General features: G+C 40.6%; 1 protein-coding gene and 1 long non-coding RNA gene across 3 annotated transcripts; one reads left to right on the forward strand and one right to left on the reverse strand.

Moving 5' to 3' along the window:
* Positions 1-406: 406 nt before the first annotated feature.
* LOC136360594 (uncharacterized) lies at positions 407-6,428 on the reverse strand. The gene is made up of 3 exons (XR_010743476.1): positions 6,228-6,428; positions 4,298-4,400; positions 407-546 (listed from the first exon to the last, which is right to left on the reverse strand). It is a non-coding gene; the product is annotated as an uncharacterized lncRNA (long non-coding RNA).
* A 9,393-nt stretch (positions 6,429-15,821) lies between these two features.
* TECRL (trans-2,3-enoyl-CoA reductase like) lies at positions 15,822-73,379 on the forward strand. Of its 2 annotated transcripts, none has more exons than XM_066317953.1 (12): positions 15,822-16,110; positions 29,403-29,454; positions 48,588-48,632; positions 49,886-49,989; positions 61,759-61,874; positions 63,881-63,986; positions 65,060-65,132; positions 66,843-66,886; positions 70,475-70,532; positions 71,422-71,507; positions 71,916-71,961; positions 73,077-73,379. In XM_066317953.1, the coding sequence occupies exons 1-12, from the start codon at positions 15,877-15,879 to the stop codon at positions 73,202-73,204; spliced, it is 1,092 nt and encodes a 363-aa protein (XP_066174050.1). In that variant the 5' UTR covers positions 15,822-15,876; the 3' UTR covers positions 73,205-73,379. The 2 variants fall into 2 exon arrangements, with proteins under 2 accessions (XP_066174050.1, XP_066174051.1); XM_066317954.1 differs by having other exon boundaries at positions 49,886-49,974.
* The last annotated feature ends 70,800 nt before the right edge of the window (positions 73,380-144,179 follow it).

Consider the following 144,179-nt stretch of genomic DNA (forward strand, 5'->3'; position numbering starts at 1 on the left):
ATTGTTGCTTACAGGGATGGCTCCTCTCTGCCCAATGCTTTCCACTGACAAGTGGGCAGGATTTCCAGAGTGCCTGGAGATGTCTTGTAGACCTCAAGGACTTGCTGCACAGAGGCTCAGCCTCACCATTTTGCTATTCATGTTGGGCTGTGGTTTCATCTGTATGCTGCACAGCACTGGACAGAGGCAAAGGCTTCACTTCACTTTCCATGTGTAATAGCTCCATGCTTTGGTATTTTACTTGACTATGCCATCCCAGTTTGTTTTGTGGTCCCTGTGAGAAGACATAGTTGCTGATGAGAGGGATAGCAGCAAAGCAGGAAGAATTTCTTTATCCTTTTTTTAACCAGTTCGGCTATTCAGGTATTCAAAGGAGAGGAACTTCTTTCTTTATTTTTCTTTGTTGTTGTTGTTTTGTTTTCTCCTCAGAATTTGAACCCTGTTCTTATTTTTGCTTATTTTTTTTTCCTTTTGTGTTTCACTGTTATTATCTCATATTGGTCTCTGTAGAGTGACAAAATGTTTCACTGACTTCTTTGGTGCTTCCTAGGAAAGAATAACTCATTACTGGAACTAGCAAAAAAACCCAAATATGTATATATATATATATATGTTTGTATGTCTAATGGTATTTGTACTTTCTCATAGCAAAAGCTTTTCATGATGAACAGGAAGCTTTGGGGAGATGCCTCACTGTGGTGTGTTTCCCTTTTCTGTCAGTACCATCCAGGATAAATTTTTTTCACAGGCTAGCTGTTCCAGGACATAATGACAGCTGTGGGAGATTGTGTCGGGACAGCTCCTGTTTTCTGTTGTGGCATGTTCGCATTAAATTTGGTCTAAACACAAAAACTGTAATGATGGTCTATACAAATTTCCCATCTGGTTTCATTAAATCAACTACATCCATGAATTTGATATGTATTTTAGATTGGAGAGGGCATTATTCAGTGTTCCAGGAGTTGTTAGAAGGAAAAAAAACCACCCCAACAATTATTGGATAGTCTTATCTCATATAAGGAGTGTCCTGTGAAGGAAATCAAGTTTCAAACAGATAGAGGATTGGTGCTCAGATGGATTCAGATTCCTCCATGAAGTAAGTCACAGTGCAGACTTTAATTTCCAGGCTGGTGTTAAGGGATCAGTGGCTTTCACAGGTACATGAAAGAAATACACAGGTCTTAAGGCACCTGAAACCAGTTGCTGCATTTTTAAAACCAGTCACTTCCAGCTGCTGGGATGAGGCTGGGCTTTTGTTTCTGGTGTGGTTGTGTGGCAGACCAGCTTGCGCACTGATCCAGCATTTGGGAACTGTGAGTATAACTGGAGGCAGACCGCCACGCCTCTGTTGCACCAGCTGTGGCCAGGGGAAAAAATTGCACTCAACTTCTTTATATGTGAGTTGATGACAAGTGTTCTGTTGGAGCCAGGCACTAGGGCTAAGAAACCTGTCTTTATTCCTCTAAGCAATTGGTAACAGTTCTAAACAACCATCCCCTCCACACACATGTACACCCAAACAGCCTTGCAAACTCCTGATGTTTTCTGACACTGACCTAAGTAAAAGGTAGAAACAATCTGCTCTGTGCAACAGAGTAGAGGGATTTCCATTTTCTTGAAACTGTACATTCCAGCTTAATTGCTTTCCTGTAATAATATAGCGATATGGTGTTGGCTTTGTATAAATAATTCAGGGCAGAAAATGATAAACTTATCAACAGAAGATGGCTTACAGTGATTATTTAATGCAGTTCATAGATATTTCAAAGACAAAAAGCTATATCTGCAGGTGGACTGTGACATGCTACATTGAGAATGTGGACAAATGCAGTAATGCTATTACTGGTGTAGAGGAAAAATAAGAGTCAGCTGAAGATAGTGAATAAAACATTTTTATGTTCCCTGAATGTACACTATCGTCTTCTAGAAAATAATGAACAAAAGATCTTCGCAAAATTCAGATAATCTTTTGTGCAATTGGTACACTGTATTTTATGAAAAGGAATGAGAAGACTGGAAGAAGACACAGGGTTCTTTTTTGGTGAGGTGGTTAATAAATGTGACAGTATGTGTGCAGCACCAATTTATAAGGGGGCTGATTATACAGGTGGGCTGCACGTACCAGAGAGTGCTGGGTCTTTGCATTAGAAAACATGCCCTGGGTGCAAAAGCTCTTCTTTCTTTGTTCCACTTACTGCCCCCAGTCCCCTGCTCTGCATAGTGTGGGAGCAGTGACCCAAAGGAGCAACTGAAAGCAGCTTAAAAACAGAACATGAAAAGTTGCAGCCCTGAGCTTCCAGGATGCAGTTGTGTTTTGTGCTGCCTCTTGAGCCCAAGCCCGTGCTGGAACCAGAGGAACTGTGGGAAACAACTTGTTGGGCAAAACTCAGTGGCTACTAAAATCTCCTGACAGCTTCAGCTGTGCTACCAAATGTGAGCTGGGGGTGAAGGGCAGCCCACATTTCCACAGGTCCCCAGTCCCCGTGGTGGAGCAGACTCGTGCATTTTGCCCACTCAGGAGGCACTGTAGGCACAGTGGCACAGCCAGCCTGCTCAAGAACCCTGAGAACTACTTGGCAGACCAGCTGCTGTGGAGAACAAAGACTGAAAAGATGAAGACTTTGAATTTCTAGGGATGAGTCTCAAGCCATTCTTAAGTTTGGACCACCATTTACTTTATGGAAATGGATACAGTAGGTTCTGTTTACTCTTGGGAAGCACCTTGCAAGCACCACTAGAGATGTACCCCTGAAACAAGCTTGAAGATTTCTCTTGTATTAAATTACCTTGTTATAAATGCCTCTTTCTCTCTTTTTCACATTCCTCCCCTTTTAAAGTGAGCCAAAGGGGAACCTTCATTCTACAGTGTAAGAGAAGAAGTAAAAAAAGTCTTAACTTAATTATCTGGTCTCTTTTTCCTCCCCATTCCATTACTCTTTACACTATTCATTTACCTGTTTACTATTAAAATAACTATCTGATGGTGGCATTACTTGGTGAAGTGATACACTTATGCTAAGTGGAGTGTGACAGATGAATTCCATAATTTGAAAACCTGCTAGCTACGAGGTAGCAAGCAGTGTCTTTTTTTTTTTTTTTTTCCCTGTCTTTATTGACTATTACAGTGCCACTTTGCAGCTCATACTATTCCAGTTACATGGTTTTCCATGCAAAAAAGTCCTGGGGTTTTTTTATGAAACCAAAATATCTTCCCATCTGTGTTCATGTGGGCTGTGTAATAATAGGATAATTTGTTCAGACCAGAGAAAATAGTTTGTTTTGTTAAGAAAATGGCTTTTCATTACCTTCCTGGAGTGTAATTTTTAAAATATGTAAATTAGAACCTTGCATATTAATTGCAGGGCATTCAAGTGCCATTGGCATTGTTTTGGTATACCTGTGCCAGAGCTGCTGCTGGCCAGGATGTGACTGAGCAGAGGGAAATAGATGAGGTTGTATACAGCTGGTCCAAGTGATCCTGATGGGAAATCTGACCACAAATACTTAATTCCCTTCTGTGATTACTTTCTGGTCTAATTACTTTGAGAGAAGATAGAATTATTGTCTTTTCAATAAGCTGACATAGTTTTTAGATTGAAACTGTAAAGCGTTTTTCTTCAGTGGAGGTTTCCATTTTAATGGACTAGGAGTGCTTACGAACTCAGCTTATCTCATTTTGGCTCAGTTCAGCAACAGCTGAGAAGTAACTTCATTAAACATGTGCTGTGTGGCAGGGGAACATTGCTTTGCCAAAATCTATACTTATTGTGAAGTATATTATTTTAACAAGGGAAAGCCAGGATTTCATTATACATTTATTCCCGTAGTAAAGATAATTATATTTGTCTATCATATAGAAACTTTCATGGACCTTAATAAATATGATTTAAACTTAACAAGCCATTTACTCTGCAGAAAATGATAAATATCCATCTTTAAAAATCAGTTCTCAAAGTAGGCTGTGATTTTATATTTGTATATGCTGTTAATTGAACTGTGTGGGGAAAGTGAAAGCCCAGATCTTGATCTCTGTTACCCCCTAAGGAGTGTCAATAAATATTCTGAGTCTAACAGATTTATGCAGGTGTTTCCATAATAAAAACCCTTGCCTGCAGGTTGATGTCAGAATGGTAGCCTTGTCCTTCTCTTTCTGGTAGCAGACGTCCATGTGCTCTGCTCTGAGAATGGAGTAGTAACCTAAGTCTAACAGGAGTCCTGAGCTACAGGCAGGCTTTCTGTAGCTGAAATCTAAGGTGCAGTTTGTGATTATGTACAGCTTGGTGGGCTCCTTGCCTACCTCTTCTGAGATGTCTGCCAGTCCCAGGATTTCAGCCATCCACTGACTAAAGCACAGCAGAAAACAGAGTTTCCATTCCTTGCAAGTTTCTGGTGGTGGGCATCTAGAAAGGTATTCAAAGAGCCCGACCTTAGGTGTGTGATTCCATAGAAAAGGAAAGGGTTTTATTTCTCTGGCCTGATTCAGGTGCCTTGATTTACCTTCTGTTCACTGTGTATGTAGGAAAGGTACGAAATACAGTTTCCTGAGCTGGATGGTGTAAATAGCTGTATATTATTAATTTCTAGCCCAAAATCATCTGAATGAGACAACTAAACTGAAAACTCTTTAAACCTTTTATCCCATAAAATGTTAGTATCTCTTTTAGGTTTCACAATATTTCATTTTTTATGTGCTTCATTTGGTTACTTTCAATCAAGGACATGAATGTTTTGGTGTTATTCAAGCAAAATCAAGTCTCTTCTGCTTGCTGCAGAGTTTAATCTCGGTTTGTATTGTTTCAGAGCTCAGCCTCCAGGTCCCTGTCCACTGAGCCCCCTGAGGCCTTCAGTTTTGGGTAAATTCCCTCTGGCCAAACGCTCAGTCCAATGTGATGCACTTGCTGTGATTTTCAAAATTCTGCCCAGATGGTCTTTTCCTCTGAAATAGTTTGTGATGCTCAAGCTCCCATTTTCCTCAGGGAAGAAAGATATAATTTAATTTGTGGGTTTCAGTAGTCTTACTAATGACTTCCTGCTTGTTCTGTCATTTTTAAGTAGTTACAGATGCTTCACTGGCACTTTTATATTGTCCTGCATTGTTTCCATCAGTTGTTGGATTTCAGGAGGGAGAGATGTACACTGTACTTCAGCTTCTCTGAGACAAAGCTGACAGAGCTGTTGAAAATGAGGCACATGCTGCTTCTCAATATTTTGCCTTTCTGGGTTGCATTTTGCAAGAGAGAGATGGAAAAGTATATTCATGAGAGAAGCTACTGATTCTGAAATGCTTGTCTCTCAAAGTCCAAAGGGCATCAAGTAGGAAACCATTAACTTTTGGCTCAGAACTTGCCCTTTAGCAACACACAGAACATTATTAAAAAACAACTTTTAAGGATTTTGCCAGTGAAGATGTCTGACAATTTCTTTATCAGCATCTCAGCAGTGGTAACTCGAGGTGTGGGCCTGAGGAGCTCAGCCTGGCTCCCAACCCCAGTGTGCCAATGGCAATGACTCCAGCCTGTGCATCACCTACAAGAGGGGCCCTGCTGGGCTCTCTGCGTAGCCTTCCTGGGGCCTCTGGTGTTCTTAAAACCCCCTCTCTGTTTAGGAGTGTTCTAAAACTGCCTGCTGTGGTAGTTAGCATAGAACAACAAAAAATATAAGAGCAGAACAAGTAGAAATTATTTTATCCTTGCCTTGTGGTAAGATGTGCAAAAGAAAGATAGAAGGCTGCTATGTTCCTGTTCTGACAGAGTCTTTTTCACCCTTGAGAGCTACAGCTAGCTGAAAACAGAAATATTTTCTGGGACTAACATCAAGAGAAAGTAATTTTTTTGGCCCTGTTCATTAAAGCTGTATTTTTGTTGTTGATGAAGAACCAAGTAATTAAGTTTAAATGGGTATTAGTTTGCTAAGGGATGGCTCTGAAAGAAGTATTTTGAGGTGGAGTTTGTAGTTTTCTCTAGGTAGGTAGTTCTGTGTTTAGCTTGCTTACAACAAGCTGACACCAGTGGTCAGTCAGCTTTGCTCCAAATGCTGTGAATTCAAATGTTCAATTAGGAATCTGAGACTTTAATACCTAAACCTACAGAGATCAAGTCTTCTTAGAAGTTTCTTTCCTTGTCTATTCTTGGCTGTTGTGCTTTTGCATGCAAAATCAGTTTGTTTTTTTAAATGACACCCCCAGATCCTCTGTATTAACAGCAGCAACAGCAAAGCAGGTTCCTTACCTGAAAAGAAACTTGCAGGCGCAGCCAATTGTTCCTGGGGCTGACATACGACCGAGAGCTCAGGCACAAAAACCTTTAAATTGGGTGGACTCAGGTACAGCATCTCTGCTGCTTGTATGTGCTTTGGTCTCAGGGGAAAGTTGCATCAGAAAGCAGCTGGAGCAGTGTTTTCACATGGCAGTGATGGCCACAGTTGTCTGCAGCTCTGCAGAGAAAGAAGAGGGACACTGTGAAGGCACAGTGTGGCTGTCACACGTGCACAGCCTGTGACCTCCCTGTCCTTTCAAATACAGGCATACTCCAGCCTCCTGCTGGAAGACAGCATAGGTAAGCCAGGGTTCTTATTAATATAAAAAACAATAACAAAAAAACCAACGACAAGAAAAACAAACAAACAAAAAGAATTTTTGTACCTCATCAGATTGTTGTACTTAACTGCATCAAGTCCCAGTAGGCAGCTGTGGATATTCCCTTCCTACAATTTTATTTCTAGCCCTGGAAAACTGCAGATGTGACACTGAATCTTCTTTCATTTTACCCTTTGTATATGAACTGCACCTTCAGCCTTTTTGTTGTACTTCCTACAGCTGGATATATAGAGAGGGCATTGTTTCTAACCAGGGGCTTTATTTTACAGGATTTTTGAAGCTGTCTGGGGAACTGAGTTGCTTTCTGCCACAGGAACTCATCTCGTGGGAAGCATGTTGATATCTTACCTGTAATCCTCTGGTGTTGCTTCCCAGACTGTTAAATGTCAGGGCTCTCCTTGTCACATCTATCTCTATGACCTTGCCCCCAAGATGGCTATGGAAATCGCAGGAATGCCTTACAGAGACAGTTGTCAGCCTAGGAACAGCATCAGCTTTTTTTTTTTTTTTTTTAAAGCAAAGATAGTTTTGACAGCTGGATGTAACCATGCAGCGATTGTCTTGACATTGTCTGGAAGCTGGTGGCAGCCAGTCCTGACTGAGAGCTGTTAAACTGGAGATCACACTCCAGAGGTGTGGAGTGATGAGCTGCTGTCCTCATGTGCCAAGCAACAAGTGCTGCCTGTTGGCAGCCCAAGCCCACATATCAGTTGTGTCAAGGTTTTAGGCTCCACTGTGGCAATCTTTTGCTTTGGCTTTGCTTGCCTCTGGAGCCAAACTCCTTACCACAGAGTTGTCACATGCTAACTGATATAAGCTGCATCGAGCCTCTCTGCTTCTGACTTGCTACAGGACGAGGGAAACCTGCACATTCAAACCTCACACAAATTAGTGTGTCCTTCCTTGCCAACTGTGCTGGACAGAAGAGCTTTTTTTATGTTAAAACGCTTCTGTGCCAATATTGGTGTGATAAAATAAAGCATGGATAAACTGGGTTATGCCAGCAAAAACGAGCCAGGTGGAAAATGCTCTATTCACTAGGAGCGCAGGTGTTTCATGAGAAGCCACAGAGGCATTTCTGGAGCTAACAGTACCATTTTCCTTGGAGTTCAAGCTTATATTCTGTTCTTTTCAAATTGTTCCAGGTTGCTGTGTGGCCACAATAGTACCATTATAGAGATGAAGTGAACTCTTGTTTGTCTCTGTAATTTTTTCTGGTAGAAGAGAACAATGGAAGAGAAGGGAAACCTTGAGCTCACATGAGCTCCATCCTCTCGTGCATGGGAGAATGCCCTGATGTTGTACTGAGGTTCATCATGTCTGTGGGCACCTATCATGTTTAGGCATGAGCACAACTGGCTCATGAGAGAGCCAGCTCTCATGTGTGACACACATGGTTGCGCTACTGGGCTCCCCAGGGAGCCACCATTTTCTGTGGTTCTGTCAGCATCCCCTAGATTTCCTGGTGAAAAAGGCAGATTTTATTTCAGGGCATGTGGTGGCTCCAGGTGCTGTGAGGATGGCAGGTTTGATGAGGTGGCAATCCTGAGCACATGAACCTGCTCACTCTGTGGCAGTAAGTCAGTGACATTTCCACCTACGCCTGCTGCCAGCAGAAGTGCCTGGCTCAGCACTGCTTCCCATGCTGGACCAGACCCCAGCCCCAGCAGAAAAGGGATCTGTCCACCGCTGAGATTTCTTACGGCTTCTGAAGTGCAAACAAGGAATGCAGTTTCTTGCAGTGCCTTAAGTAGGATAAATTTCCTGCACTGTTCTGAACACCCCTAGTGAGGAGAGCATGGCTCTGAGGCAGGCTTGTCAGAAACAATGGCCAAAACAGAAGGCACTAGCACAATACTCACATTGGGGCAGGGCCACTGTTTTATCAGGGTGGTTACTGGGAATGAGAGTAGTCCAGGGGCAGAAGAGCCTTAACAAGAGAAAGAATTAAAGAAAAAAAGATAGTATTATCATTCTGATGAGCATGCTTGCTTTTATTTCCCCCCTAAATTTTGCATCATAGAAACATTTTTCAAATATTTCAAGTTTGAAAAAAACTAGCACTAAACAACAGCTCTAATGAAACGAATAAGGTGCCTTTTTGTTTACTTGTCTAATTTCAAGTTTCCAGTAATTCTACTGTTTTTAAAATTATTTCACTTCGAAAGAAAATGTCGCAAGAATATTTTTTAGTCACAAAATGATTGTAAAAAAAAGACTGATAATTTACCTCAAGGACTGAGACTGAGTATTAAAAATGTTATAATAAATGGGAACTTACAATAAATGGAAACTTGAAAGTTTGTGAAAGAAGGAGGTTACGCTGACAGATGTTTCAGAAACCTAATTAATGAAGCCCTGAAATGAAAAAGACTGAGAACAGTTTGGCTTCTTGTACGAGAAGAAATACCATCTAACATTTCAAAAGCAATGAAAGACCAATCACCCCAAGAACTTCAGAAAATAAAGGAGGATTGTAAATTGCAGTTAGGTTTCTTTTTGTCATTATAAACTTTTAAATGTATCTCTGGATAGGAACTGTCTGAAAGATCGTGATTATATTTTGTGACAGTTACTGAGCTTTCAGGATTTTATACATTCTACATTAGCAAACAAGAGCTTTTGAATATGTTAAGGCTGAAATAGCTTCTTTGGAAATCTGTAGGTTTTCTAGTCAAGGCTCTTCTTCCCTCCTACTGGTCAGAAATTATTAAAGAGTCTAGATTGTTCTGAACCATAAAATCTTTTCATCCAAATGAGTAAATATTTTTGACTGCTTCAGTGTCACTGAAAAATGCATATTTGAACAACTTTTTTCCCCCTGAAATTACTCCAAGTGACTCCAATTTCATCTTGCAGGTAATAGTTTTTCCCAAATGAAAGATGCACCTAATTTCAGCTGTAAGAACATGGATTTGCCAGTTCTGTAGTGCTGCCATTTGTGAGAAATGGCTTTGCCTTACTGTATTTCTTTTCATTATCCTTACTGAGTGGCTGATCAGCTTCCAATAATGTGGTTACTTGATCTTATCCTGTGAAATTACAATCCATTATCTCATCAGGGTATGTTCTCAGTGGGGATTTTTAAAAATGCTGTCAGTAATACCTGTACTCAGCTGAAATTAAGTGAGGGCATGGAGTGAGCTTCACTGCTGCAAAGTACAGGGTATCAGCACCTGTCCTTCATTAATCTGCTCAGCCCTTTCTCTTTATGCTGTGAAGTGACACGATGACATAAAGCCACAATAAAATCCATGGAAACTTGCTGTCTGCCCATGCTTTGAGGAGTCTCACCCACCTAGATGCTGCCTTGTTTGACAGCTTTGCTGCTGGGCTGAGATTGATGGGGAGCCCATCCCAGTGGCTTTCCTCAGGTGAGCAGTAGCACATGAGGGTGCACAAAGCCTGTTGTGAAAAGCTGAAATAAAGCCAGACATTTGTAAGCCAGTTTCTAACCTCTGTTAATTGAGGTGCCATTTTATTAGGCAGAATTGATGATGCAGGAAGGGGAGTCACACTACATTAAGAGAAATATAAGAAAGTACTTATTGCCACCGAGAGGCAAAAGCAGCTTGAGGACATGCTAAAGGATGAGTGTAATGCTTTAGGGAAAATTCTGCAGGTAAAGGTCAGTTGAGTTTTCTTTAAAAGTAGTTCTTGGACAAGTCTAGGTGACTTTTTTTGTCCGGTTTCTAATACTGCTTTCTAATCTTTGCCTCAAATAAATAATGAGCTACAAGTCATATTGTCTGTGCAAGGACTTAAATACAGTGTGTTGATCTCCCTGTCTTTCTGCAAAATGCCAAGACTAGCTTAAAAATCATAGAGTTTGTTTTGAAATTTAAAAAAAAGTCCTTTTCCTTAGGCTTTTTGAAGTCAAGTTTTCAGATGTTCTTGTATGTTTAAAAGGGCTACACATTTACCTGAGTGAAAGAGAATGACAATATATATAAGTTAAAAAAAAAAAAAACCAAAAACTTTTCACATAGCATTTCACATAGTCATGTATTTCCAGATGCACAGGGGACAAGACCTTATGCCTCAAAAGCACAACTTCCACTCTTTTCATATAAACAAGAACTGAAACTTCACAGCTGTGAACGTGCTATTTATTGTCAGTGACCCTAAAAGACTGGTACCTTTTGAAGATTCATTTGGGTCTCTTCATCACCAGGAGCATCTTTTTGGGCTTCTTCCATACCACACTCCAGCAGATGCCTGTTACAATATATCCTGCCTGTCATCAGATATGAGTTCTGTATCAGGCTGTACTTATTCTGGTAGAGAAGTAGGTGTGTGTTTGTGTGCTACAGGGGCTGGGGGTGGAGGCTTCACTGTGTACTCTTTGCAGATAGAATTACTGTCCTGTATTTCAACTTTGCTTATTTCCCTTGTGGCTCTCATGGATGTCTGAGGGGGATAAAACAAACACTGGCTTATGATTTGATTTGTGCTGTGAATTTGCTTCTAATTGGCACCACCCACACCAAAGTTTAAAGTCAATATTTTCAGTTTTCAAAGCCGGAAGGATAAAGCCAGGCTACTACAGTGAGGTTTTAAAGAGTTGATGAAACATCATTGGTCTGGTCAGTGGTAAAAGCTCCTGCAGGGACAAGGTGGGCACTGGAGATCCCGAGGCCCTGCTTGCAAACTGCTCCTTTGGGTCTCCCTTCACACAGCCTCTGAAGGATGTGGCCTGAGGCTTGTGGCTTTTGGCCGTGTAATGTTTCCACTGCACAGTTCACAGGGTCAGAAAGGTTGACATCCTCTGCTGAGGAGCCCTGCCAGTGCAGCTGAAGAGGAGAAACAAGGGTGTATATCACTTTTACCCTGTCCCCTAGCTGGTGGGGTTTAGTCCTGACTTCAGCATCATTTAAAATAGCTTTAGGATTGTTTAGCGTTAGAGTCAGGACACTCTCCTTCTGTGCCTTTCTCTTGTCCATTGCTTATTCAAGAGACTTAGCTTCAAGAGAGAAAATGAAATGACCTGAGTAGTTTTAGTAGGAATGCTGTGGAGCTGCTTTTAAGTAGCATTTTTGTGTGCATGTAGACGGAGTGTAGATAGAACGTTTTTAATTGATTTTGTGACTTCTAAGGTAGATGTGTGCAGGCAAAGAAATGCCAGAAGTTAATGCACAGTGGTTTTTCTTGTTTTTTTTTTTCCCCCTAGCAGCCAGGCTCATGCTTAAATTTATGCAATGCTTCAGAAATACATTCTAGTTGTTTTTTAATTGTAATGGATAGCAGAATCAAACCAAACATCTAGATGCAGTAGCCTCCCAAATAATCTGGTAAAGCTGTTCCTAAACTCTCTGCCAGATGAAGCCAGGAGCCAGACACACAAATTATTGTCTGTGTTCTTCCAAATAAGTAAATTAGATCAGGTTCTTAAATCCTTCCTCGGACAGCTCAATAAAAAGACACTGGAAGAACAGCTACACTCCTGCCTGGCCCTGAAAACACGAAATCTAAGACTGAAGCAGGGAGATGTTAACAGTGGTGGTTAGATCAAGCACAATACCAGGTGTCAGGGCTGCACAGTTGCTGAAAAAGGTGTGAGGCCAAGGGCCATGTGAACACACTGGTTCAGATCTCCAAAATGGCACGCTAAGGTGAGTGTGACCCTGGCAATCGGCTTTGTTTTAGATTTCATGACCTGTGGTTCTGAACCCCACATACTCTGGGCTCTGGAGTTTTGTGTCTTGGGGGCAAATCCTGTGGGAATAGAATAACCCTGGTTCTGCCAAGCATTTGAAGTGTGTAGGATAAAAAAGTGACATGTGAGGGGCTGCTGACAAGCATCTGGACTGACAGAGGTGACCCTCTGCTGCTGACTTAACAGCTGACATTCTGCAGGCTGAAAGGAGATGACCAGTTCGCTGGGGAAGGAGGAGCTCAAAACATAACCAGAGATGAAAAGGAACTTCAGAAGCATCTTAAGGCACCAGCTGAGATCTTTTGAAAGCCCTTTGTGCCAGGCTGTCTGCAAAATGCACAGTGCAAGAGAGCCTCACACAGAGACAGCATGTGGAATAGGAAAGGAAAAACAGGAGAAACAGCAGCTCCCTAACACCTCACAGGAAATCAGTGCCATGAGCAGAAGAAACAGAATGATAAGTCTTAGCCCTCGAGCATTGGTTTGTTACCTATTTTGTCATGACCAGCACAGGCTGCTGCTTGTTTCCAGGTATTGATTAGAAGGGTGCTAAAAAACTTTTACAGGTGTAACTTTTTTTAATGAAAATATCAGCAGTTCTGTGAACCAGAGATGATGGCTAGGCTGCGTGATTTGGGGGCAGGCATTCTCTGCCTCCTTGAAAAAGTGCCTTTCGGAAGGATGGCTTAACCAAGTGCCTGCCTGTCTCCAAAACAGCTCATGAGAGCTGAATGCCGAGTGAGGAGAGGAGGCAGAGCCACACTTTGAGAAGAGTGATGCCCATTCTTGTGGCCACTCAAAAATATCAGCCCCTTATATGGCCTGAACTTCAGTGCGAGTTGAAGCTGTCAGAGATGATTTAATTCTTGCTGAGTGCTCTTTGACTCCTCTCAGAGTCCCAGAATGAAGCTGAGGTCAGGGGCTGGGTGGCTGCTGGCTGCTAGCCCTGCCACAGCTCTGGGGACAGCACCTTATAGCTGTGTAATGTGGATCAATAAATCTCACCATAGGACTGATCACTTCTCCCCGTGTGCTGGGACTGCCCATCTCCAGTGCTGAGGACTGAGATGAAGTACAATGACTGCATTGAAAGGAAAGATGTGCCTTCTGTCCAGTAATTAATGTTTCCCTTCTATGTGCACTTCCTCACAGAATGGGCTGCATGACTTCACATTGAGCTGGAACAAACAAACCCATTGATGCCATTTCAAGAAAGTTACTTGTTACAATAATGGCAAAACTATCACAGCTTTTATTCATCTCCCTTTCAGAGCTTGGGTTATCAGTGGTAACTCTATCCCTGATTATTTTTGGTGGAGTAGCTCTCATCCACCTTATATGCAAGAGTTATGTTTGCTGCAGTCTAATCCTAAATCCATAACACAACAGAGGGAGGAAAGGGCCAGTCACCTTTAGGGAAGCTCTCCTAATCCATGTCAGCAAATCTGTGTTTGGGTCTGTAAAGATGGTTATTCGTCAAAATATTAACACATGATTAGCTTGGGTTGAAAAAAGGGGAGTATATTTTTGTAAGCATTTTCCTGGAATTGGTTCAGATATTCAAGTGTTCATTGGTCAGTAATAAAATTCTGATCATTTAAATGTCTGCAGTAAATCAAAAGCTTTTTTTCTCAGCCAGCAGAAGCTCAGATGTTATCCTTTTAAATGTTATAAATATACCCACAGTAATGACTGTAACACCAGCTCCTTTATATACACAGAAATTAGTCTTGATGATCAATATTATTCTTTATGGGTTTTGAATTGAAATAAATTTAGAAATTTATTAATATATGCTATTACAGCTCACTTACTCATATATATCTTACGGCTAAAAGAGGATATTATATTAGTTTGTCTCATCCCTTGTACAGTTTCTTTAGAGTACCCTGTTCAAATAAACGTATCTCACGTTTGGATTTTAGGACCTGTGTGTTCTGTGGTCTTTAGGTGGCTGGTTTTAGCAAGCTCCTTACAGTAAGACAATAATTTGTCATTCTCCCTGTTGTGACTAGCTTATACCAAAATTTGTGCTTGCTATATTGACTCCACCAAGGTGATGGTTCCTTGAACCCCTTTCACTTAACCTTGGAGACAGGTGAACTTGGATATGATATAATCTTGTTCAAGTCAAACTGCTTTTTTCCTTTAGATGCTCACTTATTCTGCACCAATGGCAAGACACTAACTGATTTCAGTATACTCTAAATTTAATCCTGTTTTTCTGTAATAGGGGATCGATATTGTTGTGCATCTGCATTCCCCCAGTCAGGGCTTTCCATCAACAAATCCAGTGAAGGCATTCCAAAGCTGCATGACTGCATCACCAAGCAATGCGGACTTTTCTCTTAGTCTAAGCTACTTCAAAATTTTTTATGTCATGTGGGCATAAGGCATCTTAACTATGAGTTAGGGTTAGCTCCTTTAGTCAGAACTACGGTTAAAGAACCACTAAATTTTCTCTAAGTTACAGCAGAATCAAAGAAAAGAGACCTGTTCTGTTTCCACCCAGCATCCCAGAGTGGATATTAGTTAGTCTGGTGACTTTTACCTTGTAGAAGCTTTTTTCCACTTAATTAGTTTCCTCAGTGTAACAAACCCATATGATTTTTGTAATAGTGATTGTAATTTTCCTGAGATTTTACCATGCAGAACTGTATTCAGAATTTACTCTGTGGAAAGAGCTGTGTGCAGAAACTCATGGTGCCCTTCCAACACTGTAATCCTAGGCAGCTCAGGGAAATATAGGAAGAATTGCAGGATGGAAAAGTGCTGCTAGATCTGTTAAATCCTATTAAAAAGCCATACATGGAGAAATGAAGTTTAAACAAGGCTTGGGGAAGCTGCTTCTGAGAAAATTTGTTGGTTTATATAGTCTTTATTTTTACCATTAAAGCTGTTTTTGTTTAGTTGCAGACTTGCCTTGTAAAAATTGTCAGGAAAGAATAAGAAAATAGTGAAATGATCCAAGCCCTGACTGAATGCCTTTAAGGTTATAATTTCCTTTCCTTCAGCTGATTTTCCCTGGCAGAACTGTAAGGAAAGCTCTACCCCATTAAATACCTGGAAATCCACAGTGCTAAAGCCAAGCAGGTATTTCAATTATCCCCTAAAGTTTGCTGATGAAGTCATGCTATTTTGTTAGTAGATATTTCTAGGGTAGATGACATCTGATGATGATGATTCTAGAATAGGTGACGTTTATATCTATACTTATGTGTGTACATGGATATTTTAAACATCTGTCTCAGTAGGTAACAGTGGAATTTACTACATTCATTTCTGGTTGCCCCTCTGGGGCTCTGGAATTTCAGGATCTGATATCTGCTAATAGGAAATTTCAGGATCTCTTGTTTCAAATGCTGTTTTAAATAAAATGAAAAAAAGAAAATAAGAAAGCAGCAGCATCAACAGAGGACATCACGATAGCAGATTAAATATAGACATGGATTACCGAGCCATTGTTTTCACTCCTGCTAAATAAGACAGTACACTTAAAATGGAATGCCACTTGACCTTTTGTGTCTCGTCAGTGTGTGGCTGTATTTAACTGATGCAGGGAGGAAATATTTTCCCCTGGAACTGTCCCCTGCTGATATGACGATCGCTGCTGCTGGGTCACACCATGCTCAAGAGGCAGAATCCCAGCACTCCAGAACACAGCAAGGATCTCGCAGCAGATGGAGGAGCTCTGTCCATGTCTCACAATGACTCACGCTCTTTTTTCAACTTATCTCAGCTGGTGCTCTCTGCTGGCCAAATCAAACCATCACCAGCGCTCAAACATTCAAAAATCACGTACTTTGAAGTAGAGATTGTTGATGTGCAAAGCAAGAAGCAGATCTGCATTGTGGACAAGGTGAGTGTATTATCCCAGCACGCTGGGGCTGTGCTTGGTTCTCACGGTGCCAGTTCAGGGACTTTGTTTTTAGTGTGTTGTGGTCTTATTCTGTGGTAGAAGTACTTTCATTCCTTTCTCTGGGAGGCACTAAGAATTCCTGGTGAGTCACAACCCTGGGCTAGTCTTCTCCAGGATTTTTACAAATAATCCTGCACTGGTATGTTTTAGACCTCCTGGCAGCTCTGTGGACTCCAAGTTATGTCCTTAGGCTGACTCTTGACATTTTGATTACAGTGTCTGTTTCAGAGCACGACATTAATTGTCTGTTTCAGAATGGATACTAATTTTTATACATTTGTAAAGCCTACCATCTCTGCAATGCTATGAGTACTTGCTGGTACCTAAATGTACTCAGCCGTGCCCTGCTTATTAGATTGGATCTGGCAATTTTTAAAATTTTTAGTTTTAAACAAAGGGTCTTAGGTAAAAGAGGCGCTTTGAGTTTTTCTTTGGTTTGTTTGTTTTAATAATGTGAGTTAGACAAAATATAAACTACAGTCAAATTGCATAAGTAGGATGAGAGGACTGGGTAGGATGGAAGTTTATGAACACATAAGTAACAGCTGAAAAATGCTTCATAAATATTTTCAACACAGTTTTTGTGATTCACTGTCCCTCACTGAGAGAGCTGGTCTCTTGCATGCCATGAAAATGGGAATCCTAATCTATTTAGCCTATGGAATTTTTCAGTAAATTAGTGGAGTTTTGAGACTTACTGTTTTTGTAGGGAAAAAACATATCCCTTATCCTCATTGGCAACAGCTGGAACAGGTAGATAAGTTTGCTTCAAATGTTTAATTTAATGCCTTTGAAATATGCAGGACGGAATACTACCAGATTTCCAGTGTTCTTGGTCATTTAAAGGGTATTTTTGTAATTTGTGTGCCTAGTTAAAGGTAAATGTTTAATTTGTTCATTCTTAATGGGGCAAAATATTTTTTGCTATTTTTTTTAATCTAGCCAAAGAGGAAACATGTACAAAACTGTCAAACAAATAGGATGATTAAGAACAATTTTGATGGTAGTGTTCACATTACTGAGTGATATTTACACAGCTGTTAGCTTATCTACACACATTTAGAATTAGATTTTGAGCAAAAGAAAGACAAATCTGTTTCTTACCTGGAGCTTTCTGATAGTGTCGTTAAATAGTTCAGAAACAGCACATTTCAGGAATCCTTCCATGCTGCATGCTGCTGGGATGGTACCAGACCTGTGTTTCAATCTTTATTCTGAGTTTTTCTGACCCTGAAGATTTTCTACACCTCCTCCAAACCATGGACTCTGCCCCTGTAGTGAAAAGAGAGAAATGAGTGGTGACTGCTAAGTACTCTTTATTCACAGGTAAAATACACACTGGGTAGCAATAACAGCTGGAGGTTTCTACTCAGAAACAGAAATGTATGTTCAGTTTACATGGCCAGCAACATGGACCTTTTAAAAAGATATTTTTGGCACAGTACCAAGAGACTGGTACAATTCTAGTACAAGGCTGAGATTTCCAAGACTGCCTGAAGAATTTGGTTTCTGAATGCTCATTCACCTGGCTGTTTAAGTCCCTTTATTTGCTGTGATAATCCCTTCCTAAGTCAAGCCTGAATGAGCAGAAGCTGAGTTTCTTGCTTCCATGAACTCTTATTGGTGAGCTTAATTTCAGTTGTACTGGATTATGCATAATTTTCTGTTTAATTAAATATAAGTAGTACAGGCCCAACATGACACTTCTAATGCCTGTTTTCTGTTTGTGAGATAGTTATGATTAACTTAATTTCTAGAGTTTACATGTAATTATTGCTTGCCAGGACAGCAGAGAATAGGAACCACAGATTTTAAAATGTATGCATTTAGACTGTCACTGCATATTGCTAGTGGTTCAGAATATTATGATTTAGCAAATACATTTATAATTTTGTCAGATTAATAAACCAAAAATTGTACTGTAATGGAAGAGAGAAGAACCCTTTCTTTCTCCACCCAACAGAAACTCAGGCAGAGTGATTTAATGCTCAGTGCTCTGTGGTTAAACACCAGGAGCTGCTTCCAAGAGGTTGAGTTTCTATGAGATTCCTGCATGTGCCTGTGAATCCCATTCAGATTAGTGGGAGCTCTGTAGAGTCTGCAAAATCATGGTACAGTTAACTAGTTCCGGTATTTAGCAAGAAATAATTTCCTGCCCTCAATGCATTATCAGGAATTTATAAAAGATTTGTTTGGCTCTATCATCTTGAGAAATCAATTGGCATTAATCCAAAGTTTTGAATCAAGCACTATTAATTCTCTGAATTAATTTTTCCATTTGAAAAAGGAAAAAATAGCATTACTTTCTTTGGTTTTCTTACCTATCTTATACTTTTGGGAAGGATCAGTCATGTATATTAAGCAGTTTTTATAAGTTCTTGATTGTCTTTAACTTCAAGGAACAAAATAAATGCTTATTTATTTTTCAAGCCTTTAAAACACATTCACATCATATTGCAGGCTTTTCCACAACCAGGAAAAGCAGAAAAAAAATACTGAAAGGATGCAGAAGAAGAGAAAAATTCCAGACATGTTGGTCCTACAGTCATCTCCTGTAGGAGCTGGGTTTGGAGGAATATTACCTCATCTTGCAAAACTGAAAGTTAAATTCACATGAGTCAGCAACTCCGGCAGTTTATTTTGTACATGCATGCTGTGAACATGAAATTCTTTATAGGATTATAATTTCTTTTATTTAATATTGTCAACCTGCTCTGGGGGCTTTCTCTGCTATGGACATGACATTATGCAAGTAGTTTGGCTCACATAAGCTTTTCCAGTGAGTTACTTAAAGAATTTAGAAGAGAAATAATAGCAATGTGAGATCTTTTTCCCCAGACTTACTCTTGAAATTAATTCTGAGGTGATATGCCATGGAGAAATGATTTCTGATTTTGGGGGATGGGAAGGAATCACAAACCAGCTTCAGTGTATTTTGGGTTTTTTCTGAGTTATTCTACAAAATGCCCCCAAACTAGGGGATGTCTCGAAGTAGGGAAAATGATTTAAACTTAGGCTACAACTGTCCTTAAAAGCAGCATACTGGTGCTCAGAGGAGGTGTCTTGGGACTAGGGACCGAAGTTTTGAGGAGGGTACGAACAGCATCCTGCTCCACACACTGCCCATGACAGAACAAGAGGCCGGGTGTCTGGGCCAATTTGCAGGACAGCATCCTGGGTTTTCCTTCCCTATTTCCCTGCTTCTCAGGGAGGCAAACCCATGAGAGGATGTCCCTGAGCAGAAAGGATCTTACCCAAGCAGCCAAAGGCCTTACAATAGCTGATGTCTGAAAGTCACTATTATGAAAATTTAGTTAAGAACTTTGGCCCATATTTCTACAGTCAAGGGATGGTAAGCAAGCACTCACAACACTCACAGAAATAGTGCATTTGTGTGAAGATATTCTGTAGCTGAAACATGAATCGTACAGGTTTCTTGCTCAATGGCTGAAAGAAGTATTTAGCAAGGAGAAATCTTTTTGGCCAATGTAAAACAGCAGGTGAGCCTAGATGATCAAAAGTCCCCTTTTCCCTTCCAATTTATTAATTTGTATGGATGAAATTCCTATCTCTTTGTAAAGAGGCAAGCATGTAATTAAAGATTTCTTATAGGAAATATTTCCAATTAAAAAGCAACACAAAATGTCTAAGGATTTTGGCTTCTGTGTTGCCTCCAAAAGCCACAAAAACCAGCAGAACAAGCAAAAATCACCAAGTCTTATAAATGAAAGAAAACAATTCCTTCTCTTCCTTTTTAACAAATAACCCACTTTTTTTTTTTGCCACCCACAACTTATGAAAAGTATGTGGCTACTCAAAAACTGTTTTACTCATACATTGTTCCAAAAGCCTGATGTAGGTTGGTTTTAAAGTTATCAATGTGCAGTGATTTGATTTATAAATGCTGTTAAGGCAACTCATAACCGTTTCTTTTATAGCATTCATTGTATAATATTTTTTTCTTCAAATTAACTTGTAGTAAAATGTATTTCCCCACAAACATAGCGCAACGTAATTAACTTTGCATGAGCTGCTTTTAAGGCAGAAAGTGTTACACAGTACAGTTTTTACAGAATAAATCACCTCTGGGGACCCAGCAGAGAAAGCTTTTCCCCATCAAAAGCCTCAGAGCTCAGTGGTTTTGTGCTGTATGATTTTGCAAGTTAAGCTGTAAACAGAGGTGCAAAGTCAGGTTTTGGCTACTGTGCAGTGACTCCCCTTTCCAGAACACTTCCTAAGACATGCAGAAGAGATCTTGTTTCTTCAGATGTGCAGGAAGAGCCTCTTTCCTTGATATATTGCAGATACTTTCCCACCGTTCCTTAAACCAGCTCTCCATCCTCTACCCTGTGCCTTGTCCCACTGAAATCTCTTTGTAAAACCCAGTTAGTGATAATTGAACATTTATGGTTAATTGCAGACACTGGAGGAACTTTTAGCCATATGGTTGTGAGCTGTAGGCATTGTTTGCTGCGCAGTGCCTACAATGAATGCCGTGGGAATATTGTTATATTTCGAGAATTAAAACGCCCTTGCATAGACACAAGTCATCAACCCACTCACTTGTACATTGTCAACACTTCTTGCAGTTATATATTACAGCCTGTATATCACTACATCTTTTGCCAAAGATTAATTGGGGTTTATTCTGATGGCTCTGAAAGGCCTGTTTTTCTCTGAAGGAGTTTGTAAGCTTTTGTTGTTGTTGTTGTTTGAAAAGCACCTGAAGCAGCAGTGTCTTTGCACATGCATTCTATGGCTTAACAATACAATGAGTTTCCACTGGCATGTCAGCAAAGCCATTTGCATGCAGAAATGCTGCCTCTGGGATCAGAAATCTCTTCCCCTCAGCTGTGGGTTGCTGCTCTGTCACAGAAAGTTGAACAGCCGAGGAGAAAGTCATCACTGTCTCTGTTTTGCACAGTCAGCTCTAGCAAATAAAAATAACTTCTCGCATCATGGCTGGGAGGTTAGACATATCACATTCATTTTAGGTGAGCAAATGCAGTCATTAAAGCAGGCAATGAAACTCTGCAAAGGAACTCTTTGCAGTACCAGAGCATTGCCTCGAATGTCAGATTCTTCCCATTAGCCTCATTCTAGGGAAGAAAAGAAAGGAAGTCCTTTCCCAGGAAAGAGATTAATACTTTCATGGCCATTTTAAGGACTTTTCCCCCCTAATTTTCCACTTCTAATATTTCACTTCAGAGAACAATATATTCTTCTCTGCAGAGAATGAGCAGAACCTGTGACCATCCACAGCAGTCTCATTTCATGCAGAGGATTTTTATCATAAATTTTTATCATAATTTTATCATAATGGCATGCCACTGCTGATGCCAGAGATGCCCAAAGGGGCTGAATAGCCAGCTGTGTCAAAGGAGGGAGCTTCCATAGTGAGACATGGATGCTGATGGACACAGCAGCAATTCCCACAGCAAAATGGCTGAAGGAACACAGACACAAAAATAGCTGGATGTAGGCTCATTGCTTTGGAAATCCTCTTTTTTAACTTCCTTTTGGAAGGAGGATTTCATGGTGTCTTGTGTCTTTCATCGTATGTTTTCAAAGCATCCAGCACGAGGGGGATCTGGTCCCTGCTGGGGGGGCACAAAGTAAAACTACATTTATAAAACCTGCGCCTTTTCTTGCCTGTAAGAATTGAATCTTACACCCAGCCCACAGTGCTGCAAGTGATGACAGTAGTATTTCCTTCCTCAGTTGTTACTTATACTTGGTAAAGTAGGTAAACATATTCAAATTCTGTTGTGGCAATGCATGACACTTATTTTCTTCCTGCTCTGCTAGAAATTCACATAATTTTAATGTCAATATAGCTACAGATGGTTTCAGATGAAAAGAGGCAACTACACATATTACTTTTTGCTTGCTGTGAGATGGCTTTTTAAATGGAATACCTGGAGAAATGGCCTTTGATTTTTCTAGAAGAGAGAGACTGGGGAGGGGAGAAGCTGGTAACTTTAGGGCATTTAGCATTTGCAAAGGGATAATTTAAAGAATTACAGAAGCTGCAACAGATGACTAATGCTTCAGTTGATACTAATCAAAGCTTAGAAGTGCCTTTAAATGACAGATTTTATACATCTCTTATTTTAGATCAAAAAAAGCCTAAGCCTGGGGGAAGAAATGAAGAAGCAAATATAATAAATCTTTCAAAAAACTGAAGTCACATTCAAAGTTCAAAAACAAGAGTGAATTTGTGAGACACTGGTGGTGCTCCAACTCTTCCTGAACATTCTGGCCAGCAGCAAAAGCCAGTTATGCCACCAGTGCACTGAATAGTGCCAAAATTACATCTGTAGAGACAGATTCCCAGCCAGTGTGAAAATGTCCTCTTTCCCACCAAAGTTATTACATTTTACCCCAGCCACACATTTGCCTTATTGCATCAGAGATAATTCAGAGATTATTGCAAATTATAAATGTACTGGAGCAATACAAGACCATAGGGAGCAGTAGGTGTTTTATTAGTCTAATAGTTAACGGCACAGCCCATGATGGAAAGTTAGGTGCATAATGGCATCTCTTATAGGCATTATTAGCATTAAAATACTCCTGCATATGATTTATTGCTCCATCAGAACATGCTTCAGGTTCTCTCTGAAATCTGATGTGTGATTCTTCACAAAACACCTGAGCCATGTGGTCATGGATCTGTAAATCCCCAGCAGGATATGTTAATGCTATTATTATATCTGCCTGTGTTTTAGCAATTTTGGATTTTAAAAAGCCCTCAAAATGCAAGCTTTTCTTCCTTAACAGCTACATTTCTCATGCTTCAAAAAACAAATTTGTGGCAGTCAGAGAGCCTCTACCAGAAGTACAGCAAGGATCTCTTCATTGCACTTGGTACTGAATAATGAAGAGTACTTGGATTTCTAACAGACCTGATGCTGCCTGGTTATTCTCATACATCATCCTCATTTCCCATTCCTTTCTGCTGCTTCTCAGCTTCCAACTTCCCTCCACAGACCTGCTTTATTAGCCCTGCTACTCCTAGAATCACTTGTTTTGCCAAAATATATTCTTCTGTGAATTTTCTTTTGAATTGATTATCTTTTGGCTTTTTTTTAAACTTCATTCAGTCGCCCCAATAGATTGTGACTGTCTTGTGCTAAATAGTGGTTGAGTTTCTTGGGTGCACTTCTTGATTTTTAATTTTAGCAGGGTGTGTAGGTATAAAAAAGCAAACAAAAATCTATACAGCCATTTGATAGAAAAGGGAAGAAAAATTCAGAGGTTGCACAGCCAAGCCATATGCTTTATCTAGGCTAGAACTGGAAATCAAAATCTCAACAACAAAAAAACTAAACACCACCCTAAGCCTCACTTTCCTCCTGAGAAGTATTGGTCAAAATTACTTTAATTATTTTATTATGTATTTTGCTATTTATTATTCTAAATATTTTATACTTGAAATTATTTTAGTATTTATTTTATTATTTATTATTCTTTATTCTTCATTATTTATACTTCCTTAAATAAAACAGCACTATATTAATTGATAATAAAATATCATAATTTTTACAAGTTTATTTTATCATTTGTGGTTTACATTACTTTAGTTTTTGTTAAGTATTTTGTTTATAAGTGCATATCCCAAATGTTGTTTCCTTCAAAAATGACAGCGCAAAAAAATGAGTCTTGAATTTTTGATGAGGTAGAATTTGGGAAAGATTGCATTACAAATTAGTTTTGAAATATTTCAATCTGTTATGACACAATAAATATTTCAAGTTCAGTTTATTTTACAACTTAATAGTGCATTTATTTGCATATTATTTCCTATTGGGTTATTTTCAATGATGAGAGCCATGTGCTGTATTATTTTGCACTGTCATGATAGATGTGTCATAAAATAATGCAGAAGTAATGAAAGTTCCATACAGATGAGAAATCAAAAGTAATGAATAAAACACAACAAAATGAATTCCCAGCATGTGCCCAAAGCAGATTTCTTTACAAATTTCTATTCCACTTTTAAAATTTGGAGTCAACACAGATTTACATATCCTGGGTTTTGCCACAAAAAATCCATTTCCCTGGTACAAAAGTGTTGTGACAGAGGCTTCCTGACAGGTTCTGCTGTTCAGCTGCTGAGGTGAACAGTAACCTTACTCAACTCCCCTTAATAAAAGGTCAGAGGGCGTGGGGATCTACCAATATAGTCAGATTTGCTCAGAAATAGGTGTACGTGTTGAATTCTGCAAACCTTCTCTCTGCTAATGAATTATATTCTCTTTACTTCCACTCTCATCTTTAGCAGAAAGAGAAAAATCTCTTTTTGGTGTCTGACACTTTTTCAGGTGATTTCTTGCAAAGAGAGACAATTTTATTTTTTTTAAATAGAAATACCCAGCTAGCAGTAAAAAAACAATTAATCATCTTTCGAGACAAACTTGGCTGGTGTAAATTGACGTGACTGCATGCAGCAAGCATGTGGTTGTGTGTATTCTTAGCTAATTTGGCCCATAATCACTGGAAATATTAGTCAGTCAGATTATCTCATATGCCAAGGTTCATGTGACCAGATAATAATCTGGAAGATTGCTCAGTGAGACAGTACTTACGTACGTGTGCTGGAAACTACCTCAGCTCCAAACGTAATTCGGGATATCTCCTGCTTCTGGAAAGGCTGGACTGAGGTCAGAGCCAGCTGTTTGGTAGCCACTTCACTGCAGTCTACTGAGTAAAATACTGGATTCTAGACAAAGCCTTTGTGTACCTGGTGACAGCACTTGTCTATATGTAGTTACCTCTATGTCATTGCCCCATGGTAAGCTCATTTATTTATATCTCTTTGGGCATGACCTGCACACTGGTTCACCAAGAGAGCAGCGTGGGACACACTGGGAAAGGTTAAAGCAAAACGGTGCCCAACTTTTAATTCTGACTTCGAAAACTGACAATAAGAAGGAGCCAATCTGGTTTAGAAGTCAAAATCACAAAACACAGAGATCATCTAAAACAGGTACTTTTCTAATTAGCTTTCTGTGGAATGCTGCTGGTTTCTTATAATACAGCACAGTCCCCAAACAAGGACAGGGTGCAAAAGCAGCAATTGTGAAGTATGTGTTGAGTGCTGAATTTGGAAATTGCCCAGCTTTCCCATTAGCTGGTTATCTGTTTTGCAGCCACATCCTCAGCTGCAATAAACTGATGTCACCCTTTTGACCAGATTTACCCCGGCTGAAGATGGGGCAGTGGTCAATGAGCAAGTGGAGTGGCAGAATTTCTGAATTTCTGCAATTATGGGAAATGCCCGTTACAAAGTAGGTGACTCAGCAGTGCAGTGACACTGACATGTCACAAAGAGAAAAAAGTATTCAGAGAGAAAGGCTGAATGAAAGATTACTTATTTGCTGAAATTCTATTATTCAAATTCTTACTGATATTCTGCTGACCTCTGACTCCTGCAATAATTCTGTAGTGCCAGAACTGTGTGATGCAATTATGTACAGATCACCAGATTAGGCGTAATTCCTTGACTTATAAATGGGAAAGAGGTATGAAAGTGGATAACTATCTGATTAGCTTGCACTCACAAAAGGCAGTATTAAGTTCCCTTAATATCTTCCACTTAGTGCTCTCCCTTCAGTCATAGCATAAAGTACTAATATAGTATTTTACATCTTAAAAAGAAATGTGATGCTTTGTGCATTGGTTTCTGAAGGAAGAATAGAACTGGTATGGGATGACCCAGAAGGTCCTTTAATTCTTGAATTCCTGTAAATGGAAAGTTACCTCAAATGGAAAAGTATAAGTTTTCTGGCTGTGAAAGTAGAGGAAAATCAGGATCTGACATTTCGAAATCATCCTTTTCTGAATGAAAAGTGTAATGACTGCAACCCAAAGCTGTAAAATATGCATTTATTCATAACTTTTTTTTTTCTCCAAAAAAAGTAGTCTTGAACCTTACACAGGATAATCACTTATTGGAAAGTTGACTACACTTTAAATCAGGTGTTAGACTACAAGTGAAAAAGTTATAGGGACAAACTGGCTTGACCATCAGACTGTGGAAGACACCAAATCAGAGCAGAATTTGGTCTTGCTTTAAACAAACTAAGGGTGGTCTTTAGCTCTGCTTTGCCTTTGCATATTTGCAAAGTGCTGAAATAGAGGAAAGAAAGGGTTTTAACACTTCCAGACATAATTCAGAAGAATGAAAGGAGAGTAAGACTAATAATTACAGTGAAATATTCCAGGGTGTTTTATTCAGTTAGCACAAAGGGTAATAAGAGCAATGCTTTCCCAGTCCTTCCAATTCCTTAGCTTGTATTGATGTACAATGAAAAGAACAAAAGATAATTAATGGTCTACGAAGAGGACACTCTTAGTAGTAAGCTGGTGTCTCAGCATCCATTTCTCATTGATCAATATTAGAAACTATAACTTCACTGGTTGTTTTATGAGGTCTTTAAAAAGGGACATGGAATTATCAAGATCATAAAAAAATGTATTTCATTCTTTTGCGGCTACATCCTCATTATTCTGCCTGGGCAAGGGCACCACGATTCTTCTATGTCACAGCCCATTCTGAAGGGGGAAAGTATTTGTGTTATTTTTCAGCTCACGACCTGTGTAGTTTGTCTCGAGTGAAAGGGTCTTTCTCGAAGCCAGCTGGCTCAGAAAACCAGTGTCCTGCTGGCCTCCTGGCTGGATGTGAGCTCTGTGCCTTCCCGGGGCCCCCACAGCCTGTGCAGAGCTGCCAGTCCACGACCCACCAGCCCAGCACAGCTCCGGGCACGGGCTGGCAGCGCTCACGCCAGCTCTGGCCCAAAGCAGCCTGGATGCAGCCAGGCCCAGCAGTGTCCTGCTAATGAGCTCTGCCTCGCTCAGGGATGGACAGGGCACGGCCCTTCCAGCTGCTGCTACGGCTGTGAGTGCCGGCTTTGGAGATGGGCACTGGGGTGAGGTGCTGCTCATCCCCCCCCAGGGGCACACTCACCGGTTCCTGGGCTGCAGCAGGACACTCCAAGCATTTTGTAGCTTTAAAACACCTGAGGAATCTGGGTGGTTCCACATGTAGATGTAAAACATGAGTTTGGACTAATTTTTTAAATAGCTGAAGCTAGGTGATATGAATCCCATTGCTGCCATAGCAGGATTTGGAGGGGAGAAAGCACTGATTGTCTCCGGATGAAAAAAGGGAGATGGATGTAGAGTTGCTAACAAGGGCTGGACTAGACATTTTGAACAGATTGAGAGCAGCTCTGCCCTAAAGTCACAACATACTCAGGAGAGCTGGAAATGAAGACCTGGGCTCTGTTTTGAGCAAGCACTGCTCTGTAAGCATGCTAAGCTTTACAATTTTTCAGCTTTCTTTGCTTAAATCAGTTATCAGCTCTCCAGAGCATGGGTTGGCCCTAGCTACTCTACCCCAGAACCCTCCGCAGTGAGGTGTTGTTCTGTAGGGATGCAGGCCCTGCAGCAATGTGGCTTCTACTGCATTTAGAAAGCCAGCTCATCATCCATTAAACTGGAAAAGATCATTCCCATTCTTCAGCTGGCAATACCAGCTCTGAATATCTGCACATCTGCCCTGCACTAGGACACATGACAGGTTTTGGTCTGCAGGCTTGTATGCTGAATAGGTGTTTCCAGCTAACAGTGCTTGCATCCATATCAGACGGATCTGGGGTTCCAGGCCTCACAGGTGTGGGATTACAAAATGTGAGAAAGCAATTTCAGACATTTTTTGAGGTTTCAGGAACATAACCCCCCCAGCTCCAGTATTCAAGTCCACAGAGGTTGCACACATGACAAGAAAAATACATGGAAACTATGGGAGATGCGCTCTTCTACTGGGTGTTGCATGCAATAGCTTAACTGCAATAAACACATATAAAATGTTTTCTTTCCTTTTTGAACTAAGGAAGATAAAATGGCTCCTTCTATTGCTTCCTGTAGCTAGGAAGAAAAGGCTCTCCAAGGGCAGTGTCTCTTGCCTGGCCTAATACAGTTCAGCATGGTTTGGGTCAACACAGGTGCTAGGGACAGGGGAAGTGTAATCCTTGGTTTCAAGGAGCCTAGGCCTTCATTTGGGTGGAGTTGGCATTGCTTAGCAGCTACATCAAAGAGACAAGTCAGGGTCTAAGTGGAGTTTCATTTACAGCAGTTTCTGTAAATGCCCAGTAAAGCCCTCTGTAACTGTGGAAAATAAAGCATTCTCATCTAAACCAAAGAAAAAACTTAGAAAAGATCGGTACTTTACTACCTTTTAGCAGAGGTGTCATTTTATGTCTTTAGATCACTGAAACCTGTATTGAGCTCTCTGCCTGTTCATTTTACTGGAAGCAGGTTGGGTTACTCGTAAGTACTAACAGCACATATATTGTATATTTGTGTGGGTGTCAAACTACATAAGAGTAAACTTTTGTTTCTTTACTGATTCGTTGCTTTAGAGTCAGCAATTTTATTTTGTTGCATCAGTATTTCTCCATACTCAGTATTTTCAACAAAACAACCTATGTTAAGGTGCTAAATGATCTCTACTAGGGGAATTTGTTATGTTCTTCTCTATTTAGTTACATGGTTATTGTCACAATCTGCTAATAAGTAGCTCAACATGCTACTTCCTCACAAGTCCCACTGTCTTTCCTTGTAAACAAAAAGCAAATCCAAATCTTTTGCTCTAGTAAATTCCAAATCTATTTCTCAGGTAATTTGTACAAAGTATCTTAAGAAATAAATATACATAATAAAATAGAGCTTAGAAAGCCTCCAGACTGCCCTCTAAAACTGTGACACCTGAATTGCTTCAAGGGCACATGAACAAAAGCATGCAGAAGCAAACTCATTTCAGGCAGAAAGGACAGAACCTACCAGTTCTGTTGCTGCCCTCTCCAGAGAACCCTTTCATGTCTCTAGGACGTGGACCTCAGCATGCTTGAACCTAACTTTAAAGCTAAACCCTTCAAGTTTTCGCACTGGTTTGATCTAGGGGGCAATCACTGCATCAAGCAGGGCCAGCAGATTTCCCTCTTGACCCTCGTGATTTTACCCTTCCATCAACCAAGCAGAGGTGGTCCGGGTGATGCCTAAGTCAAATTTGGACAATCCTTAATAACATTTGCTGATGTTTTTCATTTTTGCCTGAAGGACCTTCAGGCAAATTTAAGCATCTTTTCATCAGACTAGTGGAGAAGGAATCCCGAAGTGAAGAAGAAAGAAAAACTAATCTGCATGCATTTTGCTTTCTTCTCCAGGTACCTCCAGCATCTACCCTTCTTGATGTGAAACACAAATTTCACAAAGCATGTAAGTACTCTGGTTACCAGGCTGGAGACATGGTTAGAGGCCTTTCACTCAGAGAAATTGTCAAATTTATTTTTCATGAATCTCACACAAAAGCTGAGACTGGCCTGACAGCTCCAGCCCTCAATAAGAATAGTGTTTGAACTAAGATTCTATTGTAGTTGTTGCAGATGGGAGAGTCTGGAAGGAGAGAACTGCATAATTTATCACTGCCAGCACATGAGGGGTAGTAGTTTTTATCTTGTTTTTAACATTACACGGTGTCAGTTCAAAACCAGCACTGCATTTCTTCTTCCAGTGTTATACTGAATAAACTTCAATTAACGGTAGACTGCTTCACGCTGGCCACAAACTGACCATGTGGGCCAGAAAGCTGCTGTAATGGGGAACTTGAGCTCAGAGTGATTAAACAACATCTGGGATTTAGGTTAGATCTATGAAGAAATTCTTTATGGAGAGGGTGGCAAAGCACTGGCACAGGCTGCCCTGAGAAGCTGTGGATGTCCTGTCCCTGGAAAGGTTCAAGGCCAGGTTGGATGGGGCACTGAACAACCTGGTCTAGCGGGTGGCATCTTAGATAACGAGCTTTTATTATTTTTATAAAAAAAGGGTGTGCTCAAGGAAAGGCTAGATGCCTTTTACAGGGAAGAAAAGGAAGAAAAAGAAAAAAAAAAGGTTGTCAGCCAGCTTGAGTTCAGTGTAGAGTAAGTAGAAAAAGCATTATGCTTCTCCTATGTCCTTATAATTTTATAAAACACTAAAGCTTAAGGCATCTGTGGTTGCACACGGGTTCAGTTGATGAAGCGAAAGGCTGTTAACCTGACTGCTCTAAAGTTACTTATTTTCCCTCCCTGTAAGGGCTTGTAAAATACAAAATGGCAAAAGTTCAAAAGCCACACTGCTGAATATGAAAAGATCGAGTGCAAAGTTTTAATATTTCAGTAAGGGTATGTCCTCCCATCAGTTTGTCAAATACAGTGCACTTCGGCATAGAATCTCTTAAATCAATTGAAACTGGATTTATATTGATGCAGTTTAAATCAGTTGGAGAACATGGGCACAGAGGTTTATGCCAATATAACTGTAACGAGGTTTTTAATGGATTTGGGCTAAAATGACGTGAGATTGTATATAAGCCATTTTAACGGCACCTGTTTTGATATTAAGAGGCATCTTACTCCTCAAGTACCCCCAGTGATGGAAGTGGAGCCGAGTATAAAGTAAGACAGTAAGCATACAACAAAGCACAGTACACATCATGAACCGAACCTCTGTCAGTAGAGTGTGTTACAGCACATGGAAGGGCTGGCAAGTGCCTTCAACGCTTTTTAAATTCTCGTTTTTTTACGTCAATTCATCCTGTTCCCGGGAGTACACCATATCACTGTCCTGTGTCCTTTCTTCTCAGTTCAGCTCATTGCTTTGATCTCTCTTTTCCAGTTCAGCCTGGATGTTGTTGTCTCATGAGGTTCCCCCCCTCCTCTTTTCCCAGTTGCCAAGATCAAACCTTCACTTTTTTCTCTTTGTATAGTTAGTGGGATGACAGCTAATAGGATACAGTTCTCTTAGGCAAGGGCTGAGAAGGGGCTGAAGCTGATCTGTGGATGCCTTTGGTTAGCATGCTATTTTATACTAGCTCATGCATTCATTTCTGTCATTTTGTGTGTGCCAGACTCACATGTTCCCCTATAATCTCTCATTAAAACACACTCCTACGCACATCCCCTTACAGTCTCCCTGTCTTCATACATTCTCCTTTGATCACCCATGCAATTAAGCTTTCCCCTCAGCTGGTATCTTGTCAGCCCTTCAGTGAGAGGAACCCCTGTGCAGCAATTTCACAAGTATCATCTCTGTCACTGATCAGGCTTTGCTGCCTGATTCAAGAAAGGAGGAAAAAGACTGAATTATGAATTGCAGCACAGGCTGTTAGTCATTAAAATAAAAGAAATGAGACTCAAGTGACACGTGCCATCTTACTGATAACTAAGTTAGTCAAATATTAGTTTGGATGTGTGATTATACAAAAGGCTGACTATGAACTCAGAAGTCCAGGAACAAATACTGAAATACTACTCAGCCCTCACTTCAGCAAAACTCTCTCTACTGAAACAATCCCAGAAAGGCCTAACCTTGTGCTTTTTGTGGCATTGAGTTCAGTGGATCAATCCCAGTTTTATCACTGGAGATTGAGGGATCTTAGTGGAGAATAAACATTTAAGACAAAGTGCTATTTTCATGGGGATTCAAAGGCTTTGTCTGGACTGAAGCTGTTTTAAATCATTCCCTGGCTGCTGCAGCCACTGCCCATGGGAGGGACGGGCAGCACCAACTGGGGTCATCCCAGAACAGCAGATTCCCTGTTGCAGCCCCCTCCAGCCATCAGCTCTACAGGGGCTTTCTGTAACAGATGTTAGAGCCAGGCTGTCATGCTTAATAGCACACATCACACCTGCCCACCACGGATCTGTCTAATCCTTTTTAAACCTACTTACAGTTTTGACCTCAGCAAAATCCTCTGGGAAAGAGTTCCACAACATAAGCGTGTTGTGGACAAATATCTACACTTCTACAGCTTGATATTTTCTGCCTGGAATTGAGTGGCAGCTGAGTGCCAGGGTATCATTGGCCATCATACTGAGTTTTCTGAGGCACGGGCAAAGAAGCCTCAATAAAAATGGTGCCATGTATTAGGAGACGTTACTAGAATTTTCCTCGTTCCTTTGGCTAGCTGGCAGAGATGGAACCAAGCCAAAAACTGAGTGCATAAGAAAGAAGTCTCTTGACCCATTTTCTCAGCTGCTTATAATGAGTTAGCTACCTGGCATTTTCTTTATCTATACAGATTATATTTTCAATGGAGAAAGAAATACCTTGTAGGCTAAACTTCCCAAGCTCTTGTCCTTGGCAATAACTTTTCACCTTTAATTTATTTTTATCTTTGCAAAATGTATTGGACTACTGGGGGAGGAAATCTTACAGATAGAAAATGAAAAACTGTAATAATGATGCTAATTCAAGTATCACATAACTAAAATAAAATACCTCTAGAACAGGTAATATAGTGGAGTCAGTGATCATTAAATATTTTCAAGGTTACTGCATGAAAGTTGGTGAAAAAGCTTTTGAAAGAAGAGGAAGAACTGAAAGGAAAGGGGGAAATAAGATCTCAGCAGTGCCAAGCAAACTGATAAAGGCAAACTCCTGCTCAAGGGGAACAGCACAACTGCAGCTACATTTTGAAGCCAGAAGGGTGAGCACAGGGAGGCCAGAAATTGCCCTCTAGGCAGAAGGAGCAGGCAGGGAAGGGAGGAAGCCTGGTGATGGGTAGAAGGAAAAAGAGAAGTCCAGGAGATAACTGTGAACATCATGTCAAGGGTATTCTGGTCCACAGAGGGAAATAAAGTGCTCAAGGAAAAAGTAACTTATTAGTTCCTTATAAACAGAAGTTATTATATAGGGCATTTAAAATAAGCAATATCAATGAAAGCAAATCATTAAGACGGAATTGTCAGTAGATGGCACTCAAGAATAAACAGCATAATTTCAGAACAATATGAAACTTCAGAATCCTGCTATACCATCTTACAACTAACTGCTCCTTACAGGTATCTCTATAGTGATCCTGGGAGCCACGTTCCCTGGAATGCTGCTGAAATATTTTCTGTTGCTTTTCTCTAGAGAGAGGACAAGCAAAAAGACAGTGCAATTCCTCCTTCATGATGGGACCAATCTCTCTTTCAGCCTCCTCCTCACGGTAGGGCAGTGTGTTAGGAGTCAGCTGCCAGGTTTTACCGACTGCTCTCATCCTGCATGTGTCCCAGAAGCCACAGGGGGACTGGCAGCCTCTGCCACCGCCTGGTCAGAGCACGCCCCGTGTGACTGCCTGCACAAAGGCACATCAGGGACTCCTGTGCTGGCCCTTCCACCACGCCATTTCACCTGTCAAACACTCCCCACTGACTTCCAGGTGATTGAATAAGAGGTTTATTGCCTAATGCAAGGAAATGCAATCTCAGAAAGCTAATATAAGTAGAAGTACCACATCACACAGTTCTCTTCTCTTTTCAAAATGACCTGTAACTGCCTTCAGCTCACTTCTACCTCCAGTTGCTTATCTGTAGTGCTCAGCTCAGGCAGTGCTCGGCAGCTGCAGGGAGAGCAGCATTTTAAAACCAACAGGTCCTTGTTCACCCAGAACCCTGAAGCAGATCTTCAAAACACAGCAGAACAGAAGTCGAGCTGACAGGGTGAAGAGCAAGGAAGAGAATCTCTCATTGCTTAAAAATCACAAGGCAGGCTTTGTGAGCAAAACTCATGGCACAAGAAGTACTAAAATTAGTTCTTTAGTGGAGGAAGTCCTCTTTCTTCCCTCCTTTCTAAAAAGGCTGCTAAGGTTTTTATATCCTGAATGTGCAGCTTTTCTGGTTTTCATGACACCTGAGATCTAGTAGCAGGATTCCAATAGCAAGGGCATCAGGAACAACTGGTTTTTGCCAGGCCTGTGCTGACACACAAGAGTGGGATGCAAAGCTGTTGCTGGAAAGGATGACTGTACTGCAACACGTAATTCCCTTCTGGAGGCTGGCTGCGATGTTAAACTGCAAGGCTCAGAGAGGTGAGGAAGGATGCTGTGGGGATTAGTCATTAAGAGCAGTACCAGGGAGAGCGGTGACTGCTAAGCCAGTCCTTGCCTACCGGCTCTGTATAATCAGGACTGTCTGATAACACAGTCTTGCTGAGAACCTGCAGTTCCTCTGATTTCTCCACACTGTCTATTACAGCTGGATTCTCAGGTTGCAGAAAGTTAATGAAATCTGTCAATTTTGATGCCTGGAGAGACTGATGTGCCTGATGAATACATCTGCTGGGGACTCAGAGAAGCTGAATTATGCTATTTATGGCTCAGCAAAGTCGACTTCATAGTCTTGGCCTGTCAATCAGCCATGTGTCTCACAAACCAAAGAGACCCAAATAAGTTATATCTAGGGCACAGAGCCTTCCAGAGGGATCTTTCCTCTGTCCTATATTAGGAGATCAGGCGTTGAGAAAGCCAAAATGCTTGAAAGAGGGCAATGATCTGATCCCACCATGAGGTGCCTTGAGCTGGACGCACTCCCTGGACAGAAAGGCAGCTACAAAGTCAATAGCTTTTATCAGATCTCAAACTCCTTCCTCCCTGATTGTGTCCTAAGTAGCTCACACTAGCCCAGATATGAAGGAGTTTTCCAAAGGACAGACAATATCCTGCTGTGCAGGTGTCTGATTGCAGAGCTCAGAGGCCCAGCATTACGTCCCCAGTATGGATTCTCAGAGCACATTGGGTTGGCCGTCACATCCAGCTATTGTTTTCAATAAGTTCTCCCCTCTCTGCATTCATAACAACTCAATTGGAAATAACACAATGAAGGCGAATCACTGGGGATGGGCAGTTATTACAAATGGGCACTAAGAAGTATGGTGATTTCATCAGTGTAAATTGCTCATTCATCTGTGTTGACTTTGTAAATGGAAATTACTAGATTAGGAGGAAACATGGTATTTATTCCATACTATATTTATAATTTGTTTTTCTTTTGTCTTAGTCACACAGCAGAGATCAATAGGACACTAGTTTCTGATGAATTTCAGTATCCTTCAAATGACACAATTCTAAGCTCTTTTTACTTCTCTCTGCCTGTCGATACAACTCAGTTTATTAGAAACTCCTTGAATTTTTTTTTACTGCCACAGTGAGGCTTGTATCTTCTGAAATTCTTTACTTTTTGCTTCCCAGCTTTAAGCACAAAGTAAGCAACAGCTCCTGCCACAAAACTCAAACCTGTTGCTACCCTCTTCCTTCCCAGCTCACAGAGATCTCATCCATGAGTAAATTGCTTCCTGCCTGTGCTTTCCAGCATGTGCCTGTCAGAACAGGGACCCAAATTCTTGCCTCAGGATGTGGCTTTAATCGCAAGACCAGCCCGTCCAGTAACTTCATTTCTATCCTGTGCAGGGAGAAGCATCAGGAGGATGACCTCCTCTCCGCTTATTTGTGACATATCTGTGCAAATGCCTGTATATAAAATACAGGAGTCTGTCTGCTGGTACAGATTCATGTGACCTGAATTTGTTGCTTTGCTGTCAAAATAATTGAAGCCCTCCTGTGAAAGCTGGGAATTTTTTTCACTCCTTTGTAACAGCCAGTCAGGAAATGAGAATGGCATCATTGACCTAACACAGTTAAAAGAAAGGAAAAGCCAAACTGATTTAACCACATGATTTTAATCTTCACAGTGAATGAAGATTTGGCTCATACTCAGGCACCGCACACCCCACACCCCATTCTGTGTTGGAATTAGAGAAAAATTACTCAGGCCATGTTCCAAAAGGGACAGACAATGCATGGAGCCCATTGCATAAACCCTCCAGAAGTCTCTGTGCACTTCACACACACTATTGTGTATCCTGAGCTGTGGTCATGAGCCTCCCATGCCTCTTGACACTGCTAAGGCACACATATTGCATTTGGACATTTCTGACTGGGGTGCTGAGATAACAAAAGTGAGAGTGAGCACTAGACCAGGCATCTGCAGTTCATTTCTCTGCTGAGCACTTAAATCTCGTTATAAGTTGTGGAGAAAGAGACACTACAGCAGTCTGAAAAGCATCTGATCAGGTATCCGTAATGTTTTGCTTACACACGCATTTGCAAAAATATTTCATTAATAAATTAGGAAACTATGGTGGAAGTTTGGCTCACCAAGCTGATTTAGATGCAGGGCACAGAGAACTTTAAACAAGACTTTCAGAGACAGATGTTTAAAGCATTCTGGCCTTCAAAAGATAAACATAAAAGCCAGAAGGTCCCCTGGGACTTTTGAAGTCTCGTGATTAACACTGAAATGAATGTGATCTTTAAGACTTAGGTCTTTAAGACTTGACCAATAGGAGTCATGCTATTGACAGGGGTTGGTTGTGTGCTAGACACTTTCTCCCTTTTGAGATTAATTTTCTCATCTATAAAATAAGAATAATTAACCTGCCTTTCATCCACCTTGGTGTCTTTTGTCTCTTTTGGCTGTGATCCTGTACGAAACATTTGGAACAAAGAATGGCTTAAATATATGTTTAATGACCTATTGAACCAGAGGCAAGAAGGTGTCTAAAACACAAAAAGCAGACTATCCATTAAATCCTTATAGAAATAAGATGACCTTCAGAAAACCAGCAATATTTAAATCAGCAATGGAAAAAGTGAAGATCAACTCAAAAACTTTAATGAAAATTCACATTATTTCTCTTTTTTTGACAGCTGCCGCATCTGATGTTATTGCATTTCATTAGCAGGATTACAGATGAGTAACATAATAAAAGAAAAGGCAGCAAATCTATTGAGATGTAGCTTGAAGCAGAACTGTCCCCCTCTGCTCTCTGGGATATTGTTCCCAGCTGAGATTTCCAGGGCTCCAACAATGCATCACAAATGACATCCTATGTAAACAACTGGAGAACAAATGTGAGATGCTATTTAAATGCCTCATTAAGAAAAGGAAATTTCATAGCTAGAATCTTTGCTTTTCTTGACTTTTCAGTAGATTTAATTGACAGATCTAGATGAAAAACATCAAAATTTGTTTACCAGAATTGCCTGTTATTATTTACAATGTGTCTTATATTACTGCCTATGGCACATCTGAGAAAATTACAGTAGGAGGCCCTATAGAAGTAATCCAGGCCCTAGGAATAGCCAGTCTTGAGGAATTAAAGCCTACTTAACTGTTAACAAAAGATGCCAAAGTAGTTTTGGGTTTAAAACTGCTCCTACATCAATTTACACTCAGATATTAATGGCTTTTGTCTGAAGAACAGACTCATTTCCAGTGTTAACCTGGTGTTCACCAGCAGACTTGTGGGCTTAATGTTCATTCAAGGAACTCAGGATGCTAAAAGCCCCACGGGCCTTCATTAGTGTGAAAAGAATCTCACATCCATTAATTAGACAGGTGTCTGTTGATTAAGGTAGGGTCAAGGTCACCTGAGGCTGTAAATGTCCTCTGCATCTACATCATCAGGTTCTTCACAGGGGTCTCTGCACTTCTGAACACCTAAGTTGGCTTTACTGAAAGGTCCAACAGCTTCTCTTACAAGAGCTGCTTGGAATGGATGCGTATGAAATGTCCCAGGAATTCTCGTGAAAGGCAGCCAACAGGTGCTGGATAACAGGAGAGGAAGTGAATCTGCCTTGCCAGAGTGAGAGGAACCTACCTCCTTGAAAACCTGTGAGAACAAGAGTAATAAATGACAAGTCCTATGGTGTCATCTCTGCTAGACAGGCTAGAGAAGAAGCAGCAGCTTCATATTCTAAGTTCAGACTTTCTCCCAGATCTTCTCTTCCTCATGGATTCCCTGGATGTGCTTTTGCAGCCCCTCCCTTATGTGGGACCAAGAGCTGTGATGCAGCAAGTAACTGTAATTCCAGGGGTATGGTCAGGTGAGGATGAGAGCAAGGGGGGCTGTTCAGAACTTCATGTGAAAGATCTCACTCTGTGATAGTAGTTTGTTTTGCAGTTGTTTAGATGCAAGCCCTCTCTCATATTTGTAGCCCATTTCTGTCTTTATTTTCTTATTTGTGCATGGTGGGAAAGAAACCCTAAGAACAACCAAAATAAGAAAGCTTTCAAACAAAATTTGGTATTTGCAACTGTTTCAAGTTAATGAAAGCAATGCATCAAAGACAAGAAAGTGAACAAATGATTCACAGTAAAAATAATGTATCAGAGTTCTGCTTCTTTCTAAATTGTCCCTAAGTTGCAATGATATTGAATATATTTGCTGTTGAAAATTACTCACCACTGAAACAAATGATGTGTGAGTTATACTGGAACAATGTATGTTGCTCTGGTTTAAATACATACTAGTGGAAGGCTAGGTTTTTTTGATGTTCTGCCATTAGACTGCAAGTTCAGAGTGCACAGAGTCTGGATGAGCTGTGTCTATCACATTTACAGAGGAAAAGCAGTAGAGGTATTCAAAGGCCATTAAGGGTTTGCCATATAGATTGAGATGAAACATCATCCCTCAGATACAAGAATGAAAACTCACCAAGCAGTTCCAGCAGAATCAGGTCCCTTATGGGCTGTGCCTGTAAAGCTCTGGAGAAGGACTTTGCTGATCAACTTTTAGGTTGGAAAAGGCTTCTAAGATCATTGCATACAACCTTTGACCAATCACCACCTTGCCAACTAGATCACAACACTGAGTGCCATGTTCTGCTGTTTCTGGAACACCTCCAGGGATGGTGAGTCCGCCACCTTCCCGGGCAGTCCATTCCAATGTTTAGAACACTTTTCATGAAGAAATTCCTCCTGACGTCCAGCCTGAACCTCCCCTGGCTTAGCTTGAAGATATGTCCTCTCATCCTGTCACTAGTTGCTTGGGAGAAGAGCCTGGCCCCCACTTACCTACCACCTCTTTCAGGGAGTTGTAGAGAGTGATCAGGTCTCCTCAAGCCTCACAGCAGTGCTTCTGAGGCCTTTCCACAATCTAAGTAAAGTGGTGGGATGGGAGAATTAAGCCTGCCCTTTTCCCAGGAAGGACGTGGGAACATGACAGCCTCTGGCTCCCATGCTAGTGTCTGATCTGCTGCCAGAGCAGGGCAGATCTCTGCTGCCTTTTTCTCACTGCTCCTGGAGAAATGACAGTTTAGCCCTATTCTTAGTGGGGATTAATTCTCAGTGTGGTGAATTTACCAATGAATTTATGAGAAGTTAATTTGTTCTGAGGAGAAAATTATGTCAATTCAAATGTGCTCAGTTAATTGTTGATGGCATTGGTGTAGCCATTAGATGCAAAACCCACATTGCTTTGGGGGTCAGTGAGGAAAAGCATCCTGATTAGCTTAGTGGCTGGAGAGAGCAATATCCCCTGGATGGTCAATATTGAAAGAAAATTATACTTAATTATCATGGTTTATTAGCTAATTGACTGTGGAATGCTTTTAAAGAAACAGCTAGAGCCTGGGGTAGGATTCTGCCCAGCACATCAGTGGGGAAGGCACAAATGAGCTTTTGAGCTATCTTTCCTGTATCAGCTATGATTGCTGGGCCACTGTGTACTTTGTGATGCTGGAATATAAAACCAGCAGGGCCCCAATCCTGCTATAACATTTGTTGGCACCGGAGCTCATTCAGGCAGCATGCAAACAGCCCTGGGTTGAAACACTGACCTCACCAGCTCTCTGCTCTATGTCCCTCTCACAGCTCTGTGGAGAGCTGCTACATAAAAGCACTCAGCAGCCATGCTGATTGTGGCAGCAGCCACACCAGAGCCTTCTGGAGTGAGGCAGCAGTGACCTGTGTTATCAGTGTCCTGAAGCACAGCATATCTATGACACTGCAAGGCACGGCACCATTTGTTCCCTCAGAACCTGGCACAGGACGAGCATGAACAAAGGTTTTAAAAGGAATAACATTTTAAAACAGGCCTTAATATCTTACTGCTTGTGTTTCCTTGAGACCACGAGGGTGGAAAGATAACTGTGTTTAAATGCTCTGCTTTGCTGCCAGTGAAAACCTTGTCTGGGCTGGCAACTCCACAGCAGCACAGATAATTGAGCATTTATGGATTGAGATAGACAGCAAGTGATTCCATAAACCACCAAATATTGAGGTGCGTTTTCAGAAATCCCATGCCAAATTATGGACAAGAAGATTGAGAAGGAAGGAGATTTTTCATTCCTGAAACACATATTTAGTTTGGCAAAGGTATGTTCTGTAATGTGCAGTTTCTCAGGTTTGTGTTGCCCTTCGTGTGAGGGCTTCACTGATAGAGCCTATATTTAGCAATAGAATCCTGCTCAAGTTCTCACATTCCCTGATACCTGAACAATTATTTTGCTACCCTTTCCGGACTTGTGGAGATGAGAGAATCAGAGGCAAAGGTAACTACCAGAATACAGATCCTCATTTGGCGTAAATTCCTCATCTCTCTTTTAATTTGGGCTGGCATTTCAGAGCCAGAACAGGACTGTCTGTGAGTACGAAGCAAACGCAGCTCTGTTACAGTGTCCGGTGACAGACACAGCCTTCCCTGGGGGTCTCTGGTCCAAAGCCTGCCCCTACCCATTAGGCAGAGCCCAGCTGCACTGACCACCCCGTCCCCCCTGCAGTGTGTGACTGTGTCACAGGGGCAGTGCCCTGCTGTGACACTGCCCCATGGGGGGCACGCTGCTGTCCTGGCCAGCCCTGAGCAGCACCACGAGCTCAGCACCTCCTCACCTCCCTGCACCGGGATGAAGGGCAGCCCCCCATGGGAAAGTTCCTTCCAGCTCCAGCTTTGCCAGACTACCTATTTTCTTGTTTCTCTGTATTCTGGTCTATGGCTGTTATTAATGAAATAAAAGGTGAGCCTCATTCCCTTTCCCTTCCTTTGCCCACGCACATTAATTTAAATGCAAATTCACTCAGAAAGATCAAAATTAATTATGCTTTCTGCAGCAGGCTACAAGGAAAATGGAAATGCACAGGGCTGGCTTTTCCCTTTTCTCTTTTATTTTTTGGAAGTGCAAAGAAAAAACAATGTAGAAAAATGTGAACACATGTATCTAAATGTTGCATGTATGGGTTTTTTTTCCTGATATTTTTTGCTTGTCTGAAATGCTATTGTTGTTTTCAGTTGCAGACTGTTTCAGAAGGAATATTGAAAGGTTAATCTGTTAGCGACACAAATTGACATCCAAATGACAAATAATATTCTGTTTACCACTAATAAGAATCAATGTCCATGAAGAAAAACTATGCTGACTCTTAAGAAATTTGTCCATTATTGCCTGATCAGAATATAGCTGAAGTATTTAATTTTTTCACTGAGGAAAAAAGAAAAAGGCATGTGAGGAGTGTTCTTTTCCTCAACAAGTTCAGGCCTTTACATAAGTTTTTTTTTTTTTTTAATGAAAATGCAGTCAAGTAAATTTGTGATTCAAGGTGCAGTGCAGAGCACTACAGACTGGAGCTTCACATCTGGGCACAGTCACAGCAGCTGAACTGCTCCCAGGAACCAACATATGGACAGGGTTCTCCTTTTTTGCCAGATCTTGGCCAAGAAAGGTAAAATTGAGACAGTTTTTCTAAGGAGAATGCATGCAGGAATTACAGACATTGTGCTATGGAGACATTAAGTAAGCTCTGAGAATCCTCTGGACCAGTCTCAGTCAGGCTTCAGTGGAGCTGCCAGGGTGACTGTTACATGACTTTATGCAGGAAAAATGGGTGGTCACAGGTTTTAAACACTTAAGGCCAATGAGAACAATCAAATGAACAGGTAAACCAGAAGCATTCAGCCAGATATTCAGTCAGGCTGGGGTTTACTTGTTTAGTAGTCTGTGGGAAGTGCATGCTCTGGGCCAGACCCTGTCCTTAGCACTGCTGGTCATAGCCAGTGTGTCTGGAGACCTCAGTTCAGCCAGCTCACTGCCTGTTCTCCCTCGGCCAGCAGTATGGTTGTAGCCTGATGAATTCACATATTGCAAAAACCAAAGGAAAGAAATGGACGCTTATCACCAAATAGCTAATTTTTCAAATTCCATGTGCCATTAAGAAAGTGCTTTTTTGTGTCCCCATAGCAACTAGAGTTCAAGGTGCCTTTGTAAAACACATGGCCAAGGATCTTCCCTGGAAAGCTAACAAATTAAACAAATCAGAGAAAATACGCAGAGAAAAAAGCTGACAATGAAAAGGGATTTATCCCCAGCTATGGAGCCATTAAAAACAACATCCATTTCAGTACTCTGCTGAGATTTTACTGAACAGGACACACTGGATCTGCTCCTTCCACTAACTTCCCATAAAAACGTGGATCTAGCTCAAGATCTGCTCCTGCTCTTTAAATATTCTGATACACTGCCTCAAAGGTCCTTCTGCCAGGAAAACACAGCCTAGCTGTGTGATCTCGGATGCAGAAAGTGCCCTCTCAAGGTCTGCCCTGTGCCCTAAAGACTTAGCAAGAGATGGAAGCAGCACGGTGTTGGTAGCCTGAGCCTTGTGAGCGCTGCTGGGCTCAGGAGCTCAGTCTGGTGTCAGCTGAGTGGTACCTGGAGGGGCCTGGCCAGACCTGGTCAATAACCCTGGAGAACAAAGCCAGGTGACTGTGCTGGCACTCAGTGTGTCACAGCAGCAAAACATCTCTTGGCCTGCAGCCAAAGAGGGCCTTTTGAGAGGGCCCATGTGAAGAGATGCTGTGGCCCTGCTTGCCCCAGGCTTGCGGCTGAGAGCTGCAATTCTTCAAGCGGGCTGGTGGTTCAGATTGCAGCTCTCAGCAGGTGCCATTTATTACAGTGGAGGCAAGCACAGTAAGTAATCATTTCAGATACTTTCTCTCTTGATCTTGTGGCCGAGCTTAGTTTTACTGTGGTTTCTTTGATGTGCTTTGCTTTCTGCCATCACGCTCAGGAATCACTCGAGTGCAATGTTAGCACAATAAATCACATAGCCTTTTTTTTTTTCCCCAAATAAAAGCAGAAAGTAATAGCTTCGAGTCATTTCAGCATCCTGCTTTTCCTGCTGTCAGCTCAGTGAAGCAAGACTACACAAACTTCAGCCCTGCAAAGGCTGTGGTTGCTAGCATGGTGATGTCTCTATCCTTGTTTTCTCAGTAGTGTTCCTGGGAACACTCAGACAGGGCTGCTGCAACCAAGGGAGACAACACCACGGCCAGAGTCTAAGGTCACAGACAAGGGACAACTGTATTTGTCCAGTGTTTACTTGTCAAGGAAAGACCTCAGCAAGTTTTAAGATAATCTGTCTGTCTCTATATATTGTGCACAAACCCAGCATACCCACACATACTAAAATGTTCATCTTTCCCAGCAAACTCTTCTGATTGCTACATGGGTATCAAAACTGCCATCTGGTTAAGGCTGAGGAATGCATTTCAGCCATGCTCAGTTCACATGAGCAAGGGTTGTTACACGTCTCAGCTCAAGTGCAACATTTTTGTGATCAGATAAGGGAGGTTGGTGCCACAGCGGTTCCTTGGAATTTCTGCTATTTCTGCAAATTTAAACAACATGCTGCTGATGATTGATTATAGTAATTTTGTTGTTCATATCACCCTATTCATATCACAGCAGGTATTGCTTGTAATTATTAAGGCTATTTATTATTAGAGATGCATGGGTGGTGAAATACATTGAGAAGCAAACAATTTAACTGGTAATAAAATTAGCTGATGATGGAAAGTCAATCTGCTAATTATCTCCAAATTGTGTCTGTCAGTTGTGTTTTGCATTTCTTAGACTCCTCTCTCCCCAGTAGAATAGTTTTTGCAGGTCTGCATTCTAAGGAGCACAACGAATTCCCCAGCAAGGGAGGTCCTCATCATGTTACCTTTGTTCTCATACAGGCTCACATAACTTCAGAAATACTTTGTGACAAATGGGCATTTGATTGTGCAATTTACTGCAGATGAGACAGTGCAATTTTTTTTCTGGAAGATTCTTTATGAAACTTAATAAAAACTAGGTCGATTCCTTCAATTTCACAACTATTGAAAAGTACTAAGGACTTAGATTCTTAGCTGTTAAATTTACAAAACATCTTGTGATATTTAAGGGGTGGAGCACACATTAAGGTCAGTTTAAGTCATGTGGATAGAGTACCTTTGGGCAGTGCTAAAGCTGCATAGATGCTTTTTTGATTGTCCTTGTGTTTTAGGATTGTTGGATTAGCTGATTCATTTACTGAGATTCTAGTATACAGTAACAAACCATGTGGGCAGCAGGAACTTGGTTTTCTGTGCATTTTTGTGCAGTGGTTTTGGCAGCTGAGCATGGCACTGGGGCTGTGGTTTTAGCTGGTATGATGACAGCATTGTATCTCCTTTTTATAGCCAGTATTAATAGGCAATTCCATTAGGAAAAATTAAAGGTGGCCATCAGTTTTTATGTGTCCTGTCAGTTTGCTTGCATTTTAATTTCTCTTTTAAATATGGACAGGTACATCAAATACTCCCACAAAGTTAATTTTTTCCCTGATATCCATTTTTAAAAGAGGTCATTAAAAGTAAACATTGAGTTGCTTTCCAAGCAAATACCATCCTGTTTGGAAAACTAACGAGGCCTCTAACATCATAGAATTAAAATATTTTAAAATATTTTAATTTTAAAAATAAACATATGGATTGTTTTAACGCAAAGTTGGAACAAATTCCCGGTAGAGAAGATGGAAAATAGTCAAAGACTTAAGACCTGTAATAATTACTTACAGACTAATGGAAGCCTAAACACATAGACATAACTCTGCCTGAATCATAACAGAATAACTCACAGAACTGTACAACAGTTTGGGTTGAAATAGAGATCATCTCGTCCAGCCCCCCTGGCATGGTCAGGGACATCTTTCGCCAAATCAGGTTGCTCAGTGAAGAAGAACTACGTTGATATGTGACTTAAATTAAAGGAGCTTGTGAATGACTTTTCAGCTGAGGAATGGGCAAAGCTTTCAGGTGCCAACGTGCCTGCAGGTGAGGGGTGACCCTACTGGGGTCTGAGGCAAACAGCCTTCCAGAGAAGGATAAGACAGCAGAGTAGAAGTAATCAAATAGAGATGGAAAACTAGGAAGACATTTCATAGCTGTCCGAAGATGCTGCAAAGACAGGAACCAAAGCTGTTTTACATAAATGCTAGGAATGTGATAGATGTGGAGGAACCACAATATTGACTAAACATTAGAGGATGTAATATTGGCTAAATAGACCTGTGGTTTGAACCATCATGGCCACTCTTATTCTCTGGACAGTCTACAGCTGCTTTTCCAAGTCAAAGCCAGTCTGGGATATAAGTGAGATGAAATGTTATTTTTACAACTTTGTTCCAAGTGTGAAATACATATCCAGACCCATAAACTCTGCATAAGAGAACTGAACAGCTCTGCTAACCACAAGGATTATACAGAAACTGTGACCTGCTGTGGCTGAGCTCTGATGCACTGTCACAATGTCAGAAAGTAAATATTAATATATGCCTGATCTCAGATGCAACGGAAGTTACAAGATAAACTTCTGTCACCCATGGTCTTTGATTACCAATAGTCTCTGCAGGAGGCAGAAATGGAAAACGTTAATAAGAAAAAAACTGGGAATTAAACACTGCTAAAACCTCCCAAAACAAACCTGCAAAAGAGAAGCCCTTCAGCTTTAGGTTGGAAGCAAGGGGATCTCTGCCAGGTGTGGGAGTGCAGAGAGGCCCTCAGGTGCTGCCCACAGCTGCAGCTGTGCCTCTGCCTTTAGTGAGTGTGTGTGCTCATCCTGTTCGGGAGCAGGACTCTCCACATGCACTCCTCAGCTCCTGCTGGTGCCAGGTGAAGCTACTCTGTCAGACAGCCCTGGCTCTGGATATCAGCCCCTTGTTCTGACAGGCGGCAGCAAGAATTAATACAAGTGATAGTTAGTTCCTTGGTTTGGCTTCTTTTCACTATTTAAAGAAAAGAGCTTTCCTGCTATAGGAATGAGAGGAATGGGGGTCTGCCATGGGCAGGCTTCATTGGAAGAGCTTCCCACACTGCTAAACAGAAATCCAGAGCTGTTCTAGTGAGAGCTTTGGAGGATCCCTGTGGAAAACATTCATAGGAGGAAGGCAAATAATTGATGACAGGTGGGGCGAGGGTCCCTTTGTCTGACTGTTGCCAAGTGGTGAGCAGGATGCCCAGGAATGTGTCAGATTTCCTATCTAAAATGGGCCTTATAAAGCTAGGAGAGCAGATTCTTGGTGGGGGCCACACTTCTCCCCAGAAAGTAATGTTGGTTTCTGCAGGACCCTGGACACCTAACACTTGGGAACAGCCTTGCTAAAATCTGTGGACAACAAAGACTGAAAGCTGGAAGCTTTGGTGGTCTCACTCAAACCAACATAGAAATGTGTTTGGACTTTGTCTTCTGCTCCATTTAACATTTCCACTTGACATTAGCTAGTGGCCCCCCACCAACAGCAAGAGCAGGGAAGTAACAGCTAATTCCAGATCCTTCCAGAAGAATGCACGCAGGTTTCCAAGCACGGCCTGAAAACCAGAGACACACTGATGTAGTAACAAGGTCACTGCAGACTAGCAGCAGCAAAGGCACACTTCCATCTGTCTAAATCTTTGAGTATGTTTGAACATAATGGTGTACTGAGGCTAAAGGACTGGAAATGTGGGATGACGTGCTTAAATGCACAACCTCTGTTTGCCCTTGTGAAGATTATGAGCCATACCTAAAAGAGCATTGCCACAGGATCAGGTAAATTGACTTTTATTGAAACATACTGTAATATGAAGGGGGGAGCTGGGGGGAAGATTCCAATTTAACACAAATACATTGCATTTCAGGCTCCCAAATAACTATTGATATCTGCTGTCCTGGAGCAAATCATATCTTCCCTGACAAGTCAGACAGCTGCTCCTTCTCTATCTTCCCTTTGTTATCTTTAATAGCCATGGATTGTTGTGGTAGCTTGAAAAAGATGTTTGCAACTTACTTGATGGATGTCTCACCTCCTGCTATTAGCCCTGGTTCATGGGTTCCTCTAATGCCTGTTCTTGCCTACAAAAGTCAGACCAAGTGCTTTTGAAATGAGAGTGTGCTGAGTGTCACTGCACAGTGCACACCATGTACAGCTCCCTTCCCCCCCAGCTGGCAGATGGTGGCATGAACAAACTCTCCTCATCATCCTGAAATAAGTTAGGTAGAAACAACCTCCAGAGCTCATCTCCAGATGCAAGTTCCTGCTCAGAACAGGGCCAGCTTTAAAGTCCTATAAGACTCTTCAAGGTCATCCCCAGACAAGGCCTGACTATCTCCAGGGAAGGAGATCCCACAGCTTCTTGGGGCAAATGTTACCACATTTGATCACAGTCACTAGCAACATTTTTTTTTCCATTTAAAGGTATGGGAATTTCTGTACCTTAAACACAGGATCACTAAGAGGTGTAAGACATGTCTAAAAAAAATCTGACCAGTTTCACATAGGCTTTGAATTAAAAAGACAAAGCAAATCTCCTTCAGGCTATGAACTGTCCTCAGGTGTGTCAAAGGAAATAAAGACAAATGTGGTAGAAATGGCTGGGGGTGGTGATACTGCAGCAGGTTCCTCACTTTTCTCTGACAATCTTTGCTTCCTCCAAATGTCAGTAAACACCATGGGCTATAGAAGTTCTCACCATGTTGCTTCAGAAAGGTTCTAGGTCAGCCCTAAAAACTTTCAGCAGCAAACCAAAGAGTGTGTAAGAGTTAAGCAAAGTTACTTGTCCTTGAGATGCAAAGGAGGAGTGTTTGTATTGTCCATTCAGCAGCACACCTGTAGAAGCACAACCTTTTGCATAGAGGATCTAAAGAGCTGGCCAAGTAAACAGCTTGAACTGCCATGATCCCCTCTGCAGTGTGTCGGTGGCGATTACCTGCTCACTCCAACACCAAAGGAAACAAAAGCATCTGGAAACCTGTACCTGTTTGACCATCCTGACAGGTGTCTCTTCAAAATCACCAAAGGGAATCCAATAACAGTGGCCAACTGCTATTGTGCATTTTGGAATGACCTTTAAACTAGAGAATTTAAAAATCTTCTTCTAGGAAACATCCTCAAGCTGAGGGTATCAAGGAAGTCATAAGTCACCCAGTATTTGCTACCCACGTGCTTCTACTTTCTCTGTCTCTGTTTCCCTTATTAATCTGTGTAGAGAATTAATGCGAGCTGCACATCCCTAGTATGGTTTTGCATTCCTAAATGGGAAACACCAAGTTCTGGACAAGACTCCAGCACAGGCATATTTTTAGAAGGAGGGTCAAGATTGATACATTTAGTATCGAGTTTTGGCAACCACAGTAATAAACAGTATCCTCTTTATATTTCCCAATTCTGCACACACAATCTGTGCTGATGGAGCGTTGAGAATTGAGACTGGCCTCTCCAGCACTCAAATGGGAGAAGGGATTTTTGCTCTAATGTGTGTATTGTGTGCTTCTTCCAGCTCTCTTGTATTCTCCTCGTATAGATAAGGCCAAAAAAGAGGTAATTTTTATTCCATCTCACTTTTGTAGCTATCAGCTAAAAAAATTACCCCCAAACCTAACAGAAATTTAGCTTTTCTATCATGTAATTAACAGCCATGCTTTGTGCTTGGAACAGGTCCCCAGTGGTACCCATCCCGTGTTGGCCTGCAACTAGAACGCAGTGAGTATCCTTATGGCTGAATACAGCCACCTAATGTATTACTAATCCTCTGGCAGATTCTCCTCCTCACAGTACTGCTCTCTCTGTAGGTGTTATTGGGTGAACTGTTAGTACATTCTCATTAACTGACATCAATTATTAACTTACGAGTTTTCGCATTAATGAAGGAACCTAATGGTTTTCATAACCACTGAGTGAAATGTTCCAGAATACAGTGCATGATCACATAATGAAACAAGGCAGTTTTAAGCCCATTCACTCCCTTCCTTCCCTCACTGCATTACCTGTTTAATACTTGCTCACTGCCTCACCAGAAGATGCAACTGGCTGCCAGAGGCAGCCTCTGTGTCAGTCCACATGTTCTTGGTGGACATGGCAGTGGAAGATAAAGCTGCCAGAGGCCATTTGGCCTGTGGATGTGTAGAATTGCAAAGCCATAGAAAATGAGGGCTCAGCACTTGATGGAATTTAGCATCCTGATTGATGCAAACAGTCAACAAACATATATTGAAAGGGAGATCATATGTAAAGAAAAAGAGCAAAGAGGTGTTGCAACCATGGCAACATCCTGTGCCAGTGGCTGTTAGATTTTTCCAATATCCAGCTCATCACCTATATATATATATAAAACAAAAACAACCCAAATATTGATATTTCATGTGCCTGCCTGCACACTCTAGATCCATTAGGATTGAAAGCAGATGCCTCAGAATACTGCAAACAGTAATGTAATGCTCAGATACACCTGGTCTGCCTAGGTTAGACATCTAGCAAAGAAATATTGGACCGTGAGCCTTTGCCCAAGGAGTTGCATTCATCATCAGGAGCTGCCTGTTGTAAAACAGCCTGAGAATGCAAATGCTTCAGCAAAATATATCAGTGAGGGAGACGTGTTACACAGAGTTTGCCATTAGTCTTGCAAAACAGAACAAGAAGTGCTCTGTGGAGTTGTCTGTGTGATTGCATGGCCTGTCTCTAACGGGCCGGACTAGCAGAGACAGCAGTGTACAGCTGTCACACAGTGCTGCCCTGTGTCATGGCAGCCCCACGCTTTTGTTAAAACAGGAAGGGAACAACCCTCATGGAAGAGCTCTGAGTTGCTAACCTGGAGGATAAGTACCAAGCTGCCAAAGTACATCAGAATCCAAGCTGGGCTTACAGCTGGACCACTAGCAGGGCAGCCTCAGCATTATGCCGAGCCCCTGAGAGGGTACCTGTTCAGGCCATCTCCTCTTCCATTTTTGTCATTGCAGATGGGCCCTTTTTGAAGGATTCTGTCAGCATCCAAAGCCTTGCTGTCTCCTCCATCATTACACTGTATTTTACAGACCTGGGTCAGCAGGTTGGTTGGACCACAGTAAGTATGTCCTTGTAACAGTCAGCATGATGCATCTTAACGGGCAATGTGTTCTGGCATCAAATTGCTTCAACTTCCTCAGCTTGTGCTTCCTTATGTAAAATGGTGTAATTAGTTTATCAGCACTCAAAACAGAATTAAATGGAGAGTGAGCCAAGTTATCAATATGCTAACTCTGACTTCCAATTAAAGATTAGAGGAGGAACATGAAAATATTGCCTGAGGAAAAAAAATCAATTTTAAAAAACAGTTTTAGCTTATCTTGGGCTCATATGCCTGTGCAGAACTGTAGCCAAATACATTAATTTGCTGAAAGACTCCTCAGCTTTGAAAGTGGAAGGATATAAAGAAAAAAATGGATTTCTAGTAATCCTGTTACTAATGCAGGAAAATAATTGGATGGAAATACCTTACTCTTTGTTCAAGGGAAGAACAGTTCTGAGAGAGGATCCTTCTGCCAGGCAGAACATGTCCAGCCAGGCTCAAGAGTAAAAACTTTTGAATCTCCTTGTAAAACAAAAGCATTTGCCATGACAAAAATACCTGTCTTATGCTGTAGGTAGACCTGGTTTGACTTTAGTTATATTCCTATAAGCAGCTGTTGGAAGGTCAGGGTGCTGAGAGGGAGGCAGCACAGTCCACTCAAATGGGGTATAGGGAACTCTAACCTTACAGGCTCCTTTGGGAAAGTGAGAAGTGAAAGATTAAATTCTTTCACAGCCCAAAGACAGAAGACAGTAGAAGGGTTTGAAAGGACAGTGAGGGAATGGGAGAAGAAGAGACCTTTCCAATGTCCTGCAGTGGGCACACGTAGAGAAGCTGAGAGAAGTCTCATGATCACTCTGACCAAGCTTTTGCTGCAGTTTGCATGTAGAGCACTAGCTGAAGTAACACACAGCCCACATCTGTATATTGGTTAATGAGATTCACAATTTCTGCATTGACAATCAAGTGTAAGACAGAGCTACAGTTTCTGAAGGCCATAAAATCCAGGATAAGACAACTGATGGCAATGGAAAGCAAAACACTGATTGTGTGGAATTCCTTTAATGAAGCAAATGAGTTTTTTGCTAACTGGCATTAATGGCTGCTGGCCAAAGTACTAGGTTCTTACGTCAGGCTGCCCACAGATCCCACCCCACTCACATGGGGGGACTACAAGCCACTGTCCTTCCCCAGCTGTGCTTACAAGGATGGAGCTTTTGATATCAGGTGTTTGAGCAGCTTGCAGGTGATAGTCCAGTTCCTCTCTCCAATAGGTCACTACAGGTTAAGAAGCATTTCTACAACCTTCACTCAAGGTGAAGGTTACTGCCACAACACTAACCCTTGACCTGGGAAAAGTCAGCCTCTGGATCAGCTCTATAAGGTCACATATCCTTCCCAGCTGCTTGAGATCATGTGTATTTCTGCCTTTCCTGGGAAGCAGCTAGACCTGAGCAGCACAAATTCCGGCAGCTTTTAGTCCCTGTGAAGAAGAACATGATCTGTGTCCATTCTTCCCTGTTCTGAAAGGATCCCAGGGGGTGACCAGCACTTTACTTCAGTGGAGCTAGAGCATTTCTCACTGTGTGACCTACCTGTTTGAGTAGAGGTCTGTGAGTTTACTGAGGCGTTGCCCAATCCTGATTAATGGCTTACTGGGGCCAGACTAATTAATGCTAGTCCCGTTTCCTTCACGAATTCATCCCACCACCTCTCAACCATGGAATTTCCTTGCAAAGCAAAATTGTGATGACTGCAGCTTCCTGTTTGCTACAATTAAGTAATCTGCAAGAACCTTATTTATTCTCTCTTTTCCTGGTGGTTTATGTAGCCTAAGACAGTAACATAACTAAAGCTTAATATCCCATTATAAATACTGCAGTTATGACCAGGAGTAGGTACTGCAGGCAGAGGCATTTTTTTTTATGATTTAATCTGTATGCAAAAAGTTGACTCCATGAGTTTCTGAATATTCATCTTATCCCATTCTGCTCCATATTCTAAATTGTCCTCATTCTCAGTGGGAGAAATCTTCTTCCTAGCCACGTCACTTAAACAGTCAAGAGACTTTTATATTATAGCTAGTCTACAGCAATAGAGAAAAGGTTCACAGAAGACTGTATTCTAACAACAGCAATTAGAAATGCATTTGTACACAGGATGTGTAGTTTTACTGCTGTTTTTACTGTCTTTAGATCTCCTGTGCTCCCATCCCCCTTGATGCTCTACCAGATTTACGCACACAGTGAGGGAGGCTTCTGATTTAAAGGTTTGACATTTAAATAAACAAGGCACAGAATAAAAATATTCTTATCTCGTCAGCAAAATGATAGCTAAGGTACAAAGGGCCACATTCAGGTCTGGACTCCAAAAATAGATGCAGATGAACTCGGAGACATGTTGGTTCTCCAGAGGTCGATGCACTGGGCATGGTTCTGTCTAGAGAGATACTCAGAGCACAGTTGGTTTTCTGAGGCTCTGTCACCTCACTGGAGATCACACTTGAGGACCAAGACCACCAATGCTGGGGATTTACACCAAGACAATCACTTGTGATTTTTAAAAGGGGAAAACACATCGACCTCCACCTCCTGGGAGCAGCATTCTTCTCAAACACATTGTAAAATAAAAGGTGATGCTGTCTGTTCCCAAACAAAGAGTTTGTGTATCAATAAGTCTGGGAAAATCGAGAAACTTCAGCTTCCCTTTTGGAGCATGGACAGTCTCAGATTTACAGTACTTGTCACACTCCACCTTGGCAGCACAAGGGTTTGTTGTCTCCTGTTGCCTACTTGGTCCCTCTGCCAGAGGCTGACACCTTGCAGGAAGGATGTTTCCTCTTCTTCCTCAGCTTTCCGAAACACTTTCACACAGTGACCAAAATATTTTTGGTGTTTTGTGCTGTGAAAGGCCAGACTTCCCCTGGGCCCAGGTTACACCACAGCTCTGAGGTTGGCTGACCAGTTTTCAACAAGTTCTAGAGGCTGGATTGCTCTGATGGAGGGAGGAGGACAAACTGGGGTGAGGGATTTGTCATTCTCCTCCATTGGAACAATTATTTGTCAGTCTCTTTTGAGAAATGAGGTCATTTTCTGGGATAAAAGTAGATATTCAACCTCAGCTGACTCTTTTAGAGGAAAGGAGGCCCTCAAGGCTGATTTTCAGAATATAATTCATGGACAAAACAAAACCTGTTTCTTAGAATCATGAAATTTGTTAGAACTCTTGCTCTACTCTTCCTTCTTTTATATAAAGCAAATATTACCTGAAACACATAATTTACTTCTGCACAAGACTTACCAATTTCTTTACCCTGCCTGGAGGGCATAGTTGAGGTTTGCTGACTGAGGCTGCAGAGATACTAATGGGAGCTGAGTTTATAGATTTGTTCTATATGGCCCTGCAAAGATTTTACCCCCAGGATGTTTGAAATTCCTACAGCTGGAGTGATGGCTTTTATTTTTAGTCTCAATGCAATTTTGGGCCTAAGCATGTTTGACAGACACCTCTTTTTACATAATTGCAATGTGGCATGGTGACTTTGTGAAACATGGCTGATGTTTTCCTGCTAAGAATACGCACTGCTGCTTTAGTGAAAAGAAGAAAAAAAAGAGAAAAAAATCCATTCTTCTGGCTCAAATTCACACTGCTGCTAAATCTTTCCTTATTTGAGCAATGATTGCAATTTCTGATTTATCAGCTGCTCTTGTCCTGTTGCTACCTGGGACAGCTACCAAAAAGATCCAAATAGAATTGAGAAAACAGTATAGAACTGTAAAAAAAATATTTTACCTCCAAGCCCTTGAATTTCAGAAGATTAACCCTGAAACACAGTACTTCAGTAAATATTTTTTCTAACTGTGATTTAAAATTAGGGATTGCTTAAGTTCTTCAACTCCTGAGGGCCTTAAAATAGTAAAGCTGGCAGCAGAACTGCTCCATTTCAAATTTCCCAATGAAAAAAGATTCTGCTCAATCTAAAAATGTGGAGACTAATACTTCTTTAAACCCAGGAGCATCTTTGAAGTCTGAAAATCCACATTTTTCGCTAATTGATCTGTTCTCTCCTGGCTCACCAAGTTAGACATTGTGGAAAAGAAGCACGAAGCCAGGAAAGGATCTGTGTTTGAAGCTCTGTGGTTATGCACAGTGGGGCACCCAGTGAGGAGGTGCTGCTGTTGTCTCAAAGGGAAAGCAGTGTTTTGGTCAGTATGGCTCTCCGCTCTTGCATCAAAGTTGTTCGGTCCTGTTGGTGAACAGGGGAGCAGCAGTTTGCTCTGACTGGCTGGCACAGATCAATCCGTTGGTCCTGTAAATGTGGAACAATCCCAAGAAGTCTATGGGAGGATTGAGATAGGAAGCAATTTGTGTATTGATGGGTTTGGAAAAAAAACCCCAGCAAACTGCTGCAAACTCATTTTCTCCACCTTCTCTACACTGAGGCTAGACTTAAACTCCCAATGGGGAACAACTTAAGATATTTTCCCTAATTTGGGAACAGAAGAAGAAACTTCAGTAAAGGTTTATTACCTCTCTATGGGATGTAAAAGTACAGAAAATTACAACAGAAAAGAAAAGGGGGGGAATCTGAGGATTTTAAAGAAATGTGAGGGCTGGGAATCCCAGCAAACTAGTAAGCCATTCTAAAGATGGTAAGTGTAAGAAAACTCATCATAGCTTAGGAAGGAATTTGAGGTCCAGTTAAGAAAGAGAGCTGAGGATCTGTTTGATGTAGCAGAGAATGTTCCCAACTATAGTTCTCAGCAGATACAAATCAGGGTCTGCATATTTTGTGGTCAGTTCAGACAGAATTAGTTGTGGGACTAGGACCTTACAAATTGAATAACACACTCAGGGAATTGTAGATACCTAAAAAACTTCGCAGAAGTGCTAAATAAACAGAAAGTTTGATTCTGTGTGAAACTGTGGGTGGCTTAAGAACAGCTACAAAAAAGTGCCAAAGACAGAAAAATTGTCAAATGGTTTTTTCATTACTAAACCTCTTGGATCAATAGATAATTTGGTACAGAAGATGATCTCCAGGAAAAAAGAAGCCACTATTTCCTTGACAGCACCTTTTCCAACTACAATCATTTGTAATGCAAAGCACCTCTGTTTTATAGCTAACAGTTTGTACTTGGCAGAGGTTTCTGCTTGAACATACAGTAAGTGTTGCTCTACCTTGGTACAGCTGGCCAAGCCTTGAGCTGATCTCAGTCAAAAGCTGTGAACTTTTAAAAACATTGTGACCTTTCACAAAGGCAAACCACACACAAGATTGCTCTTATTTTTCATTTAATTAAGTCTAATATTTTTCAACCTCCAGTGTTATCAGGAGAGAACAGCTTGCATTTGCCTGATTTCTTGCCATGGTTTTATATTGTTTGTGCCTTTCCTTGGGCTACACATACTTTTGGCTCTCTGTTACTGCCCAGTGGCAGCATGAAGTTAACTGATAAAGGAAGAGGAAACCTCTGAAACTGCCCAGTTGGCTGACTCAGTTTCTTCAGATGCTGCTTCTAATGATGCAAACAGTGTTGCAATAATTTCTCTTGGTCTCAGCAACAAATGCCACTAGCTCACGATGAACTATGGCAGAGGATCAATTTTTAAGTTGCCAAAGGGAATTAGGGAGCTGCTAGAAAAATTAATTCCAAGAGTTCTAGTTGCTGTTAAGCACAGTAAAGACCGAAAGACCTATGTCTAAGTATTTATAGGAATGCCCTTGAGTTTTTACTCCTTTGAGAGCAAAAAGAAGGTAGAGGGAATTCAGTAAACATAAATAGATCAATATGTTTCTATCAGTTATACATAACTTTATGCTTAAACCCCTCCTGCTACTTAAGGAACAAAGAGATGCTTGATGTACAGAGCTGGTAAATGTAGACATTTTCCTATTTGTATTCAGAATAACTAAAGAGGTTGGCATTTTGTCAGTCTATGCAAATCTGAGCAGTTTTAGTGCCCCAGAATACATAAGCCCAGCACAACTATTTTGTATGGGGAATTTTGCCCAACCCCATACAGGGTGTGAGGAGAGCACAGAGAAGAGTGAACCATAGGGTGATGCAGTGTTCAGCACAGTGAACCAGAGACTGAACTAGTGTTTGAGAGGACCAGGTGTCCCTTCGTCCACCTTTGCCTGATGCCCTTGACAAGTCACTGAATTTCTCTGTATTTCAGCTTCTAAAACACTAGCAAGTAAGTAACAGTATTTTCCACTTTGCCTTGAGGCTTCTGAATGAAAAGCACAGATGAGGTTATTTAGAATAACCAGGTGTGTAAAAAGCACTGGTTTGTTTATGTATTTACATAGCAGATGATAAACACACATTTTAAAACTATGCACATTTTAAGGCAGATTTCAAAATGCTGTCAAAGACCTGTGAAGATTTGGCAGCAAATCTGAACTCACACTGGTGTTTGGTTACAAACAGAACTTGAATTCTTCACTGAATATGTATCGGTACAAACATACACAGCATACATATATGAATGTGCGTAAGAATAACATTTGTTAATTTGCAATAATTTTTCATTTTGAGTAAGAAATGTGAAATGGCTTGTAGTCTCAGGGAAGAATGTTGACCATAGTGAGAAGTGGTCTGATGCCAAGGTTTCAGACAGGTCCATCTTATGAGAAGAGACAGGAGGAAAATGGGATTTCACCTCCCGTATTCCATGGAGCATTCACCAGCCTGACTCATGGACAAACGGTGTCCATCGCTGTTCGCTCCCCAGCTCCTGAAACTGGCCACAGTCAGCTGCAATTTGCCCATAAAATCCTACAGCAAATCCATCCCTATCTCTGGTATTTGCAGTAAATATTGCAGCAGCCTGAAATACTCATAGACATGGAGTTATCTGTCCAGACAAGGGAAGTTTCAGGTGCCCCTGCATGACCATTTTTAGTTTTGCAGACTGCATTAGCCAGTTCTGTGAGAACTGGAAGAAAAAGTAATTGAATATTCAAGTAGCCCTTAAGAACTGTATTACCTGATGCAAAATTGCTGCTGCAGTGGATTTTTGAAAACATGAAAATATAAAACTTTTACAAAGGTGAAGATTTAGAGATGGTGCTAAAATTATGCCATTATTATCCCTAGGTAACTGTACAGCCTTTAATGAGGTAACAAAGTGCATGAAGTAGAAATTAGACTAGAAATTAATAATGTTTCTTAATGATCATCAGCTCAAGAGTACTTAGGACTGGGATTGTAAAAGGAGTCTAATGTAGCTATATGCTAAGTTAATGTGATCTGGGGACTTGGGAGGATTTAACTGCCTGTTTCTCTTGGGTTTCTCTGAAATCCCAGCTCTTCTCTGTGCACTCACACACAATAGTCTGTCTGTCTGATAGCAGGAGATCTTCCTCTTTGTGCAGTATGTACTGTGCCAGTCTGACCTTGGCTCAGACCTGCAACTACTGCCTTTGTCTCACATTTATCAAAGAAACTAAGCCCTGTCCATTAGATAATTTATATACTGCAGCTGCTTTTCCATCAGAGTTACCCAGCACATGCTCGAGCTGTTCTGTATCTCTTGCTGTGCTGAGGACTACAGACAGTGACCCAAAGTCATTGTCCTGGCTGCAGGCATTACCCTCATCCCATGCTCTCTACTTCCATCCAGACATCCCATGGGCAGTGGAAGAGAAAACACCACAAGCAGCACCAGTGACTGCAAAACTGGCCCTACATGGCATGGAAAGATCTGCAGGAAGGGATCAGTGTGGAAGAGGCTGTGTGGCCTTTCCTCAGCTCTGCTGCTTGTCATAAATGAGATAATGTGAGACCATGCCAAAAGGCAACAAGATAGGGTGTGTTGTGTGATATTACAGAAAGGGCAGGTCATAAACATTACAGAGGGGAATTAGCTGATGCCCTCATGTGAAGACACTAATGTGCGGGCTGTTCATTTATAAAGATTTGGTTGGACTAATTTCCAGATTCCCTCCACTCCAATGCCTGTGTTTACAACTTCCTTTTGTCATGTTCTGCCTGTTCCCAGCCAGTACACATGGTACTTTAACTCATATCAAAATCTTTTCCACTCTCTTGAGCAGACCTGTTGGGACAGCGTCAGACACTATGTCACCCCTACTAGCCAGAAAATCCCCCCAATAAATTTAAAGAGCTCCTTTCACATCGGCTGCATTCATATATCCCTAAATATACCCTCTGCCTCACAAGGTCTGCGATTTGAATTCCTGGCTGTTACTCTGTTCAGCAAGGTGTTCCTGGCATGATGAGCTGAATAAGAGATAAAAGGAGGAGGTACAAACTGGCTTATGCAAGACGAGATGCTTTGCTGGTTTTCAGATTAGCTCTCCTGTATTGTTTTACTTTTTGTTCCATCATCTCTTGGATAAGGGAAACTCCTACTTAGCTCTCTTTTGACTGGTTTTGGATCTCAGTTTTGATGTTTACATAGTAGATAATTCCAGTTTAGGGGTTACTGAATCAGATCTCTGAGGACCTGATAACTGAGATGGTTAAAGAAGCTTGATTTTAGCACCCTGTATGGAGACCATGTTGGGGAGAGTTTTGATTCCAGAATAGTTTCATTTAAGAGCACTTTCTCTATGTTACTGAGAATAAGAGGTCTACAGAGCATATAATGTCAGGCACAGGTGAGGAGAGAAGGAAGGTATGAGAACTGGACACTGTGCAAGATATGAAAAAGAATATACAGATGTGGAAAAAATAAAGCCATCTCCTATTTTCTCTCTTCAGGGAGTTAATGATGAGCTCAACAGTTAAATCCTATTGAGCTATGCTCATTGTTATACAGACATAACTGCTCCTCCAGGAAAAGATATATGTATTTATTATGGATCACCATATTTGGTTGCACCCAATACATCAAAATAATCTAGGCAAGACCACAAGATGGTAAAGAAAAAGTAATTTTCTTCTAAGTATTAGGGTTTGGTGCTTTTGTTTGTTTGGTGTTTTTTCTTCTTTTTTCCTCTTACATTTTTACAGGATAAATCTGCTCCATTTTAAATGATCACTTTTTTTTCAATAAAATGATAGTACTTTTTCTCAGAAACAACAAGCTACACTGTTATTACTTTCAGGCTTTTGTTTAAAATTTGATTACTATTTTTGCAGAATATGTCAGCAGGAATTACTAATTTTGAGCACCTATAGTAATGATGGGTTGAACTGATCCCTGACACACCTAATAACTCCCCAAGTCCAGCAATTAGTCAGCTATAGGATGAGTATAAAGATACTAGTTAGGCTTAATTGCATATAATAATTGAGAATCAATAGTAAAAGAATGGTGCTTGCCCTTGATTGTCAGCAGGTAGAACCAATAATTGTAATGTGTTAATTTAAGGCTTTAAGACTTTTCCCTTTCACCTGCTTGAACTCATGGGAATTTTTAGCAGTTTCACTGCCTGCCTTTCTGGAACTAGTTTTTAATTTCTGACAAATTTAAAATCAGTGGGTCAGAGAAAGAGAGCAGTGATCACAGCATGGCAGATGCAACACAAGGAAAAATTCTGAAACTTACCTAAACTAAACTAAACTGCAACAAGAACTACTATAGCAAATTGAACCTCATCCACTAAAACAGAATATTAATGATGTTAAAAATATGCCGGTGTGACTGAGTTATGACAAAGGCAAATACTCTCCTGTCTGCCAGACAGTGCCCAGTTTGATTGCAAATCTCATGGCTGACCCTGCACCCCCAGCCCCCACATGGCTGATGTGACTGACACATGGACAAGACTGAACCTTGTCCACACCCTGAGCATCCTGATGCTGCTCACCTCCACAACCCCCAGTTCAAGAGCTACAGTCCGTGCTCTCACCTGTGTTTCTGAATTGCACTCATGCATCTCCCCTTTCTACATCAAACCCCGTCACAAGGATTCAGTTATCCCGTGTCTGGAGCTTTAGCTTTTTTAAAGAGAGACTGGATTTTTTACTAAATCTTGAAACTCTCCTCCTTTCAGCATCTGAAGTCAGTCTGGTGGTAATGGAGGAGCACTTGGTGGAGTAACAAATAAGCAGAACTTGGTGCTAGGTCCTGCCAAACTCTTTGTGGTGGCTTTGTAATGTGCTCGTGCCAAAGAGATGTTGAAAGCTGGCAGTTATGGATGTACTTTGTGGTGCAGCTCATGGCTGAGAGAAAAAGCTACACTGAAGAAAGCAGCTCATTCCAGGCTCTTCCCCTGACCTGCCCAGACCACATTACCTGTGCCTCTGTCCCCTATACCACCACAGTCAAGATTTAGTGTGTCAGGTTTAAATAGCAGAGGCCATCCCTTCCAGTGTTTGCAGAGTGCCACAGTGGGCTCACATTTTGGAACAGACCCACACAACTACTATTAGGACAAAATTCTAATAAGCCCTTGCCTGTGAGGTGTTCCACAAAAAGCACTCTTGGACTCCTAATGAAATATTTTTACACACACACACCTGCTCTTGGGATCATGCAGAATCTAAATGGAGCACAGGAGTCATGATGTCTCTTGGAACAATAGGGAATTTGAAGTTCCCCTGGTAGAGAACACTTAAGTCTGTTGTTACTTTTGGAGACTGTCCTGCTATGAAAAGATAAACTTTCAAAAGGTTTCCCCCTGTAACAGAGGAAAAGAGAATCTAACTGCCAAATATTTCTGCAGGAAAACCTTTCTCTTTCAATGTTCTTCTCAAGAGTGATTAGAAGAACAGCCCGCTGGGGGGCCAAATACTAGTTTTGGTCTAAAGTCAGTGTTGTTTCCTTAAGCCACAGGTATTATTATTATTATAATTCATTACAATTCTGCAGCAGTGCCAATAGACACCATAAAGCCAAATAACCCATCAGTTATAAATCTTTCTCCCTGAAGCAATGATAGGCACTTGAGTTATGATTTACCAGTCTTTGTAAAAGTGTAGACCTACACCATTTCCATTTCATTCTGGGATTCAGTCCAGTGAGGACAGGTGACCAAATCTAGATCTCTCATCACTCTAATGTTATTTTACCTCTTCCATCTGTGCATGGCTTAAGAATGTTCCCCAGCAAAAAGCAATACAAACTGTACTAAACCAAAGACAGACCTTAAAACTGAGGGCCGTTCATGTCCTCTCCATGACCCTGCCTTCTCTCCCTGCCCCTCCTCTCAACTCTGTGCCTAGCAGGGGTGACAATGGTGAGAAGAAATGATCTCTTCTTTGTTTTTGTCACAGTAGGGTAATTTTTCCAGCCTGCCCACCACAGGATACTGGAAGGGAGGAGAACCACATAGTCACTGAAAAAGAGCTCAAAGCACCATGCACCAGGCAGGCTGGTCCTGCTCCTCCATCCTCCACCAAACTTCAAGCAATGATAGCCTTCCTTCCAGATGACTTTGCTAGCAATCAGGATTAAAAGCTGTTTGTTTCTGTCATGCCTTGTTGGCTTTTAACTGATGTACTTAATTGCAAAAAACACTGGCAGAAAGCAAGCTGCCTTCAGTTTCTTGGCCTTGATTTTCAGTGTTATTTAGATTCCAAATAGCCACCTGAAGGCACAGCTAAAAATATAAAGAGGAGATAACCGTGATTTTGACCACCTTCTTTCTTCTGCACAGAAACCTATCTCTCATTTCCCAGAGGGATTTTACTCCTTTGCTAAAGAGACTGCAGAAGAGTCTCCTATGTGTCATTTAAATTCTGAAAATGAAGCCAAAAGTCATTGGAAGGATGAATAGGGGTTGTGGATAGGGGTATTATTTTCTCACACCTTTCCTGATACAATTTTCTACTCTGCCACAGCTATTTTATCTTTCATTTCCAGTTTTTTCTAACAGAATACACCGGGCCTCTTCTCATATATCTGCTCTTTTACATTCGCCTCTCGACTATTTATGATCAAGTGGAAAGCAGGAAGAACTTCCGCCACCCAGTGGTTCAGTAAGTGGCACTTGTGTGAATTATTTTCCTGGAACATGAGAAACCAAAGGGAAGGAGATGGCATTTCCTGAGCTGAGGATATTACAGGGGGTCTGAGGCTGCCTGCCTGGTGTCAGATTCAGTTATTACCAATACCTGCTTGTCATTTTAGCAGCACGCATAAGCTTGACCAAAAATGGGATCCCAGCAATGGTCACTGCACCTGACCATCATGGAGATGCAGTGTTTCCCCCAAATACTTTGACATCAAGTCAGAAAGTGAAATAATAAACACAGAGGGTAGTAACCCAAAGTCATGCTTGACAGAGAAGACTTCAGGTGCTCCACTCACAGTTTCCTTATAGCATGTTCCTACTCTTGAGATGATTTCAGCATCCAGCACAGAAGATAACTACCCCCACACCAGCTCTCACCTAGGCACATGGAGGAGAAAATTCAATAGGTGTGCATGTCATGCATCAGGTCAAGAAATTCAAAAGAAGCAGATGGCGGCAGAATGCACCAGGCAGACTGGGAACTGTCACACTTACAGGGACTGTCCTTCAGTGGAATTGTCCCCCTTGTGTGTGATTAGTGCCTGGCAGAAGGGTGAAAAGTGTTCAAGGAAAGCCTGTCACCTGCATAAACTGGATCACTTATAGGAGGGTACACAGGGACCTGGGAGGCTCAAGGACTGTACAGCTTTCCCACACACTTCTCCCACACTGTGAGTGCCGAATCAGGGGAACTGGTACACAGCAGGGAAATACAGTGAGTAATAATGCCATTTACAGATGGAGGAACAGGCACTTGGAGAGACATTAAGGGAGTTAGTGGAGCTGGGAATGAGAACACAGAATAAATGAATTCAAATCCAGAGCTGCAAGATGCTTGTCTTCCTTCTCTTGTGCATATGCTTAAAAGGAGAGAGTTTCTGGCAGCATAGAAGAATCTGCAATGCCTTTACCTTCTTTTACATGGGTAAGGGTTCTGCAGAATCCTGCCAGTGACCACTCCTTAAGGGGTTCATCTGAGGTCCCCATCCTAAGCCAAATTAATTTTAAGATTTCCAGCAAAGCTGGAAGTTTCCTCCAGGCTTTGGATAAGTCGTTAATTGTTCAAAATTCTCTTAGCTCAACTCTCTCTGGTTTAATTACTTTGAAATTGTTTAATCTTTGACTTTAGCTACCATACACGATGCATAATAAAATTATTTGAGATTTCACATGCTGAAAACCACTTTTCATTTATGTCTTATAATTGGCTTGCAGCAAAACGGGCTATGGTAGTACGGTAAATGTAACCAAGATAAAATGCCATCAGGAATCACTCCTGACATTTGTTTCTGAAACTCAATCACTATGAGCTGCAGCTCATTCTCGGAAGCAAATCAGCAATGCCTGTTATTGTTTCATAATCTTCCTCAAAAGAGAATCAATATAATAATTTCTACCACAATTGCCTGATTTCTTTATAACAGGCAACAAAAAAGCCATCAGAATGGATTAACTTAGCAACAAAATCTCATTTTGCGTCCACAAGGAAATGAAACCCAAACTACCTCCATGCAGCTACTTGAATTGGCAAAGACAAGGAAACCATTCAGAAGACATTCAGAATGTTTTTAAATGTCAGACGCATCTTCCAGGAGCATTAAGGTGGCCTTAAAATGTGGGAAACATCTTTTGGAAAAGCACGTCAGACGCCTGGCTGTATACACAGCTGTCCTGTCTAAATGTCTTGTCAGGACTACGCCTCACATTCAGAGCTCAAGGAGCTCTTTTTATTTCAAGGCTAGAAAATATTAGTTGCTTCCCTGCAAAATGCAAGCAACTTTGTACAACACTGAAAATTATTCCATTTATCTTTGGTTCCAGATGCTTCAATTAAGACAATATCTTAAATCCCACAATTTTAATGTGATTACAGTTTTGGAACACTAGTTCTTGCTCCTTTCATGACATTAACTGTGAAGTAATAAAAACAATCTTTTCCTTACCTTAATTTCATTTTTTTTCCCTTTGCAGCTTGGCCTGCTTCTGTCACTGTTTACACTACATCAGACATCTTCTGGAGACATTATTTGTTCACAAGTTTTCGGAAGGGCACACTCCTCTGAAAAATATGATAAAGGTGACAATATGTTTATCATCTTGTGTAAGAGAGAATTATTTCCTCATATCAAAGTAGTCCTTGGAAGAAGATAAAGAAATAAAAATTAATTTATTTTGTAGCTTCAGGAATTATATTTAATGAAAATATAATAGGAAGGATTTCAGGATCATGTCCCCAAGGACATAAATTGAAATCAGTGCCCATTTTAGCTCCTGCAGGTAAATGTCCACTTTGATTCATTCACCCAAGGGGCTGATTGTCATGTCCAGGATATTTTTCAGACTGCTATTTTATGGTGATAGTTGCTACTGCAACATCTAGTAGTGTGGACAGAAATCACACACTGGTTCCTTGGTGCAATATAAATACAGAGCAAGAGACAGGCCATGTGCCAGGAAGTGAAAATCAAATCACAAGTAAGGAAAAAAAAATCTCAAAAAAATGGAGGCCCCAGGCGGGAAGATATTGAACTGGCCAGGTATTCTCTCTTTGAAAGCCTCCCAAATTTCAACTGTGTATCATTACTCAAGGGTCTTTTCTTTTATTTCACACACTCTATCTTGGCCATTTTGTATCACTCGTCCATCCCATTCAGTCTGATGTGAAGAACCTCCCTTTAAACACTTGGTGAGGGAGATTAACACATGGCCATGGTATGGGGCTTCACTTTTACTCTATTTTGTTTTGCCTGGTTTAATGTTCTGTTTGTCTTGCTCTATCTTGCTTGGAAATGCTGCATTTCAGGTACAGTAACAGCTCAGCTGTGTTAACCAGCTCTAGACTTTTAAAAGCACAGCTCATAGAAATGTGATCTTCAGCAGTAAAATCAAAAAAAGGAGAAAACAAGTGCCAATTCCTAGAACAGGAATAAAACACATTCAACACAATAAAAAAAAATCTATACTATGACCCCAATTTTTTTTTTTACTGGCTTCATAGCATCTTAGAAAGATATATTTTCCAAGGCTCACAAGCAACTGCAAAGCCTTTCAGTGGTCACCTGGGTTTTGCCCTTGGGAGAATTTACACTTACAAAGCTACAGTTTGTACTTCCTTATTGCCCTTTCAAAAAAATTATCTGTCTGTTCCAGGGCTGTGCCTTTTACTGGGGATTCACATCCTGGATCGCATACTACATCAACCACCCACGGTACACGCCACCATGTAGGTATGGGTAGGACAAAAAGCTGACAAACTCGCTTGGAAAAAGTCTTTGCTGTGCAACCTGAAGTCCTCCAAAATCAAGAAATTGGTCCCACATTAAATCCTATTACTGATCTAGCCAGAAATTTAGTCTTTGCTCCCTGTCAGGAGGAAGACTGTTGGTATTGGAAGCACCTTTGCTTTGTGCCTGTTCAGCAATGGTCAATCGTTGTCCAGCATATGAACAGGAAATTTTGGACAAGTAGAGAAAACACAAAGATCAATATATTTTGCTCATCTTAACAACATTTGTAGAAAAGAATGCAGGAGAGAACTAGAGCTGGTTGCATTTTCTTGGAAGAGATATTTATTTGCTAAAGATACATCTTTTCCATGAAAATTAGGATTTTGGTTTTTTTCTTCCCCAAGAAACCAGTAAAAATCCATCACATACTGCTGATAACAGAAAGATCTGTTTGTTTTTTTAAAATAGGATTTCATCCATAGTTTTGCTCCCTCTCATCATATTTTATTATTGCACTGCTATTTTGTAATGATTTTTTTCTGTTTGCTTTCTGGACTTTTGCTTCTTTTGAGAATAATTGGCACAGGTTTTATTTTCTGCTACTTTATTTTCCTTGTTATATCTTAGTCTTTCTCTTCCTCTGTATCTCAGATTTATCTATGAACTTTGGGGAAAAAGCGTTTGCTTTGCCATTTTTATTTACACTCAGTTAAATTGCTAAGTTTTTTCAATCAAAAATTTCTCCTACATGACACCTGCTTTTCTTTCAAACTAGCACAAAAGTTCCATTCCAAAATTATGTGATTCACTGAATGACAGTTGGATTTGGTGCAGCTTTAACAACAATGCTGCAAACAATGCAGAAACCTCCTGAGACACTGTTTTAGCAGTCTGGGCTATCAAATCAATAAGTGCAGCTTCTTTATAGGGGAAACTCTTTGTTCAAGACACAAAAGAGGAAGCATCCAGAAGAAATATTTCTAATTGCTTGCCACTGCCTTACAATGCCAACCAGGAGCAAGCAGTTCTCAAAAGTAAAGGCTTGGTGAGACGTGGCCAAGGCAAGCGGGGTATGTACACATGGTTTGTGTCCCTGTGACCAAGGTTTGCCTGGGAACTGTAAACCTCTGGACATGAACTTGGTACAGTCCTACACTGGTCTGGGGACAACAGCAAAAAAGGGAGGGCAGGCAGATGGCAGGTAAAATTTACAAACGTGAAATGTATTCCTTGCATGACTGTGAAGCAGGTAGTGACTGTGTAGTAAAGCCTCACTACTAAAGTAAAAAATAGGTAATAGATAGGTTATGTCTTGAGTTTTCTGCTCATGAAAGTAGAAGGGTCTATGGATAAGGCTGGGATTCTCAGCCTGATCTTGACACTGACCTTCACTCCACTGCCCTCCTTGCCTGTTCAAGGGATTCACCACCACCAGCTGCTTTGACAAAACACTTGGATTTATGAAGTTGGCAAATACTAAAAAGAGTTGAGTGAAAACTGCCTTGAGATCAGTGGTGTAAAACTGGCATTTCTAGAGTGCTGTTACTGTTTGTATTGTCTTCATATTGTGTGTAATAATATCCAATCTTTCTGCAGAGCCTGTCAGGAAAGACGCATTTCTGCTCCTCAGCACTAGATTAATTTCACCCATAGCAAACCATGTGCATACCATAAAATGCAATTTATAATTTCACTCTGTTTTCCAGCATTTGGCCACAAACAAGTTTCTTATGCTGCTCTTGCTTTTCTGGTACGTACAAAAATGAAATTTTATTTATCGTTATGGATTAACACACAATTTAGTAAAATCAGTAATGCTTCTGTGCATTTGTGTGTATAAATACATATACGTCCACAGCTTGTGTACTTTGACTGCATTTAGTACTAATCTATTAAGGTTTCTCAGTCAGGAAGCGTCCTACTAATGTTTAGGTACATAGCGTTTAAACTAAAGTACTGTATTTGAGAACCATGAGAACATCATCAGCATTATTACTCCTGCTAACTGTATTAGAACCGTAATATTTAGACAGACTGAAACTTGTCATTTTTAAAACACTGAAGAATTACATGCTAAGCAGAGTTTGCAATAGTTCAGTGTGCCCTGAATAACTTATATCAACAGCTATTAAAAACGATATAAATAAACCCTGCCAGAATGGGATAAGCCAAGGGAAGGTGCAGCTGATAAAGAATGGCTGAGACTACCCAACCCGCTGTTTGAACATTACTGTATAGTGAGACAGAGGCTTGGTAAGAAGTTCTCACATGGAAATATAGATCCTCTCAGTCCTCTGGAACTGCTGGGCCAGTAGCCAAAACATCCTCTTTGAAAATCAGATACAGTTTCCAGAAATATGACAGGGTGATGGGACAGTAATATGTCTAGGCTCCTTCAGGCAAACGTTATTCAGAAAAAAACATTCAAAAGCTTGTTAGCAATATTTAAATGCTTTTGTAAATAAGGACCCTTAAAGGTCACAGTTTTGGCAGTGTTTGTCTCTGGGTCTGTCCATGCAATTCTCAGCTTTTCTTGCTCTAATAAGGTATAGCAAAGACAAGAAAAATACTTCTTTGAAGAAGTTTACACACTCCATGGGGCTCTAGAGCCAAAAGCAATAACCCAGTACTGCAGAGACAGGAGGTTGTAGCACTGGTAGCCAGAAGGACACTCAAAACTTTGCAGTGTGCACCCTTCCCAGACTCAAGAGGGTGTTTGAATGCAAGAAAACTGCTTGCTTGAAAATTCAGTGCTACCAGCAAAACTAGTCCTCGTCAAAGTCTCTGCTTAGAAAAAGCCTTTGCTTTGAGACATCCTTCCCTGCTTCAGTGGAACGTGCCCTGCTATAGCTTTTAAGGAAAATGCTGCCATCAAGCAAAGTGATGGGTCCTGTTGGGGGTGTTTGCAATAAAATATGTCAATCCCCTTAAGATCTGCATCAGCACCTGGTCTGGGCTCTGAATTCTTACAGCTCTTTATAGAACTCCCTGCCCATGGAGACTCAAGATCTGTCCCTTTTGTATCTTGTGTTGGCAGGTTCCAAGACAATGAATTTAAAACATCAACATATGAAATAAAATAATTTGAAGCTGCTTTCACAGGTTTCTAAAACATATGAATAAAGTATTTGGAAGATTTCTTTTATTTCCCCCTTTTTTTAGTCTTGTCTTTCTTTATTCCACATCCTGATTTAAGTGTATACATCTGCAGCTGCTGTAAACAGCAGCACTGAGTAATAGAAAGAGTTTCTGCAGGGCCTCCTGAAAGATTCTCATGTTTGGAGAAATTAGGCTTTGCAGGGATGTTTTTCTCATAGGGTACACTTGGGATATACAGAAGGGAAAAAACAGTGTGTAGGCTACAATATTTAATAATCATAAATAGCATCTGCTTTTCCTCTGTTGTTCCCCACTGCCCCATATTTTATATATGATAAACTGAAGACTAGCTTAAATTTAGCAGTGGTTCCTAATGTAGAACATTAACAGTCACATGTCTAAAGAGGACATGAGAGTTGATCACAGCAGAATGCAGCTGCAGAGTCAAAGGTAAGCCAATAAATATCCCTGCAGAAACGCCCTTAGCTTGTTTTACTTAGAATTAGTAGGGGTTGATCATAGTGTGTGGATATCTCTTGCTCCACAATAGTACGGGCATCTCATTAGCTGCAGTGTTTTACAAAACCACTTTTAACCAGAAAACCTATTTCTTTAAAACAATAGCAATCAGAAAAACAAATCACGTTCCCAGCTCATAATTGGAAGTACGAAAATTAAAATTACGTCCATTGCTATGGTTAGTTATAGCTTCTAATACGTTAGTTTATAATGGAATTTCATTTTCTGGCTATTTAGTCTTTTACATCTAGTGTTTATAATAGAGGATTGTCAGTGAGTTGGAATTAAAATAATTTAAAAGGACAGCAGGACTTGAACTGTAACTACCTACCCATGCAGAAAAACAGCTAATAACAGGTCTATTTACTAAGAGACCTGATTTAAACCTTCCAAAAAAGCCCGACAAAAATCTCTGCCAAAAAGGGAAAATTCTTCAGCAATTCTTCTATCCGCAATGTTCTTTCAGATAATAGCGCATTTCAATATAAAATGAAGTTGCACATTTCTTTCAATTAGCTTTATCAAAAATTTGTTATGGACTACTTTCAGAATTGACTTAAAAATGACAACTGAAGTTCTTTTTTTGTATTAATTTTGTGACTTCACACTTTTAACATCTCTAGGTTTTAATACTTTCCTTTTCTATTTTAATTTCTTAAACTTTTTTGACCCTTGTAAAATACAGAATGACAAATTATATAAGAAAATGCAGCTTTTTCAACAGTGCACTTTTTTCAATTTGAGAGGACAAATCAGTCTTCAAACCCAGAAATTAATAAAAAAGTGCAATTCAGCCTGAGCTCAAGCTGGTACACCATTTTAGTTTTCTTCACAGAGCAAGGGAAAAATGAAAACCATAAAATTATATAGTTGTGATGACAGGTCATCTTCTTCAGGAATTTAAACTGATCTTCCTACCAGTTCCCATTTTAAATATGGGTAAATACTGATTTTCATTCTTCAGTAGTTGTAACAGATGAAGTACTGAAAGCCTGAAGCAGATCTGAAATCAGCCTGTACTATAGGCTGCATAACCAAATGGGGATAAACAGGACTTCTTCCAAAGGTCTGAAATACCTAAATGTTAGAGGCCAGCTCTGAGGAGCTGGTTATGGCTGGAAATGGCATAACCAGAGAGTTCCAGCACCAGAATAGTACTGTCTCCATTCCTTTATCCATCCCTGACTACCATCCATTCAACCAGTCTGCCTTTTAGAGACTATCGCTTTTTTAATCACAATTTTTTCCCCTTACTGTTTTGCGGAACCCCTTTGAAAGTGTGTGTAGGAAGAGGGGTAAGGGACATAAATTCGTGACATCTTTATAAAAGCAGAGGTCAGTTTTCACCTGCTTCGTTGCAGCTTGGATTAAATCCAGGAAAAATCAAGAAGAGCATCTTGATGAATTCCTTGGAGCCAGGGAATGCCCCTGATCTCCCCAGGGCCAAACATGTTGCACGTGCAGGGCATGGGAACCCCACTGAAGGCCTGGCTGCACAGAGCTCTACGGAGATGTGCCAGGGGCATTCACCCCAGGCTGCACCCACAGTGTTCACTGGACACTTGTGTGCGTGACAGAGATCACAGGCTGGTTTTTTGGAGTACATATTTCCTGGATACAGAGACTCAGCTGTAATGGGGAGGGTTCTGGTTCTGCATTGTGCACAACTGCCACAGTGTTTTAGGCATACAATTGAAAATATGTTTTTAATGTCTTGCAGATGTGTGAAGCTGGAAATCACTTTATCAACGTAGCTTTAGCTCACCAAACCAATTCAGGTCTGTCTTTGTTTCCTGTTCCTTAGCCTATCCATCTTCTGCTGGTGTACAGTAATTTAAGTACCTATATCCACTGAATAAAGAAAGATGAAGTAGTAGCCGTGCTATTGGTCTAACACCTTCAAAAAATTGTGACAAGGAAACATTAGCAACACTGTTGTTGTTTCAAAACTTATAGCAAATTTATCTTAATTAGACACAACTGCTATTTAAATATGGATTTAAGCGCTGAAGTTATTTAAAGCACGCTGGTGATTGACATAAATGTGTTTAATTTTAAATAAGTCTCAAGAACTTCTAAACTATATCACAGAGTTTTTAGACACATCCATCTCAGGCAAAGATGTACATGCATATATTCAAATACACAGAGCTAGACTTATGGATACTAACACAGGCATCAATGTATATGTATGCTCTTAACAGGTTGGGGTTTCAGCATTTTTGTGTCATGAGAATAAAGGTTATACAATATATGCGGAAGGTAAAATATGTTTGCACTAATAGTGTAATTTCCCCACTAGAGCACCCTATTCAAAAAATACCACAGTATGATCAACTTCACACACACACAAGTCAGTTTCTGTTCTGGAATATTTTCATGCACTGTGGTTAGGAAACTGCTTATGTTATTTCTTGCAAGGGGCCTAATTCAGCTTAAAAGCAGCAAGAGCCAAAAAATTGATTTAAATTTTCTCTCACTGGGATAAATACAGCTTTTGCCACCTCAAAAGATTTCACTGAAACTTTTCTAATATATTACCCTGAGAGCATTGGCCCAGGGGATTGCTGTTACATAGGCAGGCAGTGATAAGGCTCAGTTGTCCTCTTCCTGTACTGAAACTGGTTCTGATTTTCCCCATCCCTTTTTTTTTTCCCCTTTCACAAGGAAATAGAACCTGTTTTCCAAGCCCAACCTACAACCCCTTCACGTGGCTCTTCCTGCTGGTATCCTGTCCCAACTATACATATGAGGTACATGACTTTCTTCTGCTTATATTCAAAGGGTAGGTGATTACTGTTTCAGCCTTTGTCTGCAGAAAATCCACAACACCTGCAAGCAGTTTCCTCTGCACATCAATCCTTGTGCTCTGTATGTCAGAGTCTCCTTGCACCCACAAGTGTTTCTCCACCAGACCCTCCTCTTCCCTCACATGGACTTCTGTCTATATTTCCCTCCACTACAGTCTCCTCAGTGACCTAAACATTTACCATCCATAACTTCACTCCATCCAGCACACTGCAGGGATTAATTTCTTACTATTTTTTGTCTCCCATTTCCAGTACAAGTACCACACTCTTTTTCCATGGGAAGCTCTTGAAAACTTGCCATTTTTCTTTACATGTAGTATACAACTAACCATGCCTTTCTCTTTGCAACAGGCTGGATCTTGGATTAGTTTCACAGTGATGACACAAACTCTGCCAGGTAAGTTTGAAAGAGAATGAAGACAGCATTTAAAGTATTTGTGGAAGAGAATTCTGGAAGTCAAAAATTTGCCAGAAAGGTTTATAGTATATGAAATATTGCCATCAAATTTGCCATATGAGATAAACCTCCAGGATGCTTCTAAAAGCAGCCTGCTTGGTAGCATTTGCAACTCTTGCTCAGGATTTTTCTGCATCCTTAGAGACATAAACACTTATAAAAATACTGTCCCTGGGACTGAGCTCTCCAAAACATTCACTTTTTAATTATTTTTCCATTTCAAAATAGAAACCTATAAAAACTGCTTGTAAGAAATAGCCCCACGTGGCTCACAAATGAAAAAGGAATGAATTTCAAAAGTGGGTTAAACGGCATCATGCAAAAATTTAATTGAAATTTTGTTTGAAAAGATGAAATGTTCTTGTGTTTCTGGCTTTGGTATGGAAATTATCTGAAAGTTTCGGGACAATGTAGGGCTGTCCCTGCAAAGGCAGGAACAGCAACATATGCAGCACACTCACCCTTGCTGTAACATGTCCCAGACCTAACTTGACAGGATGCCAAATGGATGTTTCTGACTAACCACCTCCACATTCACCAAAGAATAATGAATTTGCAAAATGCAAATGCAGTACAATTGTCCCTTATTTGGTGGCTACTTGCTGGATCAGGCAGCCACTGCCTACTCACTTTTGGGCCAAGCTCTCCCTCCACACAGCGGGGAGCTACAGCACAGCTCCCTGTCATGATTGGCAGCCAGAGGCAGAAACAAAGAAATGTTACAGTTCAGAAGTTAACTCGAAATATGGTGAAGAGAGGCCATGGGTTGAGACAGCACCATGGCCGAGGAGGCCTTGTGATATATGGATTTATGGTGAAGTCAGAGGTGGTACGGGGTGTGTCTTACAAATGTGAACGTCATCTGTGTGAATTCTGAGGTGGAGGCTGAGCCTTGGGCTGTGGTATATCAGCAACTGTCAGGCTGAGAGGAACTGCAGAGTTGTCTCTGCCCACAGAAGAGACTGTAAATACTTCCATAAACCCTACTGTATTTACAGAAACGAGCACTGGAGGAACACACATAATCCTTTTCTTTAAATCTTTTTCCCTGCTAGTTGGCATCTTTGCTTTCCTGATGGTCATCCAGATGTCTCTGTGGGCCCAGAAGAAACACAAGCTGTATCTGAAGAGATTTTATCCAGAAGTGCGGAGAAAAGCAGCTATGATTCCCATCATCTTCTGAAACTGTCACCAGAGATGAAGTCTAAATGTACACTTCAAGAGCCAGCTCAGAGTAAATGAGCCATTTCATTCAGGAACTAAGTGGATCAGAGGAAAAACTACTGGATATCTTTTTCAGGAAATTAACAGTTCAAGATGGAGAGGTTCTAATTAAATGCAAAAATTTAGCTTGTGAATTCTTGTTTCCTGCTAAAAGATATGATTTAATTAGATTTTCTGTAATGGAGCTAATTGAAAAGGGACAAGAAAATTGCTTATATTGAATGCTAGATATTTAGCTGGTGTAAATGGGCACAGATGCTGCTAAAATTAATGAACACAACTCGTCTGCACACATTCAGGTATGGTAATTTTAAGGCTCAGTGTTAGATGTCGAGAAGTCTTAGATTTTTTCATCAGAAGATGTTTCACAGCCTTATTTTTATTAAACTGCACAGAAAAAGCACATTCTGCCTCAGCTCCTCTAAAGCATCACATCAAAAGATGACTGCTATGGTGAGAACACTGGTTAGTCTAGCTTCACAAAGTATTTCTTTTTTTTTTTTTTTTTTTTTTTTAATCAGATCTCATAGCAAAATGTTTAATACAAATTGGCTTAAATTGCTCACTGCAAAGAGGACTGGCTTTCTTTTATTTTTAAGTAGGCAGATAAGCCCCATGATCCCACAAGGGGACTGTTTGTGACCGCTTCCTACCTTGTAACTAATCTGAGGCATAACCTTGGGTGCATTGAAGTCCACTTCCCTTTCTCACACTGAACAGTCTGGAAACAGCAGAAAACCTTCTGCAGTAACAAGAGTGTTAAGATCCCCTTGTTCAGCGCCTGACTGCATCCAAACACCATTCACCTTACTTGTATGAAGCACTGTGAAATCCTTGGGCACAAGGTGAAACAGAGCACAGCTCATTATCAAACAGGAAAGAGATGCCAAATGCATTTCAGGCCATATCTGAACTGCCTCAGACAGACACTGCTGACAGGCTTCAGCTCCCCTTCAGTTTGGCCAGGCTCTATCTCCTACTTTGCTTTCCAAGACATTATTTTTTAAGAGATTCTCTGGGCTTGTTATTCATGTCCTGAAAATACTGAGCGGCTCTGTTTGCAAATCAGTGGCACCCATTCCATGCAGGAGCACAATTTTAGCTAGGCAGAAAAAAAGAACCAGAACTGCTTCAGCAAGTATTAGGGTATGAAGAGTTAGGGCATTGAGTCCAGCTTCCATTCTATTTCTGTTGCACATTTATCAATACCTTTTGGTGCCCATAGGCTGCTGAAAAAAACCTTGCCTAAAGAATTTTATAATCATTAGAGAGACACTGGAGTACACAAGCAAGGCAGGCAGTTTGTCTCCTAAAGGCGCTGTTATCTTTGCGCCAGCTCAAGTGTTCTAACAAAGTTAATTTGCCCGGTAAATTGGGTTCACATCCCTCTTCTAATGTCTAACTTGCAACACTTATCCTATTAGCCACTGTAACTCAATTTCATCTTTGTAATGTAAATACATCACTTTCCATATTTTTTAACTTTTAACCTGTGAAATAAATTTTTTATTCTCAATGTCTCAACGGAAAACCCTATTCAAAGTGAATATCCAGTTCTCTAACCCAGAGTGCTAATAAAGATCTATTTTTGAAAAATTATTTTCTGTACTCTGAAATGAAATACTTAACCACAATATTTTTAAAATGCATTTTTTTACCTGACAATATTAGATGTGAGTAGTTAGATGTAAGGGCTGTTGTCTGCTTTTTTTGATCCAGCCACTGAAATTCTTTTCTCTTCATGTTTATTAAATGTCATATTTTATCTTAAATCTTAAAGTTTTAAAGTAGTCCATGTAGGAGAGTAACTTATTGAAATCAATTACTGATCTATTAATCTTTTGGTTACAATGGCTGCAGCTTTAAGTCTGTTCAAGGCATGTTTCCAGTGGGATTCCAATTGCTAGAAACACAGTTCCTATTCAACAGTTAGCTTAGGTGAAGGAAATACTTCAGGAATTGTTAACTCCCTGTTTATTAGTTGGTTATTCAGTCCATGGGGTAAAGGGGAAAAAAGTTTTGGCTCTTGAAGTAAATGACTGAAGTTATAAAGTAAGTTAAAAAGTAAAGGGTGAGAGCAAACACTAGGTAAGAACAAACGAAGATGCATCGCAGAAGGCTGTCTCAGATAAACATGATAGATATTTTGAGATTCACCAGTGGGGTGTTGATGAGCTAGAACTGCTCTGAACAGTGTTAAATGGCTTCACAAATAGCAATAAATCTCACTTCCTGCACCTTTACGGATCTCTCTGTACTACACGTCCTCCTCTGATTTTCAGGGCAAGTTTCACGCAATCAGAAAAAGTAAGTTAACTTCCTGGAATGGGGGTCATGTTCTGCTTCAAAACAAAAAGTTTATAAAAAACACCAGTCTTTGTCTTGATAAACATTTTTTTGCTTATAGACCAACAAAAAAGGTCAAGCAAAGAAAAGAAACCCACCCAGTTAAAAAGACCTATTACTGTATAAAAATATCACCAATGATTTTAGCCCACAAGCACCATGCACATTTTCAATCAAAACAGTTGTTTTCACCCAAACATTTTAATGAGGAAGTTTCTCACAATTGTGCTGGATCCCAAGAGAAAAATGCCTTATTAAGCTCTATAAATTCAGGTCTTTCTCATATGAGGGGCTGATGAAGAAGTAAGTGGTCAACAGCAAATTCCTTTGGCTGTGTTTTCCCTCAAGGGCAGACCTCACTTCTCAGAGGCCCCAGGAGAAGAAAGGCACGGGCAAGGCCACCCCAGTGCCAGAATCACACCATGTTTCAAGGTCAAAGGAAGTCATCCTTCAATAAGCAAAAACAGCTCACAGAAGGCAAATCACAACATTCCTCACAAAAGGGAGGAGGCAGGAGCACTAAACAGCAGGAAAATCCAGTGTTTGAAGTTAGAAACATGTTCTGGTTAGCTATGAGAAGCTGCTACAGACCCATGGATGGGACAATAATTCCTGCTTAACGCTCCTCAGGAGATAAGCCATCAGAACCAAGAGACCACAAATAAAGCAAGATACAGAGACTAGACAACAGTTAGGTCAGGAAATATTTAAAAATAAATCAGATGGAGTATGAATACATCCTTCCTGGCCTGCCCAATAAGGACTGTGTGAATTGGCATTGCCAGTGGGACTAAAGTGTATCTCAAAATAATCATTCCTTCCCTGCCCCACTTGGAGAGATTGCTCAGCTTCCAGGTCCTTCCATGCTCACCCTGCAGCTCACAGCTGGGTTTTTGCTGGAACTCTCCAAATGGATGAGTCTCATCTGTCCCAAATTATTCCTAAAACATTCAGGTTAAGGAGTCTAAAGTTAAGCCTTAAGATACACAGCTCTACATTTTTGTGGCTGGTTCTTGCCATAAAATGCCAACCTGGAAAAGAGCAAGCACCAGCTCAGGCTTTCTGGTGGTGCAGGGAGGCGATGTGATGGGGAACTGACGTGGCAGATGCTTCTGTACACAACTTGGCAGCCTATATTTGGATTCCCAGTTTGAAAAAGCCCTTAAGACCCAGCCATATGTTTATCTTATAAGATAGTTACCACATCTTTGCAGCTGACAGGACCGAAAATGATCTCTGTGATTTCATCCTTCCATAGGGAAAGTGGAGCACGAAAGGACACTGAAAGCAGGAGAAGTGAATAAAGGCAGATGGTCATCTTTTTTAAAGTTGCTATTATCATCAAAATATCTTGTACTTTGCATTGTTTTGTATAAAGTAAGTGACTCCAAATTGGCTTTTATCACACTAGGAACTGAGATGAAACAGCCTGTTATCAAAGCAGTTCTCTGAAAGAGAGCCTGCAGTGTTAACTAAATATAATAAAAGAAAAATCACTGAATGTGAAGACTTCTAAAGCACACTATAAGAGGAAAAAAGCTATAGGAAGGCAAGAGACTATTTATCTATTTATAGGTTTAACAAGTGCTGCTGAACTAAAAATTAATTCAAACCATAAAAAGCTTTTCAGCAAGCTAATATTTTTCACATGATGCTTTATTGGCTTTCCTTTTCTATATTTTCCTAGGCACAAGTGCTGTCTACATGTGATATTCCTTGTCATTAACATTCATGGAAGCTTTTAGAGAAACACACTCTATGCCTATCCCAGTGTTCAATAAATAAATGTAGATGAAGTGTTGTGCTGTCATTGAACACAGATTAGTACCTATATGAACAATATTTTTTTATGAAAGGGTTGGTTTATCATAGGTGAGTGCACAGAGGCTGCTGTACAGCTACAATTAAAGGTGATTTTCACATCACACATGTTTAGCATCACAGAAGAATGTTAATGTTAATGGTCTCTGCACATCCTTCAGCCACCTGTAACTCAAACTTATAACTCTTTCTGCAGGTATTTGCTCCAAGAGCCGAGCTGTTCCATGCCTTATGATGGTGCTGGTGTTTGGTTATTCACTCGTGTAGCACATGAGAGACTGCCTTCCACTCAGCTCTTCCCTGAGAGGACATTTGAGAACACATTTGTTTTTCCATCTCGTCCAACTGGACGAGCAGTTGTCCAGGTGAGGAGCATTGGTCATTGTGTTACTGAAATAATCTGTGTCGAATTTCCTTGGAATGTAATAGCCAATCAAAAACCATTTTATCAAAAGAAAAGACAAGATAATGGGTCCTGAAATACGTGTGCTTGGGTTAAAAAAAGTCTGCCATGTATTAACACCTCCACAATACCCGGTCTTCTATCATGTACCTGCTTTTATGTAACTTCTGAAGCCTTTGAAAACTCAGGAACTAAGTATGAGGAAATAATTTATAGTTAAAAGAAATATGATAAGGCTATTCAATAATACTAATGAATTCCATATTTAAAAAAGCAAACTTCACATCTTTTGTCAAGGAAATCTGATTGTTAGCCAGTTTTTTCCCTAACACATAGTATTATTCCTGTGAAAAAGTAATACAGCTCTATGATGGATTCCTTTCAGCATCTTTAGTACCGGCCATACCCAATGGGGAAAGGCTTTTGTTTCAAAATTGCAGGTTTCACCATATGGGGACACTTTCAAAGCACTACAAGACAGGCTCAAAAAAAAACCAGACCACCACATCAATCATTTTTTTAACTCTAATTCATACTGAGAAGTTGATGAGTTTTCAGTTGACTGATGAAACTGTAACACTAAGTTTCAAAAGCAACAAATATTTTAAAAAGTGTCCCTCTCCTCAAGGTAAGAATAGGGAAAAAAGGGTACTTTTAATCTTTTCTATTAATATTATGAGGCCATTTCCAAGGTTCTAGGGCATCTTTGCAGAAGGAGACATTGATTAGAGATCTGGAAGGACCAGGATGTAGTTGCACTGTGCTTTTAGGGATTAGCAGCTACATCTTTTTTGAAAGAAATTTCGCTCTTTCTGACAACTGAGCTTGACAGAAATGGATTAAAGATGACACATCTCCGATATTGTATATAATGAAAAACAAAGTGCCTATTCTTGAACCAACAGGGAATTTTTGTCACGTATACACACACACTGTATTCTTCCACCCTCTGGTTTACATCGTCTCTTTTCAGAGGGTGCTTTGCATTGGACTTGTATGCTTGTCATTCAAACTCTTCATTACTTAACCTTTTAGAGCTTTGATATACACAATTACATCACAGGAAAACCCCTTCATTTCAAAACACTGAGGATGTAGAATGTTTTGCACACTGTTAAGCAATTCCAGCCCTGTTGCCTCATATATGCATTAATACTTTGCTGCCATTTTTAGATATCCTTCCAATGTGAGGCACAATGTTCATCTATATTCAGACTTGCCAGCATCCCACCTTAATCCACTTGCAAGCACAGAGCTAAATCTTCAATCAGTGAATTGCAATACCTGGCACTATCTGAGCCCTAACTTCAAAATGCTTCTCCTTGCTTCCTTTGCTCTGAACTTCTGAAGGGCTTGAGCTACTCAGGGACTTCTCTCGGCAAAAATACTGGTTTATTTCTTCCAGGTTTGCATTAGTATCTTGCTATGAAATCATAAATCTGTAACAGTAGAAACAGCAACACTCTTCCCCATGTTTGACACATTTTCCTATTTAGCATGTAAAAAGAAGAGAGATATTGTGCTATTACAGATACAAGAACAAACTGAACAGGGCTATGGTAATATGAGAACTACTTATACTTCACTTAGGTTTCTGCCCAGCACCTTGGGCATCTCTCAGGAAAAGGCAGTGCAATAAAGATTTCATGAAATCTACTCAAGGCGATCTTGATTATGGACGAAATAAATATGGATTAAATAAAGAGATAATGCATTTGATCACATGCAAATATTTGCTGGAAGCTGTAACTCAAACACTTTTGCACTTGGCTTGGAAATTCCAGTTTTAGAGCAATTCTCACTCACACACATGTCAGATTTGCACTGAGGAATGCAAGTTATACAGGGAATTACTGAATGACCTGCTATTGGATTGTAATATCATAGAATATGTTGAGTTGGAAGGGACCCATCAGAATCATCAGGTCCAACTCTGAGTGCTGCTGAGGACACTCCAGGAATCACACCCTGATATCTGGCCTGATAGCCAGATCCTTATAACACACACAAGACTTTGACCAGGGTGTCAGAGTGCGTGAGCTTTGCAGAGGGCGGTCAGCAGTCATTCACAGGCGTTAACAGTCCCTACAGACTGCCCCACCCCGGTGCTAATGGTTCTGAATCCATGATGGACCAAAGCCCCTCTCAGCCACTTCCTCTCAGAGTTCCTTTGCTGATGGCCCTGGCCCTGATTCAGAATTCTCATGAGCCCCCTTTGAACTGCTGGAATGTCACAGAAGTGATAGGAGATGTGCAATAAGTGCAAGGTCAGGATGCTGAAGACAAATGCAAGATGTGTTTAGCCATCTAAATAAGTAGCCTACCAAACACTTTTTCATCCTTGAGCAAGTAATTGATGTTTGCTTCTCATTCCTTAGGCAATTCTTTTAGTCCTTCCCAGCCTGTTTCATTCACACACACATCTGACTTGCTCTCGGTGGCAGAGGACTGCCCAGACCAACAGAAGTGAGGACAGCATTCACTGCCATCAAACACTCAGAAAAACGACTACTTTTATTTACTGGCAAACAGTTCATGCAAGAGCACTAAATCTGGCCATGTGTTAGGCAGCATGGGACAATCTTGCCCATGGCAGTTCTGGGGCCTTGGGACTGCAGATGCATGTTTCATTCAAAAAGAATACCTAAACAAGTAAAAGGAAATACCTTGTGTAATTGCACTATTCTGAGATAATTAGATGCAAATAATGCATTATAAAACCTATGCACAACACCCCCACTTCTCAGCAGCCCTTCAAGCAGTCACTTTTTAGATATCATTGAGCAAACAGAAATAAAATCAAATCCTTCAGCGCCCACAGATGCAGCTGACATACACAATCAATAGGCAGTTACAAAGAGAGAAAAACGGCAGGAGTTTTCTTATTTGAGATAAGGAGTAGGGGGAGGAACTTTGCTTTGCACCCCCCTCAACACTTTCAGCAGAGAAAATAAAATTGATTCATTGGTTACAGTGCAAGGAGATGAGCATCTCCAGCAGAAATTAAGGGCACTAAGAAGGTCACAATACATAAAATTTCAAGCAGCAACAGACAGAGCTGGCTAAACTGACTGCCATTTTAACTGCAGTTGTTGATAAAATGGTCACATTAAGAGGCAGCTGAAGGATGGTCAAAAGGTTAAGCCAGGCAGGCTGGTAGAGAAAACATAAAAAACGCCCTCTGCCACAAGAAACGTCTGCAGATGGGCTTCTGCTGCTGCTGCTGTCCTCGTGGGGAGGAGGGTGGGAAACTCAGGGCAAGTAGGGGTCCTGCTGATGTCTTGATCTCAAGTAGGATTTGTCATCTGAAGCCAACAAAGGTTAGTGGTACCAAAAGTCAGGCCTGGTATTTCTATTATTTCTAAAACGTCTAATGATTTTCCCTGCAACGTTTTCTCTCCATCTCATTTTCCTTCATCCCCAGAGGATATACTATATGCCTTTATGTTGCAGCAAAATATTCTACAGCTGTAAGTAAAGAAAGCCATCTGCTCTTTGAAAATAAAGTGTCTCTGCTAAGATTTTTTTTTTCAATTAATACAACCAATCTATCAGGTTACTTGCATGTCACACACAGCTGAAATATTAAGCATTTCAGCATAAGATAGGAAAAAAAAAGTTCAATCAATCCAAAGATCACTGCTTTTCTCCCTTCTGATTTTTGATTTGCAAAAATGTTGAATATTTATGTTTACACCAGGAATAAAAATGTACTGCTTCCCAATGTGAGCCTCCTTTCCAAATCTTATTTTTAGGAATGAGTTGCTCAGTGTGCTTCTTCCTCTAAAAGCAAGCACCATTTCCTTGCTAATTACTGTAAATTACAAGTGCAAGGGGCAGCATTCCCTTGTTTTCTGTGAAAAAACCATATGGGCTGAATGCTGCAAGCTGGAAAATGTACTGTTCAATTTCCCCAGCAGAAACACACTCTAACTGCTCTGTACATGGAAGTTTGACAGTTTGAACTGCGAATGAACCAAACCTGATGCTTCAGACCACTGAAAAGTCAAAAGAGCAGCAGGAAAATTCAGCTTGCTGCCAAGGGGGAAACTCTGGAAAGCTCTGACCTTCTATTTAACAAATGTAATGTGGCATAGGAGTACGAGGGGGAAAAGTCTTTGCCATAACCGAGAATTTGTGTATTCCCAAACTTTTGCTCCCAGGGATAACCAGGTGGTGTGATGGGTCAGGCATTTCCTCATGCCTTGCCTGGGGATTCAGGCCCAAGAGGGTGACCAGTCTGCCTGGCTCAAAACGGCCTCAGGGGAAAAAGGGCTGAAGCCAGCAAAGACAGCAAAGTGGCTCTCTTCTGAGCAGGCAAGCCTTTTCACTCAGATACCCTTGAAACTCTGCCCTGTCCCTCTGACAGTGCATTCCTCCAAAACAAGAAGTGCCCACAGTTGCAGATGGCCATTGTAATCTCCCTGAATTGCATAAATAAAATAGATGGATGCAAGTAGACTAATGATCTACTCTAGGATGGTTGGTTATGATGCATTGGGAAGAACAGCTGGCTGTCAGCAACATATTTATCAGGAATTTAAAAGACAACAACAGCCATATAATCCAGAGGATTTAATGACAGAGTGGAATGAATGCTGAATAAACGCTCCTTTTGATAAACTCACAAACATTTGGGCGATGCAACAGTGATTTATATTCTTCTGGGAGAAATAAACAAATTAAGGATTTCATGGCCTTGTGGAGACCAGATTTTGTATATGTGAATTTCTGTGTACTTTCAGATTAACTTTCTCTCTCTTGGTATTAGTGGAAAACAAACCATGGTATTTTCAACTCACTAGAAATTCCAGTCTTTTTCTATTCAGCTTCCTTGTTATTATGTCCATCCTAAATCAAGTAAGGAAAGCTAGTTGCACACTTAAAGTGTATTGTGGAACAGAATTTTCTACCTGGTCTACAGTGAAACCATGAGAACCACACTAAAATTTTACCTTTATGAGTGTCAAAAATGTTTTAGCAGAAGTTTAGTTCTTACAGTGTCAAAATGTTTCTTTACAGCATGGTAGAATCACTGGAATTCATGAGGCAGAGCATGACAGTTGCATTTAAAAATTACTAATCGTTCAAACTAATACAAACAGGCAGCGCTATTGGTGGATCAAATAAAACTGCTAGAAAAAACTGTGTCAGGTCGGATAATGCAGCCTTTCCTGGATGCAGCAGCACTGCACAAAGCACTGCTCATTCTCAACTCATTGAACCCAAGCACGCATAAGTTACTCCCTCCATGTGCACTCTCCAGGAAAGCAAACCGTGGAGTCTGAGACTGGTGAGAAGACCTTTGGTAAGGCAGCATTTAGGGAGAGAATGATGAATTGCCACTGAATTTTGGCCACCGGGTGTGGCATATCAGAGGGCTCTAAAACAGAAGTAAGAGAACTCTTTCTTGTCTCACCCTGTGGGTGCTGTCAGGATTTGCAGTGCATCCCTTATGGATCCCCTCACTAGACCAAACTTCCAGGAGAATTTCTCCTTCTGTATTTGTGACTTGCTCTGGGGCATGGCACTGCCCAAATGGCTCTCAGCAGCCTAATATGGGTCAGAAAGTCTGAGATACTACACAACATTACAAATCAGATATTGCCAACATCAGACAATAGGTAGCAGATCCTGCTATTTACTGACAAAATCTTTTTCTTACTTCTTAGCATAAGATGTTGTTGCTGTCTTTTGCTGAAGTCCTTACTGAAATGCAACTCCCTTCATTTTGCCTCATCATCAGAGCTTCAAAACTTCAGCTGTAAACATGCATCATTTTCACTGTGCTGAAGAAAGTTATTCTGTACCCTAACTGCTACCTGCATTGTTGTTAATCTGCAATTCATGAGCTTTCAGAGCTCTCTGGTTGCCATCCTGAGCCAAGACGGTCACACACATACTTAATCCCAAGCAGACTGTAAGCCCCACACAAATCAATGGTCTAAGACTTCTGAAGCCCTCAGTGCCTAAAATTTAATGCTGAATGCAGTATCAAAACTCTTTCTCTGGCCACAGCATTCAGCTTTATGGAAAGAACATTCTGTTAGCACTGGTAAAAAGTTCACGAGCTCAGCAGGGGAATAGTGTTTCAAGTTCACCGAGATGCCTATTTCTCTTTCTGTTGACTGCTGAAAGAAGCAATGGTCCATATTTCCTACCACATGCTCTGTTCCTCCAGACAACTCAGAGCCTCTTCCTGTTCCCCCATACACGGACCCACTATTGCTTACTAGTTGATACATCAGCACTAAAAGCAAAGATCAGGAGATCATTATAATAGATTCTGTAAGCAAAAATAAAACGGAAAACAGTCCCTTACTCCCATCTGAGCACGAGGACAAAAGGCAAATTATGCATCCAGGTATAAGGGCGATAAGTCTTGAGTTATGGCGAATGACATGGAAAGAAAAAAATCCTTCTAGATTTTCATTACCAAACTCATTTGAGATAAACTGTAGGAACGATAATTTCTTGGAGGGGAAACCAACTTTGTACAGTTAAGTCTTTGCTGTCAAGAGCAAAAGATAAGAATGACCTTTGCTTTTAATGTATTTGTCTTTCCATATCCATTATAGACAGTGAACCCAGTCTATTAGCACCATTGGTCTAACACTAAAAGTCAATTTGATTTAACCATACTTGCTGGCACTGCAAACTGCCTGACTATCACTCAATTAGAAAAGAGACATTAGCTCAGGTGTTGCTTAGGATCTAACTGCTCTTTCACCTTTGTAATGTACCTGAGATTCCACTTTAATTCAGTGTTCTGTAATCAGCGGGCTTTAAATCAATCCAGCATTGTCAAAAGCATATGGGATCAAATGAAAAGGCAAAATCTAAAATACAAATAACCATTGAAGCTAGATTTTAAGTGCTAGTGCTGTATCATTATGGCAAAGTTGATATCATTTACAGCAACATTAAAGCAAGTGTTATTAAGAGAAAATGAGGCATTTGTCAATGAGTGTTTTTAGTGTCATTAGAGGTCTTAGAACTAACACACTTGCAATATTTTGACTAAAACAAGCTCATTCAAAGGCTCTTTCTAGCACATTAGCATCTTGTTAGACTTTGAGGGTGTTTCAGAGCTTTCTTCCCTTGACTAGTAAAGGAAGAAATGAAATTCCAGACAGCATGTTACAAAACTGTGGAAGTGTACTATTTGCTGTTGCATGTACTCAAAATACGAAGATCAGCCTTTTTTGCTGGGAAATATAAAATTTTATTTCCAGGGTCCCAAAAGGAAATACAAACCAAGTTCTGATATCCCCAGCCATTACTGAGGAATTTTTTATGATATTAATTACCCATTATCTTTTATAGGGCCATTTCTTCAGTGAGAATGCACCCACTGAGATTAGAGGCCTGCCTCCAGCATAATAAAGTTAAAACAAGCTGTGAATATCACAGATGGGCATACATTTATTGTGAGAGAATTTTTCGAATATTCAGTTTCAGGAGGAAACTTCTGAAAACCAGTCTCAGTTCTCTGAGGAGTCCTTATAAATATATTGCTCTGTCTCATCTCCAAACACCTACAGTGTCATGTCTATGTAGACATCTCAGTGCAGCAGCACACATGGAAAACTCCACACCCTGCACACTGTGCCAAGGAGGCTAGATTCCCTGCTGCAGGAACAGACATCCGGATTTTGCTCCCAAATACTGGTGTCTCAGCACCTTTCCTGGACCGGCCAAACCCTTGATTTCCTCATCCTCTTGAATTCAATGTTTCTTTACAGAGCTGCCTCAAAAAAGGATGGCATTTTTGCAGTACACTGTGCAGAGCGACATTCTCATCAAAGGTTTAAAAGTTAATGTCTAGGTCTGGCTGCTCATCTTCCTAACAAAGGCCCATGTTACGCCCAGATATCCCCTTCACCAAACCTTAGAAATGGAAGTGTCATGTCAGGGAAAGGGTCATGAGCCCAAGAGAGGTTTGGGGCACAGCTGTGGGCAGCCTACCTGCTGTTAACCAAGGTATACACCCCCTAACCCCTGCATGCATTTATTAAGTTAAAAATAACAATGTAATAAATAAAATTGTGCAGAAATGCATGTTGGGCAGCTCTACCTTACTGAGTGTCATCCCCTTCAGCTGAAGAAGGTCTGGCTCTCTAGCTTATTGCTCAATTATGAAGTTAATCAAAGAACTAATTGAGCTTGGTCTGCTTGGTCTTTTGAGCCTTTTCTTATGGATTAGCTTTTATTAGAGCTAACAGAGGACAGGAGAAAGGCTATAAAGGGCAAGGAGATGATAAGCCTAATATGTGAGAGGAATGATAGTTGTATGTCATATTTGTGCAGACAAAATTGGGTTCTGGGAAGGAATATGACAGATTCCTGTACCTTTTAAAGACCTATAACCTGCATGGCATTTGAAACCTTTCTTTCAATGTTTTGCCATCTCAAGTGTTCATTTCTTTAACTGTGCTTTACTGGCCTGTTTGCAGGAAACCTCATGGGAGTGAGAGGTTCTATCTGCCTGTCACTTGTGACAGGTAGAGACTGTATCTCTTTTTTTAGAACAGAGTGATCTCAAGGAGAAAACTTAGGTATCAACGTGATATTAAAGATCTGCATCTACAGTAGCATTTACAGGAAGAAAAAAAATTAAGACAGAAGTGGCCCTGAAGTAATATAGACCATAGAAAAGAAGGATGATTTCTTAAAGATGTCATTCAAAGTGAATTTGCCTCGTTGGATGTGGGCTTCAAAATGAAGGCACATGATTAGGTTATGTGAAGAAAGAGCAATGAGTTACAGTTCCTGACATTTTTGTGCTATTTTTCTCTAACACTAATATGGAGAAAAATATTGTTCTACACTTCAGAGCAATCAGAATACTTCATCTTTTAAAACGGTTTTGGAGAGTGTATATTCTGCAAATGTCTTAGCTCACACTGGATAATGATGAGCAAGTGAAACAGAATTTCACACTTTCTAAAATGTAAATATAAGGAGGCGTTCTTTTCTCTTGCTAGTGATTATCCTATGCTACAATTACCTTCCTTTTGGCTGTCTAAATAATATTCTCTTGATGAAAAGAAAGTGCTTATGGGAACTTCTATCACATGGTTACAAAGGGAGAAAATATCTTATTTAATGCACAACAGCCAGAATTCAATGGGAAATAATTGAAATTGAAGATGCTCCCTTGCTATGGGATTTTTGCTCATCTTTGGTCTGGTATGAGACTACTGACGGGGAAACACCCAGCTAGTGCAAAGCTCCGAGTCAGGTGTTTGGGTACACACATTCACCTCCAAAGGCTGATGCAATATAAGCCATTTTGGCAGTCCTGATTTTCTCCTTCCAGGAGACAAGAGTATGATCTTCCACAGCAGGCAGCCTGGGGAAACCCTGATGGAAGTTTGGGGGACAGAGTTTGCCAGCTCTGTGCAAAAGGGTGCCTCGGTGATACAAAGCCTCTTGATTTTGGACCCAATCACATGCTCTGCACAGTGTGAGTCTGCATATCTCAACCTGTGTGATTCCCTTGAAGTCAAAATCTCTGTGTGGTACAAAACAGTGGCTCTCAAATACTAATGTCATGAACAGAAATATAGAGCAGAAGGGACAGCCCTTTATTCTTTAATTAACTCATACAGCTCTTCAGCCGTATCATACATCAAGCCTGGCCGTAAAAATGGCAATTTTATAGTGTGTATAAAAAGAATAAAATGATTCACAGAGATTGAAGATCCATTTACAGCAGATGTATATGCCTGTCTGAGTACAACAGATTCCAAACAGATACATTACTGTGACCCATAAAGCTACTTCGGTAACTTATTTACTGCAACTTTGGGTGACATTGTCACAGATTAATAGTTTTGTAAAAGGTTTAGGTGCATTAGGTCATCATATTCTTCTTGAAAAGATTGATTTTTTTTCGGTCAGATGTGTAATATTGGTGTGTAGTGAATGCCCATTGAAATTCCTTGATGCCCATTATTATGTCTGCATATCATTAGGATGTGAAATGTGTGGGTGAGCACCAGAACAGTTTGGGAAATTTAGGACAAACCTAATTTGAATACTTTGCACCTGAACTTTTTAACCCAAAAACTTGAGACAAGGTTTAAACGCAACATAAATGTGACCAGTTTAAAAAAAAAAAAAAAAAAAAAAAAAAAAAAAAGAAGAAGTTTAAAATGCAGATGGGAATAAGAATTTAAATGCTGTAATCTCTGAAGAGAACCAGCAATCAAAGTCTAATATCCTCATATTGTGCCAGATAATGAAATATTAAGCTGGAGATAATAAGATTTCTTTCCACTGGATAGTCTTCAGCATAGTTAAACCTATGAATGAACAGCTGAAGTGTTTTATATAAGCAAAAGGTTATATGTCAAGGATTCTGAGGACTGAAAAGAAAAAAATCCTAGCCCATTTACAACAAACCCACATCACTCATTCTCTTTTAAAACTGTGATGCAATCAAATGCTTTTCAAGAAAGACAACTTCACTGGTGTGCACTGATGGGGACCAGGGATGCAGTGGCCACTTTTTATCCAGTTTCCCTAAGGACAAAAAGGCTATGCAATCATGCTCTTTGTGGGTGCACATCTGCACATGCATCTTCTCCAGTAAATGCAAATATTTCCACCCAGTTTGACAAAAAGGCAGAGATCTTAAACACAGAAAATTCCTTAAAACGTTCACAAAACTGGGAAAGCTAATAGAGAGACAAAATAGCAGCCTCCAGCTGAAGGGACAGATGTGCCTGAGTCACCTCCATCAGCCTCTGACAAGCCAACACTGACACAAATAGCCAGACAAAACCAAACTAAATCCATCCCACCATCTCTGGACTTGCCAGCTCTTTAATGTGCCAGTGAGGTACAAGAATGCTGGCAAGGTAATTCCTGCCCTGACAGCCTGTGGCACTGGATTTCTGTAGTCATTCACTGAGTGGTTTTATATTTAGAACTACAAAGAGGGGTTGAGTCCACTATGGAGCAGAAAGAATAAAAATGAGCTTCACACTGCAAAGAGAAGTTCAAAAGACAAATATTTCTCCTGGGGTCTTACAGAACCCAAAGGGACAAGCACAACTCAGTGAAACACAGCTTTCTGCTTCCTTAAATTTCGTGTGTAAATCTAAGAGAATCATAGTAAGAGCTTTAAAATTGAAACAGGAATTACACACACAGCCCTGGTGGATCAATTCAAATGTCTGTGGAGTGAGTTTCTAACTCTGAGCTGACAGGAAGAGGCCCTTGCAGAAGAACACAGATGAGGACATAGGCAGAGAACCTCAATTCCTTTTGGACTTCCTCTCACCTTCCTGCACTGTAGACACTTGCACCCATCAGGCTACAAGTGGGCCACTGCATGTAACAGCTATCTCTGCTACATTTTCTTCCAATGTCTTCAATGTCTTTTGTTCCTGATCCTGCTTTATGACAGATGCTTGCTCCTTCTTACAAAACTGGTATAGAGGTTATGCCAACTTTTAATGCCTTTGAAACCATAAACCACCAGTGCTATAATACTGTGCTCAGCAACCTGTTGTATAACGAATAAAAAAAGAACAATCTTTCATAAAAATTTTCAAAATGTGTTAAATTGTTAACACGATGAGGTAAACCGCGTTTATTCATGGAATAGTTTTTGAATGCATGTTCTCTTTTACCTGTTTATAAATGCCTGTGTTCCCTTTAACAAATACAAATATTCATAGCACATCTCTGCCTCATCACAAACTACAATTGCCCATCAATTAATCTCTTCTCTTCATCTGCATTTCTGCATGATCCTTCTAGGAGGCAAATTGTGGAGAGGCAGAAGTATGATTCCTTAAAAAGTTAGCAAAATTGCTGTAGAAAATGTGCATAGAGGGTGTATATTTACACTTGTAACTGAAGCACATTTCCAGCAAAGGCAAAGCCAGGTTCTCTTGGGAACATACATGGTCTTTGCAAAACAGTGAATATGTCAGGATTTTTCTTCTCTTTCTAAAACAAACCACAGCACTGCATAAAGAATGTGGCAGATGGTTACTTCCTAATCTGCACATGAAATATCTTCCAGTTACAGAATTTGTTGCTTAATGTCTCTAAGTCCATATTAATTATACACACTAACAGAGAGGCAGTACTGAAAATGACTGGATCTGGTTGTGAGCCTGCACAGTCTTCATTGTGGAGTTAAATTGTTGTTCCTCATAAAGCAGCTGAAAAGCTTAGACAATGAAATTTTGCCAGATGGTTGTTGATAACACAAGATGCTGGGCTGCTTCTTCTGCTGCAAATGACCAGGGGAAAAGCAGGTCATAAAATCTCCTGTGGGTTTGAGTATTTGTGATTTTTTTAAGCATGGAATAGAATTTGTGCTTGTTTTTGAGGTGTCAATGAGGCCTGCTAAGTACCTTTGTAATAATAAGGTATAGGTGGAATTTGATTGTCATACGATCTCTGTCCTGATGTTCTGCCAGGGCTAAATACTCAATAGTTTACTATCAGTCACTGAACTGCAAGAAAATATGTTTTCAATACACTCATTAAGAAATCAGGTTAATTACACACCCACACTCTTGTGAAGCCTTAAACCTGCCATAGAGAAACCAGCGATTTTATGATGCTGAAAGGAAGAAAAATACCATGGCAACTTTTCTGTGCTATTTAATCACATTTACTGAAATTTTATCAGGTGCTTTTCAAGTAAAATGACAGGAAATGATCTATAAAAAATAATGTGCTTTTAAATATGGAGACCTTGAGTTTGAGTGTAAAAGGAAACCAAATCTCTAATTTAGTGGAACCAGTATGATTAAAAATAATTACATTTGTAAAGTGAACATTTGGAGAAAAAATGATTAATGTACTCAATAATAACATCCATCTAATTTGTATAATGAGCATTTTCATCTAAAGCCATGTTTCCATTCAGGATATGAAGAGATTTAAAAGGAAATAACTTAGTTAGCATCAACTACCCATATTTATATCAGCATCCTGATTCTGAGTATGTCACGGCCTTGCAGTTCTGTTTGCCATTCAGTCTTTACAAAAAAAACCCCAAGAAGAACAACTTGTAATTAAATGTTGTAATTTATAGACTCACATACACTCCATGAAACATTAATTGTGGCAAATCAAAAGAAATACCAGACATTTAAATACTGATTGCTCGCCATGTCAGCAGAAACACAGAAGTTAGCAATCTATATGGATATAAATTAATATTCATTAGAGCTTTATTAACTTTCCCTGATAACAACCTCAGAAAAATATTATTTTTTCTTTCTCTTTGTGGTTATAACTTTAGAGTGTCAGCCAGTTCTCTCCTTCCCAGGCTACCCTCTCTCTTTTTCTATGAAGGGGTCATTCATAGTTTTCATTGTAGTGGATGATAGACGATGATGAGCTGGAGCACTACAGCTCTTTGAGTTAGCTTCCTAACAGGATGCAAAGTGAGGAGTCATTTAATTCAAAGAAAAAGAGGTGGTGTTGCTTAGAACACGCCTCAAAAACACCTGCAGCATCAGACCAGAGTGCCTAGCAAGCCCTAAGGGCTCCGTGGGTGGTAAGGGTTGACACCACCCAGCAGAGACCCTGCAGAGGGTCAGAGCCTCTCTGCTTTTTTCCTGCCAGACCCCAAAAAGTGCTGCATGTGCCACACTAGTCTCAGAGCACCATGCTTCACCTGAAAGTTGATTCCTGCCTTCCAGACACCCTGCATCTACACCTCATCCTTCTTCCTGTGAGGAATAAAGTAAGAAGTGTCTAAGGGAGTTTCCCAGGAAAGCAGCCACCTAACTCACTAAAATGCCCATGAAGTCTTAGGGATTAGTTCCCATGAGAGAGTAGCTAAGAACATGCACTAAACCCTCTGTATGATAGGCAGGGAGGAAGGGTGATCCAGAGAACACATACAGGTCAGCTCTAGCTCTAACTTTAACATTCTTTTCTACTCACTGTAATTTAACTGTTCCTTATAGGGTGTGTCTCTGATCGCATTCATTGCATTTCAAGTCAAATTAAAGAGAAGTTCCACAGCAAAACAGAACCTCATTTATATTACTTCTCTAATGCTGTGGTTGTTTAGAATAACTTCCTTTCTATTCACTCCCTAAAGGTTTTTCAAACAAAATACATTTTCCATTTGCTTGCTAACCAAATGGAGAGGAAAAGAAAATTCACATTCAATCCAAATTACTGTACGGTACCAAAAATGAGAATTCTGTTCTCAGTTCTTATTTTTCAAGGAGACTTCAACAGGAATTAAAAAAAAAAAAAAAAAAAAAAAAAAAAAAAAAAAAAAAAAAAAGAAAATGTAATTTCCACAAACTTTCTTTAAGTGTGTCACGTTCTGTTTTCTGAATGCTTAATAAGACTTTCAAGCTTGCAGACTTATTAAACAAGACAAGGACATTGAATTTCTCCTGCGTCTCTAGCCTTGTCTATGCCAGAAAAGTTTAAATTTTTATGTTGTCTGACTAAGCTGGTTATACCTGTCTGTGCTCCCAGCACTGAAAGACTGAGAGAGTACAAAAGAGTTGCAAAAACATAATCTAATATTTTATGTGTTAGATGCCCAAGGTCAAGGGTGCAAATCTCTTAGTCTGTGTGGTGCATCAATGGAAAATTAATGGGGCTGTTAAATGTTAAGAGGTGTTTTAGTGACATTATTATGCTTGCTAGCAGGGCACAGGGCTGAGATGCCATGGAGGGCAAAGCAGATGATCTAATAAAATAACCTTGCGAGGAGCTCTTCCTCCTCATTCTGAGGGGCAACGATCTGCCATAGCTGAGGTGGAAGAATTTCTTCCACAGAGATCCTATCCTTCAAGCGTACTGCAAGATGAACACAAGTGCTTGTTGCTGCTAGAGTTTCTTCCCCTTTTCTTCACACTACCCTTGCACAAGGAGAGAGGAGAAAACCCAGCCCCCCACAGTTCCCAGTTTCTGCGGCTGCTTTGCAAGTACAGCTCCCTTTAAGAGAAAAGGTCAGCCAGGATAGGAAGGCAGACTGTCATTTCTAAGGTAAGACAACTAAGAATCTGTCATGACCATTATTCAACTAATCAGAGATAACATCAGCGACCTCATTCTGTCAAAAAATATGTACAACAATGACCTCTTCCTTTATCAGGAGCAATGGGATACGACAGCTCAGCCATTATTACTGTGTAGATAAGAAAGCGCCCCCATGAACAGTTATATGTGCCCATAGCTTTTTCTAATGTCTCCCATTTCTCATGTCTGGCACATTTTGATTCTGATGATAATAATATATTTAAAAAACCTTGTCAAAATTTGCAGATCTACCTCACTGATGAGAGTAATTGTTGATGATGGGGTATGGTGTGAATTTGGGGAGGGCTGGAAACCCCATTTACTTAGGGGAAAAAACAGATGGCAAATGTGGTCTGGCTCCAGTTTAGCTAGGAAACCTGCACACAGGGTAATTGGACCATCATGTTGTACAAACTTCTCAGATAATTGGTAGTGGCTTAAAGCTTTATTATTCTAGTTCAGAGTCCATGACCTGTATTTCCAAAGTGATTAATAAATTTTAAGCCATTTTAATAAATTTGCAAGGACCACTGTAATTTTGCAGGCTTATGCTCTGCATAAAGCCAGGCCAAAGATCAATACCAAATAATCTCTGCATCGACCCTGTAATTCCTGACTGAGCACTAAGAGTTGCTTTAGAGAGATGTCACAGAAAGATCATTCACCCCAGCCCGAGGTTAGCTGTTCCTTCCCTGTTAAACATTTCCACTTTATTTATATACTCGTTTTGGCCAGCTTCATTTTCCAGCCAATTATTTTCATGATGCTGTTTTTCCCCCCTAGAGATTTCTGGTATCAAAAATCTCTGCTGCACTTCTCCCTGAATCTAAAGCCTCTTTTTGCAGCTCTTGTTTGTGAGAAGCTAAGGGGCAAAGACTTTATGTAAAATCTATGAACCCCAAATAGCCTTCTTTTTTTTTTCCTTTTTAACCCTTTAGTGGACAGAAAAAGAGCTGGAAGGTTGAGAAGCAAGAGGAATGTGCAAAGAAGAATCCCTTCACGTGTTTTAAATTAAATTCTTTAATGCCATTCTCATTAAAAAGCTTTTCCTACAAATGCTGTTTGATTAGGACTTCAAACTGCCTGCATTAATGATGAATAACTCTTCTGCAAGTTATTTACATGTTGCCTTGTCACTGCCACAGACAGCAGTTTCATCAAGTGTAAGAGAAAGAAAGAGGGAAAACTTGGGGAGTGAATTCCCAAACTGGGACTCTGTACTCACTGCAAACGATCATGTGAGACAGCAGGGCAAATGCTTTCAGCACGTGGCTCAGGAAAAAACCTTTGTGCCCTATTATAAAGGTTTGCCACAGGCAGATGTTTGCAGAAGTTGCAGCCTGACATTCTGTTGGCTGCAACTCTTGCAATGCTCAGCTCCTTTCCTGAGACACCATTTAATGAGACAGTCCACATCATCTGCCCAGTAGGAGCCATGGTATGCATTCCTGGATGTGTAACCTTGTGCTGATGGTGCTATAGGGGCACTTCAAGCTGTGGCACCACAGAGCCTCACAGCACCCATATAATGGGATTGTGTCCATTGCTGGTTTTCATTCTACTAATTCTATAATTTTAAATTGAGTTTTGGAGTTTTTTTGGCCACAGACTGAACAGTTTCTTCTAGACTACAGAAACAGATATTGTAGACTAGTCAGTCCAATCAGGTTCCTAGGGAACCTGTCAGGTATGTGACTATTTTATTGCTGACTCCCTGTTTACCAGTGCTTTTGGGTATTAATAGACACACTTGCAACTGGTTCAATAACAGAGATGTGAGAGGAATGAGATGGATGTAGACATTTTGAAGCAATCTACAGACATGCTGACATCAGGTATAACCATGTTCAAGCTCACTCTCGAAGACAGACTCACACATCTTCCCAAAGCTCACAGTTCATTTCATCCCAAAATCCAAAGTTCTCTGAACTGGGACAGCCAAGGTCACCCTGAGCAGGGTGTGGCCAAGTAAGGAAGAGCTCAGGTCACTGTACTTTGAACTACAACCCTTTTCAAACCAAGAGTGTGGACAGGGGTATAAATCTTGTGACTTCATATGTTCATGCCCACTCCCACACCTGCAGCCAAGCACCCAGAGATGCATCTTCCTGACATGCTCCTGCCTTTCCCTCACCTCTCTTCAACCTCAAGCACCTGCTACGCTAATCCCAATATCCCAACAAGGCAGCATGCAGGCATTTCCTTTTGTTTCTACCCCTAGGAAGCCTTGTAAGACCACAAATGCTTACAAAGGACGTCTACTGATGAGTTCAGGCTTTGACTGTCCCCCAAAAACCTTCTCACAGAGGAAAAACAGTCAGTCACTTATGAATTCAAAGATGCAGGTCCAATCTGTGCTTTATATTAAAAGTTTCCTGTTTAAGCTGCCCAAAATTAAGCACTGCTTGGAAGGCTAGATAGGAACTGAGATAAAGCCATTACAGATGCCCTAATAATTTTCTTTCACACCAATTATAAAGCTCTGTGCCAACATGCAGTAACAACAGGTTGCCAATTAGGCACATTTAAACGCTGAGCAGGAATTGAGGAGATGTACTCTAAAAGGCTGAAAGTAGAAATGAACGGTGAATACACAGGTTGGGTGTGCTGCTGGTACAATTTATTTCAAGCACTTTGGATAGAAACAATGTGTATTTGTGGAAGTCACTGTGGCCCCTGCTGCCCTGAGAATCTGTGAATCAATCCAATACCTGGACAGTGCTTTCTTGATTGTTGCACTGTGGGTGCAACTTCAGGGCAGTTTCCATAAATTTGGCTTGGCTAAGCAGAGGCAGGCAGCCCCCCTCGATGGAAAAGCAAGGGATAGATGGAGAGCTGCATGGGCAGAAAGAATCCTGGCTGCAGGGTGGGAGTGCATTGGTATAAGGTACACTTGTACATATGTTATTAATTTTACTGCTACCCTTTAAGCTGAGTACATTTGGAACACCACCAGCTATGTACCACCACAAGCCATGTGGAATAAATTCTAAAGAAGGGAATTAAAAATTAATTTTTAAATTAAGTTAATTTTTCCATGGGTTAGAGCTAGATTTTACTTGCTATACAGATTCCCAAGGAGACTCATTTGAGAGAACTAATGAAACATTAATGCCTGCAAAAGATTTTTAAGAGTGGTACTTTAGGAACTATTTGGCTTTGATGAAAGGTTTGACTGCCTGATAACCCTAGAGCCTGCAGTTATAGTACAATATTTATAAATGGAAGAGACATTTACAACCTCGTAAAAGCTTCTGTTTATTGTTATCAAATTGCAGTGTTGCACTGAAACATTAATATGTAGCTTAACCTGTTTCTTGTAGCTTTGCTATGAGAACAGATGAAGTAGCTGAGCAAGCATAATGGACAGAAAACTAGTAAATGCCAAGTGACAGGGACAATGCATGACAATGAGAGGAGACAACCCAAACACTGCCACTAAGTCTGTAGCCTTTGGTTCTTGAGATACCCAGCTGAAAACCAAAGACAGTGCTGTGTTTCCTATGAACAAGAATTGCTTTACACTGACTGAATCCTCTGATATTCTAGGACATAGCACAGACTACAAATCTCACTAAAACAGGTCTAATCAGAGCACTGGGGAGTAAATGGGCTAATATGTTCTCCTGGACACCCTCCTGCTTAGCAGATATGCATTCATTTCTCCCTTGGATCCTGCACTACTCCTGCATGTGCAACTACAGGGACTGAATAAACCTGCAAGAAATAGCATCTTATTTGACTGAGTAGACTCTTATCTTGATCCTGAAATGTGTAGGGTTTGGAGTTGGGTGATGAGCTGTCCTGTCTTATATTTTTGAAAATATCTGAAAGTTTCCAATGCTCAGGCAAGTTTCGTCTATGAAATCAATACCTTGGAAATGCAGCAATCAATACAGCAGGACAATGGAAGGAGGATATGGTTGTGAACACTTTTGTTGCCCTTGTTTCACCTGGTTAAGCAGCACATTTGACACTGAGCAGCAGCCTCTGCACAGCTGCTGGTGGATCAGAAATAGCATGATACTTCATTTTCCTCTCTGATGGATATATATACCCACAGCAGGCTCTGAACAAATGTATTTCAATTTAAAACATTATGAGTTCATCAAGGTTTGCAGAACAGACATTGATGCTTTTATTGTCAAATCCGTTCAGCATATAACCTCTCTCCTTCAAGGAAAGCCTTGAGCAAATAGTCCTTGCAATGAGATGTGAAGGTTCATCAGTGTAGTCCTTGTCTGGCTAAAACTGACAGAGCAATGCTGCAGTGGCTGCTTCTTCATTTGAGATCCCCAAGGTGGCTTCTGGAAGCTGTAAGTTCTTTGCCCTGCCTGTGGCCCAAGATCCTACTATGAACTACATCTTCCCTAAAGCACTACATTTATTTTGGGCGTGAGGTACAGCTCAGTTATATGTATTTAAGCACAGTGCACATTGGAAATGCCAGTACTTCAGAGACAGTGTCTAGAAGGGAGGAAAGGGCTGGAAATACAGGTTAGCAGAAGAACGCACACCCCAGCCTCTCTTATTCATAGATCCACAGATCCCTAAAGTTCAAATGTCGAAAGTGACCTGAAATGGACTTTCAGCTTTGCCGCTGGAAATAAAATGCCTTTTACAATTTAGCAGGAACCATATTTTCCATTAAAATATATTTTGGATAATAATTTCCTGTCCAGCTCTATGAATTCCTACTGAACTCCTAAGAAATCAGTCTACCCCAATTCCACAAGTACTTTGGAATTGTGTTTTCGTGGTGGTGGTTTTTTTTTTTTTTCCTTATCTACTGAGAATAAGAATCTGGTGTCCCATATTTTGATCACTTTTTTTTTTTTTTTTTTTTTTGTTACAATCTTTTCAACAAAACATCAGTGAAACCCTGTAAGAGTCCTCAAGGTCTTTTCATCATATGCATACACCTGGCACACACACTGTAGGAGGGCTTTATGTTCCATCCTCAGCACTCTGGGTTGCAAACGGCAGCAGTGTCCTATAGACCAATGGGCCCCAGCATGGATTTGGATGATCAGAATGAGTGACCAGATTTGTTGGACAAGAGGAAATAAGGCCAGAAGAAACTCTACTTATTCTCTGTTCATCTTCCTTCCCATCTATCTTACATGCCCCCTCAACTATGAAATGTTTATTTTCCATGCTTGTCTTCATATTTAAAGCTTAGCATCTTTTCTTCCTTTCCTTTGGAATCTTCAGAGTTTATATGAGCCATTAAAAATGAAGAAGGAAAATACTCTTTTGGCAATGGTAATGCAGACGCATAAATCTTTGCTGCTTTTTCAATTCACACACTGCATTCTTTTACACTTGCTCCCTGCTGAAACCAGCACGACAACTGCAAATTTAAAATTGGCTCTTAATTTGAAGACCTTTGAGTTTTGGTACACTAGACTTGCATTTTCAAACTTTGTGACATTTATACCAAGGCACCAGGGTTATTTAAATTTGTTTTTCATTATCAGTAAAAGAGCCTTCTATATATTTGTCATGATTAATTTGAACACAAGCCGCTGAAACAGAAGAAATGTAAGGGCAGTGCTTTTAACTTCAAAGTTTTAGTAGTAAGCAGTTTTTCATAATAGAAAGCATTTGTGATGCATTGTGGGAGTGGGCAGGGCCCCAGCTGCTTTGCCCTGGAGAGAGCCAAGCTGAGGAGTTAACAAAGAATTTCACAACTTCACCCAGAGCCCCTAAGGCAAAAGACAAACTTTCTAGTCACGGCGACCTATCCGGAGACCCACAAGCCCCCTCGGGATTTTATGTAGATCTGTTACAATTGATTGGTTTTGTACTCTTTTCCTCCCACCCTGGTGTCCCATAAAAACCCCTGGGTTTCCTCTGGTCGGCAGAGGTTCCTTGTCCCTGGATCCCTTTCGCTGGTACCCTTACAATAAAATACCACCTACGGAAATTCCACATGAGACCTCTCTCTCTCTCACCACGGCCGGCTAAAAGAGGGGCTAACTCACAAGGGCATGAGCTGAAATCACCGAGCTGAAATCACTGAGCTGAAAAATCACTGCTCTGCCCGCTGCTGAGAAGCCCCTCTGCCAGCTGAGGAGCGCCCTGATCCCCCAAGGAGCTGTTTCTAGCGAGACATCCTTTGGGGTGGCTGTGGCTCTCTGGGGCCCAAGCGGCGGACCCCATCCACCAGCTGGAATAATGCATGATACCTTGTATACAGCTTACTGGAGAATTTTAGGAAAATGGAGATGAAGCTCTTAAGGTCATTGTCCATGTAAAAGGACATGTCTCTGATCACCTCAAACACTCCCCCCTACTCCCCCGCCTCTAAAAAAAAAGAAAGAAAAAAAAAGAAAAGAAAAAAAAAAGTTCTATTTTCCCAGTTGTCAAAACATGAAGCAAATATTTTACTGGTGCCACACTGTTGTCCCATTTCAACGCTGAAAACAGCATGTAGTGAAGACCAAACAGACAAAACTTCACTCGTAGATGTAAGCACAGTTCCCACTGTAGTACAATCTAAATGCATGCATAGAGTGCCCAGAGATGCCTTCTTCCAGTTCAGACTGGTGATTTGATGCTCACTCACTTGTGAGCACCAAACTGCTGTCACGGGTGCTTGCCAGCTGTATTGACTCCAACTGCACTCTGCAATTTCCCTCCCTTGGCAGCTCTGAGGATGCCTTCCCTGCTGGAAAACGGGAGGCACAGACATCCCATCACTGCAGAGCACAAACCACCACTGCTGCCAGGGAAACCACAGCCCTCAGTGCTTGCCTCCCGGGAATGGGTGACAGCAGCAGGAACACAAAGGTGTCACACCTTGCTATGCTCAGTTCAACAGCCATTGCTGCTGCCAGCCTTGTGCCACATCAGCTGGCCCCAGAGAGTTGTACATGTAGCACAGGAGGAAGCTTTGCCAGCAGCAGGGTGAGCTGAGGCTATGCCTGGGCCTGGGAGAGGAAGAACAGAGATGGAACAGGCTCCATCCCACATATTCCTCCAGCAGAGGCCAACAAACACTTACTGCAATTTACAACTGTCAGCCCCAAACATAATTAATGTGCAATCACAGCCAGACGAGCATCTTAAGGGAGAACATGGTCTGCTTAGCTCACTTACTCGTAGTAAAAAGGACTTTATTTTTAGGGATCATTGCTAATGGCAGACAGTTTCTTGGGGGCCATCAGGGCTTAAGCAGATGTGGGAGCAGATGGCAGGACAATAATGCTTTTTTGGATGATTGACTAATACCTTTTGCCAAATGCCAATGGTAATAGAGACATTTTGCCAATCTCAGATCAAGCGACAAGGAATTTTCACCCCAAGAGGTGACAGAAGTTGAATTCTACTTTTTGCTGTCTGTTTGTAAGCACCAGGAAGTCCCCATGAACTCTAATCAACAATGTTTCTGCCTTCTTTCCCTCCATCTAAGAAATTACTTTTCTCTGTATATTTTGAAAAGGTAATACAAATATTTAATCAGTTTTGTCATGTCTCAACTCTGTTGAAAGCAGGATGACATATATACCAAAGCAAGGGAGTAAAATCTGTCCAGCAGAAGGGAAAATTTATGGCTGCAATTTTGCAGAGGAGCCCCTATGATGCAGTAAACTGCAAGAATGAAGCATGAAGAGTTTATTAAAGCCATAAGAATCCTGAGATGAGATTACAGCCTTTATACTCTGCCATGCTTCAGATTCGATAATGCATGCCTCTCACCGTCCCCCTCCCCTGCCAGCTCTCCTGGAAAGGCACAGAGAGGAAAGAATCCACAGCAGATTGATTTTGATTTCACATGTAGCATTCTCATTAATTTTCAAGGCATCAGCTCGTGCAGATCAAAGTGGCAGAAGACGCTGACATCAGCTTTCATATCTGAGAGGTTATCACTCCCTGATGATAAAATTGCTGGATTATCAAGGAGTGCATCTGAAAGTCTATAGCTACTGTAAAAAGCATTGTGACATATAAATGCACAATGTGACACCATTACTGTATCATCTTTACTGGAACACTTAGCAAAACATTTTCAGTGACACCAAATGACAGTCACGCCTTTGATTTTATTTCTCAGTTTTGTAGCCTTGGAAATTATAATTTGGGGGGTAAGGGGGGTGTGGGGAAGGGGTAGCACTTTATTTTCCTTTGTCTTGACTGGCTCCAGCTCTGACATGACCATCTGCAGTGGAAAATGTGCCATGAAAGGTCTGGACCAGTATGGCCAAGGAATCCTTCATCTTTTTCAGACCTGCTGATGGAGTGTTATTGTGACAGCAAATGATCCCGTAACAACACCATTAGAAATGCTTATTTTAACATTTCAACTTTTTTTTTTTTTTAACACTCAGTTTACTCCTATGCAAAACCCCAGGAATAAGAAACACAGTATTCTGTGGACTTTATATGAGTCTGTTCTCTGGTTTTCCTCTTTTGTTAATATAGGAGACAAGTCCAGCAAAATACTGTATCTTTCTTTAATCTTCCTCTTTAATGCAGAGTACTGATACTGAGTCCTAGGAGCACTCAGGGCATAAAATAAATAGGCAAACAATTTCCCAGTAACTGGGGAGCATATAACCTCTGGTACTTGGTTTTTGACAGCAGAAAGGAGTATTGCAAATATTCCGTGAAGCAGGGATAACAGTTACATTCACAGCCAGTCTTCCCCTCTTCTGTGTCCTACTAATACACACAGGAGGCTTATGGATGAGTTCACAGTAGGAATATAGGGGAAGGGTTACCTAAAGAAGCTTGGACATTCAGTTACACATTTCACTAAAAGCCTGGCTGGTTGCACTGCTCTTAGTTATTTTGAGAGAAAACAAACCTGCAACATTTCTTCCCTTCCAGGAATCACAGAGGAGAGCAGATTCATCCTTTCTTGCTAATTGCAGTTAATAAAAACAACAAAATATATTAATATATTACAAGGATTGTAAGAGTGAGTGTAGAAAGTGCACTCGAAGCACACCTCATGTAGGTTTTCTTCTCATCAGCCACTGGGGCAGCATGGGGGAGTGGGAAGGCTGCGTTCATGCTCACCACAAGTCTAAATCGCTCCAGTAGTCCTCAGTAACAACTACTGCATGAACACTAAATTTCAAAATGCAGTTCTGAAATCAAATTCTGTTCTGAAACTGCTACTACACAGCCCTCACCATCAAAATGTCATGTGTGAGCAGTCCAAAAGAAAGTTATTTTTATGGCTCTAGCCTTGGCCAACCTGCCAACAACCCACCAACCAAGATTTAGTGGACATCTACCAACTAGAGTTGGTTTTGCTCATCTGCTTCATGTAAAGCACTGCATCTCCACTCTGCCTCAGTGCTTTCCTGATTAGCTGTGATCTGAGAGAGTACAAAACAGTTACTAGCACTGGTCAGCATGTAAATCCCATGCCTCACTGAGAAACAACAGACGTTTGATTAGGTTTATCTAAGACAAAAGCGTGACTCAGAAAGGCATAAAAGGTTTGCAGTAGAAGAAAGTTGAAATTAAGAGTCCTCAGGGCTGGGGCAAACACCATCTGCAGATGAAGGTGTTAGGATGGTGTCTGTGGCTTTGAGCTTTGAGTAGGCTGCAGAATACTCCAAAGGATGCACACATCCCAACAGGCAGCAACCTAGGATGTTAGCTCAGGATATTGGCTGTGCAGCCTAAATTTGCTTTGAAATACACCGTATCAACCCCAGCTATCCTAAGGGGTCATGTAGTTGAATGAGGAAACCCAGCCCTTTCTAAGGAATGTGAGTGACCTTACCAAACCCTCCACAAACAAACCAGAAAGCCCATATGGCTGACTAATGGGAATAGCTGTTTGGTTTGTGATTAGAAATAATAACATGCCACCCAGTGGGAAAAAAAAAAAAAAAAAAAAAAAAAAAAAAAAAAAAGCAAAAAAAAAAAAAAGCCAAACCAAAACAACAATGAACAAACCACAAAAACTAAATAGCAGAGCGCTATGCTAGGATAATCTGAATAAGAATTGCATAAAATCCCTCCTTGGAAAGACATTGAACCCCTCCTTTATATACAGTGTGTGGTCATGATCACTGAAAACTGAATAATGCATACCTCTTTTTTTTAAAAAAAAATGAGCCTGTGATCCAAGATCAATATAATGAGTACTTAAACACATTCTAGACAGAACTCAGACTGAAGACATAATGAAAAAATACCACCCAGTAGAAGTAATAATACATCCTGTCAGTACTTGTAACAGTCCAAAAGCAATTTATCGACTAGAACTGTGAAGAAAATATTTCTGTTCAGTGGGATCTTATGTCATTTTGAAATGCATTTGTATTGCAAAATAGCACAAGAGTTGATGTTTCTTGTGAACCTCAGAAATACTTAAAAATTCTTGCAAAACTTGTGAAATACCAAAAAGCTGTGTTTTCTTATAGATGATTCTTTTTTGTTTAAAAAGAGAAGAGGATGCTTTAAATGAACAGTGAAGCAATATAAGAGAAAATAAAGAACATTTTTGCTTAAAAAGAATGTTACAGTACAAAATTATCAACAGATTTAAAAGAAACAGCATGAAAATTGTTTTAACTAATTGGGAGAAACAATTCAGTGTTACTTAAGTAACATGAACAAGCTATTTGTTCCCCATCCTTCAAATGGAAAAGGCATCAAATTGAGTATGTGCCCATGAAGCTTTCTAAAACTGGACTCTTCCAGTGGAAAACCTTTGTTTTGACATGTTTCTTATTTGCATATATATAATATGGAGTCTGTTTCTGTAAAAGAATGGCTCCACTACTGTGTCCACGGGTAAGCAAATTGGTGATGACTGCAAGAGCCTCCCATTTTGCAACTCTCATCTAAACAATGGAAGCTGATAAATGGTGAAAAACACCTTTCAAAAATGGTTCCTGTTAGCTCAAAGTATAAATAGCTGTCATGAGATCATCACATCACTCCTGGGAAATTTCCCTGCTGAGTTGAACTTCGAGAGCTACAGCATTTTTTAGAATGGGAACAGACGCCGCTGAGGTGTGTTGATGGGGATTTAGTAGCACCAATCCTTGTGCCACTTAAAGTCTGTATCAGATTGTGACCTTCCCAAATTAGAAGTGTAACATCATTAAGCACTACACAGCCTATCAAAATGCTTTTCTACAGCCTTGTACTTCCTTTTCCAAGTCATCAAATCAGATGAGACTTTTTTGCAACTGTCCAGTGACATTACATTGATAAATCCAATATCTCACTGATGTTTCAGATTGCTTTATCCTACAGAGCTTCTGTCCACTTTAACACACAAGCAAATGTCCTCTCATTTGCCAAAAGATTTTCACTGTCAGCTAGGGCAGGTGAGGATCTCATTCTAAGCTGAATGAAAAGCTACCATTGAAGACATCATTTGGAATTTTAATACCTAAACCATCCCAAGCCTCTTCTACCCATCAACCAGTTACTATTTAACTTGCAAAACTGTGTGTGATTAAAAGGTGAAGCTTCTAAAGGAGTTCATTATCTAATGCTATCAGCAGAAACCTGTTGAGTTAATGCCCATCTTAGGTCACCAAGTCAAGTGTTCTGCCCATTAATATTTATAGCCAAGCAACAGAGTGAAGAGATTTGGCACCTACACAGTGCATTATTGGGCACACACCCTGCATGCAGGGAATGGCAAATAGCATGACTGCTAATTTACAGCGGGAAGAAACTCCCAAGATGTAGAGGGGACTGGCAGCCACACACTTGTCCAAGTTGACTGTGAATCCACAATGCTGGGAACTCGACTCATCAATCCTGGCTGCTGCCCCTTCTGAGGCACAAACTCTTGGCCGATATGCAGCCCTGACCCAAATGAGAAAAAGGAGCTTCCACATCTCCAGGCATGTTTGGTGGAGAAGAGATGGGAGGGGATACTACGGCTCCTGGCACTACCATGGCAGGAGAGCAAAGGGCAGTCATGACTGCAGACAAACATGATCATTATTTTCAGACGTTTTTACATTGTATTTCTAGCCCCTAAAGTTGTGTCTTTTTGAAGATGCTAATAGTACCTGCATTTTCATTTCTTGTAAAGTTAAGAGTAGAAATGGTTCATTCTGACTGTCATCAAAGTGACTCCAAACCAAAACCTTCAAACTCTAATTGCAACTTTTGTGCTCTGTGGGTAAATCATTGTTCTATTTTCTGTTGTCTTCTCTTATTGAGTTTGTTTCTATATAATCCTTCAGATTTAAAATTGGATTAACGACTAAAGAACCTTCCTATTTTTTACCCTCTGTGAGACTTTTCAATGTGTTTGTTGACCTTAATTAATCTTGAGAGGGTTTGTTATACATCTATCTTGGGATAATTAAGCTGCATTGTTTTAGGTGCTTTGTCTTAGTAACACTCTCTATAATTACTTCTGGAATCATACATCTCCTGTAAACCTGACTTTTGTTTCAGTTTTGTTGCCTGTTTGAAAGACATTTGAAAAGATCTTTGTAAATTGAAAAATGAAATGCTGTTAAATGTATATTTCAACCTCTTCTTGATCAAAACCACACATTTCTGAAAAGGTTCCATATCCTTTTTGCTTTGCAGAAGTGTCTTGTGATGAACTATGATCTGGTATAGTACTAGAATTTTAACCAAACCACGTTTCTTAAATATGGCTCTAAACAACTTTATCAGGATCTAGTGAAAATGCACTACATCAAAGACAAAAACTCAGAATAAGACTGTACAGAGGCCTCAGTCACACACAAAGCATTTACCCAATCCCCCCCAAAAGTGTGTGGAGGTATAAAGCAGGGTCATTCTGCCCCAGCTGATCTCTCCCACAGTCCTTTTTAATTCAGCAAACATGTAGCCCTGCAGCCTTTGCCTGCAACAGTTCCCTTCTCATTTTGGGCTGATGGCCCAGGATGGGGAAATCATAATTACAGCTTGATTCCCATCTGCTGCAGAGACCCACCTTCTCTCCCAGAAGTTGTCAAGTCTGGTCTTGAATCCCGAAATCCTCTGCTCCGTGAATGACAGTGAGGGATCTACCACTTCTCTGATCAAGTCACACATAGAATAATATGTCATACATCCACATGCACCAAAAAGTCAGATGGAATTAGAAATTAAAAATGGTCAAGCCCCCCTTTGTACTTCTTGGCCTAGAACGTCATAGTCTGTTTGGGAGGTTGTTGGAATGTGAGCTGGAACAAAACTGTGCCTACCAGAGATGAGCTGACCCCTTTACAAGGCACATACACACATAAATGAACCTGCCCAGACTCCAGACCCAAGCCTCGATAGTGCAGTCTGTATTTGCAGTTAAGAACTATGGTGGAAAAAAAAAAACAAACAAAAAAAAACCAAAACCAAATGCCTGTTGATAACTTGATCTGTACTTTTACTATTTGAATTAATTCCTTTGTGGCACCTGACCTCCTGAAAGATCCTGCCAGGAAATACCACCTGCAGAGCCCATACAGTGGGACTGGCAACAGTAAATTAATTTTTCACAAGAGAAGGGCTATGTGTGCCTTTGGAAACACATAGTGGAAAGAGGAAAGGATTACCCTCAAGCTGACCTATCACCAGCCCTTGCAGCAAAAAGACCAGAAAATTACAGCACAGAACTGTTCCACCCTGGTTTTCATTTATGTTTGCATTTATAGCCTCAGTGGTATCACAGCTCCCATGCAGGATAAAGCAGTATGTAGAATTTCTTGCAGAGTGCAAGCCAGGAGGTCACAGAACAGCTCCAGAGCCAGCTATGAATACACATAAGATCTCCCTGCCCAAAACCTCAGTAATTCCTTATCCAGGAAAGCCGGCTGTATATCTTGTACAAAATCACAAGCACATACTTCAGGACTGCAGTGTTTCACACAGCTAATGCATATATGCTCTCATTCGTTCCAGTCTGACAGTCAGCCCTTAGGCACACTGTCACAATCCTGCCTTTTACAAGTAATTCACATCGAAGTACTGCCCCTCCAAGAGGAAAATATCAACCAGAAATGCTGCAACTCTGCAGTACATTCTGCTTCTTTTACACTGAGGGAAATCCCTGAGCAGAAACTGAAGCCAGTGGAAATTCAAATATTGATGGAACACGGGACAGCAAAGAACACTAGTTAACCTATTGAGTAACTACAGAATTCACACGTGTTTGCAGTCCCTTCTCAGGCAAATGCTTCCCCAAATGTTCTTCCGGCATGAATTAAGAATGACCTGACATGCCAGAGAGAAACAGGCTCGCTCTCTTCCAAGGAATTTTTAATGATGCATTCAAAGTGGAACAGTGCAATCAGAGGGATGACAGGAAAAACCAACCCAGTTTAAAAGTAGATAGGTGAAGTGCTCGGCTGAGCTGCAGTGAACTCAGACAATCTCACAGCTGAATGATGTTTCCTAGATCTTCTGAATACCCATATCCAGATCACAAAGAATGAATAGCAGTAGAGTTAGAGGTCTGTGAACACAAGTACACCTGCAGACATGCACATACTCATGCTCTCTTATTTCCTATTTTCTCAGTGTTATATTCCACAATACAATAAATGCATGCTCTTCACCCCATTTTCCCTCCTCCAGCATGCCAAGCACGACTCAGGTTTTGTTCATCAAGCCAAACAATTATCTGTGCTCCAGCTCACATCTACCACACTCCTGCAGCAGATCCCTGCTTTGGAGCAGCGTACCAGACAACTGCTATTCGATAGCATCACGTGGAAATTATAGCTGCTCAAAGAAAATTAATCCAAAGATTAATGACACCCAAGTAATTGGAAATGCTTATATGCTTTTGTTCTTATTTTAATTAAATGTGCTCAAGTTTGCAATGCAAATACAAAGATTCAAAACCTCCATGTCTGAAAGAGGGTGAAGTTAGACTGAATGTAAAGAAGACTCCTTTTACAGTGAAGAGGGAGAGACTGAAACAGGTTGCCCAGAGAAATTGCAGGCGTCTCATCACTGGAAATGTTCAAAGTCAAATTGGACGTAGCTTTAAGTAAACTGATGTAGTGACAGAAGTCTGTGCCCAGGGCAGGGAGGTCCCAGACTATTCTACTACAATTTAATCATTCCTACCAAAAGCAGGAACACATATAGTGAGGTAAATATGCTTCAGTTGCCAGTTTTTAAATGAAAGCCCTAAAATTAAATATCAAGAAAGGTAGTGAAAATGCAGATGCAGCATTTCCTGCCCAGGAATAAAGAGATTCCTGCATAGAGGTACAAGATAAAGGTACACCTTGGTCACTGATTCTTCTTTGCTTTCTTATCAGATGACAGTTTCACTCCAAGGGCTGAGCAAGAATGAAGATCAACATGCCTTAAGGTGATCACTGGGAAAACAAAGTGTTTCACCTATTAAGACTAAGCTAAAAGTATTTTGAAAAAACCCACATTGGAATGTTAAAAATGAAGAAATTTACAGATATTGATTGTATGTCCTAGTCAGGAAAGGAAAGAAAGCAAAAAGAACAAAAAGATGATGATTTTATTCCTGGATGCAGTGCTGATCCATCTGATACAAATCAAAAGAAAAGAACTTGACATACTCTTCAAAAAGTAATTGATCAACAGATTACTCTATTAATTCTGTCATGGTGTCCTCTATCCTCCTGTGTTCAGTTTTCTTTCTCACTAGCTCTCATTTTGCAAAATTATTTCTATTCAGTTGAAAAATTATTTCCTCAGTTATTGTGACATGAGATGCCACATGCAGACGGACTGTTGTCACACTGAAATATTTCTTGCAGTCAGTGCATTCTTTGAATGGCCAAAGTCCACAGGAGTCATCATGCATGAGCCCTGCAGAAACCTGATATACATATATACCTCAACATTTCAGATTTGCACAAGGATACCTCATTGACAACATAAGCAGCATAATTTGCAAAAGTGCTTGGAACATACAAGTTGATCTCCAGAGGGATTCCTGGGAATCAAGGCTTTTAAAGAGGCCTATCCTTGGGGAAATGTGCTTGACAGCACTAATTATATGTCTTTAAGTTTCTTGGCACTCTTCTCCAATCTCCTTGGCTGCTGCTAGGAGAACACTTCCAAGAATCAGGCCATTTTTATCCCCCAGAGTAAAAGATGGAAGCATTTTTAGACACAATACGGAAGGAGAAACCTAATATTTAAGGGTAGAAATCAAAATACAGTGTGCAATTTCAAACCATAGCACTGGTTTGTCATGGACATGACTCCAATTTCAATTTCCTAGCTAATCAAGGACTAGGGCCTCTTTGGGCTGTTGGATAACTTTGTAGCTGCCAAGAACTGATTGGGGGTGCAAAACTTGTTTTTAAATAGACAGCACCCAAGATCTAACCTTCATGAGATACATCACAGTGGTTACTGCTTCTCTATCAGCAGCACTGCGACAGCAAATGGAAATCTATGCCACGAATCTCATTAATATCACACTATTGACCCTCTTTCCCTCCCCATGGTAATTCATAGTTCCATTTCCCTGCTTTATTGCTCTGCAGGTTCAGGTGACATACTGCAAATAGTGACTGTGTGTCTGGATTATAGTTTGTATCACTCAGAATCATTCCCTCCCAGACGTTTTGCAATGTGTGACACTCTTGGCTGACCATGGTGACATCCACTGATCAGCTACGCAGTCAGGATTGAAATTTGTTCTGCATGAACTGGCGGGAAATTTTGCTTCTTTCAGTAGAATTTGCAGCTATTAAAACAGAAGGCCCTGTGGGACCCAGACCCAAACCTTTACCCAGGCTGTATACAGGCATAGAATCACATATGTAACTTAAATCAGTGAAAAAAACACATAAAAGCCTTCAGTTTTTGCTGAGGATAAAATATCTTCACTCAGCAGTGACATATACAAAATCTGATACTGGAATTGGAGTATCAAATTGTTCAGTCCCCTCACTTGCTGGGGATGTGAAGGAATACCAATGTGTTTTGAGTAGTGGTGGTGTTTTTGGTTTTTTTTTAAAACAAAATATAAATCAGTGTTTCTGTAGTGTATTGTTATTTAGACAGACAATCACCTCACCACTGAGTAAAAGTGGATTTAAAATAAAAATATTTAACACTGAGCAGTTTTGGGTGAGGACATTACTTTTTGAGGCAATCCCCTCTCCAAAGTTTATTACATTTCAAAATAAAGTAAGTTTCTTAATCTATAGTTAGCATCTGCACTTAATACATTTTTTTTCAAAACAAAGATAAAATGCCATGTGCAACAAACTAATGGTTTAGAAATAGCTTCGACATTAATCACCCAAGTACCAAATTGGTACCAATCCATTTATCTTGTCTGTGATATTTTCAGAAGAACGATAGACAAGTAAACTGCCACAAAATATGGAGGTACTTAGCTCAAGCAGAATAAATTCCAGTGTTGGTTAAAAGAAAAATATGAGAAGGCCGTTAAACACATGCTCACACAAATTTATTTACATTAAAGAATGAGGCGACCATTTGCTGTAACTAAATATAAGATAATTAAAAGTGGGAATTACCAATTAGAATCTATATATTATCAATAATTACCATTAAAATACTGCAGTGCTGCATGAGCCAATGATAATAATATCAGTTCATTTTATTTTTCAGCACTGCCATTTCTAAGAACTCCACACAGAACTTGTAGTGTATAGTATAGTTTACTGATTTCTTGTGAGGACAAAGCACTAAATTTCCCCTTGAATTAAATACCCAGTAACAGGGAGCACATATGAAGCAGCCTCCCTTCCAAATGCTGCTTGCTCTCACTTTGCATTGGCCTAAACATGCATGCACCTGTAGATTGACTACAACGTGTATCAGCACCTACAATAATACAGCAATAAGCTGTTAAGAAACTACAGAGAACCTGTAGAAACAGCCAGGCCTGATGGTTGCAGGCTGCTGCCCAAAAATCTTGGTTCCCTTTCTTTGTGCTGCTTAGCAAGGCCTAACCCCTCAAGATGGTTACTCTTTTTCCATGGATCTCTTCCTTGTCATTGCTTTCAATGTAAAAAATAAATTTGTTCCTTTGAAACCAAACTGCCTGAAGACCTCTTCATTTGTGCCTGCCCTGAGTTTTAGGTACAACCACCATGAGATTGATACGGAAATCAGTGTGCCTGTCAAAGGGGAACAAACCTGGGGAGCACCAGGAGCAGGAGTGAGATAAAGATAAGTGACATGTGGATGACTTGCCATTTATGACTGAAATGGTGGGGTCTGCAAGCAGTTTTTGAGCAGGTGGGAACCATGCTGGTTCATAAAACCCTAATTCTGTGTAGCTGTCCTCGAAAGCACTTAATTTGTGCTAGTAACCCAGTTCACTCTTAGGACAGCAGGCTTTACTCCCTGGAAGACAGGGTCTATTGCCTGCAGACTAAGGAAATATAACCTGTGAAGATCTCCTGGATCACAGTCCCCATCGTGACATAGATGCATATGAAGACAAGCAAGAAACATACAAAGTAGAGATGATGTGTCCTAAAATGTACAATCTTTCAGAAATATAATGCCTCCAATACCAGCACCTTATGGTCTCAGTAGAAATCTGTGCTATGGACTAAGAGGTTCCTTAACTCCAAAGATCTTGTAAGAGCCAAAATTACAAACTTCTTGGCTGGGGCTGGCTAGGCAAGAGGGGAAGTTTCTTATGGTTATTTTACATTTAGGCACAAGCTGCAAGGTTTCAACACTGGTGCTGTCTGCAAAACAGCAAATATAATCTTCTGATGCCTTCAGACACCTTGGGTAGTCTGCCCATGAACTACATGGGAGGTCATCTTCACAAACAATAAGATCAACTGTATTTATCTCATTTAGTGCCATGAGTTGCTCTCAAATCAACGGGCATCACAGTTTTAGTTTTAAATTCACCCAATTTTTTATCTCTGAACCCCTATATACATTTTAGTATTGTTTAGGGGGAAGTACTACCTCTGTTAATCACTCTGTAAAGCAATTTTCTGTATGGTTTTGTCAGCATAAAGGTTGTCTCTAACGCTGACAAGCGTTAAGCTTTCAAATTTCCTCGGGTCCCTTTCTGTGGCCTCATACTTCTCCTTACTTCTGAACTCCATTTATTTCCTCACAAACCAACTCATGGCAACATTTGTCAATAAATTTAATGCTCTAGTTAGCAAGGAAGAAGCTTGTTAGCTAACATTTATTATAAATTCTCTTCACTCAGTGGGCAATGGACTATACAGACATTTGACTAGGAGATAAATTACAGAAAATAATTTTAAGTATTTTTTTATCCACTCAAAGCAGTCGATCTGAACTGAATGCAACAGAATGATTTTCATAGAGACAGCTGTAGCAAAAAGGCCCCTATAAAAGATATGTCTGTATATAAAATATAGCCAATAGAAAGTGCTGCCTGTGGATAGAAGGGAATACACAATATTAAGCATAAATCTCTTATTGTGCCAGGCGAAGGCTGTGGGTCAGCAGGCATATGAACGCAGACTTAGGACCATCTGAAACATTTCAGGGAAGGAAGAAAAAAGAATCTAGGCAGCTTATTGTGTTATATAGAGTGCCTACAGAAGTTTGGCCTCTGAGTCATATCAAGATGTTAGGGTACTCAAATACTTCTGAAGATCATATTAGGTTTGTAGCTCCTTCTAAAGGGGCCCGTATGGGGTGTAGTGTCTGACCATCAAGTAGGTCTATTGTGATCCTAAATCCAACCCCTGAGCACCTCAGAGTATTTCTAAATTGCCATTTTCATAACACATTTCCTAGAGGAATCTCTGAATCAGAACAACTTCTGTTGGAAGCACCAAAAGAAAAACATTACTATGATGCATGGAGCATTAGTCGCACTGCAAAAAGAAACAAAATAATGGAATCGCACTGTAATGATTTTCAAAACTATTAACTTTGTTAATGAGTCATTAAAAATTTACTCCCTGCACTGATTCAGTGAGAGAACACAGTCATTCATTAAAATCTCATCCAAAAGGTTTTAATCCAGATGCCTCTTGAAATGTGCGGACAATGCATATGTTCGGTTTTAAATTACAAAAGTTTAGGCTGTGCAGAAAAATCTATTTTGGAAGGAATAACGCAAAAGTTTCCTTAAAGTATTTCCTACAGCTTGATTGCAGATGTGTAACTGTAGCTACAAAAATCAACACAAAAATAGGTGGACTCACACCTGACATTCACTATATCCTCAGCTATTTCTCATTATCAAGCACTTCTATCTGCTGTTAATCATATGTTCAATGCAAAATAATTCCACATGAGGTCATAGAATAGGAGGTAGGTAATAAAGGACAGTAATGTTTCTTATATAGGAACAGTAGTCCAGTTTTAAAGGGCTTTGCTTTTAAGTAGGCAAAGGAGAGAAAGCTGGCAGTTCTGCCAACTCGTATGATTTCATTACAAATCCAGTGACATTTCATGCTCAAGTTGTGGCTCCTGAAGCCCTCTAACATGAAGGAAATTCTCAGCTTTTCTTTTATTCATAAGTGACTTGCTTTTCAGCTGACAGGGGAAAGCTTGAAAAATATAAACCCTAAAGAAATACCCAAGAGAAATACACATCCACACACCCTGGAGTCTCAGGATTTTAAGGCGATCTCATGACTTATGGAATCTTTGCTCACAACCTCTTTACTCTGGCAAGTATTGGAGTTTTCTGAAGTGATCTATGAATATGAATACACAATTACAGTATCGAGCCAGGCACTATTGTATTTTAAATTAGAACATTTTCCTTTGACATGTGGTGAACCAACAGACAACAGTGCTGTGAGGAAAGTCACCAGGGAGTAAACAGCAGGCACTTCTTAAGAACACACAGAAGGAAGGTGGCCAAGTTTCAGGCTTCCCGTCCTCCATCATGCTGCCAGTTTTGTACCACTACAGTTTAGGATCCAAGATCACAAGTCCTTCCCAAGATAGAAACAGGAGTATCTGCTGGAATTGCCTAGTTAGACAAGTTGAAAGAGGTAATTTGGAAAGAGGAAGAAATGGAGACACTTTTCAAGTCAAGTAATGGTAAAGACAAACAAAATCTGAAAGATATCCTTAGTTTATTTTACTGTTTCAGCACAAGCAGGATTGCAGAAATATCCTTTCCAGCATCAGTCTGGAGTCTCAGCACAAAAACCTCAGTACCCTCCACCACTCTGGTAGACATTTAAACTGATTCTCTCAGGAGGCTCTATAAGCAGAAGTGTGGTTTTCAATAAAACTTCTGAGAGTAGGATCACAAAAGATTTATCTTTAGCTTCAGTAAAGAAAGAGAGAATAAATCACTAAGAGGCAGGGAAGTTTTATATATTGGTTTCAATAACAGGGATGTAGATCTGTAGAAAAGCTAATAAACCTACAAGACTGCCCACACTATTCAATAAGAATGTTCTTGTGAGCCTCAGAAATTCTTCAAATCCTACTGAGAAAAATTCTATGCATTTTCCAGATTAAAAAAAAAAAAAAAAAAAAAAAAGGGTCATACTAGAAGAATACAAAAAATTCAGAAAAAGCGTAGAGGAAAATATTAGGCGCAAGAGGCTGCACAGATTTCATGCAATGGTAGGGTAGTGTTAAGTGAAAAGAATTCTCCGGTTACCTGAAGGTCAAGCTACACAGCAGAGCTGCTTTAATCATCCTGACAAATGGATAAACTATAATTAATTACCCAACTCAGGCCAAAGATGAAGAAAATAATAAACCTTGCTAAAGACCTTCAGTCAGATCACCAATGAGGTTGATTAAGAAAGTCCTCCCCTTGGCTGTACTTAGAAAGGTCTAAGAACATTCAGAGCAGGAGGGTGAGGCGTGAGCTCTCTTGCTGCCATCATCTATTTAGCCAAGAAAGGGAAGACTTCAGAATCCTTCTATATGTGCCCATGTCACAGGCCAGAGCACCTGACTGCTGTGCCCCTGATCTTCACACTGCATTTACCTTTGCTAAATAGCAGCAAGGCAGAATAAAATCCAACACCTTGATGGAATTCACTGGTTTTTTTTTTTCCCTCTGCCATGAGAAACTTCATCTGTGCTAGCTCACAGTACAACTTCTGGCCTCTCCCTTTGCTGCTGCAAGAGTTTATAAAACAAAGGCCATGAAAGAAAATGTTCCCAAAGTTTTCATTAAAATCAGAGGTTTATTTTCAATTCCACTTCCTAGAAGTAACTTATTGTGAGCAAGAGGACAAGGTTTCAAAGTCTTTTCATGATAATCTCCTCACCAAAGTTCAGAGGGCTTTTCTCCAAATCTTGGAGAAACACTGAACTCTGAACACACTTTCCAGTATATCAGAAGTCTCCCAGCTGCTGGACTGTTTTGTGGACATCTCTCACCATAAACAGACTGAACTGTGTCAGCACATCCAAGGAGACACTTTTCCAAAACAGCAATCATTGGAAACATGGCAGCAACTGTGTTAATAAATCACAATTAAAAGCCATCATCTTTAATTAAGAATTTTTCCAACACATTTTATTTTCCTTTGTTGTGGTTTCAATTCCTCTGTGTTGCTCCCATTACCAGTGCACGAACTACTCTTGTCCATGGTGGGCTCGTCCTGGAAGATACTCAGGGCAGCTGTTGAGGTGCTGGGTGCCTCTAGTTTCTATCAACATTGCCCAGGAACTGAGCAAGCTGAGCACGATGCAGGATGAGGCCCAAAAAGCACTTTGAAATTAGATGTTTCTCCTCTGGCATCCAGCAGGGACAACACGCTGGCACACTGATAATTATTTTTCCATTACTCTGAGAGCAGTTTCATTCTTCTTTATTTTCCTTTAATTGCCTTGACACTATTTTCTAATCTGATCAGAGGGAAGCAGATTTCAAAAATACATGTTTCCAATTCTAAACACGATGCTAATTGTTGACAAGCCTTAAGCAGTTTTGTTATGCCAAAAACGGCTGCATGCTCTGGACCACTCCAAATATGAGAAGCACAATGTTTCCTGACTGCTGTGTTCTGGTTCCTGCGCACATGGAGGATAATATAAGATTAAAGTATCCTACTGGAAATGAAGGTACTAGTGTTTGCCTCAGGGCTGTGCTTGCAGCTTCATGGGTAATCAGGAAGTATCTCTTAACTTCTCCCCTATCTGCATCAGTTGATCAAGCAAAAAAAAAAAAAAATTCCTTTCTCCCAGTATTTTGTCTTATCTGCTTATTTTAGCACATCTTCTGGGACAGGAATGTCTTGCACTCCATGCACAAACATTACAGCATCACACAGTATACCAGATCCTGGCTTGGCTGGAAGCCTCTAGCTGCCACTGTAGTATAAAAGAGCAAGAATTATTGCCCATATCTAAAGGGCATTTGAAAACTGATCCTGCTGTAACTCTGCTGAAAACGCCTACTGCTTCTGCATTAGAATTAGTTAGCTCATCATCAGATATATTTCTCTTGGATTTTTCATCCCAAACTACAATACAAAATAATTTCTTATTGCTTTCTTGTATGAAGAAAGCAATGCACTTTCACTTCGTTAGCCTCATCATGAAAAGAACAAATGAGCTTTAGCCCACGTCCCCAAAAATATACTCTAGATGGACTCCCATTTTAAACACGAGGAATGGATATCCACTGAGGTCAAAAGGACAATTACAAAGTCACTTGGAAGTGGAAGCAAAGAGTGGTTGCTTTGGTCTGAGCTGAGCAGCATCCTGTTCTTCCTTCCTATCCCTGCACACAATATTGTGGCTTGGTTTTAACATAGCTTTAACTTTCACAAATAGTAGTACTTCCACATTTCTGTAACCTTTATTGGCAGATATGTTTTCTAAACTATCAAAATAGTTCCTCTTTGAAAATACCACCTTTATTTCAGTATTTTGAAACAAAAGCAAAAGGGCAATGCAAGAAAAAACTGTTTGCAAGTTCATGTGGTAGGTAAAGTCAACAAATCCCATAATTTTTTCATCTGATAAACTATTCAACCAAAGCCCTGTGCACAGATCTGCTGTGAACACTTTATTTGCTGCTTCTTTATTGGGTTTTGGAAAGAGTTATTGAGTTTCCTTATTGATTTTTAGTGAGTGAAACAGTAGTTTTTGTTGGGGTCTTGACTGAGCTAATTGATAAACTCTTGCCAATAAACAATATCAGGGCAAAAAGGTAAATAAAATGCAATCAATGCTAGTCAGAGCAAAAAAAATCCTTCAGAAACTTGCAAAATGGTATCATTATAGCTACAAGCCAAGTGTTGCTGCAGAAATGCTTGATAGCTGTTGGGGTAATGAGTGCTATTGGAAATGTAATGATTGCACACTGAGTAGTTATCATGTTACATGAATTACTGGTACATCGAAGGATGCATGTTTATTTTAGCTTGCTGGGCAAGTTTAAGTAAAATAAAGTATTCCATAATTTATTTGGCATGGACGTTTTGTTCCCTACAGCTTGGTTATAAATTGAAGATGTGATTGCAGACATGCTCTGCATCCACAGTTGAATCAGTAGGGGTCAACTTAAAAACCATATCAAAGACCACAGCCTGATCTCTCATTGCAAACTATTGATAACTGAGAATTGACCCATTGTTCAAACAACTTGTGAAAGGCATAATACAGTATGAGTCCTTGCATTTTGCTGATCCAATGCCTTCTGAGTCATGCCTGATGCAACCTTTGTCAATTCACAAAAGCAGGAAAAAAAATCCCAACCCACGATTTCACAGGAGAGTAGTAGTAACTTTGCCAAGACAATACAGATATATAATGCAGCTGTTCAATCACCTAAAGGAGAGTGCTTGCTTCCCTGCTTTTTCAATACACATGTACTTTTAGATGATATTAATGGCCATTATGAAATTGGCTACAGGTGACAGTTCAAAACAATCCATATGGGCAAGGTGGTGAGCTTAATGCAGGCAGTGTGGAGCATGGGCAGATGCAGAGTTCATCCCTTCCACACAGCTGGATAATAAGGTCCAATTGTCCAAAAGATGTAGGCAAAGGCTTGGAAAAAAAAGAAAAAGTAGAAGAGCGTTTTTCACAAAGAATTTTTTTTTCTTTTTTTTTTTTTTTTTTTTGGAAAGCTGAACACTGTCAGGTGCCATTGACACTTAACTGGGAATACCATTGTGCATTGTGGCTCCCCATAGGTATTTCTGTGTCAGGGCCTCTCTCCAAGTCCAGGGCTTAAAAGTGAACTACATTTCCCATGAGATACTGAAAAATTCCCCCTCTACAAGCTCCTGTGCCCTCAGAGCCCTGTGTAGCAATGGTTCAGAGGGGAAACTGTGCTTGAGAGGGAGAGGCTCATGGACACCATCACAAAAGTCACACCAAACTGTCAGAAAACGACATGCCTTGCCTCTCTCCAAGCCTGTGCCCCTTTGCAACAAGGCTTGTCTCAGACCCATTGATATCTTTTTCCCCTTTCCAGAGTTTTCAAGTTTGCTTGCTGCTTCTGCTCTCCTGACCTCAATTAAAAGACTCAAATGGATGCTTCTCCTGAAATCTTGAACATATGTCAGAGTCACCTTAAATGAGTCGGTAAAAGGAGATGGCAGATGAGCACAAAGACAGTGTGCTTGATAAAAAGACCCTTTGCCCATCCATTAATTGTATTAAGTGATGCCTTGGAAGTCTGTTTGTATGAAACCCATTCTTAATCTATACAGTCAGCTTATAAAATAAGATACAAGCAAGAATGCCTGGCAGCCTAGCTGCTGTGCATGCTTGACAATGACATCCTCATATTTTCCATGGAAAAAGACAGACAGTGGATTAGAGAGTATGCTGGAACTACTCAAATCACCACACAGATCCTAACAAGCCAGGAAATTGAGACAAAGTGCTTTGGAAAGGAAAATTCATCTTAATACCTGTGAGGCACCTGACTAAGTCAGGCCACCCTGTTTACCACCCAGTTTGAGACAAGATGGGCTGAAAATGAAAAAAAGTGGAAAAAGAAGCTACTATTGCTTGCTAACAGAAAGATGAAGAGGGAAAAAAGGATACAAATCTTAAGGGCTGGAATATGAATTGGCATTAAAAGTGTCATAGTGGGTTAACAAGCCTATTCCTTTGAGCCTCCTATTCTTTAATTCACAGAACAAGAGTTGAGGCTCTTTAGTCAAGAGTGGTAAGTGCCACAGCTCTCAGCCACAGCCTGTGCTGTTGTACCCCTCCCTTGTTCAGGTAGAGCACAGCTTCCTGATGGGAAATGAAAGACGGCTCAAATTTCCCAGGTGGCTGGAATCAACACTCTCATTTCAGGAAAGAAAAGACATTTCAGCCTTGCCAGGACAATTCAACACCAACTCACTCCCATCTCAGTGCCCTTGTCCTAACCCAGGCTCCTGATTTGAGCAGGTTTGCAAGAATTATACTTATTCCCTTCCCTAGGCAGGAAGGCACATGAGAAACTTCTGCTTTACCTCATGGCCCTCCACAGGGCTCAGCCTGCTCAGCATCCACAAAGCTGAAGGACTCCCTGGGGTGCCAGTGCCTGGATTAAGGAGTGTACAGATGTTTTGGTTTCACAGACAATAAGGGCTTCCCCCACAGCTGAAGCAGAACTGGGCATGAGTATAGGCAGAGCCAGCTTCTAAGGCAGCTGTTCAACTACTTGTACCCTAGGTGAGACTTTTAAGGTTTTGCAAACATCCTTAAAGCAATTTGTTGACTTGCAGGGAGCAGGAGAGTCAGAAAACTGTAACTATGGCAATAAGATCATTACTGGTGCAGAAGATCTGGTCATTCCCAATGCTTCAGCAGCCTTCATCCATGATGCCAATTAGACAAATTCTTTGTGATTCCTTCAGGCTTCTTCTACAGCACTGAATGCAGAGACTCAGCCTCTAATGAACAAGATTTACTTAAAATTATGTGACATAACCATTATTGTCAAGTATGTTAAACAAATTTGGCCATTATTTTCCCAGGCTGCAAATCCTTTTCCATTTCAGCATCATCTTTAAGGATGACAGCTAGTTACTGAAACTGAGACACATGCCTGTGTTGTAGTGGGTCAGAGCACATTCTGCCAGCTCACCCTGTCCACACCTCTTCATGATGCTAGGGGAATAGATTGCTCCCAAACAGTGCCAAGCCACTCAGAAACCTGCTCCCTTTGAGTACAACGCTCTTTAAACCATTATCCCCAGTGGAGGTGCTAAACACGTCAGGAAAGCAGGAACAGGAGGTGATTCACTGGATGGTATTTGTAACATCTATGGTCACATCTGCCCATTCTGTCTTGCAAAGACTGGGCACTCATTCAATTTTTCTACAGTGAAAGGTTCCAATGATATTCTTTTGACCATTTCTCAGTATGAAATAAAGAGCATGGGTAAGCATCTCAGAGGACTTATAGCTAACACTGAATAACAGTTTTTCAGCTCTACTGTACCAATAGAAACAGGCAATGGCCAGAACTGGATGGCTTTGTTGGCCACATTCCTTTGGATGAAGGATGGTCACTTGCTTTTTCCCTTCCTGGCTGGCTTGCCTTACCAAATCATCAGCAGCTCTCCTGTGTGCTGCTGGATTTGCCAGTTCACAGCTACATGGGGGACTTTGAAGGACCACACATCCCAGCTGTGGTGCCACTCATCCAATGCATCTGCTGCCCATGATGGAGCATTCCAAACCCTTGGTCTCCCACAGCCTGGCTCTGACCTTAGACCCAGCACTGTTCTCCATCTACACTTGCATTTTCAAGCTCAACAATGTTTTCTGCAATCTCTGCTCAGTGCCCAGTTCTTTATTTCCTCCAGAGCTTTATGGGCAAAATAGGATGAAGGTGAAAGAAAAGGAGGTCTCAACTGCTTGTGAAGCAATCGATTCATGTATTCCAGTCTCTACAACAGCTTCCTCTCAAAGTTTTAGCCAACCATCACTTGTCTTTTTAATTCTGGACCAAGCTGTTGTGTCACCTTACTCTGTGCTGTTAAGAAGTAAGCTTCATCTCTGAGCTACGTAAAACCTTTTTCTCAAAATACCTTGAGACTACTGAGAAAGCTAAAGAATCAAGGCTTACAAAATGCTTTGATGCTAATCATCAGATGAAAGATGCCTTAGGAACAGAAATATCTTACAATAAACAAGAAAGAACCTTTAAAAATATTTTCTTTTAAATAGTTTCTTCTGAATCTGAGTAGACAGAACTCATACAAAGGGAAGATATTTTGGATGGGGCGAAGTGAGGCATCACTCACCTAAAGACATAAACAGCACTGTAATGGCAGCTTAAAAATTTATGGACAGATGAAGTGTCAGCCACAAAAGCTGATAAAAACCAACAGCTTAACTGAAAAGCCACTGGACCCGCTATTTAACTCTTCTGAAAGAAGAGCACAGCAATCTGGAGGAAGCATTTTCCAGTAAAAGTGGACTAGGAGGATGAAGTGGGTGTGATTTAAAATAAAAATCTCTCATCAGGCTTGACTTGATTACTGTACCATCCAAGCCAGAGGAATTACTGTGATAGACTCAAGAGTAAAAAAGTGAGAGGAACTTGTAAACATCCTGTTATTAAAAAAACCCCTTGTATTTACTGCAAATCTCCTTGAAACACCCTCATTATGTGCCTTGCGCTGCCTGTTTCAACAGTTCTTATTTACTGTCATCTACATTCCCGCTTTAAAGCAGATTATTACTCTTACTGATCAGCTCATTATTGTGAGAAAGTTTCTTGATGCAGGCAGAATATTAGGTGTTTTTTGTAAAGGTTGTCGTTTTGTTACTGTTCGACAAGTAGCTGTTGGTAATTCCACAGCTTAACAATTACACTAATTTTTAAACTAAAGGTTGGAGCCATAAATTTTCTCCAGTATTTCCTGCAGCTAAAGAAACACAGTAATCAATAAAAAGAAAGCACTAATAATATTTTATGACTTCTTTATTTTCTTGTCACACATGCTGCAATAACTTATGGAGATAAACAACTGCCTGTTTTTCTGATTTCATTCTGAACATAGAAATCACTGTAGGGCACACAATAAAACTTGATTTTTTGGCTTATGCTCCACAATCAACAGCTAATCGTCAGCTGAACATTTGATCCAAGGTGCTCTGCTTAACCTTTTGTCTGCCGTCTCCCTCACCTTTTTGCGTGCTCTTTGATTTCAATTAAGCTGTGACTGAATATATAACCTCTGGGTATTATCTTTCCTTAAATTAAACGGCACTTTGCCTCGTGACCTCAATCAAAAGCTCCTTGAGGGGGAGTCTCTGCTGTTACAACTGGGCACCAAGTCCTGCCCTTCTCACCATCTCCGAGTAGAGCAGTGTTTGTGGCAGACCATGAGAGGAGGAATGGGGCTGCCACACACAGACCAAGTGATCAGACATTGATGATAACACACACACTGCTGCCAAAAATAACAACCTGTTCCAGGGAAGGGTGGTAGAGATTCAGCTCTTCAACAAGCACGGTACAAATAAATGTAATTTAAAAGCTCAGTTTAGATAAACTTGATTGTCTGGTCTATCTTCCCTGGCCCAAGATTTCTTTAAAGTCATTCTAAAATTTTTCAGACACCAAGGTCAAGTTATCAACTTGATGTGTTTAATATTTTGATTAAATTAATGTTAGGTAAAGTATGTGAATTTTTCACCATAGTGAAAAATGTTCTTCCTTGTGCCAGTATTGGTATTTCTGTGATCCTGAAAAATTACTTTTCTATGGACTGGGAAGTGTCTGTGCGAGGCTCCCTATGAAGCAGAGGGATACTGCTGCTGATATTGCTGTCACTTAAAATAAGTGACCACTTATTTTAAACAGTTCCTTGGACATTTGCTTCTAATGGAACCTGCTGCAGACCCACAGCTCAGATGGAAAGGTCAGCCAGCCCTAATAAGAGCTCCTGATGTTTTCATTACACCCACTGTCGTATTTCTTGTTCTGACCCAGTGCTATGCAAACAGCTTCACAGAGCAGACAACCAGTGAGACAGACATACCCAAACTACCACTACAACCACCCTTTATATCTACATAAAGCTACAATGTGTTCAATTTAAGGTATTCAGAGACACTCCCAATCTGAATTCCACTGGGCCCTTGCTAACAATTCCTCTGAAAACGCCATTGTTAAGCAAACGTGTGACTTTAAGAAAGCCTTACAAGCGATGACAAGGGGCAGCAAAAGGCTATTCAGATAGCCTGCATAAGGCAGCCTCTCTCTGATGCTTAAGCCAGGAGCCTGGGCTCTGCAGGCTCCCTTAACATCAAAGGAGGGGAGCTCAGAGGCAGTGACAGTGCCACGGCTGTGGCATGATTGAACAACACTTCATTTTGCGTGTGCAGATTCAGATGCCATAGCAGGTGACTAAGAAAAACAGCAAAGGAGAAAAATAAGCCTAAAATCAATGTTACCTCACGTACAATCATTAGAACTCCACAGACCAAATTGCAACGTGTCAAAATCGCATCAAGTGTGTTGAAAGCTGTTACTGCAGTGCAGTAAAAGTTGCCAGTTAGGAAACACATTTGGATTTGGGAATATATATTCATTTATGATTGATTTTATCCTCTTTGGTCAAACTAAGATCAAAAGGTCAGGTTTTAGCTAACTACTATACGAGAAAGTGAATACTTCCTCTACTGCCACAGGGCCTCTGTGATCTCTAGCTCGTAATTATTAGTGAGCTGCTGTAAGGGAATGCTTCCAAACACTGCAACCTCCACAGAAACGGTGGGATGCCACAGACATGCAGCACTGCTATGAACACAGAGTTCTGGCTTTTTATTGCCCCTTTCTCTGCTTGCACAAAACAAATGAAGCCCTCTCGCCCCAAAAAACCAGTAGCAAACCCCAAAACAAATTCCCAAGCCAACTCCCCCAAAAGGCTTCCCTATCAGTGAAAAAGGTGTGATGATTGCTAAGGGGATGTGAGAGGTGTAGGCTGTGTGTTTATCTACCTGTCAAGTCATCATCCTTTCCATGCTCCTTACAGATCAGTAGGGTAAAACCACTTTCCTTCTAAAATAAATATTTTAGATCTACTGTATCCTTAAAGATCTGACATTTCAAGGTCTCTGTGGGGATGTGTGATGGTGAACCTGTAAGTCAGTGCCCTTTTTGAGGCAGTGTGGGATACTCCCTCAACAAATCCTGCCTCTGTACATAGAGAGCCTTGTCCCCTAATGCCACATAGAAAATGTGCAAACAAGCACATGGAAGGATTGTACCTTATGCTATGAAACGCAAGTGGGGCTGCTCGGAAGTGTGGAAAGCCAAGGGATCTCCATGGGCTGTGATGGGTTATTTTGCAGATCCTTCCAGGCTGTCCTGAGAAGTCTGTGCTCCCCAGATCAATATCTGGTCTCCCTATACCACAATCCCCCATTGCACCTGAATGTGAACACAAACATGTGCAAGTATGATTGCTCTCTTGTGTCCTCTGGGCTTGTTTCTTTTTATAAATGCCAGAAAAGTTCACCTCCATTTCATGAGTGGAATAGAAAACACTGAACAGCTTTGCTCCCCAACAAGACTGTTTGTTTGTTCTTGGGAAAATATTGTCTTGCAGATGCCATCTTTCAAACATGCATTCAGCATCCACTTAAAGGTACAAGTGGCTGAAATTAGGGAACAGTTTTGTCACATGGGCTTTGTTTAACCGTTTTGCATTAACCTCCCTTCTCTGCAGCACACCATTTGCAACTACCTAGCAGTAGACTACACATTTGCTTCAGTTAGCCTCAGTCTTAAGCAATTCATTACATTTTGTGTACGTGTGTATGTTCTTATTTTTGGCAGCAGAGACTAAATCTCCCTTCTGACACAACCACTGTGTAACCTTGGTCATATCTGGTGACTTTTGCACCAGTTCCTGGTAAGAGGGATGAACATTTCCTGGCCACAGTATATCATGACTGTACACAGCTTCAGAAAAGGCTGCCTTTTATTATTAATGAACTCTATGCTTCCCACATGGAGAAACAGCTCTCATTTAAGATCTTAAGCATTATTATAAACAGATGAGACAGGAAAACACCCTGTGCTGCTTAAAACTGGTTAAGAGGTTCCAAATGCCGAGTTTTTTTATATTCTCCTGTATTAAGACTTGTGACAGAAACAAGATGGTATTTCTTCCTGGAACAGTCTTCTGCCTCGAGTTCGAAGTGACAAAGCATTAATGTATGCAAAATATGCAGCCTACAGCTTGTTCATTAGGAAAATGGAGAAGTGGAGGAGACTATGTAGATTAAATGTCACCAAGGCATATAAAACTCTTTGTGGCTATATAAAACCCTTCCCCATACATAGAAAAGTGCAATGTATAAAAAGGAGAGAATGTGCAACTGCTCCACTGCCAAATGCCTAGCGATGGGAAGTGCGACATAAGCCAGGAGCACATGGAGACCATAAACCTCAGTGAAGGCACCTCTCTAGCAAACTTGAATGTCTTAAGGATTAAAATTGCTTGCAAGATAAGCTGGTTTTACTCAGACTTTTGACTCATAATTTTGTTCTACCTGGCTGTATTTGTTGCGCTTCACAATGCCTTGACCTGCCCTTCTCCATTCCTCCTCAGTGTAGGTCCAGGTTTGCTCGCTGCTTGTAGCACTAGGAGCACTGGGGGATGTTGCTATAAAATTGAGACAGGTTTGCCAAAGGCCTAAGGAATAATGAATCCCAGTCTTGGATTACTGTTTCCATACCACAGTCTTGGGCCTTGCTTCTTCTCTCAGCAAGTATCTGCTGAAGAAGTTTGATTTGGCTTTCTTCTCATCAGACTAGGTCACAATCTCTTCCTCCTCCTCCTAATCCTAAGTGTAAGGTTTTCCACTTTCATGGCCACATGCAACAGACAAAAAATGAATTGAAAGCTGAATGATGATCCACCAATTCCACTAATTGCCAGAAAGGGGGTTAAGAATTACATGTCAGCCACATTATTAAAATTTAAAGACACGTTTCTAAGCCATCCAAACAGTCACCAAGTTTTAGTCAGGTTCAGAAGAGAGTGGCAGGCAGAGGGAAATCAAGTTGTTTAATTTTAACATTTTTAAAACAAATTTTTTTCAATTTAGAATGTATTTAAATTACATGAGCTAGCCCAGAGTTTCAGCAGTGCTGTTGTATCAATTCACGATAGAAAAAGAGCAAAGGAGCTAATTTTCAGCTGACCTGATGCATGCCTACACTAATTCTCTCTGCCCTACTTCCAGACCCTCATGTTCATGCAAAATCAGAGACAGCACAGTTCACTGCCACAAGCCATTTTATTTTCCACCAAAAAGATGCTTCATCCACTTACATCACTTATTTTACTGAAAATGTGAACCCTGGCCTTGTTGGAACAGAACTGTTTCTTTTTTAGTGCTGCCCTATTTTTTTAAACATGTGACCAAAATCAAAACAAAAACTCTGCCAGATTTAACACTAATTTTTGATGAAAAATTTATTTCAGAATTCTTTTTTGTTCTCTCACTTGGAATAAAAATAATTTCTTGCTACAAAGCAACTACAAAACAGAAAATCTAGGCCCAACTTCCTAATATAAGCAGAGAAAAGGCAAACAAGGAAGAAAATATCCATCTTAGCACTGACTTTTATCAAAATGTGCTATTAGTGAAGAATTAGCTATACCAACCCATGAGTATTTCTGGTTTTAGAGCTGGCTTGAAGCTGTGTTCCAGAGGTCACATGACAAGAGCTATAAATCAGGAAGACATTGCAACTCAGATATAGTATTTGACCTTCTTCATAAAGCTTTACCTTCTGCTCTCCAGAGACAGAGGTGAGATAGAGGGAAATTTCTCCCTTTTTCCTAAATAGTTTTTTAGCTCATAATTGAAGAAAAAGCCCCCTGATCTCTAAAGGTATTAAGTTCAGAAAAACAAACCCCCTTAAAGAAAGGAATCAAAAGATAAGGGCCTTCTCAGTTATAGATAAAATCTATCTCGAGGGAGCTAACACTTATCTGTGTGCTTGGTTCTGTGCTTAAGTTTTTTCACTAGACAAAATGCAAAATCTCAGACAAGATGTATTCCAGCAGTTTTGTCTTAGCAATCACACGGCCAGCAGATGGAGCTGAGGTTCTGCTTTAAGCAAGAAGGAGCACAATTAATTTCTGGAAGGACTTCAGTGAACATTATGCGTGTGTATAACAGACAAATACGTGTAGACACACTGCTCTCTGTATAAATTACGTGCATTTCAGGTTTAAACAAATAATTGGAATGTGCCATAGGAACTAGTAAATCAGGTCCACAAGTGTTTCTTGTGTATGCTTTCCTGCTGTCTAGCAAAGGGTTAGCTTTCCTTGGCTGTGGCTCCTCTGTGAGCCGCTAATCCTTAGAAGCTTGTAGGAGTGAAGTCCCTCTGACGCCTCTGCTTCTCTTCAAAATATAATTGAAACTGGCCACCAGCTTCAAAAACTTTTAGACAGACAAATATACATGTTCAGACAGTGGAATTACTCAAGCCCTGCTCTCTACCATAGCAACCAAGATGTAAAATACCTAAAAGACTTAACCATTAAAAACTGGGTTTGTGCTCCGTACTACTTCGCGTACAAAAACAATACAAGCCTTCCCTCATATATAAAAAATAAATAAATACACACACACAGAGGGAGCAGTACTGCAAAGATAACAGCCAAAGCATCAGTGGGAGTCTAAGGGAACTCTACCACTTCTTCCTTACATTCACACTGTGTGCCAGAAAACCCAGACTGAATTACTGGGACAACAGTAAGTGATTCAAGTCAAAAGGTGTATATATGCCAACACCATTTAAAATAACTTGCTAACATTTTCTTCCACCGTTTTAATGAAGTTGGCTTGAATCCCTGGAGTTTAAGGTTGTTAGAACTCAAAAGTGTCAAACTTATTATATATACAGTTGTTGTTAATGCCTGTTACAAGATACATAGCCTGAATTGGTACTGTAGCAGACCCTGGAAAACTTGATGACAATTACTACTCCTTTCCACTTCACAGTTTACACAGGAAAAAGCCCTTCTTTTCTGAGGCGATTTCACCCCAACCAGTGAAAATTCAGGGTAGGAGGAAGACACTGCAGTCTGTGCTGTGTAGTGACTCTACCACAGCCAAATGTAGAGCACCTGAACAGAACTGTCCAAAAAAAATGATGAACATTTGGTTTCATCAACAGCTTTGAGATTTCCAATTCCAAATTCATTAAGAGGTAAAATTAAACATGACATTTTAGGAGAAAAATAATTGCTTTGGACTGATCGAACATTGTGCTATGAAATAGATTAGATTGCATTTATACATTGCATCATAATGATGCCATTAAAAAAATCAGAAAAAAAAACAAAACTGATAAAAACTAACCAAAAAAAAAAAAAAAAATCCTCCACCCAAATCGAGTCTTTGCAGATTCAAAATGGAATGTTTTGACATTAGTCAAGATTTCTCTCCCCCACTGCTTCCAAAATAGCAGCCCAGAAATCAATTCACTTTCAGGAATTATTTGGACTGTGATAAAAATCAAAAGGAGTGTATCAGTTTCCCATAGATTTCTCCAAATGACTCAATCCTATGGTCCAGTCCAGCCCTTGAATCTTCAAAACTCATCCAACGTAATAATTATTATATTTTACCAGGACTGAAAAAATGGCCTAGATGTCCTGAAGCCTCCTTGCCTTGCTCCTGATGGCACAAACTCCAGGACATTTAAAGTATTTGGCCACACAGAGTTCATCACCCACATCTCCCAGCCACCTCCAAGAATTCTCTTCGCTAAACTTCCACATGTCCTATCACAATAAAAGTTTTTTTTATTGACCCCTTGGCCTGAAAAATATTTCCTGATCATTCACCTAGAGCTCCACATCCAGTCAGACCTTCTCAATCCCACAGCTGGAGGAGGTGACAACATGAGTGCTGCTGATTGCAAAGGAGGGACCGGACTGTGGCCTGTGACTGAGAAAACGTACAACAGCCAGCAGGGAACAGCATCTCCTGGGAATTTTTTCTTTCATTAAGCAAGAAGGTCATGCCTTTATTAGCCTCCAAAGCTGATGTGCAATTCCCTTTCTAGGCTGGAGGCTCACGTCCATGCAGCTGTGGCCTTTTGCTGCACAGCAGAACCTGCTATTGAAGTAAGTTCTTCCTCTGTACTAACGTATTCATGCTCCACATAAAAGGTATATAAGGTTGTGCCTCCAGGAGAAAATACACTTTTTAAAAAGCTATTTTCCCCATAACCACTACTGTAGATAAGCTTTGTCTTTTCCTGACATGGGAGAGAACTCTTGGTGAAAAGCACTTCTGCAACTTGCATGATCTGAAGCTGCTTCTGGCAGATATCAGAGCTGATGAGATAGAAGAGTTTTGTTCCTCCTCCCTATTTCCTCAGCCCAGTGCCTGGACTATAGTGGGCTTCCCACACCATTCCAGATAGTCTGTTAAATGCTGCAATGGGGGCGAGAAGTGTCTACCACTCAACTTTCTGACACCTGCCTCTGAAAAGGAAATGCCTCCCCTACAGAACTGGGTTTAATTGTGTCCTCCTGCCCCTGAGGTTAGACCACAGCATCTATTTGTTCTGCAGTTCTGACAGCTCATGAGAAGAGAGGCCCTGCTGCTGGAGGAGTCCAGCCAAGTTATGTGGATTTTTTTATCCCAGCCTCAGGAAAAATGAGAATAGCATCCAAGACAGAGGCTGCATTCCTAGAAATCCCATGATTAGACTAGAGTCAAGCTAATATTTCCAAGGACTTCAGCAAGTCCATACTCTACACTTAGATGGTTCAACTCTAAATTACAGATGGAAGATCCTATGTACCAGTGTCACCCATCTTTGGGGACAACACAATGGCCTGAAAGGAGAGTGAAGAGGCCTCCTAGTCTCAACATGGGATTCTAAGAGATGGATTAATTCTCTTTTCCAACACCTAGAGCGTGAGAGGCACAAGGATTGCAGACCTGTAGTCCCATCACCTCCTTTGCCTTCTTCATGTAAGATTACATCAGTTCCTGTACAAAGCAGTTTTCCCATCTTCACAGGGGCTTCAATGCGAAGATTCTCCATTATAATCACAATCTCCACTCAGTAAACCATAGCATCAGTGGTGCATACTCCACTTGTACAAACAGGCAAAAGAATAACAAAAGAAGTTGAGGATATGAGTCAGGATACAGGTAAACATGATGATGCATGTATTCCAAAGTCAGAAGTCAGCAGCTTTGGTGTCGGGTCCAGTCCTGGATACATACAGAACATAGAACTGCCCTAGAAATTTCAGTGCCAGCTGAATTCTGAAGCCCCAGCAGTACCTTTTGGATATGCCAAACCCAGATGGGACAAAACTATACTGAAACAGTTTCCCACTGAAACAGTTCCCATCCCAAGGAATGCATGAACCATGGCAGAACAGATACTTTGAAGTCACTGGAATACAATTCTACATTAAAACAGTTTCCTCGGCAACAAAAAGTCAAAGCAGCCTTCAAACAATTCACACACACAAACCTTTCACTCCTAACAACTTTTCAATTAAAGAGGGACAAACATATATTTAAATTACGAAATGGTAAAAGCTTTCTAAAAAGCCCAGTGCAGTGTAGCAAGCTCTCATGGCAATGTATTTCAGTTAGATAGCAACACCTCCTGCAAGGTTTCAAGGACAATAATAAGACACAGAGCAAAAAAGAAAAGGATTAACACAATATGCTTTCACAGTGCACTCAGTGCAAGTATCATAAGGTCTTGATTTATGAGTCCATTCCACAAGATCACAGTTTGGACACACTGGGCAGGATACAATGACAGTTTTAGACTTCTACTGTTGATGTGAAAGCCCAGATTCACAGCCTTTAGACAGATTCCAGTCTGATAATGGGCAGGGCAGTAGCTCTAGAGCCTGCCTACGGTGCAGTCACAGCACCAAGGTCCCCAGAGGCAGACAGAACTTGCTAAGCCTGAGCAGCAGCAGTGGGTGAGGCAGAGCTTGGTTCATGTCTTGTGGCAGGGCCCAAGACAGCTGGGTGGTGCTTCACGGTGGAAGCATAAAGTAGCAGTGCTACTTTATGTGCATAAAGTGCATAAAATAGCATCTGCTACGATTGAAACAAAGGCTCATTCCTCGATTTCACAATGCTTGCTGAACCAATTACAAGGAAGCACGCTGCTGACAAATACCTGCCATGGCAAGACAAGAAGTTGCCTTGAATTCTTCATTCAGACTGGGAAACATGAAACCCAAGGAAGAGAAAAGGCAGAGTTATGGTTGAAGACATGGTCTGAAATGATAATGGGTGAATTCCTTGATGCCAGAGAAGTTATGCATCTTCACACTAGGAGGAGGCAGAACAAATGTGTCCGAACCACTGTTACTTTACATCGCCAGAGACACCATGAAATTGAGTCCTCCTTAGAATGACAGTGTGGGGTACACAATTCTGTGTGCTGTGTCCTGTCACTGCAGGAGATGAGACTTTGAGCTACGCAGATGAGTTTCTCCAGATGCATAATCTTACCTCACAAGCCTGGGGAATAAAATGGACGGGAATGCAGACATTCCTCCATTTAATAAATACAGGTGCACTGCTAACAGTGGGACTGAAAATATCCAGCTTCAGGCAGAGAACAAAATTTCAGGTAGATATTTACAGTTATTAATTTAAAAACTGAGAGAGATGAGTCCATTATAATATGTAGTAGCAGGCATGCTTTAAAAATAAGGCTCACCACCAGAATCAGGCACTCGCCTGATCTGTAGTCCTCTGTGTGCATGAATATGCAGTGTACATTGTCATTTTTTATGGAAGATCACCTGTCTTTCTCTTCCTTAGGATTTCATGTCTTTATGTACAGTCTTGCTATATTGAGAATCCACAATAATGTTACCAATGAAATTGTCTATTAATAATATATAACTACATCACATAAAATAGTCAATGATTTCTTGAGGGATAATGAAAACTACTAGTACTTACTGGATATTCAGGCCAGACAGTACATTGCTTACTAATTTATTTTAATATTTGTTAAATAAAATATTCAATTAATATCTCTAGTATCATACATCGTACACAACCACAGCAAAGGGGCACCTAGAATGTATCCATAGCCCACAGCTCAGCTCTGCTGCAGCACAATTACAAGGACATGCTGAGGACACCTTGGAATTCTGAGCTGGAAGGCAGGCATCACTGCTCATTTTTCAGCCTGATACTCATAAAACCTGAGCTTCACGAGCAGTGCAGAGCCTACAATAGCCACTGTTGTGCCCAAAGTCAGAGAAGGTAAGAGAACAGGCCCAGCCAGTCAGATCTCCACAGGTAATGGGGTGTGTTCAAAGTGGGGTATGCCCAAGATGATTCCCAGCCAAGTAGTAGTAGCCAGCTGTAGATTCCACCGCAAGTTTTCCCAGGATTCTTCTACCTCACCCACTTGCTACAACAAGATATATCAGTGAATGACTGCACTGAATGCTCGAATATTTAGATCACTTTCAGCTCAGTCTCTTTATGCCCAGTCACTAAGGCCATCAGCCCATGCCAAACAGGAAAATCTCACTGTCTAGTGAGGGCATAAAGCCAGACTGACAACGAGTATATTTCCAAAATATAATTCTCATTTAAGTAAGGATACTGCAAGCTGCAAGAAGAATTGCTGAGAATGAATCAACAGAACAACTCTAGTTTGGAGGGTTTATTATTGTTTTCAAAAGTAAGTACATACAGGAAAACTTAGCCCTGACCTGCTGACAGCAAAACAATAGAGATATAAAATCCTCAATATTTGACTAACAAATATCAGAAAATATTGAGAATTTTCCACTATAACACTTGGGAAACAAAATGCTACCAAACCAAATAATCCCGGTTTACTCCTCCAGGAAAAACTGACACACTGATATAATACTCCAATGATTACCAGACTGAAAACTGGCAAGGTTGTCTATACTCTTCTCATGCTATTTTATTTACTTGGAAAGCATCAGCTTGTTTTGTTATAAAATATTAAATTTCAAGCAATGTTACCTTGTTTCAAACATACCCAGATGACACACTTTTGCCTTATACCCTTCATCAACAGTAGAGATGGCTAGGTGGCAAAACCTTCTGACAACCAAAGTAAATTGCATGCTGATAAAAATCAGAGGGAAATTTAGGTTTGTTATTGCAGTTTTTTTCTTTCCTGCTCTCTCCTTTTCATCATTACAAATGTGAATTGAGATAAGAGAGAAGAACTGGAAACAAGGCACAAGTTTCAGAGGGAGAATCCCCAAAACATTTTATCCTGCTCTAAATGGAAATGTTGCATTTCTGCTTAATTCTAAACCAATATTTTCCCATTCATTTCATCAAAGAAATGGGAATAAAGCATGACAAAAACTGAAACTCTTTTTTTCATTGTCCTTTTTTTTCTGCAAGAGCTCAGCCTAGTTTTTCAGGAGACTCTAGTAAGAACAGCATCTACCTTTTTGTGACAGAATAAACGAATGCAGTGCCTTTGGCTCCTTCAAATGCACCCTCATGTCAACCATCTACAAAATGTGCTTACAGAGGACCTAGAAATGAATGCTTGGTGCTGGTCCTGGGGTGACTCTCTTTGGCTTCAGTGTGCCACCCGACCTCCACGCGCACAGGAATTGCTCAGGAGTGGGATCCACTTCAAGATGGACTTCTAGAGAATCCAGTGACTCAAAGACAGAGCTGGACTGCGCAGATTAAGGCATCATTTGGGAAACTTTTATGGGAAAGAGGAAGGGGTATAATTTGGTTAGTCAAACAGCAGAGGGTCATCTCCTTAGGAGCAAAGGGGAAGCAGGAACTATGCATCCAAAAGGATGGTATACAAGCAACTGAGGCCCGGAACTGTTAGGTTAATAGCTGGATTCAAACTTAGAGATGCTTTCCAAGCTAAATGATTCTATGATTTTGAAGATACAGGAAGTGCTTGCAAGTGTATTTTGCTGTAGTTCAAAATAAAACCCATAAACCACACAGACAAAACTAAGTAGAACAGAAAATTAATCCCTCAAATAATGAACTCTGAAGCAGCAGTGAGTTCAGCAGCAGTGAGGTGATATACAGAATTTCATGCATATGAGGAATGATGATGATCTTCTTTAAAAAAATGCAAAAGACAACCTCTAAGTTAAACAACTTGCTAAGCACTGTCTGCCAGGGAGAATAACAGAAACCACTTCTAACATTTTTTTTTCTGCAGACAGACTCTGTGATTCAGGGGAGGAAGGGAAGATCAGCAACCAGAAAACCTTCATGTGCATCTGCTCTATTTCCATTTCACATTATTATTCCTTTTTTGTATTGCGGTGTGCATGCAATCTCATTCCCTGGGAATATGAAACCTGCAGTCACTATTTCTTAAAAGACAAGTTTCTAAACAGTCCAATCTTCCTGCCTTTCTTTATGGATATAATCTCCTTTTCTCTAGGCATTGTCTATTCTCCAAAAAACTCATCTGTACTCTCAAACCCCAACAGGTTTTGTCATGAAGTTCTGAGTACACCAAAACTTTCTGCTTCCTTTTATTATCCCTTGGCTCTCTGGACAACTGGCCACCGTGCAAGTCCAAGCCCAGCTACCCCTAACACATTAAGAGGGACACTTGTCCTGTGGCTAGTGACACTAATGTTGAAAAATGAATGCTGGTGGTTTGTTTCAGACTGTTATCCACAAACCCCAAAACTCCCCTCAGAAATTTGGTCCTTCCTGTGTAAGCCTGAAGCTTGACATGGCCAGTGAAACAGCATGAGAACAGAGGAGTGTCTATTAGGGTCTTAAACACTGATATCTAAATCCCAAGCTTGGAGCTAAAGTGTAACAACTGTAGCAGCAGCAAGGAGCTAGCTGTTTCAGCCTTTCTTCCTCAGACACTTTTTCAGAACCCTGAGTAAAAAGATTCAGTTGTCCTGTTCTGGAGGTGGAGCGAACTGAAGAGGATGTGCCTTGGCCCTGACCAAGTGACAACTGAGGAGTTAAGCTGAGATCAGCACCGTGTGTCCCAGGCTCCAGCCCAGTCTGCCACCTCAGGCAGACTGCTCTAACACACCAGAGAAATGTAAAAGTACATTTAATCCAGTAAATCTTTCCAGGGTCACACTGTGGAAGTGCACTGATGGGAGCCCACTGGATAGATCAGCGCTTCCTGAAGGAAGCTTTTTTTGCCGGATACAGCTCCTCAGGAATACATATCCATGAGAAATTGATTTGAATGCTTTCCAAGGAAGTGTGACACTGCCTGGCTATACACATTTCAGCATGGCCCTTTTGCTGTCATCTTCTAAATCAATTTCTTTCACTTGGTGCCAACGCAGCATATTAGTTTTTAAGTTACCTTCTCACTGAATGAGATATGGCAAACCTGTGAATTTTATTGGTTATAAGAAAGCTTTGAGAGGGAGAAGAGTAGAGAGAAATACCAAAGCTAGACTTCAGACCATATATTGCTTTTCCTATCAAAAGCAAAGGGGAAAAAATCATTCTTTATCCCGTAATGTGATTCATGGCTCTCTCCATAAGGCATTGATTATGTAATTCATTAATTTGGCATTGGTAGCCTTCACCATTTTCTTTGTATATATTTCACTAGTTTGAGCCTTTCCACACTTGAAAAGGTGTCCTGTCTTAAATATGCCAGCACAAGAGCAAACCTAAAGCAGTTGCATAGAATATGGGTGTTTTTGTGGGGGAAAATAGCCCAAATTATCAGATAAAGCTAGCCAGGAATCCGAGGAGATGAATTCAGAGGTTTAGGGTAACTTATTAACTCATTGCTGTCCTCTTATTAAACTCAAATTTTCAAGGAAAAAAGTGACTACTCCAATAGCTTCTCTTCTAGCCCCCAAAGCACTAAGCTTGCATGGATTGTGGTACAGAAATTAGGTTTTGAGACAGCAAGCAAAAAGAAAAACATTAACTAATAGACTACTCTCAGAGCATTTTATGGAGAAGGCCAAATCACTGCTTTCTTATTGAACCACAGCCAGATATAAAAGTCCAAATACAAAAAATGAGTCACTTGCAGCAGTCTAACAGCTAAGGCAGATCACACATTTCATTGCTGCGTCCACTGGCCTTAAGATACCTTCTTTGGAAGTGTAAAATTGCTATCAGAAAAAAAAACCAAAAAAACAAAAAACCAAAAAAAAAAACAAACAAAAAAAACCAAGCAGACTTACACTTCTCTCACAGGAAATGTTAGAATATTCACTAAATGTTAAAATATTAACTGATAGAGCACCTGAGTGAAGCAGCTTATCACCATGAAGTCAAGCTGCTCTACAATGGTGAAGGATCACCAGGCTGACATAGCCTATAAAACTGTCCTATAGAAAAGAACACGTTCAAACTATGTGCCTCCAACCCTATAAGTTCAACTGATTATGATTCCTAAAATGAAGTATCTAGGTTGGATTTTCAAAGGGTGGAAGACATTCAGGCACACATTTTCAATCAACTTTCAGTGGGAAGACTTTGACCCAGTTCTGCTCTGATTCTGCTTTAAATAAAAACTGTACTTCATATTTTGGGTGATCAGGCTTGACTCTTGATACAACAGTCAGCCTTGATATCCTGAGCCCAAACAACCCTAGAGTCCTATAAATGTCACTTGATGGTAATTTTTCCATTTATGTTGTGAACAAGAATTTTAACACAGGCAGGGAAACATTTGTCCTGCACTGCCTTCTTTACTGACCGGTGACTCGTGGCTGATATTAACTGCAGTGGATCATAATCCAGACTTTCGTATTTTTAGATACTTTGAATATGCACAATGGTTTGTAAATGTCAAAAACCAGTGTTCTGTTTTGTCACTACTGAGCCCTATTCATGCACAACTGAATCCATCTAGAATCATCTGGACACAAGAGCGTTCTGTACTGCAAGACACAAAAGGGAGAAGCTAAACACCAGTTTCCACAATAATTTACCTAATTTCTAGCTAATTTTAGCAGATCACTCTTGTAAAACAATTCATGCCTGAAAGATAAACAAAATGCTCTCTCATACAAACTTATTGAGAAAATCTACTGTGACAAAAATACTGTTACATCTAATGGCAGGTGTTCAAGGCTTACCTTTATCTGCCAGGATTATCATAAGCATATATCCATACAGCGTTCCTAAGCACTGGAGTTTCTGTATAGCGTGTCTTAAACTTCTTTGAGCTGTTCATAATGGATCAAGTAAATGTTATAGGACATAATACCACCCCCAAAGCAAATAGTGTTTTGGGAGTAAGTAACCTACATTCACTGCTGGGGAAAGCACTGCCATCAGGTAACCAGTTATGCTGTTAACTGATGTGGATTTAACTTCTCCACTGTTTTTGCAACTGCCTGTGGTATATTCCCTGCTGCTCTTCATTTCCCCTCCTCACTGCATCACCTGCTTGCTCACCTGCTGCACACTGTTGGGATCCTCGACCGGGAGGTGGGGAATGCTTTTTCCCTGCATGCTCCGGCTGCTTTGTAGCCCTGGCACCTGCTGGGGCTCCTTGAGAGCCTGCAGCGCCCACAGAGCGTAGATGGCAACAGCACTGCCACCTGCCATCTCGGCACTGAGAACCGCTTGAATCAAACCCATGAAGCACAACAGGGCTGCTCTGTGAACACCGATTAAAACACCTGCAGGATCTTTGTTTTTGTTTCCCTGTGAGGCCTCCAGACTAAAGCAATTAGCAGCAGGTTTTTAGCGACTCAGGAAGCATCAATGTAAATCTCTTCTTCAGAGTCTTTGTAATCAGGACAAGCTAAGCTACTCTGAATCGTACGTGTGCTACTAACTCTGCAGAGACTGTGCCAGACCAGTACTAGAATCCACTTCTGTCTTTATTAAGCTCACATTTTCTAACTCTCCTTATATTTTTTCCCCTACGTAATTTAACTCACTTTTGAGCTGTACAGTGCAAGCAGCCCTGAGCCCTGCAGCCCAGAAACCGGGGGCATCTGGTTTGCAATCAGTACCATACTGTCTTTATCTGAGCTACAGAGGGTATGAACATACCTGAAAGAGAAGAGACACCAGCTCACAATTTTACGTTACTGTAGCTTGTTCTGAGCCCACTTGTGTGCCTGGCCCATGTGGATGTACCCTGGGGGAGGTTACTTGGTTAATGCTACTCATACACGAGAGGGTTTTCTGTTCCTACAGACAGCTTCTGTCAAGGATTCTCCTTGCTGCAAAGATTCATAATTTAAACAGAGAAGGCTCTAAATAATTTCTGAAGGTGATACTTATGAAGTCAAACCATTTTTCACGGTAGAGCCCCAAACAAATGATTATCCGTCAATAAATCTATCATGCATGACATCCATGCTCCCATGGGGTCGGCCCCACAGTAAACAAACAAAAGGCTTTTTTAATGATTCACCATTGCCTAAAGGGAAGGAGAAAAGAAAGCCTATTTTTTTTCTTGAAATGCAGGTTGACAGACCTACCCTGATGAGACATTTACATCCAGAGGATATTTTCATTATGCAGGGACACAGCTCGTTTCTAACATTCTATTGGCAAATGGCAGGAAACAGCCTAAATCAAGTGCTCCAAAGTTGCGGGGCATAAATCGCTGATTGTCCTTAAGTTTAAAGCTAACGAACAACAACATTCCTCAGTAATCTGATAATCTAAAACTGTAGAGAACCATTAAAAAAAATCTCAAAATTGTCAATTTCCCATCAAGGTGGTTTCAAAGCAGACTTGAAACTTGTTTTCCCTGTTCAGTGGCCACTTACTAGTGGACAAAAGAACACACAAGCTGTTCAACAGCCAGTGCCAGAATCTGACAGAGAAGCCCAAAGTGGGTCCAAGTGCCTGTGCAGCTGATTGACCTGAGCTGGAGTTCACACGCACTTGTGTCTTCCAGTAATGAGAATTCACCATAAAGGACTGGAAAGTGCTTGGGGATTCAGAATTTGATTCTATTCCATTCTATCACACCACTTCTCCATCACTCCTTCACCAATGGTCACATCAGCATATATGGGGACAGTGGAACAGAGGACAGGGTCTACAAGGCTCTACAGATGGTATTTCATGAACTGCGCCAGGCTTTATCATGTGGAAATACACTCACATCTAAATATACAGCTTTCGGGATCTATTACAAGTGAAAAAACGTACACATTACAGCTAAAAAGAAAAAAAAAAAAGTCACCCATTCCAGTCTAACAGGCCCCACTGGTGAATAATGCCGAGCACAAGTTGCACTGCTGAAGATAAATGAACTGGATTACCTACAGAATCACTCATCCAGCTGAGCAAAGGGTGCTAAATGGTGTATGAATATGCATAAAGTCAAGTGATAGAAGTACATACTCATTTTCAAAAAAGGAAAAAGTAATAGAATAATGCTATACCCAGGCTTTCTCACACAGCTCAAATTAAGGGTGGAATTTCAGTCTACCATTATTTCCATTATACTCTTTTATTTGGAAGGGTTAAGAACTCAGCTATTAAAATGCACTCTTGGATGAAATTTCACAGGTAGAGCATTCCAGCATGAATAAATCAGTATTATATATCAGGAAGAGAAATTGTTTGTAATTTTTACATAAGAATTGAGCACAAAATTTTTTAAACTTTTCCATTTCTTTCAATTAAAGTGTCAGATGTCTGTGTTTGTAATAAAACTCCTAATGAATAAGCCATCAGCGTAAAATGAAATACACGCCAGGGCAGACACTGCAATTATCATGCATGTTAAAAATATTCTTTCTCCTCTACTACACATATTTCTTAGTTCTTCCAAGTCTCAGGAGGAAAGATGGAAAATAAATTTTAAAAACCTCAAAAAGCCCAGAAGACAAAGATGTGTTCTCTGGCCTGCAGATGAAGATTATGGCATCTATTTTTTTTGATCCTGACAGGACCCGGGCACTTGGGAAAGTCTGGAGACAGGAACAAGCTGGAAGAGCTCTGCACCTAATCTGTTAAAAGGCAGGTACCATCTCTTACTTCTCTCTTAGCACAAGGGTATTGCTCCAGCTTCAGGCTTTACATAGGTGTTCAAACTCTCTCATAGCAACAGCTCCCACCGAACTTAGAACAAGCCCTCAGTCTGCACAGCACTGGGTGCTCATCAGTGCTGCAGGGAGGGTGCTGACACCTGCACAGAGAGTGCCCACCATGTGGAAGTGACAGAGTGTTCGGACTGCCTGGAAAATTTGTTTCCAAATATTGAATCAGCTTTAAAAGATGATCTTTGATGTTTTGACCTAGTACAATGTTGGGTTTTTTAGTTAAACAGTGGGAAATAGTATTAAATACTCCTACTATATCTTAAGATTTAAAAATCCTTTGATCTGCTTATACTGCTATATTCTAGACTGTTCAAGTGAGAGCAATAAAGACAAATTTCATTTCAGCAGGATCTCTTTAATTAGTCTGCAATGAGATTTGCCCTGTTAGAGGTTTATAGCAAATTTTGTGGAAAACGTTCTAAGCAATTCTATTTAGTCTTACTCCATCCCATACAAATACCCCATAAAATATTTTAAAAGCCTACCATTACAGGAATGTGTTGCTTGGTGAGTCATAACACTGAGATGGCTTTCACTCAGGAGAGATGCAGCCCAAATCATCACCCTTCATAACTTACAGAGGAAGGAAAAGGCATGTCTCCATCAGCAAGGTGACATCTGTTAATTTAGTGTGAGCACATCCAGCTGAGCCCATTTGATCAGTCCTGCAGGTTGCAGGAAGTATTGATGCCCAGCTTGTTTGCAGCGTGTCCAAAGATCCCACCAGGAGCCTTGCAAGTGGGGGAAACAAAGCCAGGAGAGATGAAATGGGATCTCAGAGGTACCCAGGTAATTTTTGTGGTAGATTCTGGAGCTTCAGGTCTAACAGTGCAATCAACAAGATGAGCTTTTTCTAATTAAAGGTTTCTGTGAGAATGGTAGGAGCAGCAAAACAGGCTGAGTTCTTAAATCTGAGGATGCTTTGTGTTATGGCTACTGCTGTGGCTCCACGCTGGTTTAGCCTCCAGTCTAACAGTGAGTGGTGTGGGATCCATCATGCTCATTGCTGGGAAGCTAATACCATGTGGATGGTGAAGAGCAGCAGAGACAGCAGCAGGAAAGAGAAGGGTAAGACTTTCAAAAAGCAATGTATGTTGTAACATATGTGAAATTCAGGCCGTCTATTTCAAAATATAAACTGAGATTTTAGCATCTCAACAGACATTTCTGCTTCTTGAAAAGCAAAGTGACTGTTAAGCCCCACAGTGGTTATTTAATTTTCTTGCAGCCTTGCCTTAAACTAGAGCAGTAAGAACCAAACTGCCAATTCATAATTCTTGAGCCACTGTGTTATGCCAAATTCTGCTTTGTGTTCCCAGGCAGGACAGCCCCACTGTCCAGTGCAAAAAGCTCTTAAGCATCTGAGGTCCTAGTTTGGCTCCATTGACATATGTTTGCTTCAAAGCAGAACTATTTATTTCTCAATTTCTATGTGTCCTGGTTTGGAAAAGGCAGGTCAACCCAGAACATTATGGTAGTTTGAAATGATGTGTCTAGCACTCAAGAGGACTTGGGAGTGACTGTAAGTGTATCTGGACCTTATGTGCTAAAAATAAAGTCCTTTCTCTATGCACCCGGATACTCAGCACAGAGATAATAATGAGCCATTCCCAGAAACAGCAGTGTAGGACAAACTGCACCAGGCAGCTTAGCACAGAAGCGTGCCTACATATCACAGCCTGGGGTACAGGAAAAGAGAAATCCCAACAGGGGAAAAAAGTATGGGAAAAAAGCATGGGAAAGGTGATGTCAAATCTTTATGGAAGTGCTTTATTCTTCCTTACAAAATGAGATAAGCAACTACTCGACACTCAAATGCTGATGTCCATCAAAATCATAAGAAAAACTATATGTAGTACTTGGCTTTCTAGCAGCCCCCTGAAAATAAATTTGCCTAAAATCAGCACACAACTGGAAACCTACTTCATTATGCCAAATTACAGCAGTAAATGGAAACAGAGATAAAAAAAATAAGCCTCAGTGCATGAAGGGAACCCTGGAGGACACATGGATTAGTCATTATAGAAAGAGAAGTAAAGGAGGTTGACTGAACAAACTTGGAGAGAAGAGACTCCAGGAAACATTCCACCTTCCTGACCCTAAATGTACATCCTGAAAATGAATCCTTAAGGCTAGATATTGTCCATTCCCTTCTAGAGCATGAATTCCTGTCAGTAACCAATTTGGAGAAAAGATCACTTAAAATTAGTTCCAAGGTACAGAAAGGATTTAAGGCTATCAAAACTGAGGTGAGATTTGAATCTAAAGTTCAGCAGAACTCCTCTCCTAAAGAGCATAAGGACTTAGTCACACAGTAACATTTAAAAGATACCACTGTGATATTCCCTGCCCCGAGGAAATCAGCTCCAGTGCTCCATAAAAACTCTGCTGCGCGTGTGCTGCAATCCTTATCACACAGAGGTGAGAGGAATTTTTTCATCATCTGAATATAGCACAATGTCTCCAAACGCATACATGGACGGCACACTCAGTCACTGTAAATAAATGAGATTAAAGAAAGTGGTTTGGCAGGAGCTACTTCCTTTAAAGGACAGCTGAAAAATGTATTTATCTGCATCGCAATTTCTCAACAGTCATAAACCAAGCAAAAAGACATAACACAACCAACCAGCCAGATTTAAAGACCTCTATTCTAAAATATTGTTGTTGTTTTTTAACACTGCTATACTGTGAAGGTTGTCAAGGAGCTAACAAAACCACAAAAAGAAAAAATCTAATCCAAAAGGTAGGCGATTAAAGAAATATATTGTGGGTCACTTGAAGACTGGCAATGACTGGCTTTGACAGAAAAGATTCCAGAGGGAAGTCAAACTGTCTTATTTAAAGGCACAAGCACGTTGTAAATCACTTTTCTGAAAGTAGTGGCAAGTATTTGGCCTTAAGCTGTTGCAGAAGAACTACATTACAGCTCTTGTGAAACGCACAAAATTCATTGCAGACCTCCTAACTCTGAAACAAATAGTTTTTTAAGCCACAGCTCCTTCAAAATTATCTTTTCTATTGCTTTGAACTCTCTTCAAAAGAATTTTAGACTTAAGCTTTTCATGCCCAAAATTTTGAGGAGAATCAAATGGAGTTTTCTGTCTCACCATAAATCTTCCTGAAGCACAGATTTCAAAGGAAAAATTCTGCAGCTTTATTACTAATCTGTCAGAACCACAGTGCCCAATACAAATGATTCTCCTTTTTAAAAGAACTGCAGTTTGTTCTCTCTCAAAGAAGAAAAATACCCCCTTTTATCAATCTGCTTTCTTATGCTATTGTTAGTACTCTGAGAATTCATAACAGATACTGAGAATGTTTATGCTTTTTTGCAAGTGACAGTTTTTCAAAGTAGTGCTGAATATAACTCTATTTTTTAAAAGACCTTCCTCCTCCTTTCCTTTCACCCTGTAAAAAAATTTAAAAAATCAACACTTAGGAAAATAAAGGGGCAAGGAGATGGTCAAAGTCTTAATGTTGCCAGCATAGTAAGTGCATATAATGAAGAGACTTGCCAAACAATCTGGGAGAGCAAAGCTGAAGCAATTTTTTCAAAATATGATACCTAAAAAAGTCAACTTGATATTTGGAAAGACTTTCGCATTCAACGTTCTGTGGCATTTCTGGAAATCTAGGAGATTTCAGACCTCAGGATTTATGAAGATTGAAGAAAATCACTTGGTCACCTGTAGATTTACTTAATGACTCACGTGTGGATACTCTTCCTGCAAGACTGATTCAGGGCTGGAAAGGTAAATAACTCAGGAAACATCTCACCTGGAGTGCCCTGAAGAACCCCAGTATTTCCCAAGCATACCAAGTTAAGCTGTAGGGACTGTAAACCAGCTGTGTTATCTCAAGGTGTGTAATTAACCAGTTGTTTTTAAACATTGTTCTTTGAATAGGAACCTCCATCAGTGGCATTAAAAATTGATATATGCACCATAGAATCTTGATGAAACCTTGCAAGCTCAAAGACTTTAGAACTTCATAAGATGATCTAGGCTACTCTAGCACCAAGCACAGAGCCTTCCACTACTCTCAAGCAGTCTATAAACACATAACAAGGAACAATGAGCAAAAAGGCAAAGTGTGACAAGAGGAAACATGACATGCAGGTATTTGTTTTAGAGCTAGATAGCAGGAATTGAGCAGAGAGCTGTGGTGGTCATGGTAAAGTGTTTCCAGTGCTTCTTTCTCAAGGCTCCACCCCATCACAGCTGTTCTACCTGAACCAAGTCTGTCCCAAGGCAAGGGCTGCAGTATTTTGGATATCTGACAGTTGAGTGTCATGTGACAGCAGGTGACAGATTTAGGAAGGTAACATAAGCAACTGGAGTTTCTGCTAAGTGGAATATTTATCTTTCAAGCACAAATGTGCATCGATGCAATTGCATTTCACATCAGCATTGCACTTGTGCTTTTTTTTTTTAAGCAATTAAAAAACTTAGTTACTTACATGGCTGAAAATAATTTCTCAAACA

The sequence above is a fragment of the Sylvia atricapilla genome, chromosome 4 (genome assembly GCF_009819655.1).
Source record: "Sylvia atricapilla isolate bSylAtr1 chromosome 4, bSylAtr1.pri, whole genome shotgun sequence".
In the NCBI taxonomy this organism is placed as follows: Eukaryota; Metazoa; Chordata; class Aves; order Passeriformes; family Sylviidae; genus Sylvia; species Sylvia atricapilla.

Bases quoted from the DNA above. Each gene is read 5' to 3' on its own strand.
- TECRL (XM_066317953.1), top strand. From the start codon at position 15,877: ATGCTCAAGAGGCAGAATCCCAGCACTCCAGAACACAGCAAGGATCTC. The intron at 29,455-48,587 runs GTAAGTACTCTG...TGCTTGGAACAG, and splicing joins ACACAAATTTCACAAAGCAT to GTCCCCAGTGGTACCCATCC. The intron at 49,990-61,758 runs GTAAGTATGTCC...TTTCATTTCCAG, and splicing joins AGCAGGTTGGTTGGACCACA to TTTTTTCTAACAGAATACAC.